Source organism: Embiotoca jacksoni, unplaced genomic scaffold (assembly GCF_022577435.1).
Source record: "Embiotoca jacksoni isolate LCO1_2020_lvr unplaced genomic scaffold, fEmbJac1.0.p SCAF_65, whole genome shotgun sequence".
NCBI lineage: Eukaryota > Metazoa > Chordata > Actinopteri > Embiotocidae > Embiotoca > Embiotoca jacksoni.
The window spans coordinates 476,465-620,643 of record NW_027185420.1 but is presented as its reverse complement, the minus strand read 5'-3'; positions in this window follow the sequence as shown (position 1 = coordinate 620,643).

The window sequence follows — 144,179 nt, the reverse complement described above, 5'->3', positions numbered from 1 at the left end:
CTGAAACATGACTCTGTACACCCTCTTCAATTTTAAAGGATGGATTCTTTTCCATTTGTTGGTTTGTTAGCTGATGTCAAGTGGATGACATCATGTTTCTATGTGGTTTCTTCTTTGGAGAGTTTTAACCTGCATTTGTGGACGCAGCGATGAACTGTGTTCACAGACGATGGTTTTCACAAGTGTTCCTGAGCCCATGCAGTGATTTCCACTCCAGGAATAGTGTGTTTTTAATGCAGTAGAAAACCGTATAACCAGTTACTGTACAGTAACTTAATTTCATTACAATCCACTGTCTGAGGCGAAGCTCTCGTATAAACCATAAGATGTGTTGCAGTGCATACATTTCGAGGTCCAGCAACTCTGTGTGAATGTCTCCACAGTAGTTTCCAAACTGATTATACAGGTTTTTTTTCTTCTATTGTGATTGCACAGAAGCATGAAGGTCATCTAACAAAACATCTGTGCGTGCAGCAGCAGCAGCACAATCAGCGTACTGTGGGTTTATTGATCGTCTCTTTATTCTTAATTCACAGGCAGCGTATTTGGAATTTTCATGAAAAATTCTCAGTATCCAACATATGCTGGACAGTTAACAGAGACACAGGAACACACAGTGGGGGTCAAAAGCAGAGTAATTAACAGCTCGGGTCAAGTGCTAATTGCTACGCAGTGGCAGAATGTGTGTCCTAATCAACGGCTCGCCTGTCATAAAGACACAGCCAACTCATGCATAGCAGAGATAAAAATACACACATACTTACGGATTTGTCATCTCCTGGGCACTGAGTGATCAGAAGGGTGGCACAGAACAGTAAACAACAGCTAGAAGCAGGGCATGCATACTGCATTTTGCCAAAAGCATGAAAAGATAAAGGGTCAGTGTTCTCATTCACTCCGAGATGCTGCTTCTTTTTTAACTCGCTTTAAATAACTTATACACTATGCTGATACAGTAGAAAGACACTTTTTATTTTGCATTTGTCCTGTAGTTATTAATCAAAAATTATTTAGCAAGTTTCTTAACAACCAATGCTGTAAAAACAAATCCTCATTAAAAAGAGAATAACTACATAGAAAGCTCCAATGATTTTATTGTACAGGATAACGAACATGGATGCACTCTGTGTTCTCTTTAACTCATTTTAGGAGTTGTGTTCAGATCTGATGATGTTTTCGGTCATATTTATTCTGAATTATAGAAAATTCCAACAAACTTGTATGCAGCTCTGTGGATCTCATGGTAGAGAATACATTACATTACATTTCATTTTTCTGACTCTTTTATCCAAAGCGACTTACAATCAGTTCATTTCAACCATGAGGGTTCAAAACCAGAACAACAAGAATCAAGAAAATACAATTTCTTCCAGAAAGCCAAACTACAAAGTTCTATCAGTAAGTTCTATTTTAAGATATTAAAGTTCTACTGTTCAAGGTAAAGGAGGAGGAGGAGGAGGAGGAGGAAGAGGTGTGTTTTTAGTTTGTGGTGGAAGATGTTCAGAGTTTCTTCTGTCCTGATGTCGGTGGGGAGCTCATTCTACCATTTAGGAGCCAGGACAGCAAACAGTCGTGATTTTGTAGAGAGTTTAACTCAGTGAGGAGCAACAAGCTGATTGGTAGAAGCAGAGTGGAGGGAGGGGCTGGGATGTAATTAATCTTGTGAATGTGTTTAGGGAACCACAATCATGGTAAAAAGAAACCCACACTGTGTCACGGTGGGGAATGGTGGCCTCCAAAAAGCTGGTGTTAAAGTCCAGCATTATTTTGACCTGTTCATCAACCCCAACATCCTCCCTTCACTAAATATGTGTTAGTGTTCCTCTGCACCCCTAAAAGACAAAGTAGATACCTTAAAAATATACAAAATATGGAAAGAAATTACAATTCAAATGATAACTAAACTTAGCCAGAGATCAAACATCACATGTCTGATATATCCTGGACATTACTGGACATCCCAAAAGGAGACCATCAGGGTAAAATTACATAAGAAGTCTCCCCCAGGGATGACATCTGTCTCTCACAGAATTCACAATGACTCCAACCTCCAACCTGTCCTCCAAGACGTGTGTTCATTGTTATCAATGACCAGAAGCAAGGATAGAGAAGACTACGACATCTGGGTCTCTCAAGGAAAATGCTCATTTCCCCTGACTTATCCAAGTCCCTCCGGTTGAGAGGGAATTCACTGCAGCCGAGGCTGACACTGGAGTCTGAGCTAAAAAAAAATACAGAAGGCATCCACAAATCTACAAATGTATCTGTATAAATAATCAATTTATCTACTTGTACTTAAAAGTGAATTATTCTACAAAGTAAAAACAACAAGAAACAACATCTTAATGAACAGTTCTCTTAATATTTCTGAACTGTCCAGCCGTTGCTAAATGATACAGTCTCTTTCCTGAAGAGTGTTTTTTAAGGTCAGCTCTTTAAATTCCAACGAGGTACTTCCCTTAGTCCACTAACAAATAGTGTTCTCACATGTTAGAACTCGTACTTGTGTAGTGCAGGAATTTTGAAACTGTGGTTCTGCACTGACAGGAAATGACCTCAGCATGTGAACACATCACCCTCCAAAATATCTGCAGCTTCAGCAAGTTAATGCTCATAAACAATCAAATATAACGCTCAATAAACACCGGCAACAGCAGTGGAAAAGAAACACGTGTTCACAAAGCACAAGCGGGATTTCACTTTAAAACGGACACAAAACCTGCACAAGAGTGGAAAAAAAGGCCCTTGCGCTGTATCAAATTGTAAATATGCTTTGATAAAACAGATCCTCTGATACGTTACATCTAACATCTACATCTACAAATTGCGACAGCGCCAAGTTGAAGCTGTAGTTGCCATCATTTATTGATCTTAGCAGGGAAGTTCATGAATAAGTTACCTGTAATGTGAAAAAAACTTTAACTATGAAGATGAACAACTCAGTAAATGTATTAAAAGAAATTAAATAAAAGAACGTCAAATCACATGCAGCCACTGGCCTCTTTATTAAATAAATCTGCTGTAAACCAGTTTACTCATAAATCCAACCTTTACAAAGCTCAGTCAGCTGTTTGATCTACATGAGACTCAGAATCTTTGTGTATTTATTAAATTGCCCAATGGATGTAGATGTATCCTTTTTCATTTTTCCAAATGCCACGTCGTTCACCCTCTGACTTCAAGCACTTTGATTAGATAATATTTTTGCAGCAGGTTCTTAATATTGTAATGGCTTCCTAATGGCTGCTATTGAAATGAGACATTTGGAAGCATAAATGTGCACTTATATCATCATTCAACGCTGTTTTCTATGATTTGCATTTGAATGCAGCGAGTCTGCATCAGAGACGGATGTTTAAAAGCAACATCTAGAGGAGATAAGGAGGTAAAGCTGGAGCCCCGGTCCAGACAGACGCTCTGAGGTGACTCAGCTGAAGACCGAGGTTCACCGCAGACAAACCGGTCTGTACAAAGAGTCAGACAGCTGGAGTACAGAAACACAAACCTCTTCTGTCCATTTGTCCGACTCGGAGGGTTACAGACGTTGCTGCACACACAGCTGTCACAGTTTGATGGGAAGGAGAAAGAGCTTTCAGACACTTTAAAATCTCACTGATGCATTAAGAACACATAAAAAACATTAAACGTGAATCCACTGAGTCTTTTCAGGTCAGTTTCCTAAAGATCTCCGTTTACATCTCAAAACAAACCCCCCAAGAAATAAAAAAAATTAAACTATCATCACACTTATCGACACTCAAAATCATCATTCATAGAAAGAGATCAGATACTCAAAGTTGGCTTCTATTGTTGTATTGAAATGATAAAAAGAATTGAGTTTTATCACACGGTACTTTGCTAATGTCAGTTTGAACTTAATGAATGTTAATTTTGAAGATGGAGGTTTCTTGTTAAAAGAAAGTTTTTCCTTCCAGTAATAAGTAATAACTAATAAGGATGTTTTTAAACTGTTGGGTTCATCTATATCATGTTTTTAAGGCTTTGTTGTAAGAAATAATGTTCACTTGCAAGCCTAAAATCACAGCATTATCACTGAACCTCTACGCAATAAGTAAGAAAGGAATGAATCTTCTTGTGGGTTATTTCATCCATCATTTCAATTTTTTTTTAATTTATATTAAGATCATGTTTTCCCCTGTTCTTTTTTTTTTCTAGTGCATTAATACAATATATGTTTAAATGTGCACATTTGAACTGTCTTATCAGGATTTTTGATTTGAGATTTTATTTATTTATTTTGCACCAATTTATAAACACTTTTTACAAGATAAAAAAAAAAGTACAGTAAAGTTATAGAAAACACAAGATGTACATGCAGAAATAAAATTGCTACAAAAAAATAATGGAGACAAATAACAACACAATGTATATAACAACCACAGCAAAAACAATGAAGTCGATATAAAAGCAAAAATATATGACTATGATTTTTTTTTTTAATTATGTTTAGTTAGTTAAATGTTTTTTTTTAGCACCTTTTAAAGCATTTATAGAAGAACAGCTTTTTGTCTGATGGGAGAAAAAATGTCATAATTTGGTATCAATATATCGTATTGAAAGGATGATCATCCCTTATTCTGACGGGGGGTTGTGGTTGGTCTTACTGAAGTTAAACTTCTGTAGAAGCTGAAAGGAAGAACAACATTCATTAAATATTCTCTGCTCGGATTATTTTTTTTCCTCAAAGTATTCAACATGCAGCCACAACAGAAGGCAAACATGAAAATGAGATTAAAGCTGTGAGACTGAACTATTTTGGGATCTTAAATAATTGAGAGAACTCCAACAAGAAACTAGTTTACTGTGGCTTTTTATTTGCGGTGAGTAATCCACTGGCTTGATGAATCCTCTGTCAGGATGAGCTGTGCTGCATTCGTGTGAAGCTACAGATATTTCATTACAAAAGGTTTTCACATAAAAACATTCTGTGGGTGTTTTTCCTGAAGGCGAAGCAAGGTTTGAATGAAACATTTCAAAAAGGAGATGATTCAAAGTATTTTACATAAAACCATAAAATACATGAAGATGAAATGTAAAAGCAATCTCAGACAAAAGATATAAAAACATCCATCCATTATCTATACCTGCTTTATTCTGAGCAGGGTCACGGGAGGGGGGGGGGCTATCCCAGCTCACATTGGGTGAAGGCGGGGTTCACCTGGACAGGTCACCAGTCCATCACAGGGACAACACTTACAGACAGACGGAAACAAAGACCATTCACGCTCTCATTCACACCTCAGGGACATTTGTAGAACCACCAGTTAACCTGAGGTTCATGTTTCTGGATGGTGGGAGGAAGCTGGAGAACCGAGAGAACCCACGCAGGCACACGGAGAACATGCAAACTCCACACAGAAAGGCCCGGATTCAAACCTGCAACCTTTTTACTGTGAGGCGACCGTGCTAACTGCTGCACCACTGTGCCCCCGGTATAAAAACATGAAAATCTAAATCAGAGTTAAATAGAAATTTTAAAAAAAGATCAGGTTATTATTTGATATATTAAAGTCTTCAGCCTTGATTTGAAAGAGCTGAGAGTTGCAGCTGACCTTCTGTTTTCGGGGAGTTTCTTCCAGATATGTGGAGCATAAAAACTGAAAGCTGCTCATCCATGTTTAGTTTTGACTCTGAACTCCGGGGACAGAAAGCACAGCCGTCCACACGACCTGAGGGCTGACGGTTCATAATGGATGTATGAAATGCATTTTGGCCCTATACTGTCCAGCACTTTACAAACTAACAGCAGTATTTTGAAATCAGTTATTTAACAGACAGAAATTCAATATAAAGATCAAAGAACTGGACTGATAAGATGCTTTTTCTTTGTCTTTGTGAGGACTTGAGCTAAGTTTTTTCAAATCCTGCATCCTTCAATCCTTGATATGTTGTGAAGGTGATAGTAGTCTGTCTGTAATTGTATTAGTGTGGCTGTTAAGATTCAGGTCTGAGTTCATGACGACTTTAATGGACTGATGAAATGTTGTCAGTGTGGCTTCATATCTGCATGTGATCTGTATCTGGATATGTTTTTCGGATAATAATATCTTATCCATGCGTATGCATTTACATCTGGTGTGAAAACACAGTCTAGTTTTCTCATTTGTTCCTGCAGCTTGACTTCATCTTCATGTGCAAATTAGATACAGTGGGTGTTGCTAGATAACTTGTTAAGCATGGTGAGCACAAGGTCAGAAGGGGAAACTGAGCTCTACTGTTTTGTATTTCCAAGTTAACGCAACTGCTGCTTCTGTTACTATTTCAGTATATGTTTGAAATATAGCCATTCATTCTTGTTGTAATGCTCTTAGACCACTAATTCTCCTGTCATTTCACTCCCCTCTCACTTCTCTCCCACCAGTAATATCACCTGACCTGTGCCTGGTGTTACCAGACCCAAATTATCTGCATGGATATATATATATATATAGATCTATATATATATATATATAGATCTATATATTTATATATAGATCTATATAGATATATCTATATATATGGGTCTGACTATGCTCCATATTGAATTGTTTCCAGGTGTTGTATCCTATTCGGTGTAGACCTTAATTTTGATACTATTTAAGCAGCTTTTAACCAACTAGCACCGACCACCATATGTGCTGAAACTCTACCAGTGCTGCAACCACATTTAGACAAAAAAAAAAAAAAACATGCTGAAATTCATGAATAAAACGTTAATGAAAACAGGGTTTCCAGACTGTAATTGATGCAAAGGAAACTGAAAGCTGTGAGCAATAGTGAGCAGGCTAACCTGACCTGCATCCACTTCCCTGATTCTGGTTCAGAGCTCACATCTTTCCCTTTGCTTTCCAAACGCTCTGTTTGTCCTGTTTGTTGTCTGCTCCCTTTGACTCACCGCCTGCCTGCTTTATACCTTGTATCTGCTTTTAGAGCTCATTTTGCTTTTCCTTCAGAGTTTTTTTTGTGGCATGCTTTTGAGTCCTTTAAACCGAAACATTGTCAGCTTTTACCTGTAGCTTTTGTCAGGCTGACTCTGTGACCTTTTAGCTGGTCAGCTTGATCTTTGTCTCAGCGTGTGCTCATGCTGTAGAGACTGCCTTCATGCAGGATGCAGTAAATCCCCTTAATATTTCTATACAAGATGACTCGTGTCTCTTTCTACTAGTATTTATTCATAACATGTTTGATTTGCAGTTGAAAAATAGTATTCATGTTATGTAATGTAAGTTATTTCTTCACGAGCTCTATGAGAAAATGGATAATCTGAATTGACACAAAAAATATAAAAATGCTTCATGACCACAAACCCACTGGTGATGAAAAAATATGCCATTTCAGAGCTGAGAGCATGTGTAAAGTGATAAAGATTGTTCACAGTGTATGAAAGGTCTTATTCACGCTGACATTATTTACTAAGAAAAAAAATAAAGAAGCGAATTCCCTCGGCCGCTCGGCTTTACAAGGTGAGATCACTGTAGAACAACGTCTGCATCACAGCTGCAGGAGCTTTATTAGCAAACATTTCCCTCAGCTAACAATGACCTTGATGCTCCATTTACAGGGCAAACCTGCTCAGCACTGCACTCTGAAATACCCACAGGGGCGACATAAAGAGGCAGAGAAAGATGAAGATACCTGAGCACATGGAGAACTCTGACAGGGGATGTAAACAATGATAAGAACAGAAGCTACTATCAATTTGAATGGCATCTAATGAACCACTGGTTAAAGGCTCTGAGGAGAGGTAGTGTAAAAGGAAATGTAAACCGAGTATAGAGCCGACGTATACTGTACACCTTCACTATGTATTCTATATAAAAACAGGAAACTAGGAATGGAAATTACTATCTGCAACGGCAATGAAGCTGGTGTAGTGCATGTACCATGGCAACAGATCAGGAACATGATTGGGTATAAACAAAATTATTTCAGAGAGGCAGAGTCTCTCAGCAGTGAAGATGGGGAGAGGTTCACCACTCTGAAAGACTGTGTTGAAAAATAGTTCAACAATCTAAGAATAATGTTCCTCAACGTAAAACTACACAGAATTAGTGGATTTCATCGTCTACGGTTCATAATATCATTAAAAGATTCAGAGAATCTGGAGAAATCTCTGAACACAAGGGACAAGGCTGGAAACCAATATTGGATGGTGGTGATCTTCGGGCCCTCAGGCAGCACTGCATTAAAAACACACTATTCTGGAGTGGAAATCACTGCATGGACTCAGGAACACTTGTGAAAACCATCGTCTGTGAACACAGTTCATCGCTGCGTCCACAAATGATGTTAAAACTCTCCAAAGAAGAAACCAGATAGAAACATGATCCAGAAACACCGCCGCCTTCTCTGGACCGAGATCATTGAAGATGGACTGAGGTGAAGTGGACAACTGTCCTGAGGTCTGATGGATCACAATCTGAGATTCTGTTTGGAAATCATGGACGCTGCATCCTCCAGGTTAAAGAGGAGAGGGACCATCCAGCTTGTTATCAGCTCAGTTCTAAAGCCAGCATCTGTGATGGTACAGGATGCATTAGGGCACATGGCATGGGTAGCTTGAACATCTGGAAGGAAGCATTAATGAGAGGCTGTGGCTCAGAGTGGGTTGAACACTAATCAGAAGGTTGGTGGTTCAATCCCCAGCTCCTCCTGTCCACATGCCTAAGTGTCTTTGAGCAAGACACTGAACCCTAAGTTGCTCCCGATGGTGAACCATCAGTGCGTGAATGTTCTCCCGATGGCAGCACCTTGCATGGTGATGTCTTATTAGTGGGTGAATGGGGAAAAACTATGTTAAAGCGCTTTGAGACCGAAAGGTGATAAAGTGCGATACAAGTACAGACCATTTACCATTAATGCTGAATGATATATTCAGGTTCTGGAGCAACATATGCTGCCATCCAGACAACGTCTCTTTCAGGGAAGGTCTTGTTTATTTCAGCAGAACAACGTCCAACCACATTCTGCACGTATTCCAACAGCATGGTTCTCTAGTAGAAGAGTCCGCTGATAAACTGGCCTCCTGCAGTCCAGACCTGTCAATCATTGAAAACATCTGGAGCATCAGGACATGAACAATACAACAAAGGAGACCCTGAACTGTTGAGCAGCTGAAACCCTCTATCAGGCAACAATGGGACCACATTTCACTTTCAAAACTCCAGAAACTGGTCTCCTCAGTTAAATTCAAAATGAGAATTTATTTCAGCTGTCTGATAAAAACTAATATTTTTTATAAAAGAGACTCAAAGAAAAATGGAAATACTGAGTTAAGAGCAAGTATTTCTAAATTGTACTGAATTTGCTTACTTCACCACCTTTGATGCATAATAACCATAACTCCAGATAAAACATTAATATTGTACAACTCTGCAACACTGAATATCATATTTCATGTAAAGACAATATAACTCTGGTGGGGAAAAGGGAAAAATTGTGGCAACAAAAACAACGTTAATTCTTGGTCTGTGATATCACACATCTCCTGCTGGTGCATCGGAGCACACACCAGTCATTTACAAACACCAACAAAGAATCTAGTCTATGGTAGAACCTGTTATTTAACACCCAGGAAAAATGTTTTAACGACTTCTAAAAATAATAAACTCATTATTTTCTGTTGTTTCTGCCAGAAAGCAGGTCTGAACATTTCACAGTTGTGTTTTTGTCATTTATTCCCCCAGCCATTGTGTGGCCCGATAACCCGCCTCCAGGGAGCCAGCTGTGAGCATGATTATGGATTGAGACATAGATCTGAGATCTGAGAGGCCACTTTAAGGGCCTAATTGCAGCGTGTGTGTCAGTCATATGCTGCGATCCTGTGACTCAACCCTTAACATTCACCCACCTTTTCCAAAGACAGACTGAAAGCTGTTGTTATTCACAGCTTCTGTTTATCATTCACTCACAAGCCTGTGCATGACAAAGACATGTTCGTTTTAATAACATGAAATTCAGTGTTTGATCAGGAGATCACTGGTTTGATAATTGGACTGAAATAGCATCTTGTTCATGTTCATGCTTACCTTTTCTTTGGAGGATATTTGTTGTGTTTTGCTCTAAACAATCAGCAGCGAGTAACAGGTCATCCCACGATATAATTTTCATTTAATACTGCAGCTGTTTTTGAGGCAGTTTAGGCTAATTTATAATAACTTTTTTTTTTCACGCTGACTTAAGAAATTAGTGGGCCACACTGATGCACACTGATCCAAAACACTCCCTTTACACAGATACTCTTTACAAAAGGCAAATTCTGACGACTGCAGAAAGCATGGCCTCAGGAAACCTTAAAAACAAACAAGCAAACAAACAAACATCAGCCGAGTTGTCACCCACTGAGCAACACTTTGGCTGGAATGAATAAGACGGTGTGTTCGAACACGGTTCTCTCTGTAAATGAGCACAACAGCAGAACTGTTTGTCCTGTTCAGAGAACCGGGCGATGACTCAGAGGTTTGACAGCGTGGGTTCAAGACAAATTGTGTTAAAGTGAAATTGTTGGTGCTTTCTGATTTACACCTGAAATTTGACTGCAGTCGACATGAAGTTACTGGACCCCGTAAATGCTGGATGTCAGTGTAATCTGTACAAGTCCAGTGAACGCAGAGATACAGAATATAAAACTATAAATAAACCATCATACTGAAACGCAGGAATCATAAAAGGTAACGAAGAACAGTCGTGATGACCAGCGTCTCAGATCTCAGACATACACAGCAAACGGTCTGCAGGGAGCTACGTCAGGTTTCAGGGAATCTTCTAAAAATAAACAAGTGAACGTGATTGGAGAGGATTTGCTGCTCCACGGGGCCGGCGAGGTGGAATAATGAATCAGCTCAAAGTTCACCCCGACAATTAAAGAGAAGGTGATGCAGAGGACTTGAAAGGTCAGATATGAGGGCACCGAGGCTGTCAGAGTCGATGGCCCGGAGAAACACACACACAGACCTGACATTATCCCCGTCTGCAACAATCCCATCACAACTACAGCAGCTCAAATCTCCCAGCCTGCTTCGTTTTACTTGGTCTACTAACACGACCCTCAAATTATCCGTGCACATCTGTTTCCACAGATGAAAGCAGAGCAGAGTGGCAGCAGTTAACTCAAAGGACTCCGATTCCAGTAACTCTGGGTTTTCTTGTCGCTGCTCTCCCCAGAGTTTCCACTCATGAAGCCTCGTGCAAACTCGATGACATTTCCCACAAAATGCTTGTCCAGGATACATTTTAAGATGGGAGACAAAAACCCGGAGATGGAGCCGCACCTGCTCTCCTGGTAATTTGTCAACAGATCGAAGATGTGTCTCAAGCTTGTCGTGAGATACATCACACGTGTCTGATTTTATTCTAGACAAAAGGAAGAAGCTCTTGGAGTTACAACACCACAGAGACTGGAGACCAGCAGTATCCAATGCAAATATAACAAAAAAATTCAGTGAACAACGTCGCAGATACATTTCATAAAGAGAGCTAAATACGGCGGAGTCCTTCAGTCTTGCTGCTAGTTTCTGCAAAAAATCCCTTACAGCCGAAAAAGCATTTTTAACCACAAAGCAAACATTATATTAAAGCAACATCTGTAAAACTGTGAGCAGATAATACATGAACTGATGTTGTTAATAAACAAACTAATGTTGTGGTGTTAACAAATAAACTGATGTTGTTAATAAACAAACATGTTGGTGGGTTAATAAATAAAATGTTTTTGTGGTGCTGATAAATAAACTGATGTTGTGGTGTTGATAAATAAGCTGATATTGTGATGTAAATAAATTAACTGATGTTGTGATGTTAATGAATAAACTGTTTTTGTGGTGTTAATAAATAAACTGATTTTGTGGTGTTAATAAATAAACTGATGTTGTGGTGTTAATAAATAAAACTAATGTTGTGATGTTAATAAATAAACTGATGTGTGATGTTAATAAATAAACTGTTATTGTGGTGTTAATTAATAAACTGATGTTTGTTAATAAATAAACTGATGTTGTTAATATATGAACTGATTTTGTTAAAAAAAATAAACATGTTGAGGTGTTGATAAATAAACTGATTTTGTGGTGTAAATAAATAAAATTATGCTGTTAATAGATAAACTGATGTTAATAAATAAACATGTTGATGTGTTAATAAATAAACTGATGTGGTGTTCATAAATAAACTGATGTTATGTTTTTAATAAATAAACGGATGTTATGGTGTTAATAAATAAACTGTTTTTGTGGTGTTAATACATAAATTGATGTTTTTATGTAAATAAATTAGCTGATGTTGGGGTGTTAATAAATAAATATGTGGGGGTGTTAAGAAATAAACTGATTATGTCAATAAATAAGTTGTGATGTTAATAAATAAACTGTTTTTGTGGTGTTAACTACTGTTAACAACATGAGTTTATTTATTAACAAACATCAATGTATGTATATAAACTGATGTTTGTTAATAAATAAACTGATGTTGTGGTGTTAATAAATAAAATTATGCTGTTAATAGATAAACTGATGTTACTAAATAAACTGATGTGGTGTTCATAAATAAACTGATGTTATGTTTTTTAATAAATAAATGGATGTTATGGTGTTAATAAATAAACTGATGTTAGTGTTAATAAATAAACTGATGTTGTGGTGTTCATAAATAAACTGATGTGGTGTTAATAAATAAACTGATGTTATGGTTTTAATAAATAAACTGATGTTACGGTGTTAATAAATAAACTGATGTTACAGTGTTAATAAATAAACTGATGTTGTGGTGTTAATAAATAAACTGATGTTATGGTGTTGATAAATAAACTGCATCGGGATCTTAGAAGGTGAATAATTTACTTTCCAGCCAGAAATGAAATTACCTAAGCTGCTGAGCACTCCATATATTATTTTTTTAAGTCAATGAAGCAGTGTCAAATTCTGGTTTAGTAATTTTGTAGATGAAAATGATTTTGAGTTTTTACCCTTTACGTGTTATTTAATTGCATTTCATTGGTACTTTAGTGCCTTTTATATTTTATGGTTGAGATTGGCTTCTGTCTGATTCACATCCAATTCAGTGGAAAAGAGTCAACTTAATTTATCACATAATGACTTCTGCTCACTCCTCAACATCATTTAAGTTTGGACTGCAGAAGTTTACATATGAATAGCTTTTCTTGTTGAGGGTGGTGTTTTACCAGGACCGAAATGCAGGCTCACAGACTCGGGTCTTAGTTCCAAAATACAGTCTTTATTCCAACAAAATAGAAAACAGAAAACAAACAAACAAACAAAAGGTGGCACCTACAGCTTCCACTTGCTTCCAAGTCGGGAGGGCAACTCAACCGACTGATCCAGGGAGACACAGCCGGCAGGACATCGGCCAGAACAGCAGACAGGACCGTTGAAAAAACAGAGTCTATATTCTCCGAGTCGAGAGGGAAACTCAACCGGCTGGTGACTCCGACATGTAGCCCTGCAGGAGGAACAGGAGCAGGAGGAACGGGAACGGGAACAGGACGGACGGGTGACTGGCGGTCCTTGCGATGAACAACTAGCACTCGCAGTAACTCGCCATCATCTAGCTGTTGCTAGTAGTAGTAGTACTAACTAATGCACCGACCACCAGAGGAGTGCAGGGGCAGGGTACATATAGTCCGGGGAGGTGATCAGGGAAATCCAGCACACCTGCAGGTGGTGATCTGGGGTGAGTGGCTGTAGCTGCTGGGACTGGTGAGGGGCGTGGCCATGGGAGGTGAGGAGAGGAGGACACAGGACACAAGCAGACAGGGGACTGAGGGGACACAGGAGGAGAGGAGGACACAGGAAGAGAGGTGATTGGGGGTAAAACAGAGGAAAACAGGAAAACAGGACTCCTGACATTTCTACAGTGGTATTTACTGTCAAATCCTACTTTAAACTGGAACACAATAAGTGACTTCTGGTTTGTTGATTCAATTTGGCAGATCACTCCAATCTGAATAATTTCATTCTATGCCATCCTAACCCTGACCTCCAGGTCAAAATTACAGCACTAACTTGTCTTGCAGTGTGATAATCAAATTAAGTCTTAAAAAGAAAGGTGCATGCACAAGTGAAAATACTTCCGCTGAAGTTGGCATGTTTTAAAAGTGTGTATTTATATTCAAATTTATCCACCAATTATGTTAGAAAATATAAGCTCAAGGCAAAATCATGCCGCTCTGTTTCCACTCAGCACTGCTCAGACTGTCATCCTGCTGCACAAAAACAAAACTGTATTTTCAGCTGACGTGATGCAAAGTTAGACATTCCATAATTTCCGAAGATAACAAAATGTTTCAGCCTGACTTGGTGGGTGAACCATCGCCGGGAAGCTGGAAGGTAATTATGGGATTTGGTGTCGCTGCTGGTCGTTTGACATTTGACGTGATTTAAACACAATTTTAACAGCCACCTCTGTTTTGACAGCCATCCAGCACTAACACAGCAGCCCATCCGCACCAAATCTGGCAAAACACCATGTAAGTAACACCCCCGTGTTTCAGCCCCCGCTGATATAAGCTGGCAACTGCTGTCCGCACGAAACGTGGAGTAACTTCACCTGACGCAAGCTGTAATGTTAACAAATGATCTGCCAGCCGTGGCAGAGACACCGGCGCTGAAACACATGAATCATAATCAATCAAGCCGCCACTCAATCATCACTCCAGCCGGAGCGCACTGACGCCTCCAGCTGGTTAGAGCCGGCTGATGTGGCGTCTTGGGGGAGCCGGGCTAGTAAATGACGCAGTGGTAAATTAGTCCCACTGGGACGCCGGCATAGTGGGACGAGCATCCAGCCAGCGGGAATAATAAGCCTACAGTTGGAGTCCTGATGCAGCCGTCCTGATGTCCTGATGCAGCCGTCCTGATGTCCTGATGCAGCCGTCCTGATGTCCTGATGCAGCCGTCCTGATGTCCTGATGCAGCCGTCCTGATGCAGCCATCTGAAGTACAGTTGACACAATTACTCCACCCGTCAGCCTCAAACACCTCAAACAGCCTCTGCTGCACACGCTGCATATCAGTCTTTAATATGTGGATCTAATTACAGCGCATAAATAAGTCTGTTGTTTGTATGTTGCCAGAACAATGATGGTCACAGCGTGGTGTCGGAGTCGATACACCACCCACGATTAACATTCAGCGGCATCTGTTGTTTGATCGGTTACTTCTGAATCGACGTGTGCAGACAGAATAAAGGAGCACGCAGCAGCAACAGACTGCATGATTGATCTTTTCAAATAATCTCCTTAATTCTCGTTTCCCTGCTCCGGAGTCAGGTGACACGGATTCAGATGAGGAGCCGTTTTCATTGGGAGCCGCTGTCAAAATGCCAGGCAGCAACAGGTGGCTAATATAATCTACTCGACAGAAAACGGTATCTGAGAGGAGCGAGTGTGTGTGTGTGTGTGTGTGTGTGTGTGTGTGTGTGTGTGTGTGTGTGTGTGTGTGTGTGTGTGTGAGAGTGTGTGTGTGTGTGTGTGTGTGTGTGTGTGTGTGCGTGTGTGAGAGTGTGTGTGTGAGTGTGTGTGTGAGTGTGTGTGTGTGTGTGTGAGTGTGAGTGTGTGTGTGTGTGTGTGTGTGTTTTGGCGTGTCAAGAGTCCATCTCTGTCTCTCTGTCTTAGTGTCTCCATCTACAAGTATGTGAAGTGGTTTGTATGCAGATTCTCACTTTGTTGGTTGCCGTGACGACGGAGAGGTGCTGGAGAGATGATCTGTGGTGTTATTTTTTCTATACCAACACTTACAAACACACACAGAGCGCTCAGTCAAACAAATGACACGGAGGAAGAGACACTTTCGGTCCAAAGGATTAAAACGTTGTTGTACAGCAGGAGCTACAGACTCCTGAAGACTAAAACTAAGACCTTTATATCCACACTAATTCCACTGAAGAAGCTAACCGGGCTGGGACTGGTGCTGCAGAATCTGCACATATTTCTGCTCATGTACAGCCGACATGAACGCTACAGGTCTCCTAGAGTCCTGTGAACTCACTGACAATGATTGAACCTGAAACGATAAAAGCAATTCTCACGTTCTTGTCAAGAGCTCAGCTTCACGTAAAGATCGAAGGCGGATTGAAGCAGACGGCCGCCGAGTTGCACAACGTGTCCTTTCACAGTCCAGGTTTTAATGGATCAAACAAACGACGTGTAAAGCGATGTGCTTTAGAGGTGCTGGAAGGTGGACTGTCTTTAGGCTGCTCCGCCTCCTCCATGTCGTTATTTAAAGCTTCTTCATATTTAGTGGACATTAAAAGGAAAGTGTTCTCATGTAACTGCTGGCAAGAAAACTAAGTTTATTTCCCACAATGTCAAACGCTTCCTAAAATCTGATTACTGTGAACATGTTTCACAAGGTTCAGCACTGACAAATGATGCAGACCAAAGGATCATAATAAAGGACAAAGAATCTCCAGTCTATAATATGATGCAGACACAACTGATTTATCAACATGTCCATGAAAAGGGTTTGTGCTTTGGTCCAAGGGCCCGTTTCACAAAAGCAGGATTAATAAATCCAGGATAACGGAGTAAAGTCAGGCTTGACCGAGCCCAGTCACTGCATCCTGGCTTCTGTTTCACAGCTGCAACCATGGCTGATCAGGAGCGGCTCGTTCAAGCCAGGTGTAATTCATCTGGATAACGTGTGTCTTCAAAAGACCACGAGGTAGATCACAGATTCACCGATGGAGAGATGGAAAAGAAGGCGTGCTGTTTGCTTAAATCCCAGAAAGAAACAGATCTTAATGGAAACAAACATGGAGGAAAAAGACAAAATATATGAAAAAGGACCACTGCAGCTTTAATTAAAGAGCATTAAGAGGTGTGGCAGACGATAGCAGACCGACCAGATGTGGTATCCTAAAAATGATCATTTACCCACCACAGATTTGAACTAAAACTGTCCTAACTCTATACCTCAGGGAATTATTGGCACAAAATACCAGTTGTAAACCTAAATATCTTAAGTGTTTGTTATGCTGCAGGACACTGACCACTGATCATACTGGGTTGTAAGAAAACAGATATATGTGTTGTAAAATTATGCGTAATAACCAGGTGCAGATCAGATGTTTACATTATTGGTAATATGGTGCAGCAGCACGTTAACAGGACATGAAACATCATCAAAGCCTGTTTATGTCTCAGAAATGAGCTCAAGGTGACCTTTGGCATCAGAGTCGTTACTTCATGATTGGAAGAAGGAAGTCAGGTGAGGTCGTCAAACAGGGACAACGTCCGTGTCGGACCAAACGCAGGACGCTGAAAACAACAGTCCATATGGAACAACTACAACCAATTACAATCACATAATCAAACGTCAACGTTGTTGTTGCTCTGAAACCATATCTGCTGGTTGGTGTTTGTTAACTAGTGATGAAGAGTTACCAGTAAAAGTAGCTCCTCACCAGGATTGTTGTGGTTGGCATGGTAACCTGGTAAGTTCAGACAAGGTTGACCATCGTTGGCCCAGACGCCACTTTAACAGCACCAGAGGTTTCCTGGTTTCTGCTGGCAACGGTGGAGGAGGTGGAGATAATACGTCGCTGTCTTAAACAACCTTCAGGGAATTCAATAGTTAACATAATGAAGTCATCATTTACCAGCGAGAGCTTCGGGGATGAACATTGACCGGTATGTCTGTCATTCAACCCTTCCTGCCTTGTTGTGGGGCCTCGAGGGGCCACTATCAAGGCTGCCAAACCATCTGGGGTTTCATTTAAAAACATAACTTTGCTTTAAGTAGCTTCACTGCATCTGTCAAGATTATTTTGATGCATCTAAAATTTTAAGTGTAGCCCTTTTAAAACGAGTCCGTCTTCCACCAGAGACTGTTTTCAGACCGACTGTCTAATTATGAGTCCAAATCCACTCAGCCTCTAATCTCCCCATTTCATCTGATACTCTATTAGATATCACTATAAAAGATATGTTTGTAAATTCATAATCCATCACTGTTCCCCGCTGGGGTCGGAAGAAACTTGTTACTTTGGAGAAATGACTTCGGGAACTCGCAGCAGGTCTCAGGTCAAGTAGCGTCTGGGTTGCGAATGGCTGAGAAGCAACAATAGTTCGGTCCGAGCCCGTCTGATACAGATGTTTAAACTTTTCTACATTTTTATCAATTCTCCTCGAGGTCTGTGACAAATGGTGCGTGACATTACTGCCTCGCCGGCCACAAAACAGTCAATGGAAACGACCTAAAAAGCAGACGAAACAGTTTGTTTCTTTTCACTCCTTTAAAAAAATCCTCTCTCACTGTTAAATATCTTGAATCTCTAATGTTTTACACATTCCACGAGTTTTTATACAATTATTTTTTCATACAGTCAGTTTTTGATTAACAAATATTTATATTTAATGTGTTCATAACCAATATATCTGCAGATTGCTCAAAGTTAGAAGGTTAGATTTGTTTTTCTACTGATATCTACTGCTGGCAGCCAAAGCAAAATTTATATGTTTTATGTATAAGCAACTCAAAAATGTAATATAAATAATTGTCAGGAGTTCAGTTTTTTCCTCCGTTTTGCCCCCGATCACCTCTCCTCCTGTGTCCCCTGTCTTTGTCTGTGGCCACGCCCCTCACCTCCCGTGGCCACGCCCCTCACCAGTCCCAGCAGATGCAGCCACTCACCCCTGATCACCACCTGCAGGTGTGCTGCATCTCCCTGATCACCTCCCCGGACTATATGTAACCTGCCCCTGCACAACTCTGGTTGTTGGTTCATTTTTGTTTAGCCACCCGTCCGTCCTCTGTCTGCTCTCCGTCCGTCTTCCGTCAGCTCCCCGTCAGCTCTCCGTCAGTCCTGTACCCGTTCCCGTTCCTCCGGCCTCTGTGTCTCCTGCGGATATCCCCGTCAAAATCACCAGTCGGTGGAGTTGCCCTCCCGGCTTGGAAGATTGTTGACGCCGTCCTTTCCGCTGGTCTGCCGGCTGCCCTGTTACCCGTGTCCCCCAGGAGCTGTCGGTCGAGTTGCCCTCCCGACTGGACGTAAAGTGGACACGCTCGGTGCCACCTTTTGGTTTGTAGTGTTTTGTTTGTTTTTTGGACAATAAAGACTGTATTTTTGGAACTTGAAACCTCGAGTCTGTGAGCTTGCATTTGGGTCCTGGAAAAACACCCCACCACATAACAATAATAATCTTTCTCAAACTATGACCTTGTTTTTCTTGTAGCTTAATAATTTTATTTTTAGGATATATTCTGCATATTAAGTCAGTTAAAGTTTTGGTTAAACACAAAACGACTTACTTATGTTTAGGACAATATGATGGTTGGGTTATAAATACATGACTTATGTAAATGTGACACACATCATGTACTGTAAGTTAAATATCTTGCGTTAGTTTACTGCCATTCGTTAACAGCATCAACGTTCTCATTTACAGAGCTGCAGGAAACGTGTACTGATGTTAGATTTCTCTGGAAAGCTCAGATTCTTGTGATTTGATTTGTGTAAACCTTTTCAGGATCCGATCAGCAGGTCCAATAAACTGTTTTGTCAGACCGCCACCGAACAAACAAACCATTACAGTATTGACTTGATTTACCAGTGAAGCCTTATAAAGGAGCCACGATCCATGAAAGTCCAACAGAACATGCACCAGTAAAGTCAGCAAAGGTTCAGTAAAGTATTTAGTTCTTCAATATTTAAATACTAAATCCTTATATACTACTGGAAGGATAAAGTGCAAAGTAAAAGTATTTTTTTCTGAGGGAGAGCTGAGGTCACCGCAGGTCACATGATGTTCAACAAACACAGGATTATATGTGAACATGTGACGACGTGAAAACCATCAAACTGAGTCAAAAGAAGATAAAACAAACATGATTCAAATCTAGTTTTTATTTTTTAAACATACAATGCAAACATTTTGACAAAACTGTCCATAATAAGGATCAACATGCTGCAAAAAAATTGAATTAAGTGGCCAAACAAATGTGGCACTTCTCCTGTGATGGTGTGTTGTATGTTCTGTCTTTACACACCTTCTGTATCCATTAATATGATGTATTAATATCACTCAACCTTTGTGTTTGTCAGTGTTTACATTACTGTATTTGTTGAAAATGTGATAACATTTTCCACATACCACAAGTTTAAAACTTTTCCACATATTTCCCCCATGTTGGCATATGTTGTAACATGTGATAAACATGTGTCCCATGATGTGAAACATGTCGTTACTATTGCTTTGCAAATATCAGTAAGTTGTCCACTTAATTTGAAAAAGTAATTTGTTAAATCACTCGCAAGTGGAACTTTAGTACCACGTTACTTCATAAGGTGTTTCTCCCAACATTGCATATAATAAATCAAAGGTACTAAAACGGCTTCACATTAAATAATCCATCAAAAAGACTCAAGAAATGATTGTAACATTAAAACACTGAATCCTCAGCAGCAGCAGCTTCTTTAATATCTTGAAAGTGAGTCAGAGTGTGAGTCATCAAGGTCCTGGTCTCACTCGCATTCACTTCTCAGAGTTTTAACTCTGTTTGGATTTGATTCATATTTTTTCTCTGCAATTCATTCTCACTTGAATTATATTTCACATCAATCCATGTAAACTCCACCAAAGCAAAACTAATAACAACTGATTGATCTTTCTTCATCGATCAAACTATTTAATCTAAAGCACCCAACATACATGAACGCTGCATCCATAAGCTGAACATCTGGAAACTCATCACGTTTGTGAATAAAAATAAAACAGTAATTTCACATAATGACTTTTTATGTCCCGTGTTGAACTTTGATGCATTTAAAATGGTGATGGTCACATGACGAAGTCACGTGATCGGAGAAGTTGAACCCAGACCAGACTGTGTTCAGACAGGTGAGTAGAACAAACTCACTGTTCGAAGAATAGCAACAGCTGCTGTGTTGCCTGAATTAATGATGACACTTATGTTCCCAAGAGAAGAAAAACATTTCACTCTTCACACACAGCCCAAAAGGAGCGTTGCATTTACTGTATTTTCCTGTTTAAAGGATGAATTTTGATTTCCTGTTGTAGTGCCATCTTTACAATTTACTTTGTGCTAAATCTCAAGGAATACACAAATGTTTAAGAATAAGGGCATACTGTTGGTTTTCTGCTCAACACTTTGGTTTTGAATATTAAAAAACACACTAGTGTCAATTTGGATATTAAGTCAGGCACGTTAAGTTTTGGTTTCAAGCTGCAGCTCTTCAGACTCTTTGATCCTTCTGATAATAAACCAATACCACCAGATCAATCTTATTATAGTATTTCAGATGTGTCACACCCTGAAGCCTGTGGAAATGTTCTGGAGTTGAGAATAAGCAGAGAGGTTGTTCCTCTCCCACCTGCAGGACTGACAGAGGATAAATGGGCCCGTTAACTCTCCATCTGCACTGACTGACAGCTTTAAGTGAACACAACCAAGTCAGCATATCTGATAATTGGCAATTGTCGAACGGGAGCAGAGTAAAGGTGTGTGTGTGTGTGTGTGTGTAGATAAAAGGGTGGCGGTGGTGGAGGTGGTGGGGGCAGTCTGACCTCCTCCTCCTCTCTGTCTTTAATTCTTGTCACTTCCTGGCGAAGAGCCCTTCTTCATTTCATCTTTGTCATCATCTCCCCGACCTTTCTGTTCGATGGCCTCCCTGAGCTCCCCATCGCCCAGTTACCCCAAGACTGCTGCCAAATCTGGCAAATTCACACACACCTCCACCTCCACCTCCATCCCTACTGCACCCCCAGATGTGTCAGATGTGGTAACTGTCAGACCCCAGCAGTTGTCTCTCTCCCACTCATTAATTTAAATGACTCCTTGTGGCTCGCAATCTTGTCCTTGACTCGGCCGACGTGACGTGTGCGTCACCATTACTCAGGCGGTGGCAGCTGACGGGCCGCTCGGCTCTCCGCGGTGGCTCGCTGTGCAGGTGATCAGGACTGATCAGACAAAAAGAGTTCTGCAGTGTAAAATGGTTGATGTTCATCTACTAGAAACTGCTCTGCAGAAAAAGACGGAGTTACGAAACAGGAGTCGACAAAAACACGTCTACAATAAACCTTTCGTTGGCTTGTTGCACGAATAACTGGCATGAATAAACTTACTGCTCCAGCTTTCGTATTTTCAAACTAGAATTAAAGGACCAAATTTTGATGGCAAGTCATATTCGTGTCCCGTCCTTTTGCAGTTAGTTCATGTGGAAAAAGCATGTTAGGTATAAGAGTTCATAAACGGGCCGAACCATGAGAGTCACCAAGCTCCTTCCACTGCCAGGTGACGGGATCTTCTTTTTAAATGAAGTTTTATGTGCAAGTTAAATAAGGATGATCTTTGCACTGTGGATGAATTCCACCTCAGTAAATGAATCCTTCAGCGTTATCTTCTCCGTCATTTCCACTTTCCCAGGCTGTCAAATCATCTTTTTGTCCCCATATTTATCTTTCTGCCTGTGCTTTAAAGCCGATCAGTTTCTCGTCTCCATTCTTTAAACATCATCTTTATTCTGTCATTTTGTCTTTAAGGTCTCCCCATCACCAACTCAACTGCCTGGTTTTCCTGGGAATCTCCATCAAAGTTCCCATCAGTCATCTCCAATTTCCCAACCGCTTCTGCATGTTAAAGATAGTTTTTCCTTCCTTCTGTTGGAGGTTTTTCTTCCTGTTAAAGAGAGTTTTTCCTTCCTTCTGTTGGAGGTTTTTCTTCCTGTTAAAATATTTTTTTCCTTCCAGCTGTCACTTATGTTGGATGTTGGGTTCTTGTCTTAAGTTTCCTGAGATTTCTTATGTTGGGATTCAGTGCTCCAAAAACACTAATTTTAAAATCGGCATTCTCCACTCCACTACCTTCAACATCTCGACCAGGAGTCTCCAATCAGTAGATTTCGATCTACCCGGTAGAAAAAGGAGCTTTTAGAGGTAATAGGTTTGGAGCCCCTGGTCGAGGCTCTGGGGGTCCTGTCCTTTGTCCTCGCTCTTCTCTCTCGTGATGTCCATCTGTGACATTGCTCTACAAGGCGACCTCTCATCGCAATCTATCCGTTCCAATGTTCAGTCTTTCAATAAATTGTTTTCCACTCCTAACGATCTCTCCCTATTGAAGCTCCTTTCATGAAAAGTAAGACAAACAGCTTTCACGTCATCAACTCGTCCAACATTACCATGCTTAGTGATCCCATCAGACAATCTGATCCAGGCCAGAATAAAATATAATAAAATGTGCTGTAATAACAGGACCCTTGCGTCTACTTACATCCTACACACAATACTCCAGCCCACCTCTGGCCCTCCACATGGATGCCACTTCCTTACTATCCCCCTTCCAGGCCTGTTGAAGTCCAGGAGAGAGATTCCATATTATTATCGTCTGTTCTTCTTTCCAAAGAAAATATTCATGAATCTCACTGATGTACAGTAATCACTTCTTCAGTTCTTTGTAATATCAATTTGCTGTAAGGGACTCTCAACACATGTCCAGATGAGTCCTATGAAATATAAATATTTGAAGGGAAATCCGTATAGTGCTCTGCATACTGCATCTCCCATCCCTTCAGTCTGCTGCTCTGTCTGGAGAGGAGAAAGGAGAAGGTGATCCAAGTTCACTCAATCCACTGGGATTTTACTGCTGGCTGCAGCAGATGGTGAGAATATGAAATAAACCTGCAGAGCAAAGTCGAGGTGGATGCCCAAATATTTCAAACATATACAGTATGATGGTTGAACTTGTCATTGTAACACCACGGACATTAATTTGAGCAAAGGAGTATAAATGGGAAAATATCTGTTTAGAAGTTTGAAATTTGCTGATGCTAAATAGAAGATAATGGCCAAAGTTTATTTTGAAAGGAACTTTGTCGCCTTTTGTTAAAATGTTCTAATACAAATGGTGTTTAACAGTTTTGTGTAAATGTTAGGTCTGTAATCTGAAGTCTCTGTGATTCTCCAAGTGATGGCTTCTTGTTTACAGTAATGAAATGCTCATTAAAAAATAATGAAAGACATTGTTATGTTTCTGCTGGTTTGGCATACCTTTGTTGCTGAATATATCCTGGGACAAAAGCCAAAACTATTTTTGAAAATTGGGCATTTCTAGGAAATCCAAGCAACCAGTGAGTTCTTTAAACCTACTGTATATAAATACAATACATTTTTAATTTTAAGATAAGATAAGACTATTAATCCTGCAGTGGGAAAATTACAACAGTTTGAGAGTATAGGTAGGAAAGATAAATACACAGGAAGAAAAATATACCAACACACATGTAATAAACAAAGAAAGAATAGAATAAAAGACAAAATATTGTTTTTGAAAAATGTAAAATAATTGGGTTTTTTTTAAAACATTATATAAAAATAATAATACAAAAATTAGCATCAAATGTAACTTTAATTGTAAAATATGAACTGCAGTAAAACGACCATATTCAAACAAACCCCATGGAAGAGCAGTGAATGTGAGGAGATGCTTCCAGTCCAACATATACAGTCATTCCATAATAAACAGCTATAAAGTGAGCATCAGAAACACTCGGAGTTTACTGGGTGTGTTATGGGAATTTGGTCCATTAGCTTAATGAAAAATGAAATCTGAAAGAGCCTCACTATTAAAATTATTTCCATACATAATGTTTGAGGGAGCAAAGACTTTATATAAAATCATGCACTGCAGAGATGTGGGATCGCTGTGTATTTGTATTATAATTTAACCCTTTCTATGAGGTACAGATACTCATTTTAAGCAAATTTATGAACAATAATTTTGACTTGTCTTAGATTTGTAATCTGATTATTAATTTTACACGAGTCAACAACATATTATGGACCACTGACCCCAGATCTGCCATGAATTGTTATTTCCATTTACAGCCTCTTATGAAGTATTGTTACTGTATTGGAAGCTGTTTTCGGTCTGGCCAGGAAGAATTCTGAAACATTGATATCATTTTATCCAAACTGACTCCATCAAATCTGCTTTTAAAACCAAAGAGCTTTTTTGTATCTAAGAATATTGAGCAGTGTTGGAAAGGTTACTTTTGAAATATGACCCTGTTAAAGTGTAATAAGTAAGGTAAATAATTAAATTTCTTCATCAAAGCAACATAACATGAAACATTTGATTACTTTTTGATTACTTTTCTAAAACTTGTTATTTGGGAAATAAAGTTGAAAAGTTCTAAAACAGGAATTTAAACTCGTCAGAGTGAAACTCCCAACAGAACTCAACACTGATTACTGTCAAATTTGAATTAAAAGGTGGTAGGAAAGTTTTTAATTTAGAGCACAACCAGCAAAACAAACCACAGGTGTGGAGATCACGACTGCATGCAGTGAAGACAAAATGTTCCCAGAACCTCAAACCAAGTCGACATTCGGGTCAACTCCATGCTGAGCGATGTTCGGACTACCAACAGGGCTGGATACTGTTCACAGGTTCCCCAAAGACTTTTTGTTAGTGAGACCTCCATTTCCATGGCAACACATGGGCTATGACTAACAACAGGATAACAATCAGTAAACTCTTATGTAACATACGTGATGTTTACTACTCCAGGAAGTAGTCGGACCCTTAGCAACCACCTAGCAACAGAGAGGATTTCTAGTCTCCAACTGAATAAATACAGAACATAGAAACACTGAACTGATCAGCCAGCTCAGTCTGGTTGGAACAAAGATATCTGACGAACAAAGATATCTGACGAACAAAGATATCTGACGAACAAAGATATCTGATGAACAAAGATATCTGAGGAACAAAGATATCTGAGGAACAAAGACAATCTGATGAACAAAAATATCTGATGAACAAAGATATCTGAAGATGAACAAAGATATCTGATTAACTAAGATATCCATGTTCTCGTGTTTTTAACATTTTAGCTCCGTGTCATGTGTTCAAACCAAACCGGTCCAGCTAGCCGCCGCTAGGATTGTAAGTGCGTGACTATCCGTGGTGTTACGGTACGGGTGCTCGGAGCGACCAAAAAGGACCAAAAGAGACCCGACTTCACCAAATGGGTCATTTAATAGAACTATAACAAGTAGAAACTACATTATATTGCATATTATATGAAATTCAGTTCTAATTCTATATCCCATTGAGGAGGTGGAGTGATATTTTCTGGTGAGGCTGATTTGAGCACAGTTGACCAATCAGATCTCTGGTTTATATTATACTTGTTGTATGATATAAATGACAACAGTAAACCTGTAGACTTTCCTTACGACCACAGAAGTGACTCTTTTGAGTCCTGTGATTCCGACATGCTTCCCATTGCCTCACAGACCTGGTTTTCCCATGAGTCACATATACAATTGTCCCAGCCACATTTAAAAGCTGCCCCTTCACGAGGAGAATGGAACCATCTATGGATCCGTATCAGAGGAAATTGTGTCTCCTGGTAGCCGGTAGGCGTGAACGGGCTGTGTTGGTTCTGCCCTTCAGGCGAGCTGACGGTACCAGGGATGTCCACAGTGGCCCTGCTGTCAACTCATATATCCATTAGATGCCTTTTACATTCATAAAGCGAGGCGTACAGGCACACACACGAGGTGCGTGTAATAGAGAGGAGATGTGCAGCGGAGCCCAAGGACCGACGCTATAATGGAATATATTCCTCGTCCACACTTCAGTGACTCTAAGAGGGGCAATAAATAAGCAGTAATATGCATGTAGGGTAAGAAGACTTCACTTTCACACCTCTTGACCTTAAAAGAAGCGACTCAAAGTCAAAACAGCTCAGGCAATAATGAACAGGTCGATTTTTCACTAGCTTTCAATACTTAGTTATTTTTATATCATTATATATATTGTTGAAATACTGAATTTCTACCTGATTTGACAATCTTTTGATGGCATTTAACTCACTACTGGAAAAAACACAACGCCTCACACTGAACGCCAAAATCCAGGAAACAGCAGCAGCGTGGCCTTTGAACTGGCTGTTAATAGACCAATGTGAAACCTTTTCAGCTGCACAAGGTGTTTCATTAACAGTTCAGCCACGATTGTGGTGCGTATGACTGTTATACTGCAGTGGAAATGGGCTTTTTTTTGACTGCATTTACCAAGACGACATGTAAAAGTGAGGCAAGTGTTCGGTTTATATGAAAACATGGAAATTCAAAATAAAAGCCTGTGTTGTATGGAAGCCTGCAGGGGATGGTTTGGTTTCTCTTGAACTGAGGCAATAACAAATATTGGAAAAAGCATCTATTAATAATTTGGACGTTGGCGTTTGATTTGATTTCACTTGTCCATCATATGTTCCTCCTTTTCTTATGTCTTCCTCTTTGATTTATATTTGCTTATTGGTTGTCTTTGAGCCTTTTACTGAGGTAAAACTTATATAAAAGTGTAGTTTTGGTTCTTTAAAGCTTCACAATCTTGTGTTTTTCAGACTAAATTAGCCTTGTTGAGTTCTAATTTATTAAAAAAAAAACGTGGCTTGCCAAAAAAGTAAAACAGTCACATTGTGAAGCTGCACCACTCTCACCAATTTCAGTCTCAGAAATAATGACATGTCTGGCACTTGTCTCGATGGCCCCAAAGTAATAACATTACCAAAATGACCATCGCAGTCACAGTGATGAACATTATATCAGTGCAGAGTTACCATGGATATTTGTCCTACAGTGATCTAAGACAGGTTTCATGTGAGTGGAAAGAAAGCTGCCGTTCTGATCCTAGAAACGAAACCTGGCTCGAGATTATAGTCTTTGCTCCGAATCTTAAAATGTGCTCATTACCATGTCGTCTTCGATACAACTTTTATTTTTCCACTGGGAAATTTGCGATACAGCTAAATTTTCACATTTGGCTGCGGTTGTGAAAATTCTCTTGTCTGAGCTTAAGCTGAAATTGTTTCCTTCATGTGGGTTCCTGAGGAGGTTGCCAAAAACTGAAGCGGTGACGATGAGGCTGAGGGAAACCCTGCCAAGAGCTGTATTTTGATAGATAAATAAAGGTGTCATGAGCATCCTAAACATTTATCCTCTGCTGCCCTCTCCAATGAAAGGTGACATAAAGTGAAAGCAGTCGGGTGAAATGGAATGATGTTTCTGAAATGCAGTGGTTTTCCACTGGTGTAGTGCAGGCCTGTGCAGCATGCTCACAGTAGTTAATCCTCTACAGCGCTTGTGATCTGGTCATTGCCCAGAAAAAAAACTGAATCTCTATGCTGACAGTCCTATTTTCGCACCGGCAGCATAAATCCAGGTGCACAATTATTTTTGTACAGCGAAAGGAGCTTTATTCCACGCTTGGGCCGATTTGCAATTTTTTATGGATCCACTTCAGCTCAACCGCACCGAGATGGATGGAATGACAGTAAAGATGCACCGGGACGATTTTGGTGAAAAAGTATGAACAGACCTCTCCAAAACCCCACAGACAGGTTTGGTGGATGTTCTCGGATTTAATCCCACTTCCACAAATAATTAAAAGATGTTTGAGAATGCAACCTTCTGATTCAGTTAACCACGTACAAAATGAAGCTGACTTGAATTGGATGTGAATCAGGCTGTTGGAGCACGTCACGATACAGCAGCCAATCTCAGCCTTAAAAAACACTCCATTTGAATTGCAATTAAATTACACGTAAAGCCTTTTCATGAGAAACGGTTGGGCAATTTATGCACGGCAGCTTAGGTCATTTAATCCATCATTTGAAAGTATATTATTCACAGTCAAAGTTGTTTATTTATTAACACCACACAATCAGTTTATTTATTAACACAACATGTTTATTAATTAACACCACAACATAAGTTTATTAGCACCACGATAAATCGGTTATTTATTAACACAACATCGGTTTATTTATTAACATCACACCATTTAAAGGGGATGAGAGAAGCTGATTTAATTGGCCATCACTGAAGTCACCTGTCACACACCTTCTAATTATCTGTTCCTACTACTTCACCACTTCAGTGCTGCATTGAGTTTTGTTAAACCACTATTGAACCCAAACCTGATGCAGAATGTTGAGGCAGCTTTTTACAAGTGTTTCAAAAGTTTGAGCATCATTTCCTCCTGAGCTTTGTCTTCGAGCGCTCTTTTCCACCACTGAGACTCACGTGAATAATTGACACGATACAACGCTGCTCCACTCTGCTACATGAGGAAGTGAGCTGGCCCCGGGTTCCCTGTGGGTCCTCCAGCTCCTCCAGGATTTACTGCTATGTGACCTCTGCTGTGACTGCCGAGCTGTGGGAGGAATTACCATGTCTTAACTAGCCACTAGAGCTGTTGACCGATCAATATGACTTCCACCGTTGAGGAGAGGATGGAGGTCACGAGTCGGCCCGGACCCCCCACCGACACCACCATCGACAGCCCCGTCCCATCATCACACTGCGTTACCACCAGAAATAAAACAACCTCATCAGCATCCTAGAGGTCACCATGCTAACCTCTTAACACCTCCGTGTTTGACAGTCCAACTCCCCCAACCAGCACCCAACCCCTCCCCCCCCGCAGCCTCCCAGCCAAGGGCCCAATTAAAACGCTTGCTCTGCTTTGTTGCTGTTGAGAAACCGCCGTCGCTGCGGCGCCCGATCCCTCCGATAAAACACACTCCAACAGTTCGACAAGGTTCACAGGAGTGCAGAAACACGGATGGCATCATCAATTATTTATTAAAAGGTGAATATTTCACATACACTGGGAATACAGGTCGGGAGCTGTGTATGTTTGCAGGATAAATATTTAAAGATCAAGAGTGTGAAAGATAGCAGGGCGACCTCGGGGATACAGTCGGGAAGTAGGGATGAAAGGCAAACAGTGGCTGAGAGGGGAAACACGAGTCACTGCAGCAGAGACAGAAGTGTTCGCCTTCTCAATTAAACACCTTCAACTGTCCTTACATTTAGACAGGGTGGATTGAGGCGTAGTTTTCCCATTCGTTTTGGAAAAAGAAGCATTACCTCCATGTATAATTGATGATGGAGCTTTTCAAAGTAACCCCATAAAACCGCGGCTGAGGAGCGAGGCTGACATGATTGAAAGAAGGTCTAAAGTGTTTCCTCGCCTTGTTTGGCTTCGTCTCGGGTTGCGCATCACTTGATATCGGCCAGGTGTTTGGAGATTTATCTGAACGTAGTCGAGCAGATCCTCACCTTCAAACTTAATTAGAAATCAAATCGATTGGATCAAGAGCAGATGTGCTTCCCGAGGCTGCAGGTAATCTGAATGGACACAGTATTCGATGGCTTATTTGTTTAGCTTTTCACTGTGTTGCAGACGCCTTAATCCACTTCCCCTTTTAATTTAAATCTTCTGTTGTCGAGGACTGCCTGTTTGACTGTTTGAGTGCCGGCTGTTTATTCCGGAGATTATTTCTGCGCAGGTGGAGCAGGTGGGATTTATTCAGGGCATTTTTAGAGCTGCATGCAAACATAAACACACACACACACACACACACACACACACACACACACACACACAGCTTTAGTGCATGATAAGTCATTATTTACCTGCCGTAGGGCATAAAGCCCTGTGCATACTGCTGGTAAATACTCCACACCTCCAATATGCATTTCCTTTGGAAAATAACTGGAACCTTTTATGTTATTGCTGTCAGGTATACACATTATTTACTGTGAACCACACATCAAGTGGCCTTCACATCATCATTTATCTTTTAAATTAAAATTATTCATTATTTTCATAAAAATGTCACCACATTGATAGCTGTTATCTAAAGTGTTTACACATTGATCTCAATTCTGTTGGAGTTGTGTTTAGTTGAAGTAGACTACTGAATAGTTATCTAGTTTTATATTTGTTGTGGATGTTTATCACCATTCATCATTAATCACCTTAGTTTGCTTTAACTTCCTGACATCGCTGATGAAGATTAATTCAATATTTTTTTTTTGTACACAACAACACCGTCTCCAAAACAAGTTGTGTAAAATGTAAATAAAAACAGAATTGGTTTCCAGCCTTGTCCCTTGTGTTCAGAGATTTCTCCAGATTCTCTGAATCTTTTAATGATATTATGAACCGTAGACGATGAAATCCACTAATTCTTTGTAGTTTTACGTTGAGGAACATTATTCTTAGATTGTTGAACTATTTTCCAACACAGTCTTTCAGAGTGGTGAACCTCTCCCCATCTTCACTGCTGAGAGACTCTGCCTCTCTGAAATAATTTTGTTTATACCCAATCATGTTCCTGATCTGTTGCCATGGTACATGCACTACACCAGCTTCATTGCAGTTGCAGATAGTAATTTCCATTCCTAGTTTCCTGTTTTTATATAGAATACATAGTGAAGGTGTACAGTATACGTCGGCTCTATACTCGGTTTACATTTCCTGTCTCAACTTCTTTGAGACGTGTTGCTGCCATCAAATTCAAAATAAGCAGATGTTTTTCATAAAACAATAACATTTCTCCATTTCAACATTTGATATGTTGTCTTTGGTCTATTTTGAATTAAATGAGTTTTATGTGATTTGCAAATCATGGCATTCCATTTTTATTTACATTTTACACAATGTCCCAAACTTTTTTCTTGTATAAAGATTGTGTATATTTTTGTTAATAGCATCCATTGTTATAACACTTTAATTAGAGTACTTCCAATGACCTACAGTATACAGATGTTTTTCACAGTATTTCTAACTTGATGTAGTTTCTGAGCTCAACAGAAAGTAAAACAAAACAATTCATCAACTTAATGAATAAAGTCAAGGATGTACACTTTATGGTGACCCCACATTTACAATAAAAAACCCTCTCCTGTAATAAAATGCAAACTAAGCACTGGAAGGATGACAATTATCATGTTGGGCTGAGAGGATCCATCCACTGAATTACAGATGGAGAAAGTTGTGATTATGTGGCTGCTTTGCCAGATGGGTTCAGACAGCCGGCTTAAAAGCACTTGGAAACTCATTTATTCTGCAATGCATAGAATAAATGATGGCCAGGCAGATGATTCTGCACATCTGTTTCTAGATGGAGATGAGCTTTAATGTATAGAGTCTTTAGCATTTTGGAAAATGTGAAAGTGTTGAAGTGTTACTCTGCAGCTATATAGGGAGCCCACATTAGAAAGGTTGCATTTATATATTCAGTGATTTATTTTTCATGAATAATGCTTGAATGTAGTTATTTTGTCAACATGAATTTAAACGTTCTGTTCTCCTGACTTTGGCATCTCCGCTGGCATCATCTGATATCTGATACTGATAGAACTTTGTAGTTTGGCTTTCTTGAAGAAATTGTATTTTCTTGATTCCTGTTGTTCTGGTTTGAACCCTCATGTTGAAATGAACTTATTGTAAGTTGCTTTGGATAAAAGTGTCAGCTAAATGAAATGTAATGTAATCATCCACCTTCTGGTAGAGAGCGAGACGAGGTCATTAATAATAATTATAATAATTAACTTTACCTTTCTTACAAAAAATGCAGCTCACAGTGCTTTTTTATAAACCTATAATAATGAATATATTATCACCAGATGTTGTGTTATATCTTTTAATCGACTTCACTTCTTGTGAACATTACAAGTTTTGAACTGCTGTTTGCTATTAATGATCTGTTCACCTCACTGATCGGAGCTCATACAACTTCTTTTACGTCAAAAAGCTTAATGTATGGATTGTTTTCATAACACGAGTACTTGATGAAACACATCTTATTGTCAGGAGTTCAGTTTTTTCCTCCGTTTTGCCCCCGATCACCTCTCCTCCTGTGTCCCCTGTCTTTGTCTGTGGCCACGCCCCTCACCTCTCGTGGCCACGCCCCTCACCGGTCCCAGCAGATGCAGCCACTCACCTCTGATCACCACCTGCAGGTGTGCTGCATCTCCCTGATCACCTCCCCAGACTATATGTAACCTGCCCCTGCACAACTCTGGTTGTCGGTGCATTTTTGTTTAGCCACCCGTCCGTCCTCTGTCTGCTCCCCGTCCGTCTTCCGTCTGCTCCCCGTCAGTCCTGTTCCCGTTCCTGTTCCTCCGGCCTCTGTGTCTCCTGCGGATATCCCCCGTCAAAATCACCAGTCGGTGGAGTTGCCCTCCCGGCTTGGAAGATTGTTGACGCCGTCCCTTCCGCTGGTCTGCCGGCTGTCCTGTTACCCGTGTCCCCCTGGAGCTGTCGGTCGAGTTGCCCTCCCGACTGGACGTAAGTGGACACGCTCGGTGCCACCTTTTGGTTTGTAGTTTTTTGTTTGTTTTTTGGACAATAAAGACTGTATTTTTGGAACTTGAAACCTCGAGTCTGTGAGCTTGCATTTGGATCCTGGAAAAACACCCACCACATAACACTTATGGTCACAATTTACAATGTAAGCACACGTTCTCTATAGTCTCTTCACTCAGAGAACCAAGGTTACAAGTAACCACAGGTTATTTATCACTGCTTTGTATCAAAGTTTAACAAGGACAATTGTTTTTTTTAAGTAGCGGAACCAAATAGAATCTGTTAAAAACTGACCAGTAAGATTTTATAAGTTAAAAAAAGAACACGTTTAAAACTAAACATGAAAACTTTACAAAATGACAACATTAATGTCTAAACACTTTAAAGAAACAGTAACCGTATTTTGAATAATCACAAAAGGAAGGAGGAAGTGTGTCCATCTGATGAATGGGCATGAACCTGAACTTAATTTTATATTTCTGTCATCTCAACCACAAAACAAACACTAAATATGATGAAAATGAGCCAAATTTATTTCACATGTTCAGAATTCTTACGTGGACAAACTCATATAACCTCAAATTAATGACATTTTTCAGACATAAAACCTGCAAATCAGTTAAATTCCATTCAAGACACACTGCTCATATGCACCAGTGGATGTATGGGTAAATCTGAGAGGATCGACACTCACTGATGACTAAAAGGCAGCTCTGTGGATGCTTCATCAATAGTGTATCGGTGTCTGTGGAAGCATAATGAGTTTTCAGCAGCTTCCTGTAGGGACGCTCAGTGATGGAAAATCATAAGGCTCATTTAGCCATGCATGTCCCACGACACCGAAGGACCCTCATTTACATGTCACAAGGTGATCCGGAGCTCTCTATTGACCGGCCGGCCCAACGACTGATGTGTATAAATTGCGTCTGTAACAGGTATGGACGTTTGGTTTCAGGCTTGGTTACGACGCTGAATAGGTGAGCGCTAATGTGCGGTTTCATTTCTACCATTTAGAAGCGGTCTCTTCCTATTATATCGCTGAAATGAAAGTCCCTTTTCATCCTGTCAGCTCGACTTAAACTGGGCTGAAAACAGGCCAAAGTGAATCTAAAAAGGTGACATACAAATCGAGATGGATAGCGAGGACAGAGGAGTTGGCTGTCAAAGTGAAGCTCGGAGAAGCTTCTCCATCAGAGGAGGTTTTTATTTATATTCCCTTTCATTTCCAGACCATCTGTCTCAGTGACGACTCATCACCGGTCAGCGTTGGTTTAAAAATGTGGCTGTACTTCAGGTCTTCTGCTCTGATATCCACCTCCGTCCGCTCAGGCTGCCTCTGAGGAACTCTGCTGAAGGTTTGACGGGGACAGAAATAATCCCTCCGAGTCACTGTCGACAGTTATTCATGAAGCTTCCTACGTTCGACACAGACTGAGTGACATCCTTCAAAAGAGTACAATGAAACAAACAATGTGTCCTTTAGTTGAAAATAACATCACTTTGTGAGCGTATGACAACTGTCTGACGCACAAATAGAAAAAGGCTGAAGATATATTTTTGGACAAACAGGGAAAACATTTCATCTCGATTTTGAAATTCAATTTAGACTTCAGCCATCACACCTATTTATAATCCATCTGTTGATATCTATAAGAATATTGTCGGCGATGCTGAGTCGGTACTATTGGTCCCCCTAATGGCCTGGGCCTCCATGACACAGGTATTTGTGTCTCTTAACCTGTTATGATGAGCATGTGTCCTGTAAATCCCAAAAACTTAACTTAACTTCATAATATGATTAATCTAAAAAAGTATTACAAAATACACTATATATCCTCATATTATATCATATATATATATATGATGTAAGACTTTTGTTTTCCCTTTATTTGGAATCACACAACAACTCCATTTTATATGAAGGTATTTTTGCCTGTTTATTATGCAAGCAAAAAAAAAAACATGTTTTAATGCAAATTTCTCTGGCTCAAAAATCAAGTTTGTAAGTAAAAATATATGAACTGGGAAAAAATGATTTCCATTGCAAACAGATTTGCTCTGACAGTTTTATTAGTCTTGGTTACAAAATTCAGAATTTTGCTTATGAAACTAGACTTGTTGGTTGCGAAGCAAAAACCTTTGTCTGTCAATTATAACTTTTGTTTCTCAATTGAAAACATTTGTTTTCCAATTAAAAACTTTTGTTTGCCAATTAAACACTTGTTTGCCAAGGCATCTGGCTCAAGCCATTTCCTTGTAATTGCCTTTTAGACAGCTACAGCATATCAAATAAATATTACATTTTTATGTTTATAGACGTTAGATGCAGAAGTCTGAAAAGGCAGTGACATGATGTCACTTAAAGGTCTAAAAGGAAACTTAAAGGACTAAATATAGTCACCAATTATGTAAAAAGATTTACACCAAAAACTATTTACATTTGGACAAGCTCAAAAGAAATGGAAATAACTATTGGCAACATATGTTACTGCTCTTCAGGGATGTTGGTGATGTGACGGGTTCAGACAGCTGAGAACTATAATGTTCTATATGATGACCTGTAACGAACCGTGATGCCATCATGACTAATGTCTATTAAGAAAGTAATTGTGGATGTACCCTGCAAGTCACATGACCTTTCTCTAAAGCAGAGCTCTTCAACAGGAGGTCTGCGGCCCTTAGGGGGTCCTCGGAGCTACTGCAGGGGGTCGTGAAATTTTTGGTTGATTAGACAATTTTTCATATTTTTTTTCATATCCCCCCCTCCCCCCAATTTTTTTTTGTCTTTAAATACACATTAACATGAATCCAACATATTGTAGTGAATGGATAAATGGAGGCAGAAGATGTTATCTTTCAGTCAGAAATGCACATTCAGCAACACACAGGAGCTCTCAAGCTGGACCCCGGGTCACTCACAGCAGGAGACTAGCCTGGACCTGTCCCTCCAAGCCTGGACCTGTCCCTCCAACCCTGGACCTGTCCCTCCAAGCCTGGACCTGTCCCTCCAACCCTGGACCTGTCCCTCCAAGCCTGGACCTGTCCCTCCAACCCTGGACCTATCCCTTCAACCCTGGACCTGTCCCTCCAAGCCTGGACCTGTTCCTCCAAGCCTGGACCTATTAGTTCAGTATTGTATGCAAGATAACAGGTATGTTTATGTATGGCGGTGGCACTAATAGGCCATCACTCAATTTAATTTTCAGTTTTATGTTTAAAATAAAAAATGTCAATTTGAACAGCTTTTAAGCATGATTATCATGCAATTGACAGACAATGTTGATATTGGCGTTGGTATTAGTTGACAAGGTATGTTTATAAATGGCAGTGGCATGGCCACCCTACTCACTGTACCTTCCACATGCTTAAAATAAAAACATGAATATATGAACCTGTAAATTATTTGAATAGCTTAGTATTGAATGCAAATACAAGGTATGTTTATATATGACACTAGGCCCAGTTTAATATAAAACAATGTCATGAAATATATATCGTAGGGGGTCCCTGCTCCATCTCTCTATCAGTTTGAGGGTCTTTGGCCTGAAAAATGTTGAAGACCCCTGGTCTAAAGAATCTAACAAGTTACTTGTAAAGTTAATGTCAATGAGATGCTGATCTGTTGGATATTCATACCTTGTAGTTCCTAAAATATGTAAACAAGGGGACACCACAGAGTTGACATTCAGGGTTTTAAATGTGTCCCTACAACAATGAAATGGATTACTTTGAAATGTGATGCTCTCATTAGCATTATCATCAGGATTAACTGACTTGTCTTCCAGGCCATCAGGTTTAATTCTAATTGGTCTAATACTTCCCTTTATGAAAAAAAAACTTAACCTTAGATGTAATTTGTGTTTAATCCCAATTAACTAACATTAAGATGCGAACACACCAAAGTAACATGATAAATATGTTATATTATACCTGTTGATGATGAGGTTATCATTTAGTTTGGAGGCAGTTGGCATGCTTTAAGAAGCAGCAGCCAATCTTATATAAAATATAAAAAGGTACTCAGGTAAATGACAAATAATTGCAATTAAATTACACGTTAAGAGCAAACAATTCAAGAGTATTTTCATCTCCTCATCTGGTTTAGTAATCTAGCAGCTGTGTAAAACCACAGAGTGACTCTGTGTCATCTACACACTAAATTAAAGCAGCTTAGTTCATTTAATTCATGATTGGAAAGTAAATTATTCACAGTTGAAGCACCTGATGCAGTTTATTTATAAACACCACAACAGTTTATGTATTAACATACATCTGTTTATTTATTAACATACATGTGTTTATTTATTCATGTCACAACATCAGTTTTTTTGTTAACACACAACATCAGTTTATTTATTAACACCACAACATCTATTTATTTATTAACATCACAACATCAGTTTATTTGTTAAAACACAACATCAGTTTATTTATCAACACCATAACATCAGTTTATTCATCAACAACACAACATCAGTTTATTTATCAACACCATAACATCAGTTTATTCATCAACAACACAACATCGATGTATTTATTAACGCCACATCAGTTTATTTATCAACACCACATCAGTTTATTTATCAACACCACAACATCAGTTTATTTATCAACACCACAACATCAGTTTATTTATCAACACCACAACATCAGTTTATTTATCAACACCACAACATCAGTTTATTTATCAACACCACAACATCAGTTTATTTATCAACACCACAACATCAGTTTATTTATCAACACCACAACATCAACCTCCACAAGACCGAACTGCTCTTCCTTCCAGAGAAAGACTGTCCCACCCTCGACCTGACTACTACCTTCAACAACTCTGTTATCCCGACCCTGACTGATAAGAACCTCGGAGACACTCCACAGTCAACTCTCTCTTACTGCCAACATCACTGCAACAACACGTTCCTGTAGATACATGCTGCACAACATCAGGAGAATACGTCCTCTTCTCACTCAGAAGGAGGTGCAGGTTCTGGTCCGGGCTCTGGTCCAGGCTCTGGTGCAGGTTCTGGTCCAGGTTCTGGTCCAGGCTCTGGTCCAGGTTCTGGTCATCTCACGTCTGGATTACTGTAACTCCCTCCTGGCAGGTCTACCTGTTAGTACCATCTGACCTCTGCAGCTCATCCAGAATGCAGCAGCTCGACTGGTCTTTAACCTCCCGAAATTCACTCCCACTACTCCGCTCCTCCTCCTCCTCCTCCTCAGCTCCCTTCACTGGTTACCAGCAGCTGCCCGCATCCGTTTCAAAACATTGGTACTTGCATACTGTGCTACGAACAGATCGGGTCCAGTCTACATCCAGGACATGGTCCAACCCTACATCCCAGCCCCTCCCTCCACTCTGCTTCTACCAATCAGCTTGTTGCTCCTCACTGAGTTAAACTCTCTACAAAATCACAACTGTTTTCTGTCCTGACTCCTAAATGGTAGAATGAGCTCCACCGACATCAGGACAGCAGAAACTCTGTACATCTTCCACCACAAACTAAAAACACACCTCCTCCTCCTCCTCCTCCTCCTCCTTTACCTTGAACAGTAGAACTTTAGTATCTTAAAATAGAACTTACTGATAGAACTTTGTAGTTTGGCTTTCTGGAAGAAATTGTATTTTCTTGATTCCTGTTGTTCTGGTTTTGAACCCTCATGGTTGAAATGAACTTATTGTAAGTCTTTGGATAAAAGAGTCAGAAAAATGAAATGTAATGTAATGTAATAACATCAGTTTATTTATCAACACCCCAACATGTTTCTTTATTAACACCACAACACCAGTTTATTTATTCACAACATCAGTGACATTTGTAGCACATTGCTCTTCATCTGTTTTGTTAATACATTAATTGCATCTGGAGCTTTAAGTGTGAATAATTTACTTCTGTTCCTTAACATGGTTGCAGCACCTGATTTCACTATATTGGATGAGTCTTCTTTATTTACGTTGACATTCAATTAAAGCCAGTGTTTGGCGTCTATAAAACGCAAGTTTTTGTCTTCTATTATTGAACCTCTTCCTCCACTGGGCAGCGGTTCTCATAATACCAGTGAAGAGTTATTTATAATGTTATTTACCTTTTCACAGCTGATTTAACATCATCATGGTGGAGGCCGATTGTAGTACCATAAATTCAGAGATTAGAGTCTGAACCTACAGACAAGTATGTCAGTTTCCTCTCGTGTAAAGTTTGGGTTGTTGTGTCGGTCTGCTCCTTCTTCACTCATTACAAACTGAAAATAAGAAACTGCTTTGCCAAAGTGATTTTAAAGGGGATAAGAAAAGCTGATCTGATTGGCCATGATTCAAGTCAGCTTCTAATTATCTGTTCCTCCTACTTCACCACTGCCTCAGAGTTGCACCTGCGCTTGAGTTCACCAAAATGCCAAACACATTTCCACACATACTTGTTTGTGTTAGTGTACCTGCACCTGTGCCAATGCAGACAAAAATAGGGCCGTTAGTTTTGCTCCTTTGCTACACTAAACATCCCATTTTCTACCTTTCGGTAATCCTCGCCACAGTAAAAGGAAACAATATTAGCTTTGTCTGGTGCCAATTTCTGTTCTCAAATTTAACAAAAATGGTTATTCATTTTAAAAAGATTATCTGTAAATTATGGAGGAAACAGGATGTTTATCGATGGTTAGAAAAAAAGCAATTCATGTACTTTAACTCTTCTGACTAAAAGTAGAACAAAATATGTATCCTGTTGGGAACTTAGCCAATTAGAACTAATTTCCTCCTCTGACATGCTTGACAAATATGAGCCCATTCATCATGTTCGCACCACACCTGTGAGCAATTATCTCTTTGACTGTGGGATGTATGGCTGTTATTGAGCTGCCTCGCTCTCTGTGTCTTTAAAAAGTAAAGCAAAAAGAGTCATGACAGCAAGAGAGGTAATTTCTTTACGGCATCCAGCCTCCCTGCCACTGATGACCCCTGAGTATTGGGCCCGGCAGCCAGCTACAATTATCATTCAGCAGGAGTGAAGGACTCTGTTTGATATCTGCCAAGCTAATTTAGTGGGAAAGATTGAACACAGTACTTTCTCTCTTTATTTCCCCCCCTCAGACTGCGACTGACCCTGTCTACATATCGAGTCACTTTATCTCTGCTACAGAATATATATGCATTCAGAGAACAGATGAAAAACACTCATACAGTTGTTTACCTGACTGTACCTTCATCCAGATAACACCGGCCCACTCGTTTTTCCACGAAAGCTGCGGGACCTTTGTGGGTTGCTGTCATTGTGATATTACTGTTTGCTGTGCAGCTTTTAATGCACAGCTGAAAGCAAAAGTTTGGGCACCTTTGGTAAATTGCAGTTTGTTCATTTTTGGAATGAAAATAAGCGAATGTAAACCCTCCTACAAAAGCACATTAAAATGAGCAATTCCTCAGATGCTGATGTCGCTTTTTATTAATGCGATAAAAGATTATTATAATAATACCTACAGAGTTTGCAATGAGGTCGCAGGAAAGGTTTCCTTCTGAGAACTCTTGCATGTGGACCCTGTTTGTGCATCAACACTGGACAAAAAAAACTTCGTCATACAAGTGTTTTGCTCTGTCTTTCCTTATAATAGTAATAATAATAATAATACCTACTGCAGACATGCAAATCTCGTAAGGTCCTTCACTTTAGACGACCTCCAATCAACATGTCCTGACTTTCACCCATCTTTTTTGGAACCCATTGCAGCGGTGTTTTTTGGAAATATAAACAAGGCTGAAACAGTAAAACTCCATTATGCTCAAAACAATGGCTCATCAGGGTGTCTTTTATCTTTACTTAACCATAACCAGCCAATCTGTTGGGACGGAGGATTCTGCACCTCGTGTACAACAAACGCTGACACCAAGAGCAAATGTAGGAAGGGGAGTGCTAGGAAGGTGTAACTTCTGTCTGGGTTATTTGACATAAAGTTGTATATAAAAGAGTTCGTAGCTTCAGGTCTGTAAAATGGTTCTGATGCAGAAGTGTCTTCAGCTGCAATACCAGCGAGTGCCACTAGAGGTCGGCTCCAAAAAGCCTCCGGCTCCATAGACTCCCATTCAACTTCTCTCATCAAATCCAAAGTGAATAAAATGTGTCCATCAGTTATCTCGGTGTTGTTAGCTAAAGTCACTCCTTCTTATTAGTTTTCTGGAGGTCCATCTGAAAATAATCCCTCATTCATTAGAAAAGAAGATTCAAGAAGACCTGTTTTTGGGGGCGTGTCTGTTTGATTGACAGGCCTGTGGTGCAGTCAGGTTACAGTTATCGGTGGGCGGGACGTAGTATCGTCAGGTTTCCAATCAGATCGGTCAGATCCACCACTGGCTCCTCCCCCAGCTCGTCCAAATATGGTCACTTCCTGCTCCAAACCGCTCCGAACTAACAAGATGGTGACGGACAGAATCTGAACTGGAGGATTCATAATGTTCACAAACCAACAATGACATCACTGATGGTTGATGACATCACTGATGGTTGCCACTTGCCATAACTTAAATTTGTATTGAACATCAACATAGAGAAGAAGGAGATATAGAATATCCCATCCAAAGTGTGGGCATTAGATGTAAATAACATGTTTTAGTCTGGCATTAGGGTTGGGGGAACTTTAACGATATCCTACTCTGAACCAGGTTGAAGACTAAAGAATATTTCAGATATCCAGTTGTACTTCTGCAGTGCTTTCAATACAACTGAGCCACTAAAGACAATCCTGATTCCTGGTGCATCTCTATCATGTTAATCCTTTGTCTGTGATCAAAACCATTGGTGCTACTATTGCACCTTCCTCCGAAGCACATTAATCATTTCTGCATCACTCACCCTGACTGCCGCTGCATCCGAAATGACGGAGGAGCCCAATATCGCAGTCGCAACTAAACTCTCCTTCAGTGCCTGCTGCACCTAAACTGACATTAGCTATGAATAATTCAGATGCAATATCTTTTCAAAGGAGTAGTTTAAAAATCAAGCACATCCTCTGTAAACAAATGGCAAAAGAGAGTTTGCATCACAGCAAAGTTAGCACCTTAGCAAGTCCAGTGTTCCCATAATTCTTCACAGAGTTTGATAGAAGCCTAATCTTTGCACACAAGCTTGTGGTCCTTTAAAGATTATAAAGGCCTCTACTTACAAACTCACCGTGAAGTTCTGGACATGTTTAAAAGGTTTGGACTTAATTGCTGCAAATGAACAAATTCACACCCCGGGCTGACTGATTATTGAGGGTGAAATCTCAGCTTTGCTCTCTTTTATCTGGCTCTGAAAAGGGAAGAAGAAAGAGATGTGTGTGCGTGTCTACGGGTGGTGGCTTATTAAAATACAAAATAAAAAGCCCTTTTTCCCACTTAGGAAGCTGCAAATGGATCGTGGGGAAAGTGAGAAGTGTTGACCAAAAGACCAATTTAACCAAGGAGAGCCTGCGATAACAAGGTCAGCCATCACACTGGGGGCAGCGCGCTGTGAAACAGCCTAATATTGTGTTTGCTGCACTCAGTACAGCTAAATCATGTCAAAGCAGGCCAGGATTGGTTGTCAGCGCCACTTTGTACCCGATGATATCATTATTTAGGGGTATTATTGGGTGTAACGTTAACCGGCGGGCTGTAACCCAGCACAGCAGCAGGACCTGGAGCTGCAGGTAAAAGGGATCTCTGACACACAAACACACATATACAGTTTATTACTGCATATGTTGTGTTAAAGAAATGAATACTGGTGAAAAACATATTCAATCTCTTTATATAGTTTGAACCCTGGAATCTATGGAGACCCAAAGTGATCAATAGCAGTTAAATACTAAATAAATACTAAAGAAAAGGGGGGGGAAATAGGAAATTATTATAATATACTGTGTAAAATGGCAGTGACTTGTAATCTTTTCATATATTTTTCAAAATGTAATGAATATATTGGAATTTTTTCTTAATTATATTGTTTTTGTAATTTCTTATTTATTTAGAAATCTAATAGTTAACTTTTGGTCTGCATTAATTCAAATAATGTACCAAAGCATCTGATATTGCAGAAAAATATCCACGTGTAATGACCACCACATTATTAATGCTTTATGGTTCTGTTACAACACTCTTCAGGTTTGGGAAAGACGGTAGTCGGTTTTAACAGAAAAGGTCCTCAGTGACTTGAGACACGATGCGTTAATTTATATTTCACTAAAACCACCATCTTTCCCAAAACTTAACCTCCTGTTGAATCTAATTGTTGACAAAAATGCTGCCTCTGAATATCAGGTGGCCAGAAGTTCAATTGCACTTACACATCATTCTGTTGCAAAAACAGAAGAGTAATTTCTGGGAGACATTTGTTGGACACCATTTAGCTCCTGCTAATAAAACATTCTCCTCACTCTTCCATCCATGTATCTCTTGAGCACTTCCTGTCTTATGTGACCAACATGAGCAAACCTATTTTTAACTGCTTATCTTGTTGTCCGCTCATTTTAAATTCAAGTACCGTTCCAGGCTGAAAAAAAGAGATGAGCAGTCAGTGCTGAACTTCATGTCTTTAGGCTGGAGACATGAATCAGTGTCTGTCATTAAAATCACAAGAAAGCAACGTAAAAACTCAAAGTCACCAAAAGACAAGAGGCAGGAATATCTTCAGGCGTCGTATTCCTCTACAGACACTTTGGGAAATGTTGACGTATTTTGAACTAATGATCAATAATCAATGTAATTCTTTGCATAGAGATGAATGTGCAAGATAGGTTGCGCGTGATTTAACCCTGAGGATAAATACCAAAAAGCACTAAATAAGCGTCCCAGTGGTGTCGACAGTGTCGGTCGGTTTATCTCCTGACATCATGCTGTATCTGTAAGTATATGGAGTATATAGATTGATTTATCCATCATATAAACATGATATTAACTCAAATTAAAGCCTTTCCAACAGTCGTCATGTGATGCAGCATGTAATATCATCGATTTATAAGCATCGGGAAAAAGAATCTGTTGCCGCGGGATCATTGCGAGCGTCAAAGCTAATTCTCAACAGCAAACAGGGCGAAGATTTATGTACACACTCGCCTGTTCTTATATTGTGACAAGGAGAGGGATGACCCGGCGCATATCTGCTTCACTTTTAGTGCTTGATAGATGGAGCCGTCCAAACGTGACTGTACCCGGCTTCATCTTCAGGAAGGACTGCCTGAACTTTATATACCATCCATATTGACAGTGCTGACTTATTGAAAATGTAGAAAAAGGCCCATCGCCCTCTTCCTACGGAGGGTACTCAACAGAGGTTTACGATGACCTTTGGCTGGTGCTCGATCAGGTGCAGAGGATTTATGAGGCCAGAATATGATCCCACATGTCTCTCATTTGTTTCTTAGGAGGTTGGGAGTCTTAACTGTAATTACATTCAATAAAGTAATAACTTGGATCATGTTGAAAGATCATGCAGTAAAATGATATTGATTGGTTTTGAGGCCATCTGTGTGGATTTTAAATGTCAGATGTATTGCTCCCATTACATGAAGCATACGAACCAGGAGCAACTGGTCTTATTCAGACACAAGTCACTCCAAAACATGGGACCAAACGCGAGCCAGAATTACAGCTCATGTCAAACTTGACCTTCAGTTGACCTCATTGATTTCATGGAAAGCTACAAACTTGGGATTTGTTTTTGTTCCTCAGGCTTCTCTTCAAATGTAATGTATGAATAAATGAGTCTGGGTACGCTCCGTAGGAAACACCTGTGTCGTAATCCGCAACGGATTAACCGACTAGATATTGGCAGGGGTGTAGCGCCATTTCTTGAAGTGCTGGAGCTCGAATATGTCTATTGATTTAACTTAATAAAGTCAAGAGAAAATAATTCTGATACTTTCATCAGTAGTTCTGGATTATTGATCTTAAGTGTGATTATCTGACTTCAGTGCAAACATGTCATAATAAAAGCCTTTTCAAGAAATGGTGGGTTTCTGTCTAATACAATGCTAGACGGCTTTTAATTAGAAATAACACAGGAAGTGATGAGTTTGTGTTACTGCATAATGCAGCGCAAATTGCAGAGGATCAAAGAAAGGCATTAGGTTGATGTCGTGGATTAATGAATACACCTTGAATGTAATTATAACTGATTTGTTTTTGTTGGCTTTCTTCTTTGGAGCTACAAACACTCAAAACATGGAAATAAATTTCAACCAGATCAAGAAAACTGGACATTTTATTTCCTCCCTTGTAGAAACATTTTTTTTGGAGTGTCGTTCTGGACGTTGGGTTAATTTTGAAATGTTTGGAGCAGCTTTAACCAATCAGTTTATGGTCAAATTTTGTAAGATGTTACAAGGATCAAAGGAACTGCATTAGACTGGTTCAAATCCTACTTATCAGATAGATTCCAGTTTGTCCATGTCCATGCCTTCTTGAGTATTTAGTTGAGATAGAGGGAGAGGAGATGAGCACAATGTTCTCTGGATGGAACTAAATCTCTCCAGCATTCTTAAGATTACATTTTCTACTTCCTGTATGTGGTGGAATTTGTACCAGTTTGAACAAGTGTAATATTGCAATTATACAACAAGTTACCATAAAATATGTAATTATGTAATTGTTCTGAGCGACCAAAAAGCACTAAAAGAGACCCGACTTCACCAAATGGGTCATTTAATAGAACTATAACAAGTAGAAACTACATTATATTACACGTTATATGAAATGCAATTCTAATTATATATTTCTATTGAGAAGGTGGAGTGATATTTCTAGTGATGAGCAGGGTGTGATGTCATGATTATTTGTTCCAAATTTACAGTTGACCAATCAGATCTCTGGGGCGGAGCAACTGGTTGTATAATTGAACAGTAAATATGCTTCGGGTATTCATGTTTCCCTGAAAAGGAATCCAATTCTTTAGCCCAACCTTCAGGCCAAAATGTCCACAAACAAAATACCAAAATCAAATCATCAAACTAGCAATAAAGTTACTGAGCATGTACAGCACAAGCTCCCAGAGGATGAACTTTGTTCATTTTGGGTACTTCCTTCATTTTGATAACAATTACTTTTGTTGCCATTCCTCCCCTTGATGGCATGAACCTATCATTTTAAAAAACATTTACTTCATCTTCAGGGTAGCTACATTTTTAGCCCCACAACTGGTAAAGCTGTGAAAGAATAACAATACTGCAACCAACTTTGAAATTGATGTGGCCATGTTGTCTGATGTCATTCGGAGAAGAGCGTCACCTCTGTCCTTTGTCTGAGATTTCCTGTTCTCAGACGATGTGCTTTAAAAAAAGGAACTCTGCACATCTGTTCCAGGTGCCAAAGAGGTGCTTAGTGAACTCTGTTGGAAGTGGTGTTGCTGCCTTCCCAACTGTTTAATTAGACCAGCAGATGTGACTGTGATCCCCCACGGACTAACAGCCATCACCCAGCGGGGGCACACAAACTGTCGTCTGATCAGACCCATGAAGAGGTGATCTGACTTCTCTTGAGTTCATCACCTCCGGTACTCTTTAAGAGAGGCGTTTCCAAATGGCAACAACGTTTCCACGCATATTACAGGCTCTTATAAAACAGGAAATTACCAGATGAATCGTAGATTTCTTGAATTATGTTAATTACTGTGATTATCTTCCACTCCTGCTAATGGAATATTACAGAGGGATTTTTTTTGCATTGGGTGCAGAGGTCATAGTGATTCATTTCATCCCTACAAAATCCTGCCTCTGTTAAACAACTACAGGCACTTAAATTTCTCCAAGACAAACATACCTTCGGTGGCGACGTTATTACCTTTTTGTGGTGTAAATCGAATGCAGCTCAGCCTGAGTGATGGACCGCAGCAAGACAAATCTCCGTCCTCTGAAAAGTGCTGACTTTAAGGCAAAAAATGGTAATAGATTCTTAAAGTGAGGGGCTATTACTGGGGCAGCATGCAAATGACGGGTGAAGAAATAATCTACAAGGTGTTATTGAGCCCTTGGTTTAAGGAGGAAGGGAAGGCCTCTCTCCATTCCCCCGCCGAAGCACCATAATGTGTGCCTTGTAATTAGATATTGATTTGCTTTGTCAATGAGTATTTCAAACTAGTGTCCTCCTCCTGAAGAGAAGGAGATGCATAAAAGTCTGAATGCATCTTGTTAGGACTGAAAGGTAATATCTTCATACAGGTGTGAGATTGCTACAGTGCCGAGTGAATAATGAACCGAAGAGCGGCCGGTAATTGGGTGGCAGGGAAGTAATAGTTTCAATGACCTTGGAGTTACCTTTAGATTCAAATGCTTTTATTGAATGGCAAATATTTTCCAGGCTTTTAGTGTTAGATGGTTAGGATTTCATTATTTAATTACATAGATGTATATGTTATAACTATTCACTTGCAGGAAAAGTGCAGACATTTCATTGATTACGATCCAAAAATGAAAGGTAGAATTCTGATTACATTGGTTGGTTTATGATTTCCACCAGGTGAGTGGCATTGAAGGGATTTTCTCTGTTAAGCAGAAGACATGGCTTCAGGTGAATTAGATCAGATTACTGATGTGTTTTCGGCCATGCCACTAGCGTGCCTCTGGGGTTGTCAGTTGGCCAATTACTTTGGAATCAAAATGTCTCGACAAATAGTGGATGGATTGCAATGAAATTTTGTAGAAAATGAATTTTCTTTCGACGATGCACCATTGGGAGGTTGAAGTACTTTGGGGAAACAGGCACACTGATATTTCATAACCTGGCCAATATGCCAGAGATATCCAGTAAAAAAAACTCTTAGTATTTGACTGAACCAGTCAAATCTTCCTTGAATTGGCAGAATATGTGGTACAGCCATTCACGGGTTTTCCCAGACCAATCCCAATGACTTTGATGATCCACTAATCTGTAGATGGAGCCCCAGCAGGTTATTGAAACTACATCGACTGCATACAATCACAATCGCCATAGGTTGATACCTCTGTACACTCCCAAAATGCATCATATGTGAACTACCTAGATTTTTTTTTTCAGGTTTTTTAATGATTACTATTTCCCAAACAGCACTTACACAAAGTAGGTGCTTGAAGTGCTCACATCCTCCTCTATGTTCCTGTTGAATTGGGGAAATGGAGGGTGGAGGATGGACGATGGAGGATGGAGCCGGAGATTGACAGGCGGATCGGTGCGGCTGCAGCAGTACAACAGGCACTGCACCAGACCGTGTTGGTGAAAAGGGAGCTGATTCAGAAGGCGAAGCTTTCGATTTACCGGTCGATCTATGTTCCGACTCTCACCGATGGTCACGGCTCTGGATCGTCACCGGAAGAACGAGGTCGCGGCTACAAGCGGCTGAAATGAGTTTCCTCTGTAGGGTGGCCGGGCTCAGCCTTAGAGATGGTAGAGAGAGGGAGGAGCTCGGACATCAGGAGGGAACTTGGAGTTGAAGCGCCTCCCTCTGGAGGTTTACCGGACGCCTTCCTCTGGAGGTTTACCGGGCGCCTCCCTCTGGAGGTTTACCGGACGCCTTCCTCTGGAGGTTTACCGGGCGCCTCCCTCTGGAGGTTTACCGGCACGCCCAACTGGCAGGAGACCCAGAACATCTGGAGGATCATATCTCCCACCTGGCCTGGGAATGCCTCGGATCCTCCAGGATGAGCTGGAAGATGTTGAGAGGGAAGTCTGGGTCAGCTTGCTCGGCCTGCTGCCACCGCGACCTGATGGAGAACATGGAGATGGACTTGGGAAACCTACTTTACTTGCTTCAAAGACCCAATTGTAGCCTTTTGAAAACAGGCATCAATGTTAATATACATTTATATATATAAGTATGGGTACCTAGTCTAGGATTTCTATATAAACACCTGAAAATACATACAGAAATGGAACAATAAAGTTTTGTGACTGATGTATTTAATAACTGAAGTGAAAGTTCTGAGAGCAAAAAGTGTCAGCGTGTGTTTAGTTGCCGGGACAATGCACACAGACCTCAACAAAATCAGAAAACACTTTTCTCGTATGGCGACTTTTTTCTCGTTCGCATTTATTACAAACTGAAATGTCTACAAAAAAATACAACTTTACTGTTGTTTCCATTAGAGCACCTTCAAAGCGACAGTTGCAGACATTTATGCACAAGGAACAATAACAGTTCCTTTATTAATTTGTTATAAATTGAATGATATCCCTGACAGAGAGACTAACAGCTAATGACAATACGAAGTCTACTTAGATCCTCTTCAGGTGAGGACTCATTAAATTATTGTTCCACTATTTGGTTTTGAGACAAACTTGACCTCATTGATTAAGTTATTGTACATGCAATTCACTCCAACAGTCCAGCAGTCAGAACCATTCAGTTTAAACTGTGGAACCTGCCAGGGGTGTCCTCTGAATCCCATGCTCTTAAATCTGGTCATCGAACCACTCACTACAGCCTTCGGTAGCTGTAAGAACATGTCAGGCACTTGGAGGTACTAGAGACGGAGCACAAGTTCTCTCTATACACTGATGATCTTTTGCTGTTTGTCTCAAATCTGAGTCTCTCTCAACCTTTCACTCTGTCACTGCTCAGTATATTTGGTCAGTTCTCAAGCCAGTGCAAATTAAATATTCACAAAAGCGAGATATTCTCCAATATAAACCTATTCAAGGAGAATTTGATCTGTATGTCAAACCAAACTACACACTCTGTCAACATCTCTCATTCGGCCTATCAGCACACTCAAAATGACCTTCCAACATCAATTCTTGTACCTTTTTCAGGCCTACAGCTTTTTAACTCAAAGGTTTTTACAACCAAACTTGACTCAGTTATTTAAAGTTATATATGGCAGGGTAAGAAAATTCTACCCTCCCCCAAAGAGTGTACATGGTTGGGCTACAATCCGTATACCCACCAAAATAAACTCAAGTTTTGTCTTTAAATGGAAGCCCTTGCATTGTAGTAATCTGACAGTACGTGCAGTCTGAGGAGGAGGCTTTGTTCAGCACCAGTGTTAAATCATTTAAAATTATATTTCCAAAAAAGAGAGATTTATTGTGTCACTACAGGATCAAAACATGTTTCTTTCCCTCGCTGAGCCGTGTTGTGCACTCTGTGAATAAAACATAATTAACATGAAGAAGGCCTGAAAGAAAGAAATCATCCTAAATTGTGCCATTATCTGCTGTTCCCGCTGATCTGAGTTTCCCAGATAGATTTTTGGATAAGTAATCAGAGGCCGATATCAACGCGTTTGAATATTAAATCTCTGATTCATGGGCCAGCTCATGGTAACCTCCACCCCCCCCCCCCCGTCAAAGTGCAGTCAGGGCTCCAGCTGAACGGGCTCATCTGTCAGTAGTTTGATTGGCTTCTACCTGCTTAAACTGATGCATCTGTCCTATAAAACGAAACAGGCGGCCAAGGCTCTACCTGGGTGATTTAGGCAGGCGCTGAGTCAGCAACCTGTCCATCTTGATGGCTTTGGGCGGCTGAAACTTAAAGAATGAGGGCCTCTTTTCCAAATACAGCGGCAGGTTCATTACACTTTTTTTTTTTACAGATTAGCATTTTTTAGAGCATCTCATTGATGTTGCAATATTAAAAACAATACAAAATTTTAATGCATGCTGGTTTTACAGATATTTGACCAAATCCATTATTTTGTTTTTAATTGTGCCACATGCTCTTTACATGCATGCTTTTTAAAGGGAAAACATGCAATACAGCACAATTTTCTCCCAAAATGTACACATTCATAAGAGCCAAATCAGAAGTATGTTTTGTGTTGATTCATCCTTGAAGATAATATGAGAAGGTAATTTAATAAATTTAAAATGTGATTGGTGGCTATATATTGTATTTTTGTTGCTTAGGGACAGCCCATATAATCACTGCAGATGTGCAATATAGAGCCACGTGACCAAGATAAGATGAAAGTCGGTTGCTTGATTACCTGGTGAAAAAGAGTGGACAAAAAAAAGGTTTTGACTGTACAATTTGCAACTTTTTGTTGATAAAGATAGGTGGAATATTTCCTGAATGTTGGATGTCGTCTCAGAAAGAGAGAAGCTCTGAGGGATGTACAAATGAATGGATGTTTATGCCTGAATGTGGAAAATAAATTGGAAAGGATCTATGCCTTGGGTTTTTAGACTTTACATTTTTACATGTCAAGACTATTAATCTGCTAATCTAAAGAAGTTGCAATTACTTGGAATTGCTCTTACAACATTATTTACTTAGCTTTTGTCCAGACTCAACCTATTTACTTTTTGGGGGTTTTCTTTATTGTTTGTTTGTCTGTTTTTGCAGGTTTTGGAGTTCATGTTTATTTGATTTGATTTTAAGGTGCATGTTTCAAACCTGATTACAGATATTTTTGTAAGACATGCAGACTTGTTACACTTCCAGCAGATGTTCAGCAGCAAATAATTTGAACAAAGTAGCATCACTTTCCATCTGGACAGTGATTCTTTATGGCTTTCAGCCAAACTAAAATTGTATTAACCTTACCTCTAAACACTCGCTACCCGCTCCACCCAAACCCAATTTACTCAGCAGCTTTAAATGACTTTTATTGGATGATAAACTCCTCTGCATGGCGAACACAGGCGGGCTGGAGAAGTCTGTCTCCTTACCAGAATCAATACAAAAACTATTTGATTCATGTGTGAGTAAATAGGTTAAATTATATAAATCAAATGTGTATTGAGAAGTTAACAGCTGCTACATTAGAGGTTAACATCACTAATCTTTCAAATCTTGAGGTGCTTTGTGGTTTTATTGTCCGTCTTCCTCTCGTGTCTAACCTTGCGTCCTTGTAAAGACTCTCACCCTTCCCCACAGCACATGTTGTACTTCATCCTCCATCCCTCTTCTCCCCCCTCCTTCATCTCTCCCCCCCCCCCCGCCCCCCCACTCCACCCTCCCCAGCCAGGCTTTTACTCCTATGTCACCCCTCCGCCCTGTCTGCATCAATACTAAGCCCTTCATGTGATCCTTGGTTGGTTCAATAATGCTGCTCTTTTGGGTCGAGGCCCTTCCAGAGTCCTTCCCTGGCAAATAAGATATTGAGGGGACAAATTAAAATGCCGCTGTGATTGTCTATAGACTCTGCTGCAGTAGGTTTGTGCCGAGGTCTCTGAGGGGATGAATGTACAGCAGGGGCTGGCTGTGAGAGAGAGTGACCATGAATGGAGAAAAAAAGATCCACATGGAGGGATTTTGTCTTTAAAAAGTGTTTCCTTTCTGCTGTGTACAAATGTCATTTAAGTGCATTGTCAATTGTGTCCATTCTGTTAATGCAACAAAAAAACACCCTTCTTTGCCTCAATCATTATCCTGAACTCTAACAGTAAAGACATCCCTGCTGCACTAACACTGTACACTGCATTTAACTAACTTCATCAAATCTGGAGTATCAAACAGAACAGAAGTACGGCGCATAATAACCAGTCATCATCAGGATTATGTTTATGTTTGAGTCCAGTTTTATGATTTTATATTCCAGAATAAAAAGAATGAAAAAAGTCGGGATGCATTCAAATAATATGAATGTCCTGTATATTCTCACAAAAAGTGAAATAAAGAGGAAAAACATTTAAAAGGTTGTTCAGCAACGTGTTGATCTTGCCAGTTTTTCAGTGGATTCAGAAGCGCAGGTGCGCTGGTGGAGCGAGTAGGTGGGGTTAAACGTGGTTGGTTTTTGGTGAACACAAGCTCAGGTGCAACTCTAGCACAGTGGGCAAGTAGGAGGAATAGATAATTGGAAGGTGTGTCACGGCTGACGTCAATCATGGCCAATCAAATCAGCTCCTCTCCTCCCCTTTAAAACCGTTGTGGTGCAGCGTATTGTCAGTTTCTAACGACTGAAGAAGGAGCAGACCGACACCGTCAACTGGCAAAAATTAAATGTCAAAATTAACAAAGAACATTCATTCAATACAGTGAAATCAGGAACAAAGTTAAGGAGTCAGCAGAAGTAAATGATTCAAACTTAAAGCTCCCGATGCAACTCATTTATTAACAACACTGCTGAAGAGCAATGTGCTGCAAACGCCACTGATGTCGTGTGTTAATAAATAAAGCACATGAATGTGAATAATTTAGTTTCCCAATAGCTGACAATCGAAAATGTCATCGTCGCATCTGAAACAACACACCGTCTGTTGCGCCGTTACACCCATCTCAACACAACCGAATTTACCCAAAGACAAGCCAGGGTACATCAAATCAAGCCCAGTGTGTCTCAGTGTCTCAGTGTCTCGTCTTCATGTGATTCCTAACTCCATGATGTAGTGAGCAGGGCTTTACACCGTCTGTTGAACGACTCCTTATTATTCCATTAGAGGTTCACTGATGGCATCTCTGGGTTGGAAAGAATCTCTGAGATTTCTGGGTAATGAAGTCTTCAGATCCTAACTGTTCATTCTTTAAGCAGCTGTAAATATGCAGAGTTCCTGGGTGCAGTTTTAAATTAAAAAGGGTTTTTCTTTGGCTTAAACTGTCTCCATATTTATCTGTTCACGCTGTGTGGACTGAGTGCAGATGCTAATCACAAACTGTGGCAGAGTAATGTGCATCCCATAATACAAAGGTCACCTTTAAATTCTCACAGGAGATGTGGATTTGGAACAAATTCAACCTGAGTCCCTCAGATCAATTGCAGTCTGTTTAGTAGCTTTAGATTTCTAGTTTCATGTCATCTTTCATCTTTCTGTCAACCTTTCATGGTGCATATTTGTTAGTAGAGGAGATTATAATCATATTCCATCCATGTCTAATCCAGTATTATAATGGGTTAATGATTATTGTTCAAACTGATAAAAGTATTTTCAGTTCAAAATGAGATCCCGAAATATGTCCGGATGAATTTGAAGGAAATTTGTGTAACGTTTTGTGTCAGTTGGATGGACAATTAAAAAAAAACTGTAGTCTGTGTAATAGACAGCACTTGTAAAAAAAAAAAAAAAAAAAACTGAGATAAAACAACTTTAAAGCTGCAAGAAACAGATTTTTTTTTTTTTTACTACTGGAGGGTGGAGCTTACAGTCAGGACCATGTAACACTTCAGCCTTCATTTACTTCTGTTTTTTCGAGTGAGGCTGGTAACTAATGTTCACCAGCGGCAGAACGATTATCTGGACGATCCAGATCAGAACAGCTGTCAGACCAGCAGCTGCTGGCCTAAATACTCATCTTTGTCTGTCTGAGTAACAGTAAGCATTCCTATTGATGTGACTTTTACCGGTCTAGTCATTCACAAAACTGCAATGATCAGACCTTCTGAGACATTACTTTTTTTTTTTAATAAAAATGACTGAATCTGTTTTGCACAATGACAAACTGACCACTATGTTCAGGTTTCCTAATTTACTTAAGCTTCTATTTTGTTACTATTACTTCTATTACATGGTGGGATATGCAGTATGTGAATAAAAGCTGCAGTTTGCAACAAGGACAGTAAAAGTAAAGAAAAGGAGGGAAACTTGATGTATTGGCTTTTTTTTAATCACATATTTTAGCTGCCAAATGCTCAGTTAATAAACAAAAGCTGTGGTGTCGTGCATCATCTCTACCAAACATGTAGGATATTATATTCAACAGTACTTGAAAGAAAGGATTAAATTGCACTGAATAGATGAAACAGTCGGTTTCAGATGGAACGATCATTATTTCCAGGAGGTTTCATTTATTCAAATGTTTCTTTAAGACGAGGAGTCATGAAAAATGTCCCATAGTGTTTTTTTGCTTTCTTTTTTTATTTCGATTTTTATTTGGAACATGATACATAAAAGATGCTTCCATGATGTTCCCATTTTAACAAGGGTGAAAAATGCAAAAGAATAACGTAAAATAACTTAAAAGTACACAGTGTAAATAATACATATAAAAATAAGTTAAAAGAAAAACATTTTGATACTAGAAAGAACCACCAAACTTCTTTTTTTTTTTTTCAGGACCATGGACAGCGTCTCGTCTCTGACCTCGTTATAATGTCTCAGAACAGAATGGAATTGTTGCTTTTAATACCTTTTTCATAATGGTTTTAATTATTTCCCAATACTGCAGGAGTAATGGGAAGCTCCAGAACACATGCTAGTGATTTGCCTTTTCTTCTCCCCAGTACCTCCAACATGAAATGTTTTTATTTAAGAATATGCTGTTTTAAAGAAGCTACATTTTTAGCTTTTTTTATGCATAGTTGAACAAGCAAAAACTTTAACATCTTTGACATATCGCCCACAGATAAAGGTTGGACACTTAAACACTGTCACACAGGACAATTTGCTTTTTTAATCATTAATTCAGCAAAATCAACAGATTTATTACTATTCTGTGGAATAAATGAAGTACATTCTGGGCCAAATGAAGCTGTTATAGCTCGTTAAACAGAAATAACTTCTTATAGGTGTTTTATATAAGTGTCCAGCAGTCTTTGACATCAGTTTATATGTTTTTATGATATTTTTGACCACACTTGCAGAATTCCTTCAGCTGATAATTTACTAATTCCTGAAGTGATAACCTTTATAGTTTCTTACAGTGATGCAATGAGCTGTGAGAATTTAAAAAGTCTCTGAGCTGAGACAAACTCCGTCTCAGATTACAAATAAGACATGTTGTCACATGCGTAACTGATGAGTGAACAACTGCTGTTACTAGTATGACATGCTTGCTGTTTACTGTGAGACGTGTTCATCGATGCTCCACTTGTGCCGTCCTCGTGAACCGTTGATGTCCAGGCAGGATCGGCCTTTAGAGATACTCCAAGCTGATGATGGCTCAATTTGGTGGTCCGACTCAGGTCGAGGCCCGCAGCTCGATACGTCAATACTAGTGATAGTGCTGACCTGCAGGTGCAGAGAAAACACACACACAGGCAGCGATAACACAGTGACACTGACTCACATGAAGTCATGATCCTCAGCATGCACACATTACTCTCAATTAATAGACTAATATTAGTGCAGAGGTTGGACACAGGAAGTGGAATATATTATATGGTATAATTAAATATATTTCAGTTGCTTTGCAGTTGTTTACATTTTTAAATTCAGTCATTTTTTATTTTGAAGCTGCACTTTGTGCTGCTCTTGAATTTTACTGCGTGAGTTAGCAAAGACTTTGAAATCGAAATATTATTTTTGTAGCTGATGGTGTTAATTCATGTGTGTAAAAATCAGAGGTGGAAGAAGAACTCAGATCTCTTACTGGAAGTCCTGCACTCAAACTTAAAAGGATGCAAAGATCATTCGTCCCCTGTTAAGTGTTCTTATTGTTATACGTTGTTATATGTTTTATTTTTGAATAATTATTACCGATGTGTTAACTTTAATAAAGTTTCCTTGTTGTTAGTTCAGTTGTTTTAACTAGTTTGATGTTTTATAGTGGTCCAATTTTATGTTTAAGTTGATATGAAGTGTTTACTGTCTCCTGCACTCCCTGCCATAACACAACTAAACAGAAGTATATAATGTACAGAAGTAGCATGTAGTGTAATATAATTGCAATACTTAAGAAAGGTGCGTAAATGTGGAAACTTTAATTCCACATTGTTTAATTCTGTCCGACTGATTTAACTAACGGCCTAGAGAAAAATGAGTTAATAATAATAATAATAATAATAATAATAATAATAATAACACACTTTATTTGTATAGCACCTTTCCTACAAGAAATGCAGCTCAAAGTGCTTCGACAGTTGTTTGACAGTTTATGTAATCATTGTTGTATAGAAACGATGGAAGTGAAATATTTTCCTGAAGAAAAATGACAATAATCAAGATGTAAACGTTAAATTCTGAATTCAAATTACAAAGAAAATACTAAATTGTAAAAAGTAAAGATATATGAACAATCACATAAATAGGTCTTATAGTGGTATTTAAAATAATCAAATTATTCATGAAGTCAATCTGAAACATGACAAATGGATTCATTTAAAAAACAAAATGTAAAAGAACAAAAGTACAAAGTAAACAATGTAACCCAGGCTATCTGACAACTCTGTAATTATATATTAAAGTGTTTGCATATATAGTGGAAGATGCTGTAGTATTAACTATGATTATTAGCTGACTGATGAGGGACCACAGCTCCTGCTTAAATGCATGACTTAATGCATTGATAAATGACATGCTGATGCGGATTAATAATAATAAATAACACATTCTAATTCACAGTCCAGTCAGACAGGCTAATCAACACAGTATTAAATATGTCTGTATTAGCAACAAGCAGTTGTATATGTATTACATGAAAAACAGGAGCTGCTGTTGATTTTGATGATTGGTTGAGAATAAATCCTGCTTTAGATATGAATTACATCGTAATAAAACTACCCACCTGATAAAGGTCCAGTATGTATGTTGTCTGTTGTTTTTAGTTTAAAACATTCATGCATTTAGTAGCTGTTGTGGAGATTGTTATCACTACTGCTGTATCCAAGGTCAAGAGAGAACGGAAAGCACAGGTGGAAGAGCATATTGTCCATTAACCCCTTCCATCCTGGAGGTCCAGGCCGGATCTGTTAGAAAAGAGCAATCCAAACCATTTTTCAAAGGTTGCCAAGAGTGGCACATTCACTGAAGTGGCTGCCAAGTACTTCAGTGAATAAAATAGATGTGGCATCGTGCTTCATTTAATTTCTGTTGCATCATATTTTTTTTGCATCATATTAAGGTTGGGAATTTGTAGAACGGAGTGTAAGATATGAGGGCTCCATAGGGGTCAAAGTTGTTCGTTTTGACAAAAAAGGCAAATATAGCCTCGGTCTTCAAGGATCAATCCCATAGTTTAGTGGTTCAATGCCTAACTCAACATCCTGAAGTGTTCTTGAGCAAGACATTGAGTTCCAGATTGTTCCTCCTGCCCTGAAGCCATCGGTGTGAATGAGACGCACGATGTGAAGTGCTTGATCCTACTTCCCTTGTAAAGTGCTGTATAAGTGCAGACCACTGACCATTTACATTTCAGCCTGATAAACACAAATACAGACGTTTCCAAGGACTGAGTCGTACTAAACATCAACCGTTACACCAGATAATCATCAATGTGAGTTTAAACACACTGCAACACTAAAGGCTACACTGTACGAGTTTTTTTTTTTTTTCAAATGGCAGCATACTTAACTCCCCTGTGACCAAAACACTGTTGCAGATAGTTTTATAATAGAGGAAAAGGACTTGACTGATAACACAAAGTACAATATTTTTTTAGTTGTCTTATGAAACCTAAATAATAAATCCAAGATTTAACTAATTTCCTTTAATTGTATTTTGTGGTGTTTTATGTTTTCATTTTTTTATTTTACAAATGTAAAGATGACTGTAACACAGCTGCAATTCCCATTTTGTTTCAGAAAACCTACAAGACTTCACATGCAATTTCAGTTTTTTTTAAATATGCTGTTTATGACGGTAGTGACTAAATTTGGTCTCAGCAATGTTAGCTTTTCTGTTCATGTACAACCCCGTTTCCAAATAAGTTCTGGAAGCTGTGTAAAATGTAATTAAAAACAGAATGCAATGGTTTGCAAATCCTGTAAACCCATATGTAATTGTATTGTTTTATGAAAAATATCTGCTCATTTTCAATTTGATAGCGGAAACACATCTCTAAAAAGTTGGGACAGGATCATGTTCACCACTGTGCTGCATAGCTTCTTTTAACAACACTCTGTAAACGTTTGGGAACTGAGGAGAGTGGTGGCTGGAGTTTTGAAAGTGAAATGTGCTCCCATTCTTTCCTGATATAGAATTTAAGATGCTCAACAGTTTCAGGTCTCCTTTGTTGTATTTTTAATTTATGATGCATCAAATTTCTTAAATGGGTGTGTACACAGACGATGGTTTTCACAAGTGTTCCTGAGCCCATGCAGTGATTTCCACTCCAGAATAGTGTGTTTTTAATGCAGTGCTGCCTGAGGGCCCGAAGATCACCACCATCCAATATTGGTTTCCAACCTTGTCCCTTGTGTTCAGAGATTTCTCCAGATTCTCTGAATCTTTTAATGATATTATGAACCGTAGACGATGAAATCCATTAATTCTTTGTAGTTGTACGTTGAGGAACATTATTCTTAGATTGTTGAACTATTTTCCAACACAGTCTTTCAGAGTGGTGGATCATGTTACTGATCTTCTGCCATGGTAACCTGATCAGTTGCCAGATGTTCCAGCAGGTGTTTTTTGTTGTTGCTGTTTTTTTAGCATTTCACAACTTTTCCAGTGTTTTGTTTACCCTATCACAACTTTTTAATTCATTTTAATTAAAATTCAAGAAAATTCATCAAATTCAAAATGTGCATATATTTTTCATAAAACAATAAAAATGTTCAGTTTCAAAATCTGATATTTTGTGTTTGGTCTTTTTTCAATTAAATATGAATTTATGGGGTTTACAAATCATCGCATTGTCTTTTTATTTACATTTTACACAGCGCTAATAATCTATCTCCATGTTTTATTAAGTCATCACAACAGTGAATGCCGCACTTCATGTCAGGAGTTCAGTTTTGTCCTCCGTTTTGCCCCCGATCACCTCTCCTCCTGTGTCCCCTGTCTTTGTCTGTGGCCACGCCCCTCACCTCCCGTGGCCACGCCCCTCACCGGTCCCAGCAGATGCAGTCATTCACCCCTGATCACCACCTGCAGGTGTGCTGCATCTCCCTGATCACCTCCCCAGACTATATGTAACCTGCCCCTGCACAACTCTGGTTGTCGGTGCATTTTTGTTTAGCCACCCGTCCGTCTTCCGTCTGCTCCCCGTCAGCTCTCCGTCAGTCCTGTACCTGTTCCCGTTCCCGTTCCTCCGGCCTCTGTGTCTCCTGCGGATATCCCCCGTCAAAATCTACCAGTCAGTGGAGTTGCCCTCCCGGCTCGGAGGATTGTTGACGCCGTCCCTTCCGCTGGTCTGCCGGCTGTCCTGTTACCCGTGTCCCCCTGGAGCTGTCGGTCGAGTTGCCCTCCCGACTGGACGTAAAGTGGACACGCTCGGTGCCACCTTTTGGTTTGTAGTGTTTTGTTTATTTTTTGGACAATAAAGACTGTATTTTTGGAATTTGAAACCTCGAGTCTGTGAGCTTGCATTTGGATCCTGGAAAAACACCCACCACATAACACTTCATACAGTGTAATCTATATGATAAACACAGCAGTGTTTAGACAGGAATACTGACCCTGGTCTATGCATGTGGTCTCTGAACAACTTAACAGTCTGTTGTAACATAAGTGTGCTTGCCAGCTCATAGAAGTGATTAAGGAAAGTAATACACCAAAGTCAGAGAAAGAGTTTAACTGAGAACACTGGAACATGAGGGACACTTTGGTAGCTGCAGCTGATTTTACCCTGCAAATCTTTTGATTCCTGTAGGTCCTGTTTTAAGTATTCCTTTTGATGGCTCCTTTTATATCTGCTTTTATTACATTCCCTCTCATATAAGGTATTTACATCTCCACTGGGCATGTAATTATCCATGAATCTACAGGGAAAATAGCTTCCATGCAGTATGAGCGTCTTAAGTGTTGCGAATATTTGTCTCATCCATTTTCTAATTCAAAGAGTCAGAGGCCCCTTTGGAATTCCCACTTCTCATCTCCCTTGCCTTTACACGGTCTTTGCCCAAGTTTTTTTTTTTTTTTTTTTTACCGTTCAGTTTACAGCCAACGGAGGATGAGGGGAGTGAAACCAGAAAGGAGCGGCAAAACAAATCCCAAAGGGCAGAAATCAAGATTAATGACCCAGTGGAGCCAGAAATCAGGACTGAAATACAGAAATGTTTTATAGGCAAAGAGAAAAGGAGCTCCAGAGGCGTTTTGACGCCCAGATACCTGGTATTAGGCTGATAGATAATGCATCCAGTCTTCACCTGTGGGAGATTAATTTTGCAACATGATTAATTATGTAAACAGTGTTATCAGTGAGATGCTTACAGATTGCTACAGAGGGGCATTTGGATTCTGTCAGCATCACCTTGTTTACCCTCATCAATGGAGAGCCAACGTCCAGCAAACAAGGTTCTTCAAGGTTGCGGCTCCTCTGTGGGCTCGGATACGGAGATGCACTGTCAGTACAGGAGGCAGCCTCATCCATATTCCTCATTTCACTGTCACACACAGTTGTAATCATGAAATAAAAAAAATACTGTTTTATAACCTTGTCGTTTCAGAATGAGAATGAATGTGAGTGTCACCTGAGAGACGGAGATGTACAGTGAAGATAAAAGCAACACACTGCGCTCAAACAGTTCACTACGAGCAGGATGTCTGCAGCTCTGTCAGATATTACAAACATTTTAGCATGAATTCAAACTCAGGATAAACTAAATGCATGTTTGTCACGGACTGTAATAACCCCTGTTCCCAAAAAGTTGGGACACTGTGTAAAATGCAAATAAAAACAGAATGTGAGGATTTGCAAATCATGTCAACCCACATTTTATAAATAATAGAACAAAGACAACATATCAAATGTTGAAAATATATGCTCATTTTGAATTTAATGTCAGCAGCATGTTTAAAAAAATTTAGGACGGGGACATGTTTACAACCATGTTACATCACAATGGTTTTCAGAAGTGTTCCTGAGCCCATGCTGTGATTTCCGCTACTGGTTTTGGTAACAAGGCTATAAGAAGTTTTTTGATCATGGTCATCATTATTCAAGACAGATATGGTCTAGTGATAATCTGATTAATAATGCTAATTATCAATTATTACATCTTGGTGGTACCAGACAACATCAATAAACACAATAGGTTGAGTAAACTGCAGCATGACTTTCTGTCAGTCACTGCAACTTGATTTTCCTCATGTGTATAACAGATTATACATGATGAAATCAGTGAAACTATCCAACAACTGAGTTTCCTGTCAGTATATGTCAGTTTACAGCTCTAACCAGTCACGCTTTAAACGTCACTTTAATCAATCAAATGTTCTTCACCTGCACCATTACACTCAGGAATCACCATCTATCAACTGTCATTGCACTAACGGGTGTCAATTATCCATCAAGAGAGATGCCCGGGCAGACCAAACATACTCTTATGAGTCGTAACCCAATGTACAATCAGTGAGTGGAGGCTTCATCCATCCACTCCCTTCATCGTTTAAATGAAGAGGAGGCCACAAGGTACATGACGACCACATGACACGGAGACAATAATGTCTTCATCACCGGGCTCATATATCTACCCGCCCTGCCACTCATCGCCGGTGACACGTCATTTGTCAGATGTCAGCGCGGCAGTCGGCGCTTCCCAGGACGGGAAGCAGTCTGCAGAGTGCTGCTGACTGCAACACTGCCAGCTCCACGTTCACGTCAGCTCGGCATTCAGACACTGATAATAACTGCTGTATTACATTACACCAAATGAACCGCTACTGAGCTGTTGTGGATGTTTTTCACTTGGCATAGTGTGGTTTTTATTTGTAAAACTGACAAGACACAACTAAACTGTCCACACAAGTTACTAGTTTTCTTTATTTGCTGTAAAAGTAACACATTTTGGATCGATAATTAATCACATTGTTTGACTTCCACTTGATATTCACATGTTAAGGGAGTGTGACCTCTGTGTGAGGATTCCTGTCTGATCCTAGTGTGTTTTCTTCTGTTTTACCCCTGATCACCTCTCCTCATGTGTGATGTCATTCCCGTCTGTTTGTTATTGTCTGCCATGTGCTTCTGTTTATTTTCGTCTCATCCTGCAGTATCCTCCTCTGAGTTCCACCCTCTAATGCACCTCTCTCCGTCAGCACAGCTGTGCCTCATTGCCTCCGATCACCCCGCTGGATTAAATACCCCGATCTTCTGTCAGCTCTTGGTCAGTCCGTCCGTTAAACTACCCGACATCCCGTCCCATAAATCTGTCTGTCTCATTGCTTGAGATATCCCGGTTCTGACTCCCCGTTTGTTTCCTGTTTCCTGCCGTTCAGCGTCGAGCCTCTGGCATTCACCTGAACGCGGAAGATTCCAGTTCGTTCCATGAAGATCAGCTGTAGAAGTCTTGACAGTCCTGTGTAGAGCCTCGGGTTTCACACAGTCGACTCTGTCCTGCCGTCCAGTGTCGAGCCTCGGGTATCACCTGTATGAAGAAGCCTTCCAGTTCATTCCTTGGAGATCAGCTGTCGAAGGTTTGGCCATCCTGTGTAGAGCCTCGGTGTCACACAGTCAATCCTGCCTCTCTGCTGCTTGCTGTGGAGGACCTTGGGATTCCCCCAGCAAAGCCACGCCCCCACTGTATTCTGCCTGTCTGTCTGTCAGCCTGCCAGCATCGCGGAGGAGCCGACTTCCGGCTCGGATCGGAGTAGCGCATACACGCGCATTGGACTCCAGAGACTGGTTCGTGTCGGCGATTACAGCCGTCTGCGTTGTGGACAGAGTTTCTCCTCTGTGCTGGAGAGCAGAGGAAGAGGAGTTTTCTTCCCCCTGTTGCCTGGGAGAAATAAAAGACTTGGTTCAGAAGAGGTTCAGCTGTTGTGTCTGCATTTGGGTCCGTTTAAAGCACACTTCACAACACTGTGGACTCGATACATGTCGAGGTCCACACCAAGTAGGGAAAATACCAGTCAAACCTCCTGGCACTGAATGCAACACTTTGTCAGCAGGTGATAAATTCACCTGAAAACTTGCCCAGAATGTGAAAGTGAGCTCATTTAAACTGCTAAATAGTTTATTGGGTTTATAAAGAGAAATACTTTGTCTACATCAACCTTCACTTAAGTGCTACATTGGAAAGAACCAACAACAACTCCATTACAAGTAGCAGTCATGCATTTGACACCCTGCAGAACAGAGGTATCGTTCGAGCAAGGGTTCAAAATACCCAAAAATTTGAAAATCCGCTTTTAACTAAAAAAAAAAAAAGCTTCTAAAAAAAATCTTAATTTGAATGAATTTCCACAGTAGATCAGAGAGATTAATCAGAAGCATTCTGCAGCCAATACACAGCATATTACATAAACCGTCACGCCCAGAGAGGCCAATGCGTGACTATCTCACGTTTTACTGACGTGGACGGGCATGTCTATTTCAAGTTTTGCCGTGATCCTGGGTTGGCTCGTTGTTGTTGTCAGTGTGCATATACACAGACCCCTCTCCAGGATCTACAGGCCTTTATTCTAAAAGTGTTCCTTTACAAACACAGTTTCTTTCTTGATGTACTAGTACATTGTTGGAGCCAGCATAGACAACAAGTTCTCATAGATGAGAGGGTAGTTCAAGGTTTATGTATGCCAGACAAGCGTAGATCAAATAGTTCCAAGACTGCTGCCGTGAACGTGCACAGAGTACAGCACCGACATGCATGGAGCAGAAGAAAGATAGAACTCTAACGAGTGACTGGTGTACATTTAATCGCTTGATCATCATCAGTTCCTCAGTTACAGTTTTTCTGAGCGCTGATCTGGCGTGTCTGCGATTTCTCCGTGGACATGACCAGAGGGCGGACAGCAAAGTTTCTGTCAAACTCTGGAAATCATCAAAAGATAACCTTGAAATGCTTCAGGAGGGCTGAGACAATAAAGCACTGAGACAGGTGCATCAGGTCATGTCAGGAGACACCAGGTGGGTTTTCTTTGTGTCACCGTGAATTCGTCCTCCAGCGTCAGACTGTCAACACCGAGTTCTGCTGGGACCTTCTGAGGCATCTGAGGGAAAACGTTGAGGGTAAATGACCTAAACTGTGGCGATGGCTCTTGGGCTCCCCAACATGATAGTGCGCCCATTCAGGTCGCAATGAAAACGCACAAGTTTCTCTCCCACAACAACACAATCGTGGCTCCTCACCACTGCTACTCACTGGATTTCACCTCCCAGAACGCTGCTCACAAAAACGTGTGGAACTCAGGAACTGATGATGATCAAGCAACGAAATTTGTACCAGTTACTCATTCGGGTTATATCTTTCTCCTGCTCCGAGCACAATAAGGTGCTGTGCTCTGTGCGGGTGCACGAGCAGCAGTCTTGGACCTTATTGATCTGCCCTCGTATGGGCGCCCACAAAGGTGAGGAGATGGAGCAGCAGAGATGAGCCACCTGGAAGCAGCAGCAGCAGGGTTTGGGTTGTTTAGAGGAAGTGACATTAGGTGAAGAGAGGCTGTGGTGGTGCTTCATTTGAAGCCACAAGTTGGCCTTTACTTCTACCTCTGACAGCCACCTGTGTTGAGGAGGAGCAGAGGTGTTCACCTTTACAGAGGGTGAACACAAAAAGGGAGGGAAGGTGGAATCATTGGCAACCGTTTGAAGCACATCCAGTTCAAGTGAAATGTGTGTGATGGAGCAGTCAGGAGACTTGAATCTTTGAATTCTCACAAATATGAGCTCAAATTAAAATCTACTGAATCTGTTGGGGGAAAACTGATTCAAGTAATTTAACAAAAAAATGGTTAAAAAGTGGCAAAAAAAAAAGACGCAGCAGCACTGAGATCAGGTAATAAAACTAATATTTTTCTCCTCCTCTTTCCTAAATTTCCTAGACTTTAAATATAAAGTCCCCACCAGAAAGAGCCACAACAGAGAAGACATTAGTCGTAATGTCATCAGAATAAAAGCTGAAAATATGCTGCTGTTGCAAACCCTTCAAAATCTCTTATTATGTGTCCTGTTCTAATTTAACATGAATTAAATTATTTTTGGCATTGGCAGAAAAAGGAAGCATGATAAATAACTGCTCTGTATTCTTTTATTTTTATATCCTGCAGACTGAATAAATAAATACATAAATTCCTTATCAATTCTTTCTTTCTTGAGCACTGAGCTATTATTATAAGCCCGTGTCATTATTAATTTAACACAAGTGTTTTAACTGCAGATTATCTACTGCCTTTGTAAAATACAACAACAGCAACACAACGCTTAATATTGTGTCTGTCCTTTTTATTCACTACATGATTACTGCCTGCTGGTGTAAAATGCTGCTGACTTCTTAGTTTGATATAAATATGCAGTGAAGAAGTTGAGGATCATAAAATCATTAAATGTGCTTTTGTTTTTCTTTTCATAACAAGATACGTTATCAGTGCTTTCAACTGGCAGATAATGTGTTTGGAGGAGAAAAGGACATAGAGATGTGAAGCTGGGGGAAGTGTGTGTGTGTGTGTGTGTGTGTGTGTGTGTGTGTGTGTGTGTGTGTGTGTGTGTGTGTGTGTGTGTGTGTGTGTGTGTGTGTGTAAGTGATTGTTGAATATTGCCCTGCACCACTTCAGTGTAAATGTGTTGTGAACAGTGTTGTGGATCAGTGTTGTTGAACAGTGTTGTGAACAGTGTTGTGGACAGTGTTGTGAACAGTGTTGTGAACAGTGTTGTGAACAGTGTTGTGGATCAGTGTTGTGGACAGTGTCGTGAACAGTGTTGTGAACAGTGTTGTGAACAGTGTTGTGAACAGTGTTGTGAACAGTGTTGTGGACAGTGTTGTGGACAGTGTTGTGGATCAGTGTTGTGGACAGTGTCGTGAACAGTGTTGTGAACAGTGTTGTGGACAGTGTTGTGAACAGTGTTGTGAACAGTGTTGTGGATCAGTGTTGTGAACAGTGTTGTGAACAGTGTTGTGAACAGTGTTGTGAACAGTGTTGTGAACAGTGTTGTGGATCAGTGTTGTGAACAGTGTTGTGAACAGTGTTGTGGACAGTGTTGTGGATCAGTGTTGTGGACAGTGTTGTGAACAGTGTTGTGAACAGTGTTGTGAACAGTGTCGTGAACAGTGTTGTGAACAGTGTTGTGAACAGTGTTGTGGATCAGTGTTGTGAACAGTGTTGTGAACAGTGTTGTGAACAGTGTCGTGAACAGTGTTGTGAACAGTGTTGTGGATCAGTGTTGTGGATCAGTGTCGTGAACAGTGTTGTGAACAGTGTTGTGGATCAGTGTTGTGGACAGTGTTGTGAACAGTGTTGTGGATCAGTGTTGTGGATCAGTGTTGTGGACAGTGTTGTGAACAGTGTTGTGAACAGTGTTGTGGATCAGTGTTGTGGACAGTGTTGTGAACAGTGTTGTTGAACAGTGTTGTGAACAGTGTTGTGGACAGTGTTGTGAACAGTGTTGTGAACAGTGTTGTGGACAGTGTTGTGAACAGTGTTGTGAACAGTGTCGTGAACAGTGTTGTGAACAGTGTTGTGGATCAGTGTTGTGGACAGTGTTGTGAACAGTGTTGTGAACAGTGTTGTGAACAGTGTCGTGAACAGTGTTGTGGATCAGTGTTGTGGACAGTGTTGTGAACAGTGTCGTGAACAGTGTTGTGGATCAGTGTTGTGGATCAGTGTTGTGGACAGTGTTGTGAACAGTGTTGTGAACAGTGTCGTGAACAGTGTTGTGAACAGTGTTGTGGATCAGTGTTGTGGACAGTGTTGTGAACAGTGTTGTGAACAGTGTCGTGAACAGTGTTGTGGATCAGTGTTGTGGACAGTGTTGTGAACAGTGTTGTGAACAGTGTTGTGAACAGTGTCGTGAACAGTGTTGTGAACAGTGTTGTGGATCAGTGTTGTGAACAGTGTCGTGAACAGTGTCGTGAACAGTGTTGTGAACAGTGTTGTGGATCAGTGTTGTGAACAGTGTCGTGAACAGTGTTGTGGATCAGTGTTGTGGATCAGTGTTGTGGACAGTGTTGTGAACAGTGTTGTGGATCAGTGTTGTGAACAGTGTTGTGAACAGTGTTGTGGATCAGTGTTGTGGACAGTGTTGTGAACAGTGTTGTGGATCAGTGTTGTGAACAGTGTTGTGAACAGTGTTGTGAACAGTGTTGTGGATCAGTGTTGTGAACAGTGTTGTGAACAGTGTTGTGAACAGTGTTGTGGATCAGTGTTGTGAACAGTGTTGTGAACAGTGTTGTGAACAGTGTCGTGAACAGTGTTGTGAACAGTGTCGTGGATCAGTGTTGTGGATCAGTGTTGTGGACAGTGTTGTGAACAGTGTTGTGAACAGTGTTGTGGATCAGTGTTGTGAACAGTGTTGTGGATCAGTGTTGTGAACAGTGTTGTGGACAGTGTTGTGAACAGTGTTGTGGATCAGTGTTGTGAACAGTGTTGTGGATCAGTGTTGTGAACAGTGTTGTGGACAGTGTTGTGAACAGTGTTGTGGATCAGTGTTGTGAACAGTGTTGTGGATCAGTGTTGTGAACAGTGTTGTGAACAGTGTTGTGTACAGTGTCGTGGATCAGTGGTCAGCAGCAGTAATGGGGTCTCGGCTGCTGCAGTGTTGAACTCAGGGAACCTCCTCATTGACTTCAGGAGGAGAAACATACCAAGGAAACATTATCTGAACAGCATGATGTAGAAATGCTCTGCTCTGACCCTCTTCAATACACACATCAGCTGCACACACTCATCTGTTCCTGCAGTTTTCTGTGTAAATAGAGACCAGCATGGGAGATGATGGAAGAGATCAAAGGCTGCTTGCTGAAATAACGGAGACAAAGAATAACAAACTGAATCCAGCGAGAGCAGCAGGGGTTCATCTGATGACTAATGTGTAAAGGAATATTCTGTATGTTTAGATCAAGTGTCTCGAGCACGTCTCTTGTCAGCTACCAGTAGCTTGTTACCTGTTTCTGAGTAGCTTACTGAACAATATGCAATGTTTGACACATACACAGCTCTGGAAAATACTTAAGAGACCACTTCAAAATGATCAGTTTCTCTGCTTTTACTATTTATTGGTATGTGTTTGAGTAAAATGAAAATGTGTCTTTTATTTTATAAACTACTGACAACATTTCTCCCAAATTTCAAATAAACATATCGTTTATTTGCAGAAAATGACAACTGGTCAAAATGTCATCCCACGGTTGTTGAGTGACATTGGAATGAGTTGGAGGTCATCCCGGTGAGCAGAGAGTCGTTTTGGTCATCTGCCGGTCTGTAGCTTTGTTGTCCCTAATGTCTGTAGCTTTGTTGTCCCTAATGCTTGCTGCTTGACCTCGTTCTTATGAACCGTCGTCTTTGACATTTGAAGGATGGAAGCAGCCTGACGCTCACTGTATTCCTCTGCCAGTAAAACCAGAGTTGAACTCTTTTTTTCTCACTCAAAACTTTTTTTATGAACTCTTTTGGACAATAGTCACTTTTTTTATTCCAATTACATTAGAAGGTTCTAGTAGCACTGTTTCTGCCATCCAGCTGGTCCTATTGTAAGAGGATAGTGATGACCACAGCACTGGTTTTATACTTTTCTTCATTAAATCAGATCTGGTTCAGGTGATCACCTGATCAGTACCTCATTAAGTAGAATCAGGTGTTTCTGTATTAGAATTCAACAGACTGGAATGGAATGGCTGTCGTACACGTAGAGATGCTGGTTTAAGAACAATTTGGATTGGTTTCTTAATTTTTTCCAGAGCTGTATATTTACTTTTATTTACGACCCTCTTTCCAAAAAAGTTGGGACGCTGTGTAAAATGTAAATAACAACATAATGCAATGATTTGCAAATCTCTCAAACCAATATTTTATTGAAAATAGACCAAAGGGAACATCAAATGTTGAAACTGAGAAATGTTATTGTTTTATGAAAAAATATCTGCTCATTAGGAATTTGATGGCAGCAACACGTCTCAAAAAAGTTGGGTCAACAAAAGACTGGAAAGGTTGTGTAACACTAAAACAAACAGCTGTTGGAAGAGTCTCTCACCAGTGAAGATGGGGAGAGGTTCACCACTGTTCACAGACTATGGTTTTCACAAGTGTTCCTGAGCCCATGCACTGATTTTCACTCCAGAACAATGTCTGTTTGTGTCACCATTTTCCCACAGTCCTTCACAGAGTTCATCGCTGCGTCCACAAATGCAGGTTAAAACTCTCCAAAGAAGAAACCAGATAGAAACATGATCCAGAAACACCGCTGCCTTCTCTGGACCGAGATCATTGAAGATGGACTGAGGTGAAGTGGAAAACTGTCCTGAGGTCTGATGGATCACAATCTGAGATTCTGTTTGGAAATCATGGACGCTGCATCCTCCAGGTTAAAGAGGAGAGGGACCATCCAGCTCGTTATCAGCTCAGTTCTAAAGCCAGCATCTGTGATGGTACAGGATGCATTAGTGCACATGGCATGGGTAGCTTGAACATCTGGAAGGAAGCATTAATGCTGAATGAGATATTCAGGTTTTGGAGCAACATATGCTGCCATCCAGACAACGTCTCTTTCAGGGAAGGTCTTGTTTATTTCAGCAGAACAACGTCCAACCACATTCTGCACGTATTCCAACAGCATGGTTCTCTAGTAGAAGAGTCCGCTGATAAACTGACCTCCTGCAGTCCAGACCTGTCACCCATTGAAAACATCTGGAGCATCAGGACTTGAACAATACAACAAAGGAGACCCTGAACTGTTGAGCAGCTGAAACCCTCTATCAGGCAAGAATGGGACCACATTTCACTTTCAAAACTCCAGAAACTGGTCTCCTCAGTTCCCCAACGTTTCCAGAGTGTTGTTAAAAGAAGAGTTGATGCAGCTCAGTGGTGAACATGATCCTGGAACAACTTCAGAGACATGTTGCTGACATCAGATTCACAATGAGCAGATATTTGCCTATTTGCAATTTAAAAAAGGGTTCACATGACTTGCAAATCATCACATTGAGATTTTATTGACATTTTACACAGCGTCCAAACTTTTTTGTAAATGGTGTTGTAAAAAATGCATGTAAGATTTACAACCTTAAATTGTGTTAGACACTCATTTAATTTGAACTGTAAACAATGCAACCGCATTTCTAGTTAACAAATAAGCAGGAAAGGCAAAATAAAAAAATACAATCCTTAAAATTTTACTATAAAAATCCATTTTGGTACTATGTATAGAAGGAACATGCTCTGTTATGGCCTTAAAATGTATTTACATTCAATATTGTACTTTCCTCTGTTGTAGTTTTCATTGTCAGTGGCAGAATCTCTTCTTCCTGAGCTGTAAGTGGTAAACACAAGACTGACCGGAAATGGTCTATTAATGACAAAATTCACAAAACAATCACTGTCATGTGATGTAATGAAATACTTTCGGTCCTCGTATATATCCACAGTGATTTTCTAAAATTTTCATTGTGGCCGAACCAAAAAAAACACTGTAATTCAGGAGCCATCAGCGGCTGCCCAACGGCTATTTCCTGTCCCCATTGTGGAGTAAACATGTCAATTTAAACTGAACTGTGGGACTTGTACTAACAAGACGTTTTTAGTGTTACCCTGAGGCAGGGTTGCTGCTGGCCATTTGGCTGCCCTCAGTGTAATTGCCTTGTTGTGTAAATCGGTCAGTGCCTTTTTGCATGGGTGCAACAAAGGGACCAACCCAGCCATTGGTTATTATAAACCAGCAGCGTTAAGTTATTGATTTGACACATCATGTTGGGCAAAAGCGAGTCAAAATGATGACTTTGTTAAAGGTCAAAATGTGGGTTGAAAAGTAAAAACCCAAATCTGAGCTGTAAATTACGGCGAAAATTAATTATTGTATTTCAGTTGACTTCAGAATTAAAGAAAAGCTTCAATAAATTGAAATTGTTATTAAATTATGAAACAAACATATAATTTGTGTCAGGAGTTCAGTTTTGTCCTCCGTTTTGCCCCCGATCACCTCTTCTCCTGTGTCCCCTGTCTTTGTCTGTGGCCACGCCCCTCACCTCTCGTGGCCACGCCCCTCACTGGTCCCAGCAGATGCAGTCACTCACCCCTGATCACCACCTGCAGGTGTGCTGCATCTCCCTGATCACCTCCCCGGACTATATGTAACCTGCCCCTGCACAACTCTGGTTGTCGGTGCATTTTTGTTTAGCCACCCGTCCGTCCTCTGTCTGCTCTCCGTCCGTCTTCCGTCAGCTCTCCGTCAGCTCTCCGTCAGTCCTGTTCCCGTTCCCGTTCCTCCGGCCTCTGTGTCTCCTGCGGATATCCCCCGTCAAAATCACCAGTCGGTGGAGTTGCCCTCCCGGCTTGGAAGATTGTTGACGCCGTCCCTTCCGCTGGTCTGCCGGCTGTCCTGTTACCCGTGTCCCCCTGGAGCTGTCAGTCGAGTTGCCCTCCCGACTGGACGTAAAGTGGACACGCTCGGTGCCACCTTTTGGTTTGTAGTTTTTTGTTTGTTTTTTGGACAATAAAGACTGTATTTTTGGAACTTGAAACCTCGAGTCTGTGAGCTTGCATTTGGGTCCTGGAAAAACACCCACCTCATAACAATTTGTTGCTGTTATATTTTGTTATTCACCTTGTCTCTTACTTCACGTGTCTTCACTTGGTGGTGATTGTCGGCCAGACAGAAGTCTCTTAATTTGTTTATCTATAGGTCACTAACTAACCCTGTTATGATGTTTAGGGGAATATCATAGATCAGGAGAAATACGTGCTTTGTCAAGGTAACAATACTACATTGGCATGTGGTCAAGGTTGTTGAACGTTACATTACATTTCATTTTTCTGACTCTTTTATCCAAAGTGACTTACAATAAGTTAATTTCAACCATGAAGGTTCAAAACCAGAACAAGAATCAAGAAAATATAATTTCTTCCCGAAAGCCAAACTACAAAGTTCTATCAGTAAGTTCTATTTTAAGATACTAAAGTTCTACTGTTCAAGGTAAAGTCTGAAGAGATGTGTTTTTAGTTTGTGGTGGAAGATGTTCAGAGTTTCTGCTGTCCTGATGTCGGTGGGGAGCTCATTCTACCATTTAGGAGCCAGGACAGAAAACAGTCATGATTTTGTAGAGTGTTTAGCTCTAGAACGTTGACTATCAGGTTTTAAAAGGGAAATAAACACTGGTCTCCCATATTAAAGTCCAATGTTGTGTTGACATCCTTCACCCGACCTCGTCCTCGACACACTGTGATGCTCCACTACATCACCTGGCTTTGAGTCCATTACAGTCATTGAAGGGCATTAAAGAGATATTTGTTGAATTGACTGATGGAGTCACACACAACCGCTAGAAACACAACTTTACTTCGAACTCGGGTTAATTTTTTAAAACTATTGGAGCAGCTTTAAACAATCAGTTTGCAGTGAAACCAGAAGAAACTCTACCACTGCTGCACTTAGAAACACTTAGAAAAAAAAAGTCTCAATCTTTGAACAAAAGTATGAACAAATATTAGTTTCAGGAAAGAAACTAAAATCTCTTTCAGGCAACAAATAAATGAACGAGTTACACAAGAAAATGTAGTATGGAAATGTAATTGGTTTATCTGTGTGAAAGTGATGAACATAAGCAGCATGTGTTACTGTGCTCTCCTCTATTGAAAAGATCTCTTTTCAAGGCAACAAAGTGAATCTGATGATAAAAGGCTGAAAGACTGAATCATCCAGTTTGCTTTAGACTCCACAGAGTGAAGTCTGATCCCTCTGAACTCCACCTCCACAGAAAAATAGAAAGAATTCAAACAACTGAAGGACACTGAGGAGACATTTAGAAGGAAACTTGTGCAGATGTGACTGTCCTCTGGAAGTTTGCCATCCATCTTGATTATTTATATACAGAGAGAGGAGAGGTCACAGTGGAGGATTGAAATGGAACAGAAAAAGTCACAAACTGAACAGCACTTTAAACACTAAATCTTAAATGAAGTTGCAGTAAAACCAGTGTGACTCCTAATCAGTCTCTCCAGTAAATGGTAATTTCATTATTGCAATAATGAATGCAAGTAAAACCAATGTCTGCAACATTAGTAGACGCTTGCAATTTTGTAAATTTGCCATGATTTCTCTGTAGTAAAGGTAATGAATAGAAGCTCAGCTAAAGGCATTATGGTACAAACTTTACAAATAAGTACAAAAAAAATAAAAAATAGGATCAGTGAACAGTATATTTTACAAACGAGGAGCAAACTGTAATATCAGAAAAACATATATAAGCAGCACAGCTTCAGCTGCCAAATGCAGGAATGGTGTGCTGGCAAAAAAAATCGCCAACTGTTTGAATGTGATGCCTAAATTGAAAAGATATAAATCACCTTCCATCACTGGCACACAGGATGCTCTGACTGTAATTATATGTGCGGATTCCGTGAAATGAATTTAGTCTTAGATGTATTGTCATGATGTGAGAGCCTTATTGTTTCAGCTGAACCCCCGGCAGGGTCAAACAGACTGAGGAGAAATGAGAAATTAATATAAAAACATAATTCAAACCGGTAGGTTGGCTTAGTGTCATGTAAGTACACGTACAAGGCTTTAGGGCTTCAGTCACTCTGTTGTATGATATCAGCAAAAAACACAATGAAATGTAAAAACCCCTTCAAGACTTTTGGAAAGTGAGACAGGCAATAAAGAGTGTACAAAGCTGATATCAGAGCAACAGGAAAAAAATAGAAAGAATAAAGACAACTTTTGACTGTTACTGTTATGCAATGCTGTGGTCACTATTTATTCTATTCAATTCTGTTCTGTTTGTATACATAAATCACAACATATGTCATCTCAGGGTTCTTTACATAGTAAAGCTGAGACCTTATTATGTTATAGAGAGAAACACATCCTACAGCAGGAAGGAAAAACTGACTTTCAACAGGAAGAAACCTCTCACAGAAGCAGATTCAGAGGTGGGCGGCCATCTGCCTCGACCACTCAGGGTGAGAGGAGAGCAGACAAAAGGAAATAACACACAATGAAAACACTGGTAGGGGGGGAGGAGGGGAGCAGTAACCACTAACCATAGATCAAAAACATGCAGCTTCAGAAGTACCTGCAGAAAGGTGCAGGAGAGACAGAAAAAACACAAACCAAGGAAGAGAAAAGACAGAAAGGGAATGAGATGCAATAGTGGCATATAAATGCATGAAAGTAGAGGAGAGGATCCAGTGCATCGTGGGTAGTCCCCCAGCAGCGTAGGGAGGATCCAGTGCATCGTGGGTAGTCCCCCAGCAGCGTAGGGAGGATCCAGTGCATCATGGGTAGTCCCCCAGCAGTGTAGGCCAACAGCAACATAACTTAGGCTGCAGATATACTCGCTTCTGAACCAATTTACAACCATTTGCGTGGTGAACGTCACTGCTCACATACTTTCCTCTGCGTGCTACTGGAGGACTCCACCAGAGGGCGCACAAGAGGAACAATAATACCATCAGAACGTCTAGATTTACCTGATGTAAACAATAAACATGGCGAAAACTGATGGGGTCACTGCTTTGCTGAATCTGAGATCACAGTTGGGCAAAACGTCATCACCTCCATCCACAGTCCGTATTTTCAGCATTTCCTGTCGTGCACGGACGTAACGGTCTCGGACTTGTTTCCATTTAGTTTTGCAGGTCTCTGATCCTGTTGCACCTCCATACATACTCATCTGTAGCTTGCATCTGACATACATGTTGTGTTCATTTCTGAGGAGGTGTACCACTGAGACTCCAAAACAGAAGCAGGATACACGTGGAAGCCATCATGCGCACGCAAATACGTAAGAATGATAATAATAATAAGCTTTGTTTGTAAAGCACCTTTCAGCCAAGAAATGCAGCTCAAAGTGCGTCACAGCAAGAAACTATCATGCAGTGTTCAACGTAAAAACAGATACAAAGGAACTTAAACACAAAGAGTTAAATATAAATGTAAAACGTAGTTTAAAGCAAGTATAATCCGGCCTAAAGGCTGTCTGAGCCAGCTATAACTATAAGTCTATTAAAAAAAGAAAATGTTAAGCCTAATCTTAAAAGTAGAGAAGGTGCCTGTCTCAATATGGGAGCTGGTTGCACAGGAGAGGTTCCTGAAATATGAAGGCTCTGCCTCCTGTTCTACTTTTAGAAACTTGAGGAGCAACAAATAAAAAACTAAATGTTTGTGTTTTTGATTTATGTCTGAATATTGAACTTGAAACTATTTAAATTATATTTTTACCCAAATCTACATCATGAAAAGTCACTTAGCTACAGCAGTTCCCAACCTCATCACCAGGAAATGACCTAGATATTGTACAATTATTAAAAACCCTTAATTGCCTTGCAATTACATTGTTTCATTGCTGCAGTTAATCTAAAAGCAAATGTTCAAATGCTTTTTATGTTCAGACCGATCGTTGGCGCTGAGTTCTGCTGAGTCAGCAGAATGTGTAGGATGTTTGTGTGCAGAGATCCGACAGCTGATGTTTGTTTTTTAGTAAAATGAGGTCAAGTATCTGAAAGGATGCTGCTCATACAGTCTGTTTATGTCTGAATCATTTACTCGGATACGTCCACGGTTACCTGAGACGACCGGAGAACTTTCCATTTTCACAGCAGAGATACGACTCTGTCACCACTGATTCCCACTCAGAGAGCACACGACAGCCTCTGACACTCTGTAATAACTCCCACTTTCATTTTAATTTCAGGTTTATTGAGTCTTCAATGAGGTGAGGTCATGTGAAAAACGCTGCCGATGTAACCGTGGCTATCAGCACATTCTGTCCTTTAGGCTGCAGCTCAGGACGAAGGGCTAACAACGGCAGTAATGGTTTCATTCTGTGCTGCCGCGGCGAGGATTGAAAATTGTGCTGTGCCGTCTATTGATGCAATCACCTAAATGGTGACATCATTCGGGCTGCAGCCTCGGTGATTTTCGTTGTTTGCCTGGAGAGTTTGCTGAATTGAGCCCATCAGACGAGAGCGCGACAGCAGAGAGGAGAAACGGCATCAGGCTGAAACAGGCCGCTGTCACTCAGCGTTAGCTCCACGGGACGAAGGCAGCGCACCGCCGACTGCATACTGACAACACTGACATCAGCCTGCAACTCAAACACTATTATACAGGCTGAAGTCACGATGCGCAGATGCATTTAAAACATGTTTGAAATAAAATAGAATTACAGACATGTATCGATCAATCAACGTCTGATAGCCTTCATCTGCAACCCTGTTTATTTTCCACTATCCTGCAGATTTTATTTAACCCTTTTAGACCCAAGTTTTTTTTGTTTTGTTTTTTTGTTTTTTTACAACTCTGTTTCCAAAAGAATTGCAAATAATTAGTGGATTTCATCGTCTACGGTTCATAATATCATTAAAAGATTCAGAGAATCTGGAGAAATCTCTGAACACAAGGGACAAGGCTGGAAACCAATATTGGATGGTGGTGATCTTCGGGCCCTCAGGCAGCACTGCATTAAAAAAAACACTATTCTGGAGTGGAAATCACTGCATGGGCTCAGGAACACTTGTGAAAACCATCGTCTGTGAACACAGTTCATCGCTGCGTCCACAAATGATGTTAAAACTCTCCAAAGAAGAAACCAGATAGAAACATGATCCAGAAACACCGCCGCCTTCTCTGGACCGAGATCATTGAAGATGGACTGAGGTGAAGTGGACAACTGTCCTGAGGTCTGATGGATCACAATCTGAGATTCTGTTTGGAAATCATGGACGCTGCATCCTCCAGGTTAAAGAGGAGAGGGACCATCCAGCTTGTTATCAGCTCAGTTCTAAAGCCAGCATCTGTGATGGTACAGGGATGCATTAGTGCACATGGCATGGGTAGCTTGAACATCTGGAAGGAAGCATTAATGCTGAATGATATATTCAGGTTCTGGAGCAACATATGCTGTCATCCAGACAACGTCTCTTTCAGGGAAGGTCTTGTTTATTTCAGCAGAACAACGTCCAACCACATTCTGCACGTATTCCAACAGCATGGTTCTCTAGTAGAAGAGTCCGCTGATAAACTGGCCTCCTGCAGTCCAGACCTGTCAATCATTGAAAACATCTGGAGCATCAGGACATGAACAATACAACAAAGGAGACCCTGAACTGTTGAGCAGCTGAAACCCTCTATCAGGCAACAATGGGACCACATTTCACTTTCAAAACTCCAGAAACTGGTCTCCTCAGTTCCCCAACATTTCCAGAGTGTTGTTAAAAGAAGAGTTGATGCAGCTCAGTGGTGAACATGATCCTGGAACAACTTTATAGAGACATGCTGCTGACATCAGATTCACAATGAGCAAATATTTTTCATAAAACAAAAAAATGTATCAGTTTCAACATTTGATATGACATGATTTGCAAATCATTGCATTAATTTTTTTTTGACATTTTACACAATGTCCCAACTTTTTTGGCAACGGGGTTGTAAAAAACGATTCACTCTCTGATTTACCGGTTAAGGTTAGGGTTAACCTTTCCAGTTTTGCTTTAGTTTCTATAAATGTAATTCAGACCTGATGATCAGGACAAGAAAACATGTTAAATTTTAAAATTCTCCCACATGTCTCTGATTTATAGAGCCCAGTGTTGTTCAGTCTGCCTTTAGTTGGTGAGCTGCTAGTGATTGAATTTGAGAACATTTTTGTTAATGTGAAATTAGCCCGGGGCTTCAAGGGTTAATTGAATTTATGTGACAGACAGACTTTCTAATTTGTCGGAGATACGGATAGAAACCATCTGTATGAGCTGACAGAGCCTCAGTAATGGACGATTTACTAGCACAGATTGTAGTCGGTGAAAACCTTGTTGTTAGTATTAAATGCCACATTTTTAAAGCTAATAATTTGCTTTTTCATTATAAACTTCCACATAAATATTGTCTTTTTTTGGGGAAAGAAAACGTACTTTGTTGAGAGCGGTCCAGTTTCGTCATTCAGCCCCAGAGTTGCAGTCTGCTGTCTGAGATGAAAAGCTTTAAATGCAATTGGACTGTTTGGTCCCACTTCTCTGAGTGAGTTTTTGTATTCAAACGTCTCTGCCGGACACAGAACTCATACGACTCCTTTCATTAGACTCTTTCTCTGAGACATCAGAGTATCTCCGAATATGGCAGATGAGTTCTGTCACGACCTTTTACAGGCTTCAACACACCACATGGAAAGACTTCAAAATAAAGCTACAGAGGTTCATATGTTCAGATGGAGTTTAAACTTTTGTTAAATTCTGTTTGAGCAGAAAATAAATACTTGTTTGACAGCAGTGACATTACTGAAGGCCCGTTCATGTTCTATTAAAACATGCAACCGGTGTCATGTTCTGAGCTTCTGTTGTGATTTAGACACGCTGCAAGTATTGATGTTCAAATACACGTTACAGAACAAAGGCTCTGTCCTGAAAATCACGTTTAATATCACTCCAAACAAAAACACTGTAGAAGAACTAGAAGAGAACAAACTGGAAAATAGAAAAAGGTGTCAATAGCTGAAGGGATTTTAAAAAGTCCGGTCAAACTGAAAAAGTGAACTAAATTTAAGTGAAAATTAAAACATTAAAATTATAGTGTCGAACCAAATCTAATAAATAATATTCACACTAATCTGTCTGATTACTTAATTATTTAATTTGATCATTGTCAGCACTAATTCATGTGAATATTTTGTAATGTCATGTTTATATTAACTTTTGGCACTAATATAATTCTGTATGTTTTAGTTGTTTTTCATAAATGACTAAATAAATAGTTATTTTTAAACTGTTAGACTGAATTACATAAATGTGGCAGAACTTGTGTAAAATAAACGGAACTAAACTTTATTAGTTCCAAAACACCAGTTGTGAGCATGTCTGCGTTCTCGTCAAGCAGCTCTGATTGAGTGATTATAAAATAAGATTCATTTATCACATCAGATAAACCAAGATTTGCACATTTTATAGCAAAACTCATTAAATGCAATCAAATCCATTTTAACTTCTGATTAAACTGCTCATGAACATTCGGAGAGTTTTAAAGCCGTTCCAGATTCTGTATTTCAATGCAGGTGAAGATGTGTTTAGCTCCCACAGAACAAACTACATTCTTCTAATTCCAGATGTTCCAGCTGACAGATGCCATCAAACGCGTGTCCTCCAAGCAACAACGTGCCAGTTCAAAGACAGCAGTGACACACTTCATAGCTGGTGATCACTGTCGGGATTCACCTCAGAGTTTAAAAGCATAAAATATGAGCAGAAAGAAAGAAAATAATATCCAACAATAACAGAAGAAAGAAGAGAAACGACAGATACTTTTCCAAACCGACTCGACGTGACGCTGGCGTGAGTCTAACTTCAAACGCTGGACTTCTGAAAATAAATCCAACTTTGCATGGACTCATCCAGTTGTACTTCAGAATCAGTTTTAGTAACAAGAAAATGATGTTTCTCTTAACGCTTGAATACAGTTTGGTAACAAGTATCAGTGTCGTCTGCTGAGAAGGAGAAACCAAACAGACTTCGTGCAGACTGAAACAGCTGGAAGCTGAAAGATACGAGGGTATCCATGGTTACACATGTACGCAATATAACGAGGACATGTTGTATCACAAGTCCCAATAATACAACTGATCAAGTAGTTTGATGCTGAAGGAGCTCAGATGTGCATCATCGCTACCGAGATCAAACAAATATCATTTATGACTTTAAGATCCAACCAAACAAAGATTTGTAATCTGTTAACTCCTAGATGCAGACTGGGAATATATATATTGTAAGGTTTGATTACTACGGTGGCCCTGAAGGTCAAATACACAAACATTTCACAGAACACAAACATTTTACTAAACAAACCAACATTTCAGAAAAACATTTCAGAAATCGCAAAAATACAGAAAAGTAGTTGTGTTTTGTGAAATGTTTTTGTTTTGTGAAATGTTTTTGTTTTGTTCTGTTAAATGTTTTTGTATTTGAACTTCAGGGCCACCGTAGATAACAGAGTTGCTGCAGATGTAACAGATTCCCCGATACCTCGTATTTTCTGCTCCACCCGTGAAAGCATCTGTTTTATCTTCAGCTTTAGTTCACCTGTCGCTCAGTTTGAGGCTTCCTGTGACAAAATATGAGTTTCTTGCAGTCTAATTTGTACTCAGCATAAATTTAGCATTCCAGATGTCAGTCGTGCTACTGCACGACGACCATCCTCCATAGCTCACTGTGTCTACGAGTAACGTTCTTCTTAAACCAGCAGTTTTTCTAAATAAATGGAAAGAGCACTGCAGTGTTTGTGTGTGCAGAATAAATACCAGTGAAGTGGGAAAACTCCGCTGCACTGTTCTTCATCTATCATGTAAAATGTGCTGACGGACCGGTTCTTAAATACAGGTCTCCTGCACAGTGAGCCCCTCCCCTCCTCCCCCCTTACCCCTCCCCTCCTCCACCACTCCTCCTCCTCCCTCCACACCCCCTCCTAACCTCGGGGAAATAAAGTGATGGTAAAGAACCCGGTTGAACAGGAAGCAGCCCGGCCGGTCCAAACACTCATAAATAAGAGTGGTCCTGTAAACATCCACCATTCGGTCTCCACATCACAACCTGGACATTGACTTGATGTTCGTCTCTGCTGCTGTTAAACTGTTTGGTGTCTGAAGCACCGCGGCCCCCTGAGGACAACTGAGGACAACTGAGGACAACTGAGGACAACTCCACTCTGACTCCACACAAACAGCCTTTAATGACTCGCTGTAGCACACAAGCAGCTAAAAGGCCGTGGAATGGAGACTGGAGGCTGGAGGTGGAAGTAGAGGACAGGACGGGGACATCACGAGGAGGAGGAAGTGGAGGTCACGAGGAGGAGGAAGTGGAGGTCACGAGGAGGAGGAAGGGGAGGTCACGAGGAGGAGGAAGGGGAGGTCACGAGGAGGAGGAAGGGGACATCATGAGGAGGAGGAAGGGGAGGTCATGAGGAGGAGGAAGGGGAGGTCACGAGGAGGAGGAAGGGGAGGTCACGAGGAGGAGGAAGGGGACATCATGAGGAGGAGGAAGGGGAGGTCACGAGGAGGAGGAAGGGGAGGTCACGAGGAGGAGGAAGGGGACATCACGAGGAGGAGGAAGGGGACATCATGAGGAGGAGGAAGGGGACATCATGAGGAGGATGGGGACATCATGAGGAGGCGTGGTCATAATGTTTTAATATTGAGAATAATAAACGTGTTTCACAGCAAGAAATTGACGCGCACATAAAAACATAAAGTTCAAATATAAAATAAAGCAATTGATGTTTTGTCTGATCTGTGAATGTGAAACAGGAAACTGGACACCACCATCACACATACTGAATACAATAACATTAGTGGCAGCGCGGCTAGAATTTAGACAAGTGATATACTAATAAAGTTTATTATTGTTGTTATTATTGTTATTAATGACGTGAATTCATTAGAGGAGGGTTCAAACTACATAAATCAGTGCCGCCCTCCATGGCAGCTACTTGGATACATTTTCAGATTAAAAATCTATTTCACTGAAAATGTGTCACGAATTGAATGAAACGAAGGTTCATTTTGAATAAATCAACAGATTCATGAAAGCAGACTGTCGGTTAGATGCAGAGACATGATATGTGATGTCCCATGTTTTGTAGCTGCAGGAGGACGGTGTCCTTCAGTCCTCGACCCGCCTGGGTATGACATGTTCACGTGAAAACCAGCTGGAGAATCTACCGACGAGGGAAGACAAAGGGCTCGATGGCCGCCGTGTCTCCCGGGACAACCGTAAAGGTTTTCATGAGGGATGATGCAGGCCGTGATCACCACCTGAGCGCTGCTTGTTTACATCGGAATGAACTGTTTGTTTACATCGGTATGAACGCTGTTTGTTTACGTCGGTATAAACTGTTTGTTTACATCGGTATGAACTGTTTGTTTACATCGGTACGAACTGTTTGTTTAAGTCAGTATGAACGCTGTTTGTTTACGTCGGTATGAACGCTGTTTGTTTACGTCGGTATGAACGCTGTTTGTTTACATCGGTATGAACTGTTTGTTTACGTCGGTATGAACTGTTTGTTTACATCGGTATGGACGCTGTTTGTTTACGTCGGTATGAACGCTGCTTGTTTACATCGGTATGAACGCTGCTTGTTTACGTCGGTATGAACTGTTTGTTTACATCGGTATGAACTGTTTGTTTACATCGGTATGAACGCTGCTTGTTTACATCGGTATGAACGCTGCTTGTTTACATCGGTATGAACTGTTTGTTTACATCGGTATGAACGCTGCTTGTTTACATCGGTATGAACGCTGCTTGTTTACGTCGGTATGAACTGTTTGTTTACATCGGTATGAACTGTTTGTTTACATCGGTATGAACGCTGCTTGTTTACATCGGTATGAACTGTTTGTTTACATCGGTATGAACGCTGTTTGTTTACGTCGGTATAAACTGTTTGTTTACATCGGTATGAACTGTTTGTTTACATCGGTACGAACTGTTTGTTTAAGTCAGTATGAACGCTGTTTGTTTACGTCGGTATGAACGCTGTTTGTTTACGTCGGTATGAACGCTGTTTGTTTACATCGGTATGAACTGTTTGTTTACGTCGGTATGAACTGTTTGTTTACATCGGTATGGACGCTGTTTGTTTACGTCGGTATGAACGCTGCTTGTTTACATCGGTATGAACGCTGCTTGTTTACGTCGGTATGAACTGTTTGTTTACATCGGTATGAACTGTTTGTTTACATCGGTATGAACGCTGCTTGTTTACATCGGTATGAACGCTGCTTGTTTACATCGGTATGAACTGTTTGTTTACATCGGTATGAACGCTGCTTGTTTACATCGGTATGAACGCTGCTTGTTTACGTCGGTATGAACTGTTTGTTTACATCGGTATGAACTGTTTGTTTACATCGGTATGAACGCTGCTTGTTTACATCGGTATGAACTGTTTGTCTACGTCGGTATGAACGCTGTTTGTTTACATCGGTATGAACTGTTTGTTTACATCGGTATGAACGCTGTTTGTTTACATCGGTATGGACGCTGTTTGTTTACATCGGTATGAACGCTGTTTGTTTACGTCGGTATGAACTGTTTGTCTACGTCGGTATGAACGCTGTTTGTTTACATCGGTATGAACTGTTTGTTTACATTGGTATGAACGCTGTTTGTTTACATCGGTATGAACGCTGTTTGTTTACATCGGTATGAACTGTTTGTTTACATCGGTATGAACGCTGTTTGTTTACATCGGTATGAACGCTGTTTGTTTACATCGGCTTGCCAGAACAGGTGCTGCAACAGTTTCTGCTGGCTGGCGGCCATCAGGCCCGGAGTGGGTTCAGCAACATGAAGCGGAGCAGAGACTGTGTTTCTGTTGGAGAGCAGATGTCCCACATTCCTGAGAATATCCTCATATTTACTGTTTCTGCTCGTTATTAAATAGAATTATTATTTACATGTTTATTCTCCTTTAGAAATTATTTCAAACCACTCAGAAATAAAAATGAATTTCTGTCTGACTGAAATAACATCCATTTATTAGCTGCTGGTTCTCTTCTTTTCACTGCGATTTAAAAATGTTCCCCATCAGGTGTGTCTCATGGTTTGGTATTAGTTTTGTTATTATAAACGCTAAATGTCCTCTGTCCATCTGTCTCCATGTGTCTCCATGTGTCTGTGGCACACCCAAAAATTTGACCACATTTATGTTAATTTATAATTTAATTTGTCATTGTTTATTTTGAATGATTTAATATGTAGAACATGATGTTAGTGATTTAAGTAATAATTACAGAATGTAACCTAAACATATCGACCGTACAGAGGGACAGTAAAGAATTGCAGCGCTTCAGGAGGAACTATTAACACCGGAGCAGTTGTGCGCAGGTTGCTTTAGGGTGTGACTCCCGCTCACTCCTCAGATGCAATCTGGAAGAAGAACTGAACGCTTTGTGTCTTCATTGCTGATGAACTTTACCTGTGTCCTACAGGATATTCATTTTTGTTGCTGAGGTACCATTCCTGGGACCCGTAACATGTCTCCATCTGTCACTGTTTGTCTCCATGTGTCTCCATGTGTCTCCGTGTGTCTCCTTTTGTCTCCATCTGTCTCCATGTGCCTTCATGTGCCTCCATCTGTCTCCATCTGTCTCCATGTGCCTCCATCTGTCTCCATCTGTATCCATGTGTCTCTATCTGTCTCCATCTGTCTCCATGTGCCTCCATCTGTCTCCATCTGTCTCCATGTGTCTCTATCTGTCTCCAGGTGTCTCTATCTGTCTCCAGGTGTCTCCATGTGTCTCCGTTGCTGAGGATGAAAGTTGAGTTTGTTCTGGACTCCTGTTTCTTGCTGCACCTTTTCTGTCATCTTTATTCTTCTTGTTTCACTGATTAAACTATGTTTGTGTAAAGAACCCGTTTCAGGACCTTTATCTCTTTTAATTAAAACATTATATCATCTCTTCATCATGTGTTTGTTGTGAAGTGTGTTCTATCAGGTGTTTGCCAGCTGTACTATGAGGGGACATCTGATCATTATTTTATTTATGAAACATTCCTTATTACAATAAATAAAATATGAGAAAACAGTGAAACCTGATCATCAGTTAACATGTTTAAAATCCTTTTGTTTCAAGACCACTGCAAAAAAAAAATGTTTTACTTCAGAAATGTCTTAATGTCTTGAAATGTCTTGTCCCGATTAATCAATTATCAGATCTGTCAGACCTACTGTCTGTTATTTTTCTCTCTATATGGCTGTAAAGTGTGACATATATGTCACGATGCACACGATACAATTGTATATACAGCATTTCTCATTTATAACCGTTTTGTGTGCATGAAACAGCAGCAACCTGTCACCACTCACTGCATTTTATTCTGTTGTTTGAGACCCCATCAAACAATTCCTGTTTCCTCCAGCTCGTCCACAAACACTTTGATTTCTGTTGCAGATTTACCAAAGAACTACTGAGCAGATGGATCATTACATACGCAAAACATTCATAAGGGGTTTTACATTGAGCATTTATGTTTGAATGTGGGCGTGTGCATGCACAAACTTTCATAAAACTTTCTTACGTACAACATTTTTTGCCTTTGCAACAACGTGTGCTTCTTTTATAGATCCAACTATAGACAGTATATAAAAGAGTTCGTAGATCCAGATCTGTAAAATGGTTCTGATCCAGAAGTGTCTTCAGCTGCAATACCAGCGAGTGCCACTAGAGGTTGGCTCCAAAAAGCCTCCGGCTCCATAGACTCCCATTCAACTTCTCTCATCAAATCCAAAGTGAATAAAATGTGTCCATCAGTTATCTCGGTGTTGTTAGCTAAAGTCACTCCTTCTTATTAGTTTTCTGGAGGTCCATCTGAAAATAATCCCTCATTCATTAGAAAAGAAGATTCAAGAAGACCTGTTTTTGGGGGCGTGTCTGTTTGATTGACAGGTCTGTGGTGCAGTCAGGTTACAGCTATCGGTGGGCGGGACGTAATATCGTCAGGTTTCTGATCAGATCGGTCAGATCCACCGCTGGCTCCTCCCCCAGCTCATCCAAATATGGTCACTTCCTGCTCCAAACTACAAATATAAACAAATAACGATAATCAACGAACAAAATAATCTTATTTACAAGCTAACACTTATTTGTGGGTTAATCACTTTAAATAAGATATAAATGAGGGAATTGTGAAGCTCTTACAAATTCACAATTTTATGAAAGCCACGCTGTGTTCATGGCACGAACTAAGATTAGTTCTTCACACCTCTCATTCAGTTAATGCCTCAGTAAGCAGAGGGCACACACTCCCCCGATAGATGAACACACAACACCTCTGATGTCACTTCCTGGAGCCAAATATGAGATTTAGTATTTGGTCGTAGTAACTAGAATCCTGGATCCATCACCTCCTCCTCCTCCTCCTCCATCAGGGACACCTCTCCACCTTCGGCCTCTTGAGCTCCAATAAAAGTTGCAACAGAGAGATTATTTATGGGACAGAATATTAAGTGTGAGGTCTCTCTTTTCCCTTCAGAGCCGGTGGCTCAGCATTTCACCGACAGATTTACACTCAACGGACGTAAAGATGGCAAAAGCTGTATTTCAAGAGGTGGCAACAGACCCAAAGTGCAGAACAGAACCAATATGGGTGAACTTTGGCTGTATGTAGGTGATGTGTCATCTGTGAGAGAGCAGGACCAATCAAATACATATAGAAAATGATGAATAGTTCTGATCTGGTAAAAAGGGACGTTCACTGATTTCACACAGGAATCATTTAACATATCATGTAAAATGTGAAATAATGAATGTATTCTAATGTGTTCTGTGTCTCTGGATGATCTTTGTCAGCCCAGATGATCAACATTTTCAATTAAATTTCAGTTATACAACTCCAATAGGAAACAGCACAACCTACAGGAGAGAGATACAGTAGAGTTATAAAAACATCTCGAAACATCTCTAATGTCCAAAAACAGAACTAAGGAATTCTTATTTGTGCTTCAGTTTCCGTAAATCTTAACGTTTGCACAGCCACCCTGAAGGCCGGACCAATCAGCGACCAGCGTCAGTGGTAAACCACATTTGTCCCACCCTTTTCTTCACTGTGATTGGACGGTTGGTGACAGTGACGAGAGCAGCGTTAATATTTCTCAACTCTCGGTGACCGGAAAAAAATCACCACCCTTTGAACTCTGCAGGCTAGTTTCAGGGTGATTTCACTACCTGCATGTTTAATCTCATATCTTGCTCATTATAGAGAAGAACCATTCATGTTGCATCTTGTTTGTTTTTTTTCAGGACAGTCTAGGCGATGTAAATCTTTCATCTTTTAATCTGATAATACTCAGAAACTTTTTATATTAGCCTTTATATCAAGGAAAAAATAATTTTCTCTTGTGAAATTGTTATGTTTTTAGATGTATCTCAGTAAAAATATTGTCAGTAGAGATATCTTTTTACAGTTGTGGAGAGGAGATTGTGTAGAATCTGGTAATATCTGAACCATGTTTGTGTGACACTTTATGACAGCAATTTGATAAAAATATGTGCTTAGTGCCTGATGGAAAATAGTCGCAAAGTGTTGGTTGGTGTCGCTGCGAGCTGATTGGTCAGAATTCACCCAATCAAATCGCTTGATGGGGTGAAAGATGATAACTGAACAGTTTTGAATCGGCCGTCAGCCTGAAGTCATTCTGTTCAAACATCCTTCACGAAGCAGCTAATATTTGTTCAGCTATTAAAATGCCACACAGTCCTAAAACGTATGGATGTCTGAGGCGGCAACACCGTGTGTACAGAACTCCTCACATCTGATGCATATTCATGGTTCTCATATTTTATTCTGATTATTCATGACACGTTATTTCCCCCCGCCCCCCACCCACTGAGAAACACATCCCCTGTTAGCATCATGCCGCTGCAAGGTCACTCGCAGGTGACAGCCTCCCCGTTAATTACACGGCCGGTGCATTAACATACATTAAAGAGTGTTTACAGAAGCAGCTCAGCTCCCTGTGTAGGTCAGCTATTCATCTTCTTTTTAATTATGAATATATAATTGATCACTGTAGTCTTCCTCCTGTATATATCTGCTGACGGAGTGTGGGCTCGAAGGTGGAGATGAGTTGCTGATGTCTTTACGAGCGGAGCGGCAGCAGGTCTATCTACAGAAGCTCTTCTCACTGTGGGTAATCATTATATTGATCTGTGTGTTATTTGATAGCTCGCAGCAGCACCTTTGAAATAAACTCAAAGTCTGAACGTATCGTCGAATAAAGACAGCTCAAAAAAATAAAATCTCCAGCGCTATGGGAGACACTTATACAACAAACAAGACTTGTGTTATAGAATAAGTGTCATACTACAGAGAAACAACCCTGTAACCAATGTTAAAAAAGTATTCTGATACTTAGCCTGTTAAATCTTAGGTGATATACTAAAACTAAAGACTTTGATATCAGATGCAAACAGCTCTGTTTAAATGAGATGTTTGTGTGTGAAAGTGATTCCAGCCATGAAAAAATAGAACGACTGCAAAAGGCCAAGAACATTTTATTCCACTGAAATTAATAAACATAAATAGAACAAGAATAAAATGCTATATAGGAGATTATCAACAAGAAAGTCAATGTGGGAGAAAAAAAAAAGATCGATAGATGAAATTAAAAGATGAAAATATTAGGAGAAACATTTCATAAAAATTGTTTAAATAATAATGCAGGAGGGCCGGTGGATGAGATCCTTTAACAAACACTGAGCAGCAGGTCCAGATCTTTCGGTGATACGCAGCTGACTTGGTTTGATTAAGTGGGAACCTCATGAAGGTTACCTGTGAACTCTGCAGGAATGTGTTGCTGCCCCGGGTCCTGAATGTGTTGCTGTCCCACGTCCTGAATGTGTTGCTGTCCCACGTCCTGAATGTGTTGCTGTCCCACGTCCTGAATGTGTTGCTGTCCCATGTCCTGAATGTGTCGCTGCCCCGGGTCTTGAATGTGTCACTGTCCCACGTCCTGAATGTGTTGCTGTCCCGGGTCCTGAATGAGTCGCTGTCCCAAATCCTGAATGTGTCACTGTCCCAGCTTCTGAATGTGTCACTGTCCCAGCTTCTGAATGTGTCACTGTCCCAGGTCCTGAATGTGTCGCTGTCCCAGGTCCTGAACGTGTTGCTGTCCCAGATCCTGAACGTGTCGCTGTCCCAGGTCCTGAATGTGTCGCTGTCCCAGGTCCTGAATGTGTTGCTGTCCCAGATCCTGAACGTGTCGCTGTCCCAGGTCCTGAATGGTTATGTTCAAGTAGAAACGCCCAATATTAGAAATGTATTCAGGCAAACACTCATGGACAACATGTGTTTAACTTTTGTGTGTTAAAAGCACATTTGAAAGATGCAATCCTCACTGCACTTCGTTAGTAAATCAGGTTGGACATTTTTCTGCGGGTGGTGTGAAATTTAAATATTACTGGTCCCACCAACGTCTCACCATTTGCCTAATGTTTGTTTATTTGTTGTTGTCTCTCAATGCTGTTCTTTTCTGTCTCAGCTTCACCCTAACTGGTCGAGCCAGATGTTCTCCACCTCTGAGTCTGGTTCTCTCCGATTATAAAAGGCAGTTTTTTTCCTTCCTTCATCAGTTTATAACACTGAAAATGTTGTTGTGAGGACATTTTTAACGTTAAATGTCCTGAGAGAACGTTCATTTTTATTTATTTCAGTAAAACAATTAAATTGAACCGAAACATCCCAGCACAGCAACACAGATAAGATAATGATACCATGGATACTTTCCCTGCCCCAGTGCATGCTGGGACACCACATGAAAATGAGGTTCCCTGACACACAGCAGGTTTAGTTTAGTTTAACCTGGGATTGTTTTAAAACAGCAGTCAGGTCCAGTTTAAACTCCTATAAGATAAATAAGGTCATAACTGAGGCTGAAGCTGCAGGATTCACGACAGAAAGTTAAAACTTCCACATTCATTATATCTGACGGTCCTGTGAACCTCAGCAGTGACGTTAAGACGTAAAGTGAACAGGACTTGATGGTCAAAACAACTCAAATAAGATGAAGAGAGACAGAAATGTCTTTTAAGATGGTCACCGCTGGATTAATCACAGATAAAACTCATTCATTTCAAATGAAAGCTGGATTAATAATGAGCTCAATTTAGGTGATTAGAATAATTGAGATGTTGAAGAACAGATTTGGAGGGTTTGGAGAAAGATACATAAACACATATCGAACCTCCTCCTGACTCTCAGCTCAGTAAACCAACAGTAGAGGAGGTGATGATGGTGTGTGTGTGTGCGTGCGTGCGTGTGTGTGTGTGTGGGTAAAACCCTGAATGTAGTAAAACCCTGAATGTAGTAAAACCCTGAATGTAGTAAAACCCTGAATGTTGTAAAACCCTGAATGTTGTAAAACCCTGAATGTTGTAAAACCCTGAATGTAGTAAAACCCTGAACCAGGGTAAAACCTGAAGGTCATGTGACCTATTTAAAGCTGGAATGGTGTCTCTTGGTGAAAGTATGCAGAAGGAGTTGCATCTCAAAGTGGAGGCCGTTTCAGAGCAGTTGAAGAATTTCCCAATTCACTCAAATGTTAAACATATGCACATAAAAAAGCTTAATATTTAAAAAATGATAAACGTCAGAAAAAAGTTTAATCTTTGCATAAATGTCCTGAAAGAACTGAACATTTAAAAATTTGGATGGTTGAAATCGGTGAAAGTATGTAGAAGTAGTTAGCGACCGAAAAACGTACGGAAGAAGTCAGAAACAGGATGTCAACAGTGTGAATGCTGAATCAGGGAGGTTGCCTGGCAACAGACGTGTCTTAACAAGCATCCTGCTCTACTAACAGTCTATTCTGTGTGTTTAAGTCAGTCAGTTTATCATCAGTCCATCAGACAACCATTCATTCTCCAGGTATTTAATTAACTGATCCGTGTTGGCTATACTGAGATAAATTTACCCACAATCCTTTGTTTGTCATAAATGCCGAGCACAGCTTTTTGAGCATGCAGCAGTGGATATGTGGCAGCTAAAACATGTTGAAAACGGAAAACAAAACCAGAACAACCGCCGCTGGTAATGTGAGCATTTAAATGAGGTGACAGTAAATGACCTGCAGTAGATATTAATGAGTCGCCACGGCAACTGAAATATAAACAAAGAAAAGTGAGCTCACTGTGATCAAGTATAAATGTTATTGTAATTTAATTTTTTTACTCAGTTCTCCACTTTATGTTGAGAATGAACCGTCTGCTGCTGCCTGCTGAATAAAGGAGGGAGTCATAAACCTCCTGACTCTTCCTCTTTACCTCGACTTTTACTTCTTACTCTTCCCTTTTCACTTCTTTTAGTTTTTACTTTAAGTTTTATTTGGTGGTTCGCTATCTTCTTACATTTCACTGCACTTTCTATTTGCTGAGCCACGTAACTTTCCAGCGAAGCGCCGAACCAACGAGATTAAACCATCGTTATTAATTCATCATTTCTTCTACGTTTCGTTCATTGCAGGATTCACGTTGGATGCTTTGATAGAACAGTTTCACTGCTGCTCACTTTACTTTCCAAACTAAACCAGTGAGAACAAGTTTGGCTTCTTCTCAACCCAAAAAACACTCAGAGGATTTTCACCAATTTTCATATTTGAACAATTTTCCTCTCCCGTCATCATTCTGTTAGCTCAGGACGTCTGTTCATTTCATCATATACTAAAATAACTATCGATATTATCCTTGGTGTAAATATTGTTCTGTGTCTTTCAGAAGGAAATTGCTATTAATCTATTATTTTACTGATCAGTTTCATGTTTTAAATTGAAATCTCTTCCTTCCATTCAGAAGATCGTGCCCCAAAAATCTGAACCCGGGCAAACATTGATAAGTGTGCCTTCACATTACCTGGACATGTATCTCATCTTTATTTAAGATGATCCCTGTTATAGATCGTTGTCATTCAGGACATCATTTCTTATCACTTCATCGCTTTGCAAAAAACTCAGGAGATCTTTGAATGAGTGACCTGCACTCACTAAATATGGAGGCAACAGCTGGCAGCTGTAATTACTGATCAGAGAGCAGTGGGGGAAGGGAGAGGAGCGGGTCTTCATTAGTCTCATGACAAACCTCATCGACATCCGTATGAAACCATCGAAGAAAAGAAACGGAGAATACGAGTAGATTGTACAAACAGAATCTCAGATTGTGATCCATCAGACCTCAGGACAGTTGTCCACTTCACCTCAGTCCATCTTCAATGATCTCGGTCCAGAGAAGGCGGCGGTGTTTCTGGATCATGTTTCTATCTGGTTTCTTCTTTGGAGAATTTTAACATCATTTGTGGACGCAGCGATGAACTGTGTTCACAGACGATGGTTTTCACAAGTGTTCCTGAGCCCATGCAGTGATTTCCACTCCAGAATAGTGTGTTTTTAATGCAGTGCTGCCTGAGGGCCCGAAGATCACCACCATCCAATATTGGTTTCCAGCCTTGTCCCTTGTGTTCAGAGATTTCTCCAGATTCTCTGAATCTTTTAATGATATTATGAACCGTAGACGATGAAATCCACTAATTCTTTGTAGTTTTACGTTGAGGAACATTATTCTTAGATTGTTGAACTATTTTCCAACACAGTCTTTCAGAGTGGTGAACCTCTCCCCATCTTCACTGCTGAGAGACTCTGCCTCTCTGAAATCATCTTTTTATACCCAATCATATTACTGATATGTTGCCATGGTAACCTAATTAGTTGTGAGATGTTCCACCAGGTGTTTTTTTTTTTTATCTGAGCACAACTTTTCCATCTTTTGTTGATCCTGTCACAACTTTGTAAATGTGCTGCTGCATCAAATTCAAAATGAGCAGTTATTTTTCATAAAACAATAACATTTCTCAGTTTCAACATTTGATATGTTGTCTTTGGTCTATTTTATATTAAATATGAGTTTATGTGATTTGTAAATCATTGCATTCTGTTTTTATCTACATTTTATGCAGCATCACATCTGTTTTGGAAATCGGGTTGCAAGTATGTTGTAGAAAAAACTGAATGAAATTAGTTTCTGGGTCATAAACCTGCTCATATTCAGCTGTGATGAAGGTGATGGAGACCATCAGTGAAAACAAAAGACCCCTCTAGGCCCTCCACTTGATGTCCAGCCAAAAGACAGCCGTGGTGGCGGTTGTCATGACGATGCGGTCGACACCTGACTCGCCTCGCTTTAATACATTTTGGAGCGGGGAATAAAAGAAAATAATAAAAGCAGAGAGAGAGAGTGAGGATGAGGAAGATTTGTGTCTGGAGGAGAGATGAAGGTAGAGCAGAACAAAAGAAGAGGAGACGAGAGATAAACAGATCTTCTCACTGTCATTAATTATGCAAACACTTATTTTGTGATGTGAAGCCTTGAAGAAACAGAGCTGCCTGGTCTCCCTCCTCCTCCTCCTGTAGATCCTCCTCTCTCCCTCCTCCTCCTGTAGATCCTCCTCTCTCCTGTAGATCCTCCTCTCTCCCGTAGATCCTCCTCTCTCCCTCCTCCTCCTGTAGATCCTCTTCTCTCCCTCCTCCTCCTGTAGAAACTCCTCTCTCCCTCCTCCTCCTGTAGATCCTCCTCCTCCTGTAGATCCTCTTCTCTCCCTCCTCCTCCTGTAGAGACTCCTCTCTCCCTCCTCCTCCTGTAGATCCTCCTCTCTCCCTCCTCCTCCTGTAGATCCTCTTCTCTCCCTCCTCCTCCTGTAGAGACTCCTCTCTCCCTCCTCCTCCTGTAGATCCTCCTCTCTCCCTCTCTGCTTCATTTACTCCCTGTGGTTCACCTGAGATTGATGCTCCTCTGATTGTGGTAATTACTCCTGTCCTGCTGCTGCAATGCATTATGCACAACACACTCACGGGTGAGGGGATGGGAGGGGGGGGCAGATTGCTGTTCATTGGCATCCTGATGCATGCTGGGAAATGCTCACCCAGGGCCTCAAGGACCAGAGACAACTGCAGACTTTGTACTCGAAGCTTTTAGCATTTGTGTGTCTGTTGTGTCTCTGTTGCCTGTGTCTGTTGTATGTCTGTTGTATGTCTCTATTATTGCAAATGTTCATGGTATTCTTGATGAATTGCAAACAGCTGATTTGATTTATTTTGTCTAGTTCATGACATTGTGTTTAAAATTGACTTCAGTCCTTAAGTTCCACATTCAGGGTTTTCATGTTCCACAAAGTATGTCAAGTAACATGAATAAAGTACGGGAAGTAATGTGAATAAAGTATGTAAATTAATATGATGAAAGTAAGTAAAGTAACATGAATAAAGTATGTAAAGTAACGTGAATAAAGTACATAAAGTAACATGAATAAAGTATGTCAAGTAACATGAATAAAGTGCGGGAAGTAAAGTGAATAAAGTATGTAAATTAATATGATGAAAGTAAGTAAAGTAACATGAATAAAGTACGTAAAGTAACATGAATAAAGTATGTCAAGTAACATGAATAAAGTACGGGAAGTAAAGTGAATAAAGTATGTAAAGTAACGTGAATAAAGTACGTAGAGTAACGTGAATAAAGTACGTAAATTAACATGAATAAAGTACGTAGAGTAACGTGAATAAAGTACGTAGAGTAACGTGAATAAAATATGTAAAGTGACATGAGGAAAGTACGTGAAGTAACTTCAACAAAGTACGTAAAATAACATGAATAAAGTACATAACGTAAATAAAGTATGTAGAGTAACGTGAATAAAGTACGCAGAGTAACGTGAGTAAAGTAAGTAAAGTAACGTGAAGAAAGTACATAAAGTAACGTGAATAAAGTATGTAGAGTAACGTGAATAAAGTACGTAAAGTAATGTGCATAAAGTATGTAAAGTAATGTGAATAAAGTAAGTAAAGTAACATGAACAAAATACGTAGAGTAACGTGAATAAAGGACGTAAAGTAACATGAATAAAGTATGTAAAGTAACTTCAAGAAAGTACGTAAAATAACATGAATAAAGTACGTAACATAACGTTAATAAAGTACGTAAATTAACGTGAGTAAATTAAGTGAAGTAACATGAAGAAAGTACGTAGAGTAACATTAATAAATTATGTAAAGTAATATGATTGAAGTACATCAAGTAAAGTGAAGAAAGTACATAATGTAACATGAATGAAGTATGCAAAGTAACATGAAGAAAGTACGTAAAGTAACGTGAATAATGTATGTAAAGTAACACGATGAAAGTAAGTAAAGTAACATGAAGAAAGTACGTAAAGTAACGTGAATAAAGTATGTAGAGTAACGTGAATAAAGTAAGTAAAGTAACATGAACAACGTACGTAGGGTAACGTGAATAAAGCACATAAATTAACATGAATAAAGTACGTAAAGTAAAATGAAGAAAGTAAGTAAAGTAACGTGAAGAAAGTACGTAAAGTAACGTCAATAAAGTACGCTGAGTAACGTGAATAAAGTACGTAGAGTAATGTGAATAAAGTAAGTAAAGTAACGTTAAGAAAGTACGTAAAGTAACGTGAATAAAGTGCGTAAAGTAACATGAATAAAGTACGTAGAGTAACGTGAATAAAGTAACGTGAATAAAGTACGTAAAGTAATGTGAATAAAGTACGTAAAATAACATGAATAAAGTACATAACGTAACGTCAATAAAATACGTAGAGTAACGTGAATAAAATACGTAGAGTAACGTGAATAAAGTAAGTAAAGTAACGTGAAGAAAGTACATTAAGTAACATGAATAAAGTACGTAGAGTAACGTGAATAAAGTAAGTAAAATAACGTGAAGAAAGTAAGTAAAGTAATGTCAATAAAATACGTAAAGTAACATTAATAAATTATGTAAAGTAATATGATTGAAGTACATCAGGTAATGTGAAGAAAGTACGTAAAGTAACGTGAATAAAGTATGTAAAGTAACATGAAGAAAGTACGTAAAGTAACGTGAATAAAGTATGTAAAGTAACACGATGAAAGTAAGTAAAGTAACATGAAGAAAGTAAGTAAAGTTATGTCAATAAAGTAAGTAAAGTAACATTAATAAAGTATGTAAAGTAACACGATGAAAGTAAGTAAAGTAACATGAAGAAAGTATGTAATGTAACATGAATAAAGTACGTAGAGTAACGTCAGTAAAGTAAGTAAAGTAACGTGAAGAAAGAAAGTAAAGTAACGTGAATAAAGTACGCAGAGTAAGGTGAATAAAGTAAGTAAAGTAACGTGAAGAAAGTACGTAAAGTAACATGAACAAAGTACGTAGGGTAACGTGAATAAAGCACATAAATTAACATGAATAAAGTACGTAAAGTAAAATGAAGAAAGTAAGTAAAGTAACGTGAAGGAAGTAAGTAAAGTAACATGAATAAAGTACGTAGAGTAACGTGAATAAAGTATGTAAAGTGACGTGAAGAAAGTACGTAAAGTAACGTCAATAAAGTACGCTGAGTAACGTGAATAAAGTACGTAGAGTAACGTGAATAAAGTAAGTAAAGTAACGTGAAGAAAGTACATAAAGTAACATGAATAAAGTACGTAGAGTAACGTGAATAAAGTAAGTAAAGTAACGTGAAGAAAGTAAGTAAAGTAATGTCAATAAAATACGTAAAGTAACATTAATAAATTATGTAAAGTAATATGATTGAAGTACATCAGGTAATGTGAAGAAAGTACGTAAAGTAACGTGAATAAAGTATGTAAAGTAACATGAAGAAAGTAAGTAAAGTAACGTGAATAAAGTATGTAAAGTAACACGATGAAAGTAAGTAAAGTAACATGAAGAAAGTAAGTAAAGTTATGTCAATAAAGTAAGTAAAGTAACATTAATAAAGTATGTAAAGTAACACGATGAAAGTAAGTAAAGTTAACATGAAGAAAGTACGTAATGTAACATGAAGAAAGTACGTAGAGTAACGTCAGTAAAGTAAGTAAAGTAACGTGAAGAAAGTACGTAAAGTAACGTGAATAAAGTACGTAGAGTAACGTGAATAAAGTATGTAAAGTAACATGAAGAAAGTACGTAAATTAACTTCAAGAAAGTACGTAAAATAACATGAATAACGTACATAACGTAAGGTTAATAAAGTATGTACATTAATGTGAATAAAGTAAGTAAAGAAACATGAAGAAATTAAGCAAAGTAACGTGAAGAAAGTAAGTAGAGTAATGTCAATAAGGTACGTAAAGTAACATTAATAAATTATGTAAAGTAATATGATTGAAGTACATCAAGTAACGTGAATAAAGTATGAAAAGGAAAACGATGAAAGTAAGTAAAGTAACATGAAGAAAGTACGTAAAGTAACATGAACAAAGTAGGTAGAGTAACGTGAAGAAAGTACGTAAAGTAACATGACTAAAGTATGAAAAGTAAAACGATGAAAGTGAGTAAAGTAACATGAGTAAAGCACGTGAAGTAACATGAATAAAGTACGTAGAGTAACGTGAAGAAAGTACGTAAAGTAACGTGACTAAAGTACGCAAAGTAATGTGAATAAAGTACGTAAAATAACATGAATAAAGTACATAACGTAACGTTAATAAACTACGTAAATTAACGTCAATAAAGTATGTAAAGTAACATGAAGAAAGTACGTAAAGTTATGTCAATAAAGTGCGTAAAGTAACATTAATAAAGTATGTAAAGTAACACGATGAAAGTAAGTAAAGTAACATGAAGAAAGTACGTAAAATAACTTGAAAAAAGTACGTAAAGTAAAACGATGAAAGTAAGTAAAGTAAAATGAAGAAAGTATGTAAAGTAACATGAATAAATTACGTAGAGTAATGTGAAGAAAGTACGTAAAGTAACGTGAATAAAGAACGTAAAGTAACATGAATAAAGTACATAACATAACGTTAATAAAGTACGTAAATTAACGTGAATAAATTAAGTGAAGTAACATGAAGAAAGTACGTAAAGTTATGTCAATAAAGTTCGTAAAGTAACATTAATAAAGTATGTAAAGATACACGATGAAAGTAAGTAAAGTAACATGAAGAAAGTACGTAAAATAACTTGAAAAAAGTACATAACGTAACGTTAATAAAGTACGTAAATTAACGTGAATTAATTAAGTGAAGTAACATGAAGAAAGTAAGTAAAGTTATGTCAATAAAGTTCGTAAAGTAACATTAATAAAGTATGTAAAGAAACACGATGAAAGTAAGTAAAGTGACGTGAAGAAAGTACGTAGAGTAACGTGAATAAAGAAAGTAAAGTAACGTGAAGAAAGTAAGTAAAGTAACGTGAAGAAAGTACGTAAAGTAACGTGAATAAAGCACGTAAAGTAACATGAATAAAGTACGCAGAGTAACGTGAATAAAGTACGCAGAGTAATGTGAGTAAAGTAAGTAAAGTAATGTGAAGAAAGTACGTAGAGTAACGTGAATAAAGTACGTAGAGTAAAGAGAATAAAGTATGTAAAGTAACGTGAAGAAAGTACGTAGAGTAACGTGAATAAAGTACGTAGAGTAACGTGAATAAAGTACGTAGAGTAACGTGAATAAAGTATGTCAAGTGACGTGAAGAAAGTACATAAAGTAACATGAATAAAGTACGTAGAGTAACGTGAATAAAGTAAGTAAAGTAACGTGAAGAAAGTAAGTAAAGTAATGTCAATAAAATACGTAAAGTAACATTAATAAATTATGGAAAGTAATATGATTGAAGTACATCAGGTAATGTGAAGAAAGTACGTAAAGTAACGTGAATAAAGTATGTAAAGTAACACGATGAAAGTAAGTAAAGTAACATGAAGAAAGTAAGTAAAGTTATGTCAATAAAGTAAGTAAAGTAACATTAATAAAGTATGCAAAGTAACACGATGAAAGTAAGTAAAGTAACATGAAGAAAGTACGTAATGTAACATGAAGAAAGTACGTAGAGTAACGTGAATAAAGTATGTAAAGTGACATGAGGAAAGTACGTAAAGTAACTTCAAGAAAGTACGTAAAATAACATGAATAAAGTACATAACGTAACGTTAATAAAGTACGTAAATTAACGTGAATAAAGTATGTAAAGTAACACGATGAAAGTAAGTAAAGTAACATGAAGAAAGTACGTGAAGTAACGTGAAGAAAGTACGTAAAGTAACATGAACAAAGTAAAGTAATGTGAACAAAGTACGTAGAGTAACGTGAATAAAGTAAGTAAAGTAACATGAAGAAAGTACGTAAAATAACATGAATAAAGTACATAATGTAATGTTAATAAAGTACGTAAAGTAACGTGAATAAAGTACGTAAAGTAAAACGATGAAAGTAAGTAAAGTAAAATGAAGAAAGTATGTAAAGTAACATGAATAAATTACGTAGAGTAATGTGAAGAAAGTACGTAAAGTAACGTGAATAAAGAACGTAAAGTAACATGAATAAAGTACATAACACAACGTTAATAAAGTACGTAAATTAACGTGAATAAATTAAGTGAAGTAACATGAAGAAAGTAAGTAAAGTTACGTCAATAAAGTTCGTAAAGTAACATGAATAAAGTATGTAAAGAAACACGATGAAAGTAAGTAAAGTAACATGAAGAATGTACGTAATGCAACATGAATAAAGTACGTAGAGTAACGTGAATAAAGTAGGCAGAGTAACGTGAGTAAAGTAATTAAAGTAACGTGAAGAAAGTACGTAAAGTAACGTGAATAAAGTACATAGAGTAACGTGAATAAAGTAAGTAAAGTAACATGAATAAAGTACGTAGAGTAATGTGTGTCAGGAGTTCAGTTTTGTCCTCCGTTTTGCCCCCGATCACCTCTCCTCCTGTGTCCCCTGTCTTTGTTTGTGGCCACGCCCCTCACCTCCCGTGGCCACGCCCCTCACCGGTCCCAGCAGATGCAGCCACTCACCTCTGATCACCACCTGCAGGTGTACTGCATCTCCCTGATCACCTCCCCAGACTATATGTAACCTGCCCCTGCACAACTCTGGTTGTCGGTGCATTTTTGTTTAGCCACCCGTCCGTCCTCTGTCTGCTCTCCGTCCGTCTTCCGTCTGCTCCCCGTCAGCTCTCCGTCAGTCCTGTACCTGTTCCCGTTCCCGTTCCTCCGGCCTCTGTGTCTCCTGCGGATATCCCCCGTCAAAATCATCAGTCGGTGGAGTTGCCCTCCCGGCTTGGAAGATTGTTGACGCCGTCCCTTCCGCTGGTCTGCCAGCTGCCCTGTTACCCGTGTCCCCCTGGATCTGTCGGTTGAGTTGCCCTCCCGACTGGACGTAAAGTGGACACGCTCGGTGCCACCTTTTGGTTTGTAGTTTTTTGTTTGTTTTTTTTGGACAGTAAAGACTGTATTTTTGGAACTTGAAAACCTTGAGTCTGTGAGCTTGCATTTGGGTCCTGGAAAAACACCCCACCTCATAACAGAATGCACCGACCACGGAAGGACCCAGCAGCCACAGACTCGAATCCTCAATACATGACTTTATTTCAATATTTTTCCAATCAGGCCCGCCTGAATGACACAGTTTCCGCTGAACCCCGGACTGGGTTCGAGGGAACCCACCTGGCCTTCTGGGACCCCCCCAGAAGGAGGCGGCGACGCCGGGGTCACCGGCCATCCGGTCCTGCTGCGCCCTTAATCTCTGGACGTGTAGCCGTCAGTCCAGTCCGTCGCTACGGGCAAGCCCACAGCCCCGTCGGTCGCTACGGGCGAGCCCACAGCCCCGTCGGTCGCTACGAGCGAGCCCTCAGTCCCGTCGGTCGCTACGAGCGAGCCCACAGCCCCGTCGGTCCCCCCTACGAAATCTCTACCCCCGCAGCGCCGGCGAGAGATCCGGACGCCATCCAGGCCCGGGCGTTGGCCCTCAATTACCTGCAGCATGGCCTATGCGGCAGTAATGCTGCTCCTTCGTTCCCCATCGCTGGACGGGTCATCGACGTCCTGCCTCCAGCTCCTGCTGCCTTCGGATGGGTCGACGCCCCGCCTCCTGCTCCATCCTCCTGTGCGGTCGTCGCCATGCCACTGGCCCCTGCTGCCGCCGGCGCTGTCGACGCCCCGCCTCCGGCTCCATCCTCCGGCGTGGTCGACGCCCCGCCCCCTCCTCCGTCCTCCAGGGTGGTCGACGCCCCGCCCCCGGCTCCATCCTCCTGTGCAGTCGTCGCCACGCCCCCGGCCCCGTCCTCCGGCGCGGTCGTCGCCATGCCTCCGGCTCCGTCCTCCAGGGTGGTCGACGCCCCGCCCCTTCCTCCATCCTCCTGTGCAGTCGTCGCCCCGGCCCCGTCCTCCGGCGCGGTCGACGCCCCGCCCCCTCCGCCGTCCTCCTGTGCGGTCGTCGCCACGCCTCTGGCTCCGTCCTCCAGGGTGGTCGACGCCCCGCCCCTTCCTCCATCCTCCTGTGCGGTCGTCGCCACGCCCCCGTCTCCGTCGTCCGGCGCAGTCGCCGCCCCATCTCTGGCCTCCGGCGAGGTTGACGCCCCGCCTCCGGCTCCATCCTCCTGCGCGGTCGTCGCCACGCCCCCGTCTCCGTCCTCCGGTGCGGTCGCCGCCCCGCCTCCGTCCTCCTGTGCGGTCATCGCCACGCCACCGGCCCCTGCTGCCTCCGGCGCGGTCGACGCCCCGCCTCCGGCTCCATCCTCCTGCGCGGTCGTCGCCACGCCCCCGTCTCTGTCCTCCGGTGCAGTCGCCGCCCCGTCTCCATCCTCTAGCGCAGTCGCCGCCCCATCTCCGGCCTCCGGCGAGGTTGACGCCCCGCCTCCGGCTCCATCCTCCTGCGCGGTCACCGCCCCGCCTCCGTCCTCCGGCGCGGTCGCCGCCCCGTCTCCGGCCTCCGGCGAGGTCGGCGCCCCGCTTCCGGCTCCGTCCTCCATCGCGGTCGAAGCCCTGCCTCGTCATCGTCCTCCGGAGAGGTCCCCCGAGCCCGTCCTGCCCCGTGGCCGTCCTCCGGAGCGGTCACCTGAACCTGTCCTGCCCCGTGGCTGTCCTCCGGAGCGGTCACCCCAGTCCGCCCTGCCCCGTGGCCGTCCTCCGGAGCGGTCACCCCAGTCCGCCCTGCCCCGTGGATGTCCTCCGGAGCAGTCACCCCAGGCCTTCCTGCCCCGTGGCCTTCTTCCGTCCACCTAGGTTTCCTGTCTCATGTCTTGTGTTAGTGTGGTCCTCCGTCCCTCCTCCGGTCCCCCCTCCTCCCGTCCGGTCCAGTTTTGGTCGCCGAGAGGCTCCCTTTGAGGGGGGGGTACTGTCAGGAGTTCAGTTTTGTCCTCCGTTTTGGCCCCGATCCACCTCTCCTCCTGTGTTCCCTGTCTTTGTCTGTGGCCACGCCACTCACCTCCTGTGGCCACGCCCCTCACCAGTCCCAGCAGATGCAGCCACTCACCTCTGATCACCACCTGCAGGTGTACTGCATCTCCCTGATCACCTCCCCGGACTATATGTAACCTGCCCCTGCACAACTCTGGTTGTCGGTGCATTTTGTTTAGCCACCCGTCCGTCCTCTGTCTGCTCCTGTACCTGTTCCCGTTCCTCCGGCCTCTGTGTCTCCTGCGGATATCCCCGTCAAAATCATCAGTCGGTGGAGTTGCCCTCCCGGCTTGAAAGATTGTTGACGCCATCCCTTCCGCTGGTCTGCCGGCTGCCCTGTTACCCGTGTCCCCCAGGAGCTGTCGGTTGAGTTGCCCTCCCGACTGGACGTAAAGTGGACACGCTCGGTGCCACCTTTTGGTTTGTAGTTTTTTGTTTGGTTTTTTTGGACAATAAAGACTGTATTTTTGGAACTTGAAAACCTTGAGTCTGTGAGCTTGCATTTGGGTCCTGGAAAAACACCCCACCACTTAACGTGAATAAAGTACGTAAAGTAACGTGAATAAAGTACGTAGAGTAACGTGAATAAAATACATAAAGTAACATGAATAAAGTACGTAGAGTAACGTGAACAAAGTACGTAAAGTGACGTGAACAAAGTACGTAGGGTAACGTGAATAAAGTACGTAGGGTAACGTGAATAAAGTACGTAGAGTAACGTGAATAAAGTACGTAGAGTAACGTGAATAAAGTACGTAAAGTAACATGAATAAAGTACGTAGAGTAACGTGAATATAGTAAGTAAAGTATCGTGAAGAAATTGCGTAAAGTAACATGAATAAAGTACGTAGAGTAACGTGAATAAAGTACATAAAATAACGTGAATAAAGTACATAGTGTAATGTGAATAATGTACGCAAAGTAACGTGAATAAAGTACGTAGAGTAACGTTAATAAAGTACGTAAAGTAACGTGAATAAAGTACGTAGAGTAAAGTGAAGAAAGTACGGAAAGTAACGTGAATAAAGTACGTAGAGTAACGTGAATAAAGTACGTAAAGTAACGTGAATAAAGTACGTAGAGTAACGTTAATAAAGTATGTAAAGTAACATGAATAAAGTACGTAGAGTAACGTGAATAAAGTACGTAAAGTGACGTGAAGAAAGTACGTAGAGTAACATGAATAAAGTAAGTAAAGTAACGTGAAGAAAGTACGTAAAGTAACGTGAATAAAGTACGCAGAGTAACGTGAATAAAGTGCGTAAAGTGACGTGAAGAAAGTACGTAGAGTAACGTGAATAAAGTACGTAGAGTAACGTGAATAAAGTACGTAAAGTAACATGAATACAGTACGTAGAGTAACGTGAATATAGTAAGTAAAGTAATGTGAAGAAATTACGTAACGTAACGTGAATAAAGTATGTAGAGTAACGTGAATAAATTACGTAAAATAACGTGAATAAAGTACGTAGTGTAATGTGAATAAAGTATGTAAAGTAACGTGAATAAAGTACGTAGAGTAACATGAACAAAGTAAAGTAATGTGAACAAAGTACGTAGAGTAACGTGAATAAAGTAAGTAAAGTAACGTAAAGAAAGTACGTGAAGTAACGTGAAGAAAGTACGTAAAGTAACATGAAGAAAGTACGTAAAGTTATGTCAATAAAGTACGTAAAGTAACATTAATAAAGTATGTAAAGTAACACGATGAAAGTAAGCAAAGTAACATGAAGAAAGTACGTAAAATAACATGAATAAAGTACATAATGTAACGTTAATAAAGTACGTAAATTAACGTGAATAAAGTATGTAAAGTAACATGAAGAAAGTACGTAAAGTAACGTGAATAAAGTACGTAAAGTAAAACGATTAAAGTAAGTAAAGTAAAATGAAGAAAGTATGTAAAGTAACATGAATAAATTACGTAGAGTAATGTGAAGAAAGTACGTAAAGTAACGTGAATAAAGTACGGAGAGTAACATGAATAAATTAAGTAAAGTGACGTGAAGAAAGTACATAGAGTAACGTGAATAAAGTAAGTAAAGTAACGTGAAGATAGTACGTAAAGTAACGTGACTAAAGAACGTAAAGTAAAATGAATAAAGTACATAACATAACGTTAATAAAGTACGTAAATTAACGTGAATAAATTAAGTGAAGTAACATGAAGAAAGTAAGTAAAGTTTTGTCAATAAAGTTCGTAAATTAACATTAATAAAGTATGTAAAGATACACGATGAAAGTAAGTAAAGTAACATGAAGAAAGTACGTAAAATAACTTGAAAAAAGTACATAACGTAACGTTAATAAAGTACGTAAATTAACGTGAACAAAGTAAGTGAAGTAACATGAAGAAAGTAAGTAAAGTTATGTCAATAAAGTTCGTAAAGTAACATTAATAAAGTACGTAAAGAAACACGATGAAAGTAAGTAAAGTAACGTGAAGAAAGTACGTAAAGTAACGTGAATAAAGTACGTAGAGTAACGTGAATAAAGTAAGTAAAGTAACGTGAAGAAAGTACGTAGAGTAACGTTAATAAAGTACGTAAAGTAACGTGAATAAAGTACGTAGAGTAACGTGAATAAAGTACGGAAAGTAACGTGAAGAAAGTACGGAAAGTAACGTGAATAAAGTACGTAGAGTAACGTGAATAAAGTACGTAAAGTAACGTGAATAAAGTACGTAGAGTAACGTTAATAAAGTACGTAAAGTAACGTGAATAAAGTACGTAGAGTAACGTGAATAAAGTACGTAAAGTGACGTGAAGAAAGTACGTAGAGTAACATGAATAAAGTAAGTAAAGTAACGTGAAGAAAGTACGTAAAGTAATGTGAATAAAGTGCGTAAAGTGACGTGAAGAAAGTACGTAGAGTGACGTGAAGAAAGTACGTAGAGTAACGTGAATAAAGTAAATAAAGTAACGTGAAGAAAGTACGTAAGTAACGTGAATAAAGTACGTAGAGTAACGTGAATAAAGTACGTAAAGTAACATGAATAAAGTACGTAGAGTAACGTGAATATAGTAAGTAAAGTAATGTGAAGAAATTACGTAACGTAACGTGAATAAAGTATGTAGAGTAACGTGAATAAATTACGTAAAATAACGTGAATAAAGTACGTAGTGTAATGTGAATAAAGTACGTAAAGTAACGTGAATAAAGTACGTAGAGTAACATGAACAAAGTAAAGTAATGTGAACAAAGTACGTAGAGTAACGTGAAGAAAGTACGTAAAGTAACATGAAGAAAGTACGTAAAGTTATGTCAATAAAGTACGTAAAGTAACATTAATAAAGTAAGTAAAGTAACATGAAGAAAGTACGTAAAATAACATGAATAAAGTACATAATGTAACGTTAATAAAGTACGTAAATTAACGTGAATAAAGTATGTAAAGTAACATGAAGAAAGTACGTAAAGTAACGTGAATAAAGTACGTAAAGTAAAACGATTAAAGTAAGTAAAGTAAAATGAAGAAAGTATGTAAAGTAACATGAATAAATTACGTAGAGTAATGTGAAGAAAGTACGTAAAGTAACGTGAATAAAGTACGGAGAGTAACATGAATAAATTAAGTAAAGTGACGTGAAGAAAGTACATAGAGTAACGCGAATAAAGTAAGTAAAGTAACGTGAAGATAGTACGTAAAGTAACGTGACTAAAGAACGTAAAGTAACATGAATAAATTACGTAGAGTAATGTGAAGAAAGTACGTAAAGTAACGTGAATAAAGTACGGAGAGTAACATGAATAAATTAAGTAAAGTGACGTGAAGAAAGTACATAGAGTAACGCGAATAAAGTAAGTAAAGTAACGTGAAGATAGTACGTAAAGTAACGTGACTAAAGAACGTAAAGTAACATGAATAAAGTACATAACATAACGTTAATAAAGTACGTAAATTAACGTGAATAAATTAAGTGAAGTAACATGAAGAAAGTAAGTAAAGTTTTGTCAATAAAGTTCGTAAAGTAACATTAATAAAGTATGTAAAGATACACGATGAAAGTAAGTAAAGTAACATGAAGAAAGTACGTAAAATAACTTGAAAAAAGTACATAACGTAACGTGAAGAAAGTACGTAAAGTAACGTGAATAAAGTACGTAGAGTAACGTGAATAAAGTAAGTAAAGTAACGTGAAGAAAGTACGTAGAGTAACGTGAATAAAGTAAGTAAAGTAACGTCAATAAAGTACGTAGAGTAACGTGAATAAAGTATGTAAAGTGACGTGAAGAAAGTACGTAGAGTAACGTGAATAAGTACGTAGAGTAACGTGAATATAGTAAGTAAAGTAACGTGAAGAAATTACGTAAAGTAACGTGAATAAAGTACGTAGAGTAACATGAATAAAGTAAGTAAAGTAACGTGAATAAGTACGTAGAGTAACGTGAATATAGTAAGTAAAGTAACGTGAAGAAATTACGTAAAGTAACGTGAATAAAGTACGTAGAGTAACATGAATAAAGTACGTAGAGTAACGTGAATAAAGTAAATAAAGTAACGTGAAGTCCGTAAAGTAACATGAATAAAGTACGTAGAGTAACGTGAATATAGTAAGTAAAGTAACGTGAAGAAATTACGTAGAATAACCTGAATAAAGTATGTAGAGTAACGTGAATAAAGTACGTAAAGTAACGTGAAGAAAGTACGTGAAGTAACGTGAATAAAGTAAGTAAAGTAACGTGAATAAAGTACGTAGAGTAACGTGAAGAAAGTATGGAAAGTAACGTGAAGAAAGTACGTAGAGTAACGTGAATAAAGTACGTAGAGTAACGTGAATAAAGTACGTAGAGTAACGTGAATAAAGTATGTAAAGTGACGTAAAGAAAGTACGTAGAGTAACGTGAATAAAGTAAGTAAAGTAACGTGAATAAAGTACGTAAAATAACGTGAATAAAGTACGAAAAGTAACGTGAATAAAGTACGTAGAGTAACGTTAATAAAGTACGAAAAGTAACATGAATAAAATACGTAGAGTAATGTGAATAAAGTAAGTAAAGTAACGTGAAGAAAGTACGTAAAGTAACGTGAATAAAGTACGTAGAGTAACGTTAATAAAGTACGTAAAGTAACATGAATAAAGTACGTAGAGTAACGTGAATAAAGTAACGTGAAGAAAGTACGTAAAGTAACGTGAATAAAGTATGTAAAATATCGTGAATAAAGTAAGTAAAGTAACGTGAAGAAAGTACGTAGAGTAACATGAATAAAGTAAGTAAAGTAACGTGAAGAAAGTACGTAAAGCAACGTGAATAAAGTACGTAGAGTAACGTGAATAAAGTAAGTAAAGTAACGTGAATAAAGTATGTAGAATAACGTGAATAAAGTACGTAGAGTAACGTGAATAAAGTAAGTAAAGTAACGTGAAGAAAGTACATAGAGTAACGTCAATAAAGTACGTAGAGTAACGTCAATAAAGTATGTAAAGTGATGTGAAGAAAGTACGTAGAGTAACGTGAATATAGTAAGTAAAGTAACGTGAAGAAATTACGTAAAGTAACGTGAATAAAGTACGTAGAGTAACGTGAATAAAGTAAGTAAAGTAACGAGAAGAAAGTACGTAAAGTAACGTGAAGAAAGTACGTAAAGTAACGTGAATAAAGTACTTAAAGTAACGTGAATAAAGTATGTAAAGTAACGTGAAGAAAGTATGTAAAGGAACATGAAGAAAGTATGTAAAGTAACGTGAATAATGTACGCAGAGTAACGTGAATAAAGTATGTAAAATAACATGAAGAAAGTACGTAAATTAACATGAATAAAGTACGTAGAGTAACGTGAATAAAGTAAGTAAAGTAACGTGAATAAAGTACGTAAATTAACATGAATAAAGTAGGTCCAGAATTTGTAAAAAAAAGTTTTACCAACAAAATTACGATGTTCTTCTGTTTTAATAAATCATCCATTTTGACTTTGGTTAGTCAACATTTCTTTTGTTTAGTTTGTCTGTTTTTACTCCCTCTAACCACCAGAGGTCTCCGGTCTCTGTCTCTCTCTGTGCTCAGCCTCCTTCATGCCCCGCCCACCTCGCCTGCTCCCAGTTCCTCCAATCAGCTCCACCTGCAGCCACTCATCAATCAGCCCTCAGTAATTATGCTGCTGCAGATTGATTCCTTTAAAAAAGTATATTTCTTCGTCCTTTGTGTTATTGCATGTTTAGGGTTTTGGGGCCGGATGTTAAAGGTGGACCTTCTCCTTCTACCACTTCCTGTTATTTTGCCAAGTTTTTTTTTTTTTACCTGGGCAGGTGATTTTCTCAGAACGATATATAGAAGTTGTGACTCTCCCCTTTTGTTTTTTGGAGGTTTACTGCTTCGGTCTTTCTTTTCCTGCACTTGTGCACATGACCTGCAACCTTTGAAAGACGACTGTACAAGTGTCTTCAGGTTTTCCCACCCTATTATGCTTCAACCTGTCGTCCTTCATTGGTGAGGCAGCTCGTCCATCTTTTCTTTTTCCTTCTTTCCTTTTTCCTTTATCTTCTTTCCTTCTTTCCTTTTTCCTTTTTTCCTTTTCCTTCTTCCCTTTTTCCATTTCTCACCCAGAAGCTTTTCCTGATACATGACTTGTACATCTTCATGTGACCTTTCCTCTCTGGACCAATCACCGTTTTTATGGATTGGAAAACATCTCCATCATTTTGGGACGGCGGGTCTTCCACCATCCACGGTTCACCTGTGAGCTGGGTTTACCAGAAGGAGCAGGATTTGACCATGTTTTATTCATCCAAACATTATTGCAGCTATAAATGTGCATCATATTTGTGCGTTGCACTATTTGCAGTGATTTGCTGCACTTCATTCGGGTGAATAAATTGGATAATTTGATTCATATTAGTTATTTGTTTTTAGTTATTCAAATAACATTTCCACAAAAATTTGAGTAACTTGAACTCTGTAATCATAATATAATAATTGTCAGTCAAGATGTCCTTAAAGAGTATATTATGGTAATATTCACCAGGATTTTGTGATTCAATTATTGAGTTATTTTCAGAACATCTTGCAGTTCTGACTGATGCAGTTTTTCACCGACACTAATAGCATCACTGCTTATCTTTTTTCATGAGGAGGTGGTGCAGAAGATGATGTGTGTGTGTGTGTGTGTGTGTGTGTGCATACTTGTCTTCGCCCTGCGGACACATAACTCCTGCGCCCTCCGCTTGAACAAATCTGCTGACGAAGCAGCCGGAAAGTTACCGAGCTGCTGCTGTTGTTCCTCCCAACACTCACAACTCCCTCTGTAACCATGACGACCACCATCACCACAGGCAGACCTCTTTAACTGTTACGGACAGGTTCACCCTAAAGATGAAATTAACAATATGAGTTTTTACAAACCATTTCTTTCATCCACTCAGAGCCACTGTGAGCAGATACTGGACTTTCTCTGCAAGGCTGGAAAACAAGACCTGCTTTTCTGGACTCTGCCTCCCAAATCTTTGAAAGTGAGCATCCGTGGGGAGCAGAAGGAGTCGGACACTGGAATAGAGATTAGAAACCAGCCTGGAAAAAAAAAGGCAGAAACCCTCAACCAGAGCCTGATGCAGCAGACGCACCTCAGGGAGCTGCAGGAGGGTTTATGTGGACCACTTACTCTATTATGGAGACTAGGGAGGACAGAAGGGAGGACATACAGGAAACAACAGGAAGGATGGAGACAAGAGAGAGAGAGAGAGAGAGAGGGGAGAGAGAGAGAGAGAGGGAGAGTTAGAGAGAGAGGGAGAGAGAGAGAGGGAGAGTTAGAGAGAGAGGGAGGGAGGGAGAGGAAGAGAGAGAGGGAGAGGGAGATAATAGATAGATGGATGGATGGATAGATAGATAGATAGATATTTTATTAATCCCACAAGGGGACATTTTTTTCAAAGAGGAGAGAAGGAAAGAAAGACAGGAGTATGAGAATGGAGAAACATCTAGAGACAAGGAGGTGAGGGAATATTGCCAATAGATAAATTGATCAGCTGCAGTGATATTTACTAAACCTGACAGTAGAAACAGGAGAAGTGATTGGTGTGTATTTTACGTATTAATCAGATGAACATGAAGAGAGACGGCTGCTCTTATTGTGGTGAGAAGGAGATGCAGGAAACCAAATAATACATAGAGAACGTGGTTTTACACCCATAAAACCATCGTATTTACGTCTGTCCAGAGAGTTATTGAATGAACTGAATGATAATTTACAGCCAAAAGCATACTTGCTTTTTCGCATGTTGACTTGCTTGCTCGTTTTGTTCTTCTTATATGTATATTTCTTAATTTCAATGGGATAAAATGTCCTTTTCCTTCTGCGGTTGTTCTGTTTTTCATGGGTGGAATCAGTTTAAAACACATAAACACCTCACGTAAATACAACGATTTACACCCGATATCAAAATAAATGCGCAAAGTTTTGGAGTAAACCACAGACTGGATATAAAAGAGTTCGTAGCTTCAGGTCTGTAAAATGGTTCTGATCCAGAAGTGTCTTCAGCTGCAATACCAGCGAGTGCCACTAGAGGTCGGCTCCAAAAAGCCTCCAGCTCCATAGACTCCCATTCAACTTCTCTCATCAAATCCAAAGTGAATAAAATGTGTCCATCAGTTATCTCGGTGTTGTTAGCTAAAGTCACTCCTTCTTCTTAGTTTTCTGGAGGTCCATCTGAAAATAATCCCTCATTCATTAGAAAAGAAGATTCAAGAAGACCTGTTTTTGGGGGCGTGTCTGTTTGATTGACATGTCTGTGGTGCAGTCAGGTTACAGCTATCAGTGGGCGGGACGTAGTATCGTCAGGTTTCTAATCAGATCGGTCAGATCCACCGCTGGCTCCTCCCCCAGCTCGTCCAAATATGGTCACTTCCTGCTCCAAATTGCTCCGAACTAGCAAAGATGGTGACGGACAGAATCTGAACTGGAGGCTTCATGCGATCTTAGTAAATTAGGCCCTACATTTCGTATATCACATAATTTCATAGAAAATCACACACACGTCTCTGTCAGCTGCATCCTGGCTACATAAAGGTGTTGCAGAGCTATTATTTTCCCAGTATTGTATAACCGTGCTCCTATTTCAAGTGTACTTCTATTTGTCATTATGAGGAATTCATAATGGCTGTGCACCTGCTCGGGCTGAATTATGAGAAGCAAGATGCTGCCAACATTTTTCATAAAATCCTTCATCCACAGTCCACACACAGCGTTTTTATTATGAGGGCCTAACATTGATATTCACTGAGATCAAAGCCTCAGACGCCGGTGCACGGAAACTAGACATTATGGCAATTATTTAATGGAGGTTTAATGACGGGGGTGCAGGCAGTAATGGTTCTCACCACAATGAACACTGCTCGTATTTGTTTCAGGATTGCAGCAGAGAAAAGCAGCGACCTTTCTACGTGTATGTACTTCTGGATTGGACTCTTTTTAAAGAAAACATCATGCATGAGTTAAAGGTTCAAACTTAAACAATGTTTTAGTCACAACTTTGTCTAGCTTCTGTTAATATTTACTTAAATTTCACTGCATGAATATGGTCTGTCCACCCTCCATGGAGAATCGTCTGCAGTCGTCCCATCCTGTTGGGCGTGAACTCTGCCATGAATTTTAACCAATCAGCTCGCAGCGACACCAACTGACTCTGCCACAATTTTACATCATGCACTAAACATATATTTTTCCAAATTGCTGAGTCATAAAGTGTCCCATAAACATGGGTCAGATATTGTCAGATTCTACACAATCTCCTCTACGCAATTATAAAAGCATATCTCTACTGACACATTTATATAGTGAGATACATGTAAAAACATAACAATTTCATGAGACAAAATTATTTTATCCCTCCATATTAGGCTAATATTACAAAATGTCTAAGTATTATCGAATAAAAAGATGAAAGATTTAGATAGCTTGGACTGTCCTGAAAAAACAATATAGAGTGAAGGAAATAAATATTTGATTTCTTGCCGATTTTGTAAGTTTGCCCACTGACAAAGAAATGAACGTTATAATTGTAGTGGAGGTTTATTATAACAGGCAGAATATCAAAAAGACAATCCAGAAAATCACATCATATAAAAGTCATGAATAGATTTGAATTTGATTGTGTGAAATAAGTATTTGATCTCCTACCAACAAGAAGACCGGTTAGATTTGTCCTCTCGCTTTAAGAAAGAACTCCGAATCTCAACTGGTTACCTGTATAAAAGACCCCCGTCTCATCTCGTCATCTGTATAAAAGACACCCGTCTCAACTCGTTACCTGTATAAAAAGACACCTGTCCACAGACTCAATCAATCAGATTCCAACCTGTCCACCATGGAGACCAAACAGCTGTCTCAGGACGTCAGGGACAGATCCTAGACCTACACGAGGCTGGAATGGACTACAAGACCATCGGCCAGCAGCTTGGTGAGAAGGAGACAACTGTTGGTGAGATTATTGGGAAATGGAAGAAACACTAAATGACATGGATCTCCTCGGTCTGGATGTCCTCGGTCTGGATGTCCTCGGTCTGGATCTCCTCGGTCTGCATCTCCTCGGTCTGGGTGTCCTCAGTCTGGAAGTCCTCGGTCTGAAAGTCCTCGGTCTGCATCTCCTCGGTCTGGATCTCCTCGGTCTGGGGCTCCATGGAGATCTGGCCTGGTGGGGTATCGATGATCATGAGGAAGATGAGGGATCAGCCCAGAACTACACGGAGGAACTTGTTCATGATCTCCAGACAGCTGGGACCACAGTCACCATGGAAACCATCGGTAACACACGATGCTGTCATGGATTAAGATCCTGCAGCGCTGCGAGGTCCCCCGGCTCAAGAAGACACATGGACAGACCCGTCTGAAGTTTACCAACGAACACCTGAAGGATTCAGAGAAGGCTTGGAGGAGGTGACGTGGTCAGAGGAGACCAACATCCAGCTCTTTGACATCAACTGGACTCGCCGTGTTTGGAGGAAGAGAAACGCTGACTAGAACCAGAGAACACCGTCCCATCGTCCAACATGGAGGTGGAGACATTCTGCTTTGGGGGTATCTCTCTGCTGAGGGGACAGTACGACTTCACCGCATCGAGGGGAGGATGGACGGGGCCATGTACCGGGACATCTTGGGGGACGACCTCCTTCCCTCAGCCGGGACACTGAAGACGGGTCGTGGACAGGTCTTCAGCACCACAATGACCCAAAACATACGACGAGGCAACAAAGGAGCGGCTCAAGAAGAAGCACATGAAGGTCACGGAGAGGTCGAGCCGGTCTCCGGACCTTCGTCCCAGAGAACATCTGTGGAGGGAGCTGAAGCTTCCTGTTGCCGAGCAACAGCCTGGAAACCTGAAGGGTTTGGAGGATCTGCAAAGAGGAGTGAACAACATCCCTCCTGAGATGTTCAAACCTGGAGACCAACTACCAGAAACCTCTGACCTCGCCAACAACGCTTTCTGCACCAAGTACTGAGTCATGTTCTGCTACGGGATCAAATACTTATTTCACACAATCAGATGCAAATCAATTTATAACTTTTATATGATGTGATTTTCTGGATTTTTTTTTAATTTTTTTATATTCTGTCTCTGTTATAATAAACCTCCATTACAATTATAGACTGTTCATTTCTTTGTCAGTGGGCAAACTTACAAAATGGGCAAGAGATCAAATAATTATTTCCTTCACTGTATACCATGAATGCTTCGCCCCTCTAACGAGCAAGATATGAGCTGAAGGTAGTGAAATCACCCTGAAAATAGCCTACAGGGTTAAAAGGGTTAACGGACAGCAGCAGCTTGACGAGGAGCCGAGCGTTTCGGCAGTTTCTTTTCCAGAGAGTTGAAAAATATTGTCACCAGCCGTCCAATCACTGTGAAGCAGGAGCGGGACACCAGTCGCTGATTGGTCCGCCCTTCAGAGTGGTGTATTATTGCTAATATGAGCAGAGTTACCAGACGGTTTATAACCCTAACCTCGAAGAGGTTTTTTTGTGATTGCTGCAATCAAAAACCTTTGATTTTGCGGCATATTTTCTCCAAAGTTGCGATATAATTTGCGAGTAAATTTAAAGTGAGTTTTTAACGGTGTAATATCTAATAATCCCGGCACATATATCAGCACATAGCAACATAATAAAATTGAAATGCACTGGTTTACAAACTAGATTTAGCAGCTTATTTGACATCACATAATAATCAGTAACAGAGTTTAACAGGTGAACTTCATGAAAACATACATGTTCTGTTTTCCTACTTTGTTTTGAAGCCTCATGCCGCTAACGAAGGGTGAAACTACAGATTTGAATCATCTTTCTGGGGTTATTTTCAATAAGAAACAAACACAACGATGGACAGAATTATTCCCGCTGAGCTGTTTTGTGCCACTGAGCACAGCATTCCTCACCGCGGCGGCTCCATTGCTGCTCTCACATGATGCTCGATAACAATTTCATTTTGCCTTTGCTCGTGTGTTTGCTTGATAAGATGCTCTGTTCAGTTACACCAAATGCATTTTGATTGTGCTCCCAATATCTCAGAGATATTGAGAGTGCCGGGGTGAGTATGGTGGAGAAATGAGAAGCTGTAAATGAACTTCTGTGTTATGCAGCCAACAAGCCGGCTAAAGATGGCAGCTGTCACCTTTATTTATTGGCTTTATTCTAAACACTGCATTATTTGTCTCAGACGCTGAGAGCCATAAAGCTAAATGCTCTGTTATTAATCAATACATCAGGCATTAAAAACTCTGTGCCTAAATGTTGACTTTAGTTTATTGATTTGTACATAAAAGTCTCTGAGCCGTGGGGAAAGAAAATACTGCTAAATGAGAGAGAGGAGTTGGATGTGTGTGTGGCCTTTGATTAAACTTAAAATCTATCACTGTTACATTTTTCCTTAACTCAAACAACAAGCAATTAATTTATTATTATATTTTTTTCATAAACCTATTCAAAAAGACCATGAGATTATTTTGGAAATCAGAAATTTGTGGATGGTTGTAACCTTTGGGCCCTCAGGCAGCACTGCATTAAAAACACACTATTCTGGAGTGGAAATCACTGCATGGGCTCAGGAACACTTGTGAAAACCATCGTCTGTGAACACAGTTCATCGCTGCGTCCACAAATGATGTTAAAACTCTCCAAAGAAGAAACCAGATAGAAACATGATCCAGAAACACCGCCGCCTTCTCTGGACCGAGATCATTGAAGATGGACTGAGGTGAAGTGGACAACTGTCCTGAGGTCTGATGGATCACAATCTGAGATTCTGTTTGGAAATCATGGACGCTGCATCCTCCAGGTTAAAGAGGAGAGGGACCATCCAGCTTGTTATCAGCTCAGTTCTAAAGCCAGCATCTGTGATGGTGATGGGAAACCCCGAACTGTTGAGCAGCTGTAGAAACTGTCAAATACAGGCTGGTATACAACTTGTAAAAATAAAAAGTTGAGAAACTACATATTTCATTACATTTTCATGAGTAATAAGGTTTTGTTTTGGTTTTATTTGTGGGTGTGCGGATTGTTTTTCTGAAAAATTGTACCAGCTTTCGTGGCCCTCCTTTTGTTCGGTTAAAATTGTAGTTTTGTGCTATTTACTTCTGGAAGTTGTTTTGAGTAATCTTTTGGGACTCGGTTCTGTCTGCTATTTTTTATTTGTTTTTTATTTCTCTTGTAAGACTCTATTGTTGGAATTTTGGTTTGGGTTGTTCAGTTTATTGTTTCATTTTCTGCAAATTCTTTTGTATATATTTTATTTTGAAAAAAATATGAATTTATTATTATCCTCTAGTTAATCTCTGATGTCTTCTGTTTTCTAGGTGTTTGATGGTGCATTAACCATCTCATGCAAAATGTTCAGCCACATCACCAGTTATCTGATGAACTCACCTTTGTTAATGCGTTGTTCATACATGACATCATAAATGAAAGAAGTCATGCAGAACTTCATGCATAAATTCACAAATAATTCATTCACCCTTAAGGGTTGTTTTTGTTACTTGAAATTAACAAGTTTCAGCACACTATCAAAATAAACACAGAACGAGTCTGTTTTATTTTCATAAATAAGTGCTTTATAAGGCTTTCACATGATTTAGTTTTCATAAATTTGTAATTTATTTCATTGTAGTTGTCTTTGTAAAATCTTACTTATAATTTAGGTTCTAGCCTACAGTATATTGAAATGTGTTTTGTTCTTCACACTGTTGGCACTGAACATAAAGTTATTCTGATTCTAAGACTGATGGAAATATGAAAAAGTATTGGACAAAACAACATTTTGACTTGATGGCATTTGAAGAAACATCAGAAGTTGCTGCAGTTTGGCATGAAAGTCTGACTCTGCCTGCAGTTTCACACCCATGTTAAGATTTACACAGACTGAATGAGATGGTCCGAAATGTTCAAATGTTTAACTTACTCTCTTCAACCTTCTGTAAATAATATAAAGAAACTCTCTCAGCAGTCTGCTGTTAATCATCTCAATCCGTCTCCACTGATCTGCTTTGTTTTGCAGAGAAAAAAGAAAAAAACTCATGATTAAAAAACAATGTTGTTTCTTTCATTTCTTATCTGCCTTTGTAGGAGGAAAAAAGAATGAGCAAAAAAAAAAAACAGAGCAACAGAGAGGAAGGAGGGGAAGAAATGAATAATAATCAAAAGGAAAATGAGAGTGACTCGCAGTCTGCGACCTCAGTTTTACTTTCACACATCCAGTATTTTAAGTGGGCGCCAACTAATTAGTGCCGATCAGAACTGCACGTTGTAGAGGAGTTTTGAGGACTGCGATCACCACAGGGCAGCTTCACACAGCTCCCAACTGAACGAGGTTCGTAATAACACCTCGCAACCAAAAAATGTGAGCGTTATCGGCCCCTCACTGCGTCTGGGAGCTGATGACACAGCACTTTCAGGGAAAGTTACATCCAAAATAGATGGTTGAAGTCAACGGCACACCCACAGAGGACACGAGGCAGTCGTGGAAAGTATGCAGCTCTCGAGGTTCAATAACGTCTCCATCCTCCCTCGTAGGAGGCTTTGATATTCACAACTCAATGGGGATTTTGGGCCACTGAGCATCGCTGCGATAAGGCCGTCTTAAACCTATTCAGCCTCGGGCCTAAATGAGATACTTATTAGACATTAAGCTTTTCAGTTTGGCCCTGGGCTCAAACATTCAAAGAATAAATTATACCCCCGCCGCCTTGGGACTTGTGGAAACATACTTTCTTATAGTTTTTCCAAAAATAGACTCTTGACCCATTTTTTTGGACCCAACCAGTCGTTTTAGGACCAGCTGATTGGAAGTGACTGCGGTACATGGTGCCTTGTCCGTTCCACATCTGCAGCGCCCACAGTACCTCCTTGTCGCCCACACCGTGCTAGCTTCATGTCCTCACCATGCTGAGACTCAGCTCTGCTTCAGTCCGAGGTTGAAATTAAAACCAACGAATATTTCGGAAGACAACAAAGCCGAGCGCTGCAGCGGACGGAGACGTGGCTCAAAGAGGAGGGCGTGCCACCGCTCGAGGCAAAGCTTTAAAAAAAAGTCACCGAGGCAACAGTAACATCATAGCAGGAAGAACCAGTCTGAGTCCAGTTACTGCTGGAGACTCTGACAGGGACCAAACGGAGGAGAACTAAAGCTTACTAAAGTTTGAAAAGAGACAGCGATGCACCGTGAGGGTGTGATCATGATATCAGCCAGTCATCTGCATAGAAAACATTCCAAATGGATCTTAAATGGGAAGAAGCAGCATCTTCTAGGACCAATTTCTCAGGGACTAGGTGAAAGGTCAGGAACATTGAGGTCACAAGGAAAGTGAGATTAGAAGAAAGTATAATGAGGAATTAATTTAGATAATCTAAGTGGCCTTGTGTTGTTCATCAGAGCAGCTGAACTGCTGAACTGAGCTGATCTGACGAGGAGAGGATGTTGAGTGTAGATGGGAAGCAGGTGTGTGTCATCACGGTGGCCACGCCCACTCTGGTGCACTGATAAGAGGCTGACAAGAAACACGAAGAACCTGAAAAACACAGGGAGGTTTGGTGAAAGTCTGACAGAGCCGTGACAAACATTGAAATCTGACGAGTCTTTGTGAAGCAACAAATGGTAAATGGTCTGTACTTGTATAGTTTTATCACCTTTTGGTCTCAAAGCCCTTGAACATGTTTTTTTCCCCATTCACACACTAATGAGACAGATCACCATGCAAGGTGCTGCCATCAGGAGAACATTCACACACCGATGGTTCACCATTGGGAGCAACTCAGGGTTCAGTGTCTTGCTCAAGGATACAGGTATGTGGACAGGAGGAGCTGGGGATTGAACCACCAACCTTCTGATTAGTGTTCAACCCACTCTACCGTCTGAGCTACAGCCTCCCATAAAAGAACGAACCTAAATCCTTCCAGCTTGTAGTAAAGGATTATTTTGGGGACTTGCGGCAGCTGAAAGATGTGAACACTGACACGTTGACGTTATCTCCTTAGAAGTTGGTCTGATAAACTGCTTTGCAAACAGTCACACTTCCAACAGCGACTTACGAAACATTAGCTTTTATTTGGAGTCATGTCTGCATCCATCCAGCAAACATTCAGTCCAATACTCACTTTAACAACCTTTGGAAAAAAAGATCTGGCTTTAGTGGCAAAAAGATCAACTGTGTCTGCGGCTTCTCTTGAAAAATAGACAGAGAGCACTGAGTGTGAATAAAGAAGTACATTAAAGACCAGACAGCTGAAACTCTGGTGATGTTTCTCTGTAGGTAAATAATATGTGGATTTCATGATCTACGATACATAATATCATTAAAAGATCCAGATCATCACAAGACATTTCTGGATGGTGGTGATCTTCGGGCCCTCAGGCAGCACTGCATTAAAAACACACTATTCTGGAGTGGAAATCACTGCATGGGCTCAGGAACACTTGTGAAAAACATCATCTGTTAAAACTCCACCATGCAAAGAAGAAACCATATATAATCTTAATATTTGATGTGTTGTATTTGGTCTGTTATATATTAAATATGGGTTTACATGATTTAAACATCACATTCTGTTTTTATTTACACTTCACACAGCGTCCACAAGTTTTTGGAAACAGGATTGTAACAGCCAAAGTGTTTGTGTATTGTTCGTCATCAAGTTAAAACTTTCCATGATGGAAAAACTAAACTTTTTCCACACAGTTTTGCAACATCATCAGGTAACGCAATGAGTTGCCAAGTGCACATTCAAAGTGTCATAAATGATCTAGTACTAATTCTTCTGTTTACCTCCATGCAGTACAGACTCAGCTCAAACTGCCTGGTTCTGTCTAATGTGACAGACCTCAGGCTAAAAGCTGAGGCAGAAAGATAGGAATTTATTAACAAATGATTTAAAAACAGCCAATGATGAAGCTGTTATTGTATTTTATAATCAGTAAGAATGTAAAGTAACCCTCCGTATGTCCTTCAGCCTGCTCTTGTATCAGTGCAGACTCCAGCTCTGGCTGCCAGCCTCCTCATTTGTCTGCAGTAATTATACCAATGTCTCAGAATTAATATGGCAATGATTTATTGATGATAAACGCTAAAAGTAGCAATTCAAGATGACCTTGACTCATTGGATTGCAGGAATCTTGGCATGAGACCTGAGCTCCGTCCAGAGGCTGAGAGACTGTCATCAGTGACAGGACAGCTCCCTCCAAGCTCCGCCTCCTCTGGGGCTAAAAGGGAAATGATCAATCTCCTTTTACTGCAAGTGAAGGGAAGAAATATCTAAATCTCTTTGCTACTAATGTGCACAATGGTTGGGCATTACCAAACCTCCTCATCTCGACGCCGCTTGCTGCCCCGACCATCCAAACGACAGGCAAGTGGCAATTCTCACTTATTTGTGGCCCCCTGAAACCATCCAGCGGACCATGAAATGAGTTCATTTCACCACAGTGAGATGCAAATGACTGGTGCTACAATAATATCACACCCTGTCATAATCAGTTATGCATTCAGAAATGTGGAAATGTGTCGTTTCTGTCACTTCGTCCGTATTGTCTCCTGCCTGAAAGGACGGCGTCTTCCAGCACAGACGCATGAAAAGGCTTCGGTGGCGTAAACACATATTGTGCTCAGTTCTTCCTTGCTGATTTTACAAGGGTTTTTTATTTTGCTATCAAAAGGTGCTTGTGTAACGGCAACAATATGCTTGTTCCACTCATTTCCTCTTTTCTGACTCTTCCATATTCTATATCATGAGCTCAAAAAGCTCAATGATGCCTGTAAGCAGGCAGCCAGCGATTACTGAAGCATTTCATCTTAATACGGAGTCCATGTTCTGATGTTTGATCTGCTGAGTACCAGGATCTGATGAATGCGGAGGGTTTCCGCTTCATCTCACATATTGTTTGGAACATTTATGTGGAAACTACACACTGCTGTGAGATTTAAAATGTATTTTAATGTCACATCCTGCACACGGTGTCCAATAAAGTAACATTTTACAGTAACAAATTATTTAAAAGTGACCTTTTAAACATAATCAGTTATTCATTTGTGTTGTATAAACTCAGTCTTCATCCAAAATTGTATTACCTACTAGGCAAAAGGGGCAAATTACCAGCGTTCAAAACGTCCCAGGTTTTCACCACGTTTGTTGAGTGTAAGCGACGACCACCCCTCCATCATCCATCCTGTGACCTTCCTCTTGTAGAGGGACTCTACCATAAAGACCTTTATTGTGTTAGTTTATACTGATTAATGCACAGAACCAGTCAAAACTTTGGACTCATCAACTCAGTCCAGTTTTTTTTTTATTTAGTTTTAGTATTTTCTATGATGTCGAATAAAACTGAAGACATCAAAGTGATGTAATCACTCTGTTTGTCTGGATCAACCAACACTATTGGGAGTATAACCAGCTTCGTGAGGTCGTCAACCTGGAGTGGTTGTAGTTACCAGGCGAGACTCGTCAAAAGTTAACTTTCTTGCTGAGGAAATGCTGGTAAACAGCAAACAGTCCATAATGTTACGGTTTGGCTGCTTCAATCCCTCATTCCGTGTTTTCCTGTCGTTTATCTTCATCTCATGTAATGTGTTTATCCTCAGTCCACTCGTGAGGTGCAGACGTAATGGTTAACTTTCTAGTTTTTTGTCTGTAATTTTCATGCCTTCCTGAATATCTTCCAATCCTGTGTTTGTATTATAACCGCTATTCAAGAGTTAAATAGAAAAATAAAGATATACAAAATACAAGAATAAAAGAAATGAGTAACTATTTGATTTGATAAAAGGCCCTGATAAACAGACAAGTCCTCAGCCTTGATTTAGAAGAGCTGAGAGTTGCAGCAGACCTCCAGGTCTCCGGGAGTTTCTTCTAGATATGTGGAGCATAAAAGGAAAATGTAATTTGACGTATTTTGAAATCAAAACTTTTAACAGACAGAACACAAGATTTCTTTCTTGCATTGTGGCTTTTAACTTTACCGACTGAACTTTTAATTGTAATTATTTGTGTCCAAAAACAATCACTTCAGTCTTTTTTCTCTGTTTAACTGAAGAAAATTCTGTCACATGCAATTGTAAATTTGTTCAATGGACCAACTCAGATCTTGTACTGAATTATAGTCCCCTGGTAATATGGTATGTAAATGTGTGTTATCTGTGTAAATTGAGTAACATATTTTGTTCTTCAAGTCTTTAAATAAAATGCCTTAAAACTGTCAACTTTCTTTTTGTCTACGTTCTGCTTCTGGTTTCAAAGTTTTAACCAACACATGATCTACAGTATATTACAGTCGGAATCGCTTAGCTAAATGTTGAGAAATAACAGTCCATCATTATTTGAAGACACGACGGTCAGTTAATCTGGAAAATGTCATTTGAAAACTCATATTTTATCACTAAACTGTCCATCATAAGGACCACCGCAGGAAAGGAAGACCAACGGTTCCCTCTGCTGCAGAGAATTTCAGCAGACATGAGCCTCAGCAATTTGAATTTGTTTTTCATATATTTTTAAAATGTATTTCTGTTCCTCTGAAAAGGACTTTGAACTGCTTGTTTTTATTGCCTTTTAAATGCAAGTTGAATTCTTGTATTTTGAATGTGTTTCTGTGCCTCTGTTAAACTCCCTTCTGTCTTAATGGTGCTATACAAACTCACCTTGAAGAAATCTACAGTTAAAGACATCTCAGAACAGAGAGTAGAAAACACATCTGAACTTCACAGGTCCTCCGATCCAGTCAGGCAAACACAGAAGATCATTTGTATTCTTACATTTACATACACGATTGTTTCCTGACTGTTTGTCCCTAGTGAAGGTTCGACAAGAAATTCTACTCAGTTAAGGAATGACAATGTTTTGGATTAAAAGGATCACTTGTGCATTCAATTTACTACTTCCTTAAAGCTATACATCTTCTGTCATCGTGGCAACAGGAAACAAGATTTTGAGAAAACCTCCTCCTAACAAGGAACAGCAAACATTATAAAGAAGGCAAATTAACATTTGTCAGGCTCACGTTTGTGAGTCTACCATGACGGAGGATCACATAATATGCAGATATGAGATTGTGGTCACTTCATGTAAGGTCAAAGGTCGGTAAATTGCAATGAGATCTAGTGGGTTGGGACAGTCTCCAACGTCAACTGTTGGGAGGAGATGGCGTGTATCAGACCTTCATGGTCTGCTGCTGCAAAGAGACCAATAAGTGGGATGAGTCTGAATCTGATGGATGGATGATGGATGGGTGGATGGATGATGGATGGATGGATGGATGGATGGATGGATGGATGGATGATAGATGATGGATGATGGATGGATGGGTGGGTGGATGGTTCCCACAATGAAGCGTGGAGGTGTGATGGTGATGTGAAGACTGTTGGAGGTTTATTCAGACTTCAAGCCAACACTTAAATAGCTGGTTGAACACAACATCTCGTGGTTCGAGTTTAGCAGAAAGATCAATGAACTGAAAACACCTCCAGGCTCTGAGGGCTGTTTCAGTGGCTGGCCCCTGAAAGTTGACAAGTTGAATCATTAGTCGGAGACCCCTCATTTGACACCGATTCTTGAAGTCAAGCAGTCTTTTTTTTTTTTTTCTTAGGTTGAAGGTTATTTTCCACACAGACAATTAAGGGAGGAGAGTTGGGTACCAGTGGCACGTGAAGGGTTACCAGGGCGACCAGGGGAAGCTGCTTGCACAGTGCTGAGTTTAAAGTTCTAAAGAAGCAGGTCAGGACACAGTGAAGACCATCAGCTTCAGAGCAGACGTGCCTTGGTTAGGTGGAGGTGTGTGTGTGTGTGTGTGGGGGGGGGGGGGGTCATCCAGTTGGGAGTGACGCAGGAAACTAATACTATATTCTACAGTATATTAGCTGTTCAACTGCCTAACAAAGAAGATGCAGCAGGGGTATACAGCAACGGCACAAGTCCTCCAAATTAATTGACAGATTATCGATTATCAATATTGTGCCGGTAGGGACAGAGTGTATTTTTTCCAGGGCAGGAAATGCACCAAAACATGCCTGATTTTTGTGTCTTTTTTACCACTTTGGCTACATTACAAATATGCATTATTTCTTGGTGAATCATAAGGCGACGTTTGTGTAGGTAGAGAGCTCACACAAAGTCTATGAATTTATTCTCTGTGATGTTTCAACAGTAAAATGACAATCCTACTTGTGAGAAATGTCAGACACTCGCTATCAGGCTGCTCGTCCTATAAATAGAAAACAGCACATTTTCATTTGCCAACAGATGCAGCAGGAACACGCTGAAACAGTCCATTTAGTGGCGAGGAATAAAACTCTATTTGTTTTAATCATTAAACAAGGGGGGGAGTTATTGAACTGAAATATGCATGGCGATATAACATGGTGCTAAATAGAAAATGTGCAGCGTAATGAATTTCAAACAGTCAGAGGTCACACAGAGTCCAACAACAATGGATGTATAGATATGCATGGAGGATCAGAGGGGGTGCAAATGAATGCACACTCATTATGGCTCCCCTGTTTCTCTGGAATGAACGGAGGACCAGACACAAATAAAAAAAACGGGGCAGATGAAGCTGCTCTCTGATTGGCTGCTCTGTGTGCCTGAGCTGCAGCTTGTTGGAGGTAAGGAAGTTTTATTAATGTGGCTGTGGGAGAAAATCACACTCAGCGCTCTATTAACTGACATTTCAGTGTTACCATGGCACTGTAATCTGCAGCTCTGCTTATTTCTGTTGGAACAACCACTGCTCAAAGTGACTCCAACTGCATTTGGGTCTCATTGTAAGAAATATAAAGGCTACAGAAGAAATGTCTTTAATATTCTAAGAATCATTGAACTCCTGCTGGTTGAGTGCAGCTGTGTAACTGCATCTTTGTGGTTTGTTGGCAACTTCATCAAATTTCTTCATCACCTCCTCTGTCTGTCAGAGTCTGTGGGTGAACTATGGAATGTAAATACAGATGGGTGTGGTCTCCAGGTCTGGAAAGTAAAGTCAATGCAGAAGTGCAATACAACTGAAGGCCACTAGGGGCTGACTCCAATAGACTCGTTCAAAAAGCATCAAATTCTCTCATTTAATCAATGATCTAAAAATAAATTAGACCCCTTCAAAGCTCCCGATGCAGTTAATTTATTAACATCACAACATCAGTGACGTTTCCAGCACATTGTGCTTCATCAGTGTTAATAAATAAACTGCTTCGGAAGCATAAACTACTTCTGCTCAGTCCTGCATCATTCCAGCACCTGGTTTCAGTATATTGGATAAGTGTTATTTGTCCTTTGTATGTAATATAGGCAGTTGGCATGCGTTCACTACAAAATTAATTTGTAGTTAATAATGAATATTAAATTACACATAAAGGGGAAACAATTCTTATTTTTCAACTGCGCATCTGGCTTAGTAACCTAGCAGCCTTGCAGCTGTGATTGCTTCATTTACAAACAAAAGGTGAGAACAACTCAATTAATGATTGGAAAGTAAATTGTTCACACTCAAAAATCCCAATGCAGTTAATTTATTAACACGACAACATCAGTGACGTTTGCAGCACATTGCTCTTCTTCAGTGTTGTTAATAAATTAATTGCATCGGGAGCTTTAAGTGAATAATTTACTTTTGCTCATTAATAATTTTGGTTTATTGGATGAGTTTTTTATTCACTTTGGCATTACATTTATGCTGAGAAAGCAAATACTTTTTTTAGTTACATGATCCATATTTCAAATCCATCACCTGATATGCCTCAATGCCCCCAAAAACCTCTTCCTCCACTGGGCAGCGGTTCTCATAATACCAGTGAAGAGTTATTTATAATATTAGTTAGTTATCAGGAGGTGGAGTGGTACCAGCTAGATATAGTTGGGCTCACCTCCACGCACAGCACTGGCTCTGGAACCAAGCTCCTGGAGAACGGCTGGACTTTATCCTTTTCTGGAGTTGCCCAAGGTGAGAGGTGCCGGGCGGGAGAGGGGATACTCACGAGCCCCCGGCTGAGTGCTGATGTGTTGGGGTTCTCCTCGTTCTCCTGGATCAGATGGCGGGGTAGTCGGCTGGAAAGACCTGGCAAGCCCAAATGTGTAGTAAAGGTAAACTGGGAACGTCTGGCGGAGGAACCTGTCCAGGAGGTCTTCAACTCTCACCTCCGGAAGAGCTTATCACACACCCCGAGGGAGGCTGGGGACGTGGAAACCAAATGGACAATGTTCAAAGTCTCACTCATATCCCTGGCAGAGGCCTCTGAGGTAGTCAAAAAGATCCTCGGTGGCGCCGGGGGTGGAGGAGATCCGCCCTGAGATGCTGAAGGCGCTGGACATTTCTGGGCTGTCTTGGCTGACACGCCTCTTCAATGTCTCATGGGGGTTGGGAACAGTGCCCATGGACTGGCAGACCGGGGTGGTGGTTCCCATTTTCAAAAAGGGGGACCGGAGAGTTGCTCCAACTATCGGGGTATCACACTACTCAGCCTCCCGGGCAAAGCTTATATCAGGGTGCTGGAAAGGACTCTGACCGTTGGTCGAACCTCAGATTCAAGAGGAACAGTGCAGATTCCGTCCTCGTCGTGGAACAGTGGACCATATCTTTACCCTCGCAGGACTACTGGAGGGTCCTGGGAGTTTACCCATCTAGTCTACATGTGTTTTGTGGACTTGGAGAAGGCTTTTGACCGGGTCCCCTGGGGGTTTTTGTGGGGGGTGCTGCAGGAGTATGGGGTGCCGGACCCGTTGCAACGGACCATCTGGTATCTGTACAACCGCAGTAGGAGCTGTGTTCGTATTCTCGGCAATAAGTCAGACATGTTTCCGGTGGGCGTGGCCTCCGCCAGGGCTGTCCTTTGTCACCGGTCCTGTTTGTGACCTTCATGGACAGGATATCTAGGCGCAGCCAGGGGGGAGGAGCACGTCGGGTTTGGGGGTCTCCGGATCGCATCTCTGCTGTTTGCAGATGATGTGGTCCTGTTGGCCATGTTGGTGAAGAGGAGCTGAGCTGGAAGGCGAAGTTCTCAGTTTACCGGTCGATCTACGCTCCGTCTCTCTCCGATGGTCAGCAGCTCTCTGGGTCGTCACCGGAAGAACGAGGTCGCGGCTTCAAGCGACCGAAATGAGTTTCCTCCGTAGGAGGTCGGGCTCAGCCTTAGAGATGGTAGAGAGGGGGAGGAGCTGGACATCAGGAGGGAACATGGAGTTGAAGCGCTCCTCCTTCGTGTGGAAAGGAGTCAGCTGAGGTGGTTCAGCATCTGATCAGGATCCTCCTGGCCGCCTCCCTCTGGAGGTTTTCTGGACATGCCCAACTGGCAGGAGACCCAGAACATCTGGAGGATTATATCTCCAGGTGGCCTGGGAACGCCTCGGATCCCCCAGCATGAGCTGGAAAATATTGCGGGGAAGAGGGAAGTCTGAGTCAGCTGGCTTGGCCTGCTGCCACCACAACCTGACCTGGATAAGTGGAAGATGATGGATGGATGGATGGATGGATGGACCTCCTGACAAGTCTGTCAGTTTCCTCCTGGTTAAAGTTTGGACGGAGGAGTCGCTCCTTCTTCACTCATTACGAATTGACGATACTGCAGTTTTGAAGGGGATGAGAGGAGTTGATCTGATTGGCTATGAATACCCCTGTAGAAAACCGGATCAGTTGGATTCTAACAAAACTAACTAAATAAAGAACACAAGACTCCAATCAGGAAAAGTCCTGTCAAAAGAAGGGTAGACACCCTTCTTTTGACAGGACTTTTCCTGATTGGAGTCATGGTCGCACGGGGTGAGTAAGAAGTCACCTGACCATTAGCCATGCAGTGGAGAAAACAAGCACACCTACCTGAAAGGAACTCCCCACCCCCATCCCTCCTCCTCCTGCCTGCAGCCAGGTTTAACCTCATATCCCCCTCTGTGCTGTGTTCCTGATCTGACCTCAGCTGATCTCGGTCTGTAGTAAGACTGTCAGCTTCATAACACATAGTAGAGTATGAGAGAGAAAGCCAAACTTCTGTTTACTGAAGCTGTCTGCAATCAGTCCAATCAAGAAGCTACATATACAGCTTTCTCTCTTTGTACCTCACGTGAGTTCATTTGTAGTGTAGTTTTCTCCCCAGAATCATAGTTGGGCGCCAGACAGGAAACTAATAAAATGTCTACCTTGTCAATTTAAGAAGGGGTGTGTAATTCATTATTTAATTCACTTGTTAAATAACTAATGTTCATAGTTTGGTTCTTTTATCACTCCGTACCAGTGTGTTCATAGAATTTTATTTTGTTGTCTTTGGAAAGTAGAGCAAAGACCTTTAAAGAACAATACAAATGTTCTGCATCGTATCCCTGAGTCAGCTTCATTGGTCCGCCTCAGGCCTCTCACAGTCAGCCTACTCAGAGGTTTTTAAACTTGACACTTCTTATTCTTATGTTGCAGAGTGTTGAGATGGAGCTAACGTTAACTACTTTATATAGTGTTGTTTTTTTCCACATAATTGATTCTTAATCTGCAAAGTTACTGCAGCTTTCAGACAAACATAGCAGAGCAGAAAACACAATATTTCTCTCAAAAACAAAGAGTGAAAGTAATTTCTTGCATACAAGGATTATAACTCTTTCCATGTTCATATTTGGCACGTTCTTATTTTTATTGTGTTAACATAGACTTATTTAGCCTTCAATTTTCTACAACAAACTGAAAAGGTAAAAGATTTTTTTCGCCAATCTGAAGAGGTTTTGGACATGTTTGGTTCACATAAGGACAGTCAGGTCCACCGCCTGAAACCTGACGAACACATTTTGATTGTAGTGTTAAAACCGTACATGTTTAAAGAGTTATATTTTTGTTGGGGCAGCTGTGGCTCAGCTGGTAGAGTGGGTTGTCCACCAATCATTAGGTTGGTGGTTCAATTTCTGGTTCTTCCTGCGCTCATGTTGAAGTGTTCTTGAGTAAGACATTGAACCCCAAGTTGCTCCAGATTGGCGCACCATAGGTTTGTGAATGAAAGTGAATTGTAAAACGCTTTGAGACCACCAAAGTGAAAAAAATGGTATTTAAGTGCACAATACTTACCAATTTACTGGGTTAACCGTGAAGCAAAAATAAAACCAAGTATGCTTTTATTTGCTGTTATATATATTTATGCAGATAGATAATATCAGCAGTTTATACATATATATTGAATTGTAAAAGAAATGTCTTCGGTTTAAGCCTTTAACTGGTGATATCAAACATGTTATATATAAAACCAGAAAGGAAAAAGGTCAAAAACTGCTTCTGCAGAAACAAGGAAGATACTATTATCTTGAATTAAACACAAAAAATGTGTTCAATGGTATAAACAAATATTTTTTCTGATATTATACTTTTTCTTTCCATATTGTCCAACTAAGTAAGAAAATATGTGAAATCTGCAGTAAACTGGCCCCAATTTAAACCATCCGAACGTCCTGTCACAGTAAACATCGGTGTGTAGAGTGTGTAGAGTGTGTAGAGTATGTAGTGTGTAGAGTGTGTAGAGTGTGTAGAGTGTAGAGTGTGTAGAGTGTGTAGAGTATGTAGTGTATGTAGTGTGTAGAGTATGTAGTGTGTAGAGTGTGGTGTGTAGTGTGTGTGTAGTGTGTAGTGTGTGTAGTGTGTAGTGTGTGTAGTGCGTAGTGTGTAGTGTGTGTAGTGTGTAGTGTGTGTAGTGTGTAGTGTGTCGTGTGTCGTGTGGTAGTGTGTGTAGTGCGTAGTGTGTGTAGTGTAGTGTGTAGTGTAGTGTGTAGTGTAGTGTAGTGTGTAGTGTGTAGTGTAGTGTGTAGTGTAGTGTGTAGTGTGTGTAGTGTACATGATGATGTGTTCATCTGTGCAGTGTGGATATGATGCAACACATCATGTTGTGTATTACCCTTTAAGGGCCACGTGTTCCTCTTCATTAGGTCGGGTGGTGTTTGGTGTTCAGCAGCGTGTTACTGCTCCACTGATTCTCATGCATCACCACACTGAGCCTGATGGAGTGACACGGTGATAACAAGGACACGAGGAGGACCAATCAGGTCTCAGGAGAGGCAGGTGGGTGTGACCTTCAGCTCACTGACTACAGGAGCTCTGCTCGGTGACTCCTTTACAGTCAGTTTGGTCCAATCAGCTGGTGAAGACAGAATAATGTCTCAGGTCTGGAAAATAAGAAATTATAAAACAAAAAAATCTGCTTTATTATGTTTCTGGAAGACCATCAAGTGAAATATGGAAACTTAAAATTATGGAAAACTGAAATTTGCCAGATTGATTTTTGCTTTTCCATCTAAAAACATCAGCAGTACTGTTTAACTGTCATTCACTGATCTCTCATATTTACATGATGTCATCTCTTCCTCTGTTCTAAGACAGCCGGCTCTTAACTCCTACTGTTGTTTTCATCAGGTAATAACACTTTGGGTTTTTGATTTGGTGTCTTATAAACTCGTTGGACAGAATAAAAACTGCCTCTAAAGTAAAGGAGGAAGTTTCATCTGTATTTCTGTTTCCATGAGTTTTCTGAATAGTTAGTCGTCTAGTTCATCCTTCTTCTTTAGTTTGTTTTTAGTGAACTTTTCTGCAGCACATCTTCTGCTGAGTTCTTTAAAGAGCTACGTCTCCTGGAGACATCGCTTGATGAAGTGTCTTTTATTCAATCAATTGTACTTTACTAATGATCTCTGCTTTACTGATATCAGGATTAATCACCTGTCTATCTATCTGGTCTGATTAATACATGTAGACTTTGATTCTGAACCAGGAGCCTGTTGGACAGTTAAAGCATTGAATTTGATTTCATTTAAAAACCTGTTGGTATCTGCAGAGAGAAAATAAGTGATCAGTCAAAATGTATTTGTAGAGCACATTTTAACACAACAAAGGTTTCCCAAAGTGCTGCACAAAGATAAGCAGTCAGACATTTGAAAAGACTGAATTAATAAAAGTAAGTAACGTTAAAATCAAGACAAACTAACACAAATCACACAAAAGTGCCGCGTTAAGATCAAAGCAGATCGGCCGGGCAAATAAATAGGTTTTTAAACGGCTTTTAAACTTTGGTGAGGTGGAGATGACAACGATGAAGAGGAAGGTTGTTCCAGAGTTTAGGAGCAACAGAGAAGGACCGGTCGCCATTTTAGGTCTAAGAACAACTAGAAACGGTCCCAGAGACCTGAGTGAGCGCGATGGGATGTCGGACAGATACGATCCATTCAGACACTTAAAAACAAATATTAAAACTGTAAAATGAACTCTGTACTGGACTGGTAGCCAGTGAAGGGATTTTAAGATCAGAGAAATGTGTCCACGCCTGCGTGCACCAGTTAAACGTCTCGCTGCAACAACTGAAGGTGTGATTACAGATTTCTGCTGATTCCAGCACACAAAGGATTCAACAGTCCAACTTGGAGGAGATAAAAGTATGAACAACTTTCTCCAGGTCTTTGGTGGAGAGAAAGGATTGAACCTTAGCTGAAAGAAGCTGACTGATATATATATATATACAATATAGAAGATTTTTGACATAGAAATCACATTAGGTTGCCATGGAGCTAAGACAGCATCGCAGCTGAAAGGCAACGGTCTGAAACATTTGGGAATTTAGACGAGAAGTCAAATAATTATGAAAGTTATCAGAATTAATTCAAAGTACTTTGTGAAATTTCATCTCAATCTATCAGATAGTTGTTGAAATATTTTCACGTGGATTCTTTCCAGTCAGCATTTAGCTGAACGTCTGCAGCCTCCTGTTGCTCACAGATATCTGAGATCTTCTGAATAAGTTTATAGATTTCTGCTGCACGTCTCCACACTGACGCCATTTTGGAAAGAGACAGAAAAAATGTGTCAGAAAGTGTCTTCACACTCCATCTCCACCTCCGCCGGGCTCTTCTTCTTCTGCCCGTCTCACATCACAGCAAAAACACCGGCGAGGTCGTCGAACACCAAGCAGGAGGCAGATGGAAAACAAAAGTGTGAGGAAGGAAACGGTGTGAACGGTCAGAGCTGGAGAGGAAGTCATTTTCTGCCACGTTCACATCCAACACATGGAGACTGTGAGATGGAAAAGCAGAAGCAGGAGGAGGACGGGTTTGACCTTTTCTAACAGAAGCTGTTTGCAGTCAGTGTGTTCAGGAGGATGTAAAATACATGATTCTGCTACACAGGAAGGCTCAGGTTGAGCTGTGGGACAGCACGTCTCCATGACGACCTGAGCACGTCCAATACGACATCAAATATTGATGAAAGATTGACTTTATTTTGGAAGAATGTGTTGTTGTGTCTCCTGCATGAACAGAAAAACACTCGTGATAAATCTTTGCTTTAAATGGACAAATCCCATATTCATGAACGTGAAACCTTATCGGCTTCAACAAAGAGTTGAAGAAACATATTCACTAAGTTCAACACTTCCCTGATGTTCTGTTCTTTCTATGTTTGGATGTATTTGATATTCTTTAAATTGTTCTCCAATGTTTGTTAAATATTTTCAATAAAGCATCTTAAAAGAAAAGAAAACTACAAAAATATGACGTGTTCTCCTGCATGATACAGCTAGAAAACATCATCCAGTAAAGACTAACATTGGACATTACATATATTTATTAATTCATTATTTATGATTAACAACTTTCACATTCAACCTGTTAAGTTAATCTCTTCAGACACAAACAGCTGAAAACGTGTTCAGCAGAGATTTGGTTTGTGATGTGAAGTCTTGAGCTTGACGAAGCCAAACACACATTCAGAGCACCGATATCCTCAACCAGCCACGACATCACAGAACCTTTCACACACAGGATCTGAGGCAGCAATAAAAAGGACACAGTGGACGAAGGTCAAACACACTCTGGTGTGGCCGGCCGAACTCAGTCTCAACCCGACTTCACCAAACGGGTCATTTAATAGACCTAAAACAAGTAGAAACTACATTATATCAATATTATATTAAATTCAGTTATATATTCCATTGAGGAGGTGGAGTCATATTTCTAGTGTTGAGCAGGGTGTGATGTCATGATGATTTGTTCCAAATGCACAGTTGACCAATCAGATTTCTGGGGGCGGAGCTACTAGTTGTATAACTCCTAATATTGTTGAATAAAAATCAGCTGTTTTTCCACAATAAAGTTCAATTGATTACAAATCCTTCCTGAACTGTAAAACCCAGAATCTATGAATATGCACATTTGTTCTCCTTTCTAAAGTTTAACAGCTGGATGTCTCCTACTTTTACATAACATGTAATATGCAGGAAAAAGTACGTGCATTTTAATATTTGCATCATTTCATCATCAAATTAAACTGCATTTCTAACTGCCGTGCTTAAATTGTGAAGGGAGAGTTCATAATGTGCCACTTTCTTCACAGGAAGTGTTGTGTTGACGTTTCCTTCTTGAAACGGATGAATTGGATGTTTTAGGTAAACACTGTGGACTCGGAGCTGCTGGCGTTATCTTCAGCTGCTCTGCACATCACTGAGAAGTGAAGTGACCCCTGAGACCGACTATCTGCAAGCAGCCTTCAGTCCGGCTGATAAAGCTGCTGCTGCAGGACTCTTCCTCTGTTTCAGAGCGGACTCTTCAGCTTCTCCTCCCACAGGAAGGACTTTACTGACTAACTCTGTTCTGCAGAGACAACACAGGAAACTTTTAAAAAGCCCTCAATGAACATTAAATGTCCATATGCTTCTTTTTCCACACAGAAATACAGATTCAGACCAACAGAGTTTTGTCCTTCAACTTCCAAAGTGGAACTTCACTTCATGAAGTGTAGACGGGTGGAGGTAGAGGAAGAGTATTACTATACTATTTACAAATTCATCCATCAGCACATCGTGGATGAAGCAAACGTGTCCACATTTCTCATTTTCTGGGAAAAAGGTGATTTCAGCTTGAAGATGATTCAACATGAAACTTCTGACATGTTTATTGAAGAATCATATTTCAGTCATCTCTGCAGACTCCTGAGTATTTCTAACATACTTAATAAGGTTCCTGTTAAATCCCTCATGTTTTAAGGAGGAAACCTTTTTTGATTCAGAGTGTAGAAAGAGGAAAACTTCTTTGTTTGTGCAGAATTGTTCTATAATGTAAAGTTGTTCTCTGACGAATGTTGCTGCAGTGTTACAGAAGTATTTTTAGTGTTGTACGTCCGCGGGGGCTCGACACACATAAACCACCACCACTAATATGTATATATCAGAGTGAAGAAGAGCCGGCTACATTCAGGACATTCAGTTCGAGTTTTTATGATAAATTTTAAAAGGAGGGTCCTCTTCGAGGTGCATTACTCAAAATGTAATTTACCTCTTCTCTATAATTTCCCATGAAGTGATGACATTTTTTAAAATCTGCCTGAATATTCAGCAGCAGGGTCACAGGGTGTTTTTTAAAGCTTCCATGTGGAGTCTATGACCATTAGCAGAGCTGCAGAGCGTCATATATTATAGAGGTGTAATGAGGAGCTTCATCAGACTGTGATACACGCTGAGAGTTTCAGGGTAAAACATATAAACAGTTACATATTAACATATTAGCATAGTTACAAGATTACAAATTTCATTTATTTGAGATTTATTTTGGCTTTTCTGACCTGAAGAAGTATTCTAATCCTCTATATATAGATTTGATCTGATTCATTGTATTATTGTGTCATGTATAAGTGCACCAAAACAGTTCTGGATTTTGAACGTACATTTTATTTAACATAGATATTCTGAACTACTTATAATAAAGACAGTACAGCGAATATATCAGTAGAAAAATACACCATTAAAAGTTCTGTATTCTAAATCCTGCTAACAGTAAATAAAAAACAGAAGTGTTGTTAGGAAGGAAGGAAAGAAGGAAGATGGTGATGTTACTGTGAATTGTATTTTAATACTGATGTGGAAGTCTTTTATTTTGATCTAATTTTTGACTTTTTTTTACTTTGGCCCTCAGACAGTTTATTGAAATGAAATCTTAGTAGAAGTTTGGAGTTGAAATGTCTATTGTGAAAAAAAGAACATGGCAAGGAGACCCAACGATACACTGATCTTTGTCAGGCCTCCCAAGAACAGGCCAATAATATATTCTTTATATAAAGTCATCATATATAAAAAAAAAATAAAAAAAATCCAGTGAAAACAGTATTAAATAGGATCTATGTGTCTCTGTGCCTCCCTGTGTTTCTACCTCTGTCCACCAGAGGTCTCCTGTGTGTCTCTTCCTCTCTCCCTCCAACCTGCTCTCCTGGTGCCACGCCCACCACCTCACCTGCTCTCCTGATGCCACGCCCACCTCACCTGCTCTCCTGGTGCCACGCCCACCTCACCTGCTCTCCTGGTGCCACGCCCACCTCACCTGCTCTCCTGATGCCACGCCCACCTCACCTGCTCTCCTGGTGCCACGCCCACCACCTCACCTGCTCTCCTGGTGCCACGCCCACCTCACCTGCTCTCCTGGTGCCACGCCCACCTCACCTGCTCTCCTGATGCCACGCCCACCTCACCTGCTCCCAGCAACACAATCAGCCCAGCTGCTGTCACTTAACAACCCCCAGCCAGCATAAATACCAACCTCGTGCTTTCTTTTCCCGTCGGCGTCCACTTTGCACCATTTATTTCTAAGTAAACTTTTGTTTGTCTTGAGTCCTCCTGTCAGAGTCGTGTGTTCGGGTCCAGGACACATTTCATCTGTATTTCTAACAGCTGATTGATTTCTACAGGTTGATTTACCTGAACGAGCCTCTTAAGAGTCGATCAAATCCAGCTGAACGCTGTTTCAACGAAAAAAATCCAGTTGCAGGAAATCTGACCTTCAGAGTTAACATGATCAATTTTACTGATCGGCTTCAGTTTGATTGATCAACTAGGAATTGTACTGATTGTTTGAAAATCCTCAAAATTTCAGATTTTTCTTGGTTTATATGAAACCATGACAGATTATGGATTTATGGAAATATTTTATTGAATCACTAGAATTGTTTTTGTTTCATTTTGTACAATTGGGAATAATAATAATAATAATAATGATAATAATAAACTAAAGTGTGTTGTGCCTCAATGCAGTTTTTCTCATTCAGCTCTGAGACAGTTTAGAATAAAGTGGTGAAATCCATTTAATAAATAAGTGGCATCTTTATGTTCAAATGCAAAAATCTAAATAGATCAAATAAAAAGATATGTTTTCAGTTGCATCTTTCCATTTTGGATGTGAGATTAATTGGGATGAGTTTTGTAAAAGTAAAAATACTAGTATTAATATTGCAATATTAGATCCACATATATAATATACACATATTTGCATAAATTGATTTCCCATTTCTCAGTTGCATTTCAAACCAGATTGCAGATGAAATGAAGTCATTCTTTGCTGCTGTCTAAATTCACACATCCTTCCCGGTGATAACGTGCTCCTCCAGAAACCGGGTTAAAACTACAGAACCGTGATGTTCTCTCAGTCCGGACCGTCACAAAGCATCCTCCGCCATAATTTGAAAATGACTCACTCCTTAATTTCCTGACTCTGACCAGCCGACGGACGATAATCAATCTGTATGCTAAGTTTTCCCGTAGTGATCCTGAAAATGACAGCCATTATCCAGATTTACATTTTATCTCCTGCTAAAATAATGACAATAAATCATGGGGGCATGGGGGGGGGGGGGTCAGTGCTGTCGATAATTACACAGGGAACCACTGGTGAGGAGTTTGTCCTGGAAAGTGATCCGTTCCTGAGGAGAAGAGGATGACAGTGAAAGATGAGGCTGACTCGCATACATGCCTGAACAAACAGAGCATGCATCATAAATAAGTGGTGTGAGTTCGCTGCTGCACTAATGTTGTCCTCCCTCGGTGGAGAGCGTTTGTGAGTGTCGTGCAGAGACACCGTGCTCCTGTTCTCAGTGTTCATTGTGTACTTCATGTTGTAAAGTGACAGCAGTGAAAGTAATTACTGTTATTCAGCTTCAATCTGTCCATAATTTAGTCTTTATTCAGCTCTCATGGAGCCACTGTGGTGACATTTTGAAAACTACAAACAATAATAATCTAAAAGTTCCAATTTGCCCAGTTTGTATTGTGGCCTTGGATATGAAAATTCAAAGAAAATAAAGAGGTGCATCTGTCCATCTCTGAGTTTCTGATCACAAAGAAACATGAGTCCAGATGGATCAGAGGCATTTTAAGACCACTGAATCCTTGGTGCTAATCACAAAATAAAAAAATATGTTGGCAATCATTCCTATCATATGAAATACAAAGAATGGAAATTTGAAATATCTTACTTAAAGTCAGAAAATTAGACTGATATCACTGTCATCTGAAAGTCATGTATTTAGCACACAGACTGTTTCTAAAAGAGTTCATAGCTTCAGGTCTGTAAAATGGTTCTGATCCAGAAGTGTCTTCAGCTGCAATACCAGCGAGTGCCACTAGAGGTCGACTCCAAAAAGCCTCCGGCTCCATAGACTCCCATTCAATTTGGAAGTTTCAAATTTGTGACACTGAAAGTAAAATGAAGTCATATTTGGGGAAGAGTTATCAAACTCTTATTAAAGATGTGTTGTTGTGATGTAGTTTCTCATTTCTTGAACATAAATGGAGGGTCAGGACGCTTTACTACAATGTTAAAAAGGTCGTTTGACTACAATCTGATGTGATTCATCTCTTTAAGCGTCACTTTTAATTTTCGTATTCTTTTATTGAGATAAGAAAAGTTCATAGTGTTAACAACATCATAAAGTAAAGAGTGGCATAACAAGATAAAACATGTTGCCATACTAAAAAGACTCTTTTGTTCTGAATCATTTTAAAGCATGAAGAGATGTCAACATGTGTTTTCTTGTGACAGCGGAGCTCCATTAAGAGTAAAGACGACGTTCCTGAATGTGTCATTTCACAAAACACAAAAAATGTACGTCCACGATAACAGTTCTCTGATGCTTTGACTTAACGCACCATCATTGGGTCAAAATTCATCATCCAACACTTTGGTTTGTGACCAAATAGTTCAGTCCCAGATGGAAAGAGTTTCACCTTTGTGTTGCAAGTTTGTTTTGGCGTTTAAAATGGGCTCACTGCTGCCCTGATGGGGGAACACCACCCACTACAACTGCAGTTCTCACCAACCATCAAGTACCATTGGGGGATTTTTTTTTTTTTCCACCCTCCAGCCTCAGGGGGTCAATCATCATCGTATTTTATCTGAGTGCACAGCAGTGGGTCAAAGGAAACACAGAGACCATTAGATTTATGTTTTATCAGTTTTCAAGTAGTATCTTTTAGTTTTTCAAGAGAACTTGAAGCATCAGGAGGAAGCAGTTGGTTCACCGGCCTCCCGTCTGTAAAGGTCAGCACAAAGATGGCTACGAAACCATTCATCCATGCAGTGGATGAGACTCCAGGAGGAATTGCACACCGAGTATCTTTCACGCTACATTACATAACATTGAACTACAATTGAATTTAAAACCACTTTAAAACAGCTGTAAAACGAGATCCACATTTCGAAGATGCCTTCTGGAAAACCAACTGTCGACATAAAGACTCTGACGGTACGTTCAGAAACCAGTACTACAGTGATTTACATTAAAATATGTCAGCATGATCTTCTCTTTTTGTAGAAATATGTGAGAGCACACAAACATCGCTCTTCCATCTTCCCTTATGAGGATGAAGGTGCGAACATCAAGCGTGCTGCTTCTACCTGACAGGTTCAAGTGGAGCGCTCTCCTTGTGTTTGTCGCTTTGCATCGGCTCCCTGTGGGCTTAAAGCAGTGAAGTAAAAGTAAAGACGGTCTTTCTTTTTTTTCTAGTTTGACAGGAGGACAGTGAGCGAGGACGTGTGCTGACCTGTAGAGGAGCAGAACACCTGGATATTACCTGTCAGGCTTCCATTAGAGGTGCTGCCGCCTTGGGTTCACGTATCAAGAGGCTAATCAAGTGAAAATGGCCTTTTATTCAAGTATCAAAGTGTCAGAACTTCTGCAGATAAAAGGAATATTTAACATATATATGTGTATATCCATATATGTTCTCATATATCCAGTAGGTTTCTCTCCTGACAGCTGAACAGCAGCTCTTCAACATCAAACTGGAAAACCATTTATTCATGGAACAGGAAATAGAAAACAGAATAAAAAAAACAACGTACATCTAAATGACCCCATTAAAATGTGAATCTGAGACGACTGAAAATGGCACTCGGTTTAATGATCGGTTGGGCTGCTGGTGGAAGATGAGTCATTGTCCTCAGCATTGTGTGTTCCCATCATTATTGTGATCCGTCTCTCCATACATCAACAGCATGCTCTCAATAAAATACCTGCAGCCTCTTTTTGTTTTGTTTGTTCGTCTTTAAAACCTTGAAAAGAAGCAAATCTGGATTTAGAAGAAAATGAAAGCGATCATGTAACGTGATTTGTCGTCAATTCTTATCTTTAAGTCTAATACAATTCAAACTGGAGCATCTGTGTACATGTACGTACGTACAAACATGTTTGGGAACTGCTGCACCAAAGCTGCCAGCTTCAGGTTCTGTGGTTTAAACCAAAGACACAAATCTTTATGAACAGTTTATATAGTTTAATGCCAAAACTACTGGTCATTTGTTTATTAACAGCAGTTTATTACTGTCCTATGGTCAAGTTGAATTGTGACAGCACTCTCTTGTGGCCATCAAAGTAATAACAGGAGCAAATGAATGACTTGGTATAATATATTGTAGGGAGGAGGTTGGGGTGGCTGGATGGGTCGACAAAACATTTGACTTTAAGATGGGAGGCCTCTCTTTGGTTCCTGTTTCAAGCGGATATTAGTGTTGCTTTCAACCCCAACTCTTCTGTAACCTTAATGCATAGTTATTATTATAACCTGACGACAACAACAACATTTTAAATCAATTTTCTAATCTTTTCCTGAGCCTAACCAAGTCGCTTTTCTACCTAAACCCAACCAGAGGTGCAGATAAAACTGAGAACAAATTAAAAAGAAATTAAAACAATATAAAAACCACTGAGACCAACGCAAACGAGACGGTAGAGATCAAATAAATGTAGAAGATAGATTAAAAGCTAAAACAACAATAGTAAGACTGGTAAAATAGAGTGAGATAAGAACTAGGAACTAAAAATGAGTATAAAAATGAGGACAATACATTAAAAAGATCAAAGTTACAGTTAATCAGAAGGTAGGATGAATAAGACCAATTATAAGTATGTTAAAGTAGATAAACAGATGCTGAAAGGTATGATAGTGTGGAGGAAATAAATAAAGGAAAACAAATAGATAAAAATAAACTTTTAAAAGGAATTCTAATACAATTTTAATATAAAAGCCATTAAAGCAAAGCTGAAGAGGTACGTTTACAAAGCTCTCAGATCCTCTGGCAGTCTGTTCCAGCAGCTAACAGTTGACTCACCAAAAGTTTTAGTCCTGCATGGAGGGCCGACTGAAAGACACCAGAGGACCTGAGGGGCCGAACTGGTTCATAGTCTGTCAGCAGGTGTGATATATAAGATGGTGCAAGACCATGTAGTGCTTTAAAAACAAGCAGAAGAGTGTTAAAACCAATACCGAAGCAGACAGGCAACCCATGTGAAGACTTTAAAACAGGTGTAATATGTTGTCTCCGTCTGGTCCTGGTAAGCACTCGTTTCTGAGTTCTGAATAAGTTGCAGCTGATTTCCAACGTTTTTGGGTTGACCAGACAGGAGAGCGTTACAGTAGCCCAGCCTGCCTGATGTAAAAGCGTGCATCAGTCTCTCAGACTTGTAGGAATGGTCGATCTTAACATCTGGAGAAAGAGTTGGAAAGTGAACAGCATGAGGTGCGTGCAGTTTAAAACCTCCAGCAGTTGTTTGACTACATGAATGTGTGTCGTGGGATTTCAGTTGACTCAATACAATAAACTCCACATCATTGCATCACGCTCTAATCCGTCCACTTCCTCCATGATGCAGATATGACTCACTTTATGTTGGCCCGGCATGCAGCACAGGAAGTACATCTCTCCACAGCAGCTCTCCAGTAACTGAACTGACTACATTTATTTAAGTGCCGTCCTCAGGCTGCACTGTTCAGGAGCACGCTTACTTATAATGAGCGGCTTCACTGAGCACAACTCTGTAGCTCAGAACTATCCGACTTTTTCCTGTGCGCAAATGTTCTCATATCTGCTGTGGAAATAAGGGGAAAAGATGAAAGGCTGTCAGGTCATGAATAGAGGAAAAGAAACATCTATGAATAGAATCAACTGGCAGCGTACCAGGACCTGCAACACTTCAACATAACCTTTAGAGGTAATGGATTCACAGTTAAAGCCTCTTACAGGCACTTTACTGCAAACACAAAGTACAATTGGCAACAAATGCAATAAATGTGCAGCCGCTACATCCAGGAACTGTATTTAAAATAGCAAAAGTACAATGATAAAACTATAAACTAATGTGCCTGTTTGTATTATAAGTCAATAAATGAGGATATTCTGTCACAGTAGTTGCATGGGAACTACAGTTTGAAACATTGATTGCTGTATCCTGCAGGTCAATGTTGAATACCTGCCTTAATTTTCCATAATAACTTAATTACCTCAGGATTCAAAGGACAGATAAAATACTTTGCAACGTTATATCAAAAGAAATTCACCTAAACAACAAACTATTGGTGCTGGAAGGAGTATTCAGTTAAAGTGCACACGATGTTCTATGACTTAAATCTGAATCTGGATTCACTGAAGGAAGTACAAACCTGTTTCCCAAAAAGTTGATAAAAGACTCAATGGCCGTGATCTTCTAGCCCTAAAAACAGACATGATTCTGTACTGGGAATCACTGCATGGGCTCAGGAACACTTCACCTCAGTCCATCTTCAATGATCTCGGTCCAGAGAAGGCGGCGGTGTTTCTGGATCATGTTTCTATCTGGTTTCTTCTTTGGAGGGTTTTAACATCATTTGTGGACGCAGCGATGAACTGTGTTCACAGACGATGGTTTTCACAAGTGTTCCTGAGCCCATGCAGTGATTTCCACTCCAGAATAGTGTGTTTTTAATGCAGTGCTATTATATCCAATCATGTTACTGATCTGTTGCCAGGTAACCTGATTAGTTGTCAGATGTTCACTATTATACAACTTATCCAGTCTTTGTTGACCCTGTCACAACTTTTTTTAAATGTTCTGGTGCCATCAAATTCAAAATGAGCACATATTTTGCATAAGACAATAAAATGACGTGCTTACATAATTTGCAAATCATCACATTCTGTTTTTATTTACATTTCCACTGTGCCCCAACTTCTATTGAAATGAGGTTGTACACTTTTACCCAGGCTGCTGCTTTTTTTTTTTTTTTTGTGACTAATTCTCAGGAGAGTAGCTGCCAAGGTCAAACCTTCAACCTGCCCCATCCATTTTTACCACAAGACAAAGATGTCCACAAACACACACACACACACACACACACACACACACACACACACACACACACACACACACACACACACCCGCACCCCCTCCTCCCAGGTGAGTGTCAGCTCTGCTAGCATGTCATGAGAAGCGACGTAAATCAGTGCGACCTCGTAGCTCATCAGGCCTTGGTCTAGATTAACAGGTGCAACCAGGCAAGCAGTTCAAGCTCCAAGGGAGAAAAAACACTAGAAGGGCAGAAGAGCTTCGGAAAATAGGACAAAACGTTACAAAACAGAAGTTACACAAAGATAGACTCTGAAATAAAACATTTAGATGAGAGAGGGTCGAACTGGTCCTGGCAGCTCAGAGAGATATCTGCTGTAGCATGAACTAAATCCTGGATTAAGGTGACAAAGGTCATCAGAGTCCAGTAGATGTGTTGGTCGTTGTAGACAGCAGCACACTGGTCAATAAGGTCAGATTGTCAGTTTCATTAAAGTGTGAAAAACTAGTCCTGGAATCGAGTTTCAGTTCCACAGCAGCACGAGTTGTGAGAGTTTAAACACGACATGCAGAAGGCCATCTGTGATTAAAGCTGAATCGTTGCACACAAGCACATTCAAACAAGAACTTTAAGGGTTCAAGAGGAGGACTGAGAAACCATCACCGTGTTGAAAAGCAGGCTGTTAGAAGGGATCAGGGAGAAGCTGAAAAATCAACCAAGCTTCGGTAACCGCTGGGCGTCAGTTAAACCAGATGGTTCCCCTGTGTTAGTGCAGCCAATCTAGAAGTGCTGCAGATCTCATTTAAAGCAAGAAAATGACATGCAGTATTTCACATAAAAACAGATATCAGTGAACATTTAAAAATATAGAAAAGAAATAAGATGAGTAAGAACAGATAAAATGTATGAGTAGAGTTCAGGTATAAAATAAAGAAATAGGCCTTTTAAAGGAAATAGTTCAAAGTGCAGGCAAGTTCAAGAGAGCTTCAAGAGTAGTTAGTTAAAGGCTAAAGTAAAGAGATGAGTCTTTACTGAGCTAGCTTCCCTGATATCTGCACGTAGCATCTCAGCTATCTTCCTAAGGTGGAAAAAGAAGGTTGGGTCACCTTGTTAATGTGGGCTTTGAAACGTAGATCTGGATCGCTCTTTGTTTTGGGGCCGACTCGGAAGATTTCTGTTTTTATCCTCGTTTAATTTGAGCAAACTCTTGCTTATCCATGTATTTATTCCTGAAAGACGTTTAGTGATGATGTGATGGAGGATAAAGTAACACAAGGAGCATTGTTAAATATTAAATGAAGGATTACATGGAGTTTCTGATGCTGGTGGAACAGAGCATAGCTTGGACCTGTCATCAGGACTGCAGCTCCTGATTGGATGAAGACGTGAGAATATTAGCTGATGCTGACACCGCAGACCTTTCACTTCAGATGTCCTGTAACACGTTGTGCTTCTAAAAGGTCAGGATTGAACCTCCCTACAGCGACATGCACGCTCGTCGTTAAAGTATTGTTACAGTCCAGAAGTCTCAGTGGGAGTTCAGATTTATTTCCCATTTGAATTGTATCGTACAACAGATAACTGTAGCTTCCCAGTGTCGCGTCAGTTCAACAGAGCTGCCTCTTCCCCGCCGCTCCCTCTCCGTATCAGTAATTTGAAATGTCACGTTAACAGAGTTAATTCTGGTGCTGAGATGAGTTTATCGGGCTGCAGCGAGGAGCTCTCTGTCAGTCATCAGCGCCGGCGTGAATGGGGCTTCTCCTCACAGGCTTAGTGCCCCCCCACCCAGGTGACTTCCATCACCTGGCATCCTGCTGAGACTCTGAACTCTGCTTCCCTGTTTGTACGAAGGTGGATGGAGAAGTTCAGAGACTGCTCCTGTTGTGCATGAACGGTGCACGGAGCAGGAAGAAGCTGTCACCCTCCTCAGTAACTGTTGCAAATGTCGTCGCTTGATCAACATCAGCTCCTGAGTTACT